Below are 136,212 nucleotides of genomic sequence, written 5' to 3' on the forward strand. Positions count from 1 at the left end.
TCTGACTTAACAAAAAAGGTCAATTTTAGTTTATTGCTGTAACTAGCTAGCATTCTTAGGATGCGCATAGCTAAACAGTGTAATTGCCAATTGGCAATATCGTTATTAATGATTATTATTATAATTATTATTAAATGAGACATTGAGTAAGGCTTACCCTTCCTTAAAATTATTAAATGAGACATTGAGTAAGTCTTACCCTCCCTTAAAATCACCCCCAGCACTTGTGTATAAGCTGCCCTTATTTCAGTACAGATGAGACTCTTAAAAAGTTTGCATTGTTAATGCTCGGAAATGTCAAATTCGGTTGGGATGATGGGAGAGTCTGTAAGATTGCTAGTAAGATAGAGCAAAAGGCAAATGAAGTCAAACCAAGAGAAGAAAATAAGATGGGTTTCATGCACATTTAAAACACACATATGCAGTCATATCCCTGAAAACACAGTGCTATGTTTTAGTTAATATATTTATTGCAGCAGGTCTTTAGTCATTATTGCCATGAAAAATTTTTCATGAAATTTCACAAAATCCTTTAAGCTATTAGTATTAGCTTTTTTCTTTTCATGGGGTGATATTGTTAATTTATGAAATATTTACAGCGTTTACAAAAAGCAAGAGAATATCTAATAAAATTTTTTATACTTACAAAATTCATACATTATACTACTGTATTTGAGATGTCTTATTTGGTAAACCAATTAAGCTATAACATAAAATAATTTACAAAGATATATTTAATCTCTCTTAATTCATTGAAAATAAAACCATATTAGCTATAAATAGTCCTTTACAAATCATTGTAAAACACAATGTTTTTAACTCTAGCCTTACCTTTTACAAATACATTTACTAAATGAGTTAGTTCCGATAACAAATAGAACTGTGCATTTAAAACCTCATTTAATACTAAAAAAAACAATAAAAACAAAAACACCTGAAAAAGCAAACTGCCCAGTACTTCAAGTAAAAATTTGTAGAATCAGTTTTTTTGCACACTTGGGGGAAGGGGCACACAACACCTTTTAAATTGAAATATATGAAACATAATATTTTAAAGAATACGTTCAACAAATGTACATCTGGGGCATTTACTCCAAAGAATGATGCTCTAGCAATAGCTCACACATCCAAGACGGGTCAGCCTACTTTGGTAGATAAGCTGGATTGACCAGAGCAATGTTTGCGAAAACTTTCACACAAGTAGCGTAATGTGCCATCTGTTGCCAGTGCCATGGAAGGGGTGTGCCACAACCAGCTAATGACTCTGAATTTTGGGCAAGCTCACCAAAGAATTTAGAGAATAGAACTGACAAAGTTTTAAAAAATCAAATCATATTTACCTGGACCCCATCCATTATTTTAAATATAAAAATACACTTCTCTTGAAAACTAGGAGAAAACACTGCATATTCCAAAATTTCAAAATAATGCAAAACTTACCTACACAGCTATTTTTCCTTTATTAAATCACCACATATGATGGTTTGAAATTTGGCAATTATTTCAAAGTCTTGCTTTTGTGTGATACTTAGGAAGTTGAGATCAATTTGGCTTTGGCAGTAAGATTTATCTTTCACATTTGGATTCATTTTAGCAAATTCAAAGCAACAATTATAAACAGCTTGGGGAAAATCCATTTCATAAACATATCTTTCCCTTTTAATTTAAAATATGTTCATTCAATTAAACCCACAAAATACATACTGTATACATAGTAATTCCAAAGAGGCAAATTAAATTTTATCTTTTCTAAACTGCTTTTTAATGGTGTCAGGATTTTCCAAAACATCATCGTGGCTTTATTCTGACTGCTGTGTGGACACTGTATTTTTCTTATAATATGTATTATAGAAGGCACATATTCATGAGATAAGATTATGTTAGTTCAAGTTCTACATGGAGACAGATATTTTAAATCTACTTTGTACAGAAGCTCAAAATGAAAGTCAAATATTCCCTTTATTCAGAAGTGAGTCTGCACATGGGGCATCATTTGGGAAGGACTTGAAGGTGACGTCGGAGGATCAGAGATCTTGGCAGAGTTGGCGATCTGCAATTCCTCAAGCCGCTTTATGTATTCATCACGCAAAGCTAAGAGCTCCATGTAGCGCTGCTCCACTGGATTCGGCTGCTAAAGAGAAACAAAAGCTGTGGGTTCCCACTTTACACTGGCCCCGCTGCAAGAACTCACCTACTCTACATATCTGTTTTTTTTCCTTACAAATAAACCCTTTTATTGAGGTTTAACACACACAGTTTTGCATCATTTAAAAACATAGAAAAGTACAAGGAGTAATGAAACCAAGACCCAAGTATTTACTGCCAAAAAACAGTGAATGTATATATTTTGTCACACACACGTCACTCTCCTGAATTTGGCATGTAGCCTTCTCATGCAAATTTGTGTATCATATCCCATAAGGAAGTGTCTGGAAACAAAATACTGGTATTATTTTTTTGTTTTTTATTTCTCTCCTCTTACCCTCCCCCCCCCCCCCCCCCCCCCGGTTGTCTGCTCTCAGTGACCATTCGCTGTGTGTTCTTCTGTGACTGCTTCTATCCTTATCAGCGGCACGGGGAATCTGTTTCTTTTTGTTGCATCACCTAGTCGTGTCAGCTCTCCATGTGTGCGGCGCCATTCCTGGGCAGCTCTCCTTACGGGGCACACTCCTTGCACGTGGGGCTCCCCCTACGCGGGGGACACCCCTGCGTGGCAGGGCACTCCTTGCGCGCATCAGCACTGCGTGTGGGCCAGCTCCACATGGTCAAGGAGGCCCGGGGTTTGAACCGCAGACCTCCCATGTGGTAGGCGGACGCCCTAACCACTGGGCCAAGTCCGCTTCCCTGGTATTGTTTTAACTGCTGTTGAACAAATGATGCTATCATTCTGTATTTATCAATCTACAGTTTTGGCCCAATACATTTTGTATTCTATCCCGTTGAATTCCACTGAAAGAATGAACCACAATTTATTCATCACTTCCCTCATTGATGTATATGTGGCTATTTCCAGTGCTCCCATGATTACCCACGATGTTGTGCCAACATCCTTGTATGTATCTCCCCACGCATATGTGTCGGTGTTTCACTTGGGAATTTTCCTAGGAAGGGAGTTGCTGGGGAAGATGGGCCTCTTCAACTTTCCTGGATGTTGCCCAGTTACTCTGAGGTGGTTATAGCATACCATGCTCCCACTAGCAATATCTGGAAGCTCCTGTTGCTCCTCGGCCTCACCAGCAGTTGGAATTCTAAGACTGAAATTTTTGTTTTTAAGATTTTTTATTTATTTATTTACTTTTATTATTTATTTCTCTAACCCTTCCCGCCTCCTCTACCCCCAGTTGTCTGCTCTCTGTCCGTTTGCTGTGTGTTCTGTGTCCGCTTGTATTCTTGTCAGCGGCACCGGGAATCTGTGTCTCGTTTTGTTGCATCCTCTTGCTGTGTCAGCTCTCCGAGTGTGCAGTGCCATCCTGGGCTGGCCGCACTTTTTTCATGTGGGGCGGCTCTCCTTACGGGGTGCACTCCTTGTGCGTGGGGCTTTCCTACGCGGGGGACACCCCTGCATGGCATGGCACTCCTTGTGCACATCAGCACTGCACATGGGCCAGCTCACCACACAGGTTAGGAGGCCTGGGGTTTGAACCACGGACTTCCCATGTGGTAGGCGAACGCCCTATCCATTGGGCCAAGTCTGCTTTGACTGAAGTTTTGATTTGCCAATTTGATGACCATAACACGGTATCTCATGGCTGTTTTGATTTGCCTTATTCTGATGGGGCAGCTTTTCAAATGCTTCCTGCCCACGTGACCACATAGCTGTGTGCAGTGGCTCTGATGCCTACCAGTCTGGGTATAAATCCTGACTCTGCTTCTTAGCCACTGAGTGACCTTGGCCAAGGCACTTTACCTTCTGTGTACCTCCCTTTCCCTATCTGTAAAAGTGGGAATAAAACAGCATGTACCAGCAGGGCTGAAGCAGAGCGAGTGAGAAACAGTCGTTGGTCAGGAGGTCAGAGAGGTAAGGGGTGGGGTTCCATAAGGCCTCAGAGGCCACAGGAAGGACTCAGGTCAGGTGACAGCCATCTGGAGAGCTCTGACAAGGAGAGGGAGAGGGCAGACAGCTCACAGTGCGGGTGGTGGTGTCAGGGGCTGATGAAGGGCATTCAGAGCCCAACAGAATGGATGGGAGATGCCAGAAAATCAACCGGGAATACGGCAGGAGGAGCAAGTTTTGGGTGGTCCACTGGTGGCTCAGTTTGTTCAGTGGGCAGTACAATCATTCCCCTAGGCATTATGATGCTGCCCTCTTACTAGAGCAAGTTTCCACATCTATGGGGGTCTGTTTCTGGACTCTATTTTGTTCCAAAAACAAGTGATATATAGTCAAGGAATTTATTTTTCAATGTTTTCCTCCAAAATTGTCTCAGTGATTTTTCAAACCTCCATTTTTCATCTGAATTTTTAAAATGGCTTGTTGTTGTACTGGCAAAGAGCAATTAGATAAGGAAAGAGTAGAGGTAAAATGATCGTGTCTGCAGATGACATGATTGTATAATGAGAAAACTCAGGAAGGTAAACAGAAAAGCTGTTAGAAATAAAAATATAATTTAGTCAAATAACTGGGTACAAAATATATAGAAATTATCAACGAGAGACAAACAAAAACCATTTAGAAGATATGAATGAAGAGCCCATTTGTGATAGCATAAAACCGGCAAAATAATGAGAATTAAGGATTAAAGTCAGTGACTTTAAATATTATAGCCCAATTTCTCACCTGGGGATTGAATTTTGAAGCCAAGTATGTGCCATCTCGGCTTGATAAAAGAGAGGCAATCAGGAGCATTGGAGCATTGGAGGCTTCAAATGTTTGTTCCTACTTGTATTCCTTATACAGATTCATTCAGAAACCACTTAAACACAGGTTAGCCTGTTATATCTGATGGTCCTTGGCCTCATCCTGTAGTTACTCAGCAAAATCTGAATCTGTCCAACATAAACCTGGTTGAATGCTTCGTGGACTGCAGTGGTTCTTGAAGTGTGGAAGGCAGCCCCCGTCCCTGCGCAACTTTATAATGTGAGTCATTTATACTTTTCCTTTGGGCATGAATAATTTTTTCATATTGAATAAAAGCATCAAATCTTTTCTTGATCGCTCTTTAAATGTCAGTCATTTCCATCTGACTTCTTCTAGGTTAACAGCTCATTGTTGGGAGGGGCTGTACATCCTTTTGTCTCTTTCTACATTCATCAGTAATTATTTGCATACCAACTGGGCCACAATGTAACTTTTAAGAGATTAGGTACATTCTTCTTAGGTTTACACTATATAATAAGAAAAGTCCTATGTGGTATGCTTTTAATCTGTCTCTGCATGAAATAACATTCTCCCTCAGGAAATCTTTTCAGACAATCTAATGTGCTCAGATCACACCTCCGTTATGGCATTTGTCGCCTGCATTATAATCATCAGCTTATGTTTCTGGGCTCCCCTGCCAGCCTGGGAACTCCTTGTGGGTGGAGAATGCCTCTTTTTTTTTTTAAAGATTTATTTTTATTTCTCTCCCCCTCCCCCAGCTGTCTGCTCTCTGTGTTCATTCACTTTATGTTCTTCTGTGACCCCTTCTATCCTTATCAGTGGCACTGGGAATCTGTGTTTCTTTTTGTTGCATCATCTTGTTGTGTCAGCTTTCTGTTGTGTGTGGTGCCATTCCTGGGCAGGCTGCACTTTCTTTCACACTGGGCGGCTCTCCTTATGGGGCACATTCCTTGCGCGTGGGGCTCCCCTACGTGGAGGACACCCCTGCGTGTCAGGGCATTCCTTGCGCGCATCAGCACTGCGCATGGGCCAGCTCCACACGGGTCAAGGAGGCCCAGGGTTTGAACCGCGGACCTCCCATGTGGTAGGCGGATGCCCTATTCATTGGGCTAAGTCCACTTCCCGAGAATGCCTCTTTTTAATCTCTGGGTTCCCCCGGCGCCCAGCACCTGATGTGTGGAACACCCTGCATTTAGGATATGAAGGTATAGTGACTTGAGGGACACGAATTACGTAGGATACTTCACAGTTGGAAGAGCTGCACAGAAAGGAGAAGCTACTTTCCCTTTTGAGCCCATTTCAACAGCTTGTAATATAAACCAATTCATGAGTCAATGTAAAAAAAAAGCTACCAGAGAATGAGCATTCCTGTTTGACCATTACATTTATATATTTAGAAAATAGCAGCTCAAAATTCCTTAAATTTCAAGAATTTCTCCAAGTGCAAATGGGTGAGGGAGGGGAGATTACAGAATCATAAAGAAATTGTTGACACTTTCTAATTGCTGATGGCCAAAAAGGCCATAATAAATCCAGAGAAGGCTTATTTATGTAGATGTATAAAATATTTTTTAATCAGAAAAGGAATATGGTTTCTGTCAGAGTGGTTAGAACCCTGGAAAAATTCTCATTTACTTTTTACCTGATATTTCAAACAACCGCTAAATAAATTCCCTCAATGTGTTTCTCATACTCCAAACTAAACAAGGAAAAGTTCTCCAGCCCACACATCTGTCTCTTTATTATAAAAGCCTCCTATGTGAGTGGCAGAGACCTGGAAAGGAGCGTGTCAACTTGCAAGTGGCATTTCCCGCTGAGAGAAGAGTATGCTGACTGGCGTCTGGCCAGCTGCCCGTGAGGAATCACCAGTCCAGGAGACAGCAGTGAGGGATCAGAGGATGTGCTAATTCAAGACAGGACTGGGAGAACAGGGAGTCGACTATCTGAACTGTGGAGAAATATGTAGGCCTTTACAAAGAGCAACCACCAATGATGTATATTTATAATGCTGAAAACAAATGGCCAAATGGAGATACTTCTGAACCTTTGCAAACAGGCTGGTCCCCTCCCTCCCCTGTTTTTGGATGGAGTGGCGGTGGGAGATGGAAAGCCGAAGTGTGTCTCAAAATCACTGTTTCCAGTTTTGATTGATAAATGGCCAAATGAATTTCCTATTCACTGACAGATCAATTATTTTCACTTTAGAAGTAAATACTCTTGGTAAGAAAAACAGATATGAGCTGACCTAAAGTATGTACACCTGAACCAGACAGGGGAAAATCTATTTTTCTATCCCAAAGGCATTTCTAAGTTTAATCAATATAAAGATTTTCCCAATGACATATATGGGATACATAACAGCTTCGGGTGGTTAAAGGAAATCCGAAATCCTTGGCTAGCAAAACTCAAAAACTTTCCAGAACTTTAAAATCAACCTACATTTTAATTTAAAAAGTTACCTTATTCATGTTCATAGTGAATTTAAGTTAAACAATCAAAACAAATGGTTTAGTAATTAAAAACAAATTTACATCTATTTTTTAGTTTGACATTTTCCCCTCTTATTAAAAACCACTCTCAATAACCTTATCCAGCTCGGAGGTAATCATTCAGTCAACATCATGGTCATTTAATAGCGCCATTTCACTTACTTGCTGCTTGATTCTGGGGTTCCATCTAATGTAGTAATTGACCCAAAGTTCCAAGTGACGCATACTGGCAACTGGATATAAAACTCGATTGATTTCTTTAGTATAGAAGGGATTTTTGTATTTTTCTTTATTACTGTTTATCAGTGACCATAAAGAAACAGTTCTTTCTGTAACTTTCTATAGGGAAAGAAAAAATATAAAGTGTAAGTCAAAACACACACAAATCCACAGGCCATTTTGTATCACCTTGAACCACGTCGCACACATTTACATCACTCTCATAACAGCTTCTGGTATTCTGGGCCAGGGAGTGCTGATATTTGCATAGATAATGCCCTAGTGTGAGAGCTATTATTTCTGCCTGAAGAGTGAGGCGCAGGATGCTGTGACATTAAATGTAATTCACCGACCCAAGAAGGCTCTTCCTGGATAGGTAAAGCATTTATGAACAGAGGGGCTCTAGGTTCTTTTTGTTTTTTGTTTTTTTAGTTTCTAAACTTTTTTGATAAAATACGGTCAAATCAATAAATATTAATTCAATTAATGTGAAAAAGCTCCTAATGGGAAATATACAGATCTCTGAAGTAGAAGTAAGACATTAATCTAGGAACTAGAATTGAAATGGAAGATTAGAGCCTGCACAGTGGTAGCAGAGAAGCTCAGAGGGTTGGGGTCTCTCCTCCCTAGTTTGGCCCTGCTCTGGGCACAGCGTAAGTGTGACAGCACAAGTGCCAGGCAGCTTCTGACCCTGGCTTAGATCAGACTCTCACTGAGCCTGAGTCTGGCTTGGCCATCTTTTAATCCCTACAGTTTTCCACCTATTTTCTGGCCTGGAGGACCTCTCCTTTCTACAGCTGGGTATACTTGCCCCTATTGTCTGAACTTTACAACCCCACCTCCGTTTTATCCCCTTAAACTTTTTATTATATTAGATACATTTTAATAAATTAATTAAAAATATATATATAACTCAAAAACTTCCAATTTAACTGCTTTCAAGTGTACAATTTACATTTCAAGTATACAAATTATATTTACAATATTGTGCTACCATCACCAATATCCATCGCCCCCATTTTTTTAATCACCTTAAACAGAAACTCTGTACCCATGAAGCAATAACTCCCTCTTTTCCTCCCCACCTCAGTCCCTAGTAACCTGTAATCTACTATCTGTCTCTATGAATTTGCTTTTTCTTATTCTCTTTTAATTGAGCAGGAAAATTTTTTTTCATCATGAGATTACACCTAGTTTTTGAATTTTTATATTTCCTAGAACCACAAAATCTTAACCTGTATCTACTTGAGAGCAGATATCTAGAGAAAAAGTTATTCATCAATCACCCAGATGTTTAATATACATCAGGCCAACATCCAGACACTTGAAAACATCTGGATAAAGGTGTCTATTATCTCAAAGATATTCACATTTTCACTTTTTAAAAATAGTATTTGCATGCTTTTTGTTTTTTTATACATGCACATAGTTTAAAAAGTCCAATAGTTTGATGTTTGTTAAGGCAAAAAAAAAAAAAAGCAGACCCTCACCTTTCTCCCCAGAAGCAAAGGGAGTTTAATTCTTTTAATTGATTTGTTCTGCACTTACTTCCAAATCTTTACAAAACATCCTTTTATTGCTATTTCTCGGCTTTCCGTTGTAGGCTGTAGCTGTTGACACTGCACAATGAAAATGTATTTCCTTCCTCCCCCATTCCTACTGCACATTCTCACACTTTCTACCCTGCCTCACACTTCTGACACTTAGCAGAACTTTGACTCGATCAATATTTGGCATTTAGATTCCTATGATTAAGGAAATGATATTCACAGCTGAGCCATGTGGTAGTATTTGGTGGTTTCTCTCCTTTACCTACTCAATTTTTTGTTTCCCCTCAATCTAACAATTACTGTTTTTCTTGGCACTTATCATTAATCCAACCCCCAATTTTGCTCCAATGTTAAACTCCTCCTAAAACACTTAGGCCCAGCAGACACCCTGCCAGTTTCATCTTTGGAGGAGCTCCTTGTACTGGTCACCCCTGTGCCTCCTGCCCTGCTGTCCTCCTAGGATCTCTTTTCAGGATCTGCCTTTCTCTGGTGCTGGGGTTCCTGTCTCCTGAATTCCACATAGTCTTTCTTGTTTTCTTAGAGTGGATACACTGGTAGCTTTCTGAGAAAGGGTGAGTGTAACATAAACTCTTTTTTTGAGAATATACCTGTTTAAGAAGATCTTTAGTCTAAACTCACATTTGGTTAGGTTTGGTTGACTACAGAATTCTAGGTTGAAATTATTTTCCTTTAAGCTTTTTTTTTTAAAGATTTATTTTTTATTTGTTTCTCTCCCCTTCCCCGCCCCAGTTGTCTGTTCTCTGTGTCCATTTGCTGCGTGTGTCCTTTAAGCTTCTGAGGGAAATGTTCTACTGACTTCTAGCTTCCAATGCTGCTATTGAAGAATCCAGAGTCTTTCTAATTTGTGTTTCTTTGCAAATAACCCATTCTTTTTCTCTTTGGATGCTGTGGGATCTCTTCTTCATCTCTGGTATTATGAAGTTTCACAAGCATCTGCCTTAGTAGGGGTCTATTTTCAGTCACTGTGTTTGGCACTTCATAGTGCTTTCAATGTGGAAACTCTTCAAATCTGTAACATGTTCTCAAATTATTTTGTTGATTTCCTGCTCTCTGGTTTCCCTCTTCTATCTGGAACTCCTATTATTTGGACATTGGATGTCCAGGACTGGTCTTGAAATTTTCTTACCGTTTCTCTATTTTTAATTTTCTTATATTCTATTTTCTATCTCTATGCTTTATTTTACAGGAGATTTCTTCAACTTTATATTCCAACTCTTCTGAATTTTTCATTTCTGCCGATGCCCTGCTTTCTCAATAATATCCAGTTCTTATTTTGTGGTACAAATCCCAGGATATTAAATGATGGCTTTTTGTCTGTTTTCCCCCTCCCTACATTGGCTCTATTTCCTCCAAGATGCTTTTTCTCCCTCTTGGTTATTTGGTCTTATTTAGGACTAAAGGATTATGGAGCTGATTGGGAGCTATGACCTACAGGCTGGTCAACTGTTAGATTCTTGGTAAGGAACCTGAGGTGTCCTTCTGCTGGGGCTAGTCAGTTCCCCAGAGTTAGTTATTCTCCCAGGCTCCTGCCAAGAAGACAAGGACCTGGTATCAGAGCACTGGGGGTTAAGTAGGGGAAGAGCAGCCACCCCTTGTCCATTCATCTCATGTCCCTCATGAAACTAAGGTCTCCAGACTGGAGACCCACTCTCATCCTCACCAGAAAGGAAGCCTCCAATCTTCCGTTAATGTCCCCAGCTCCAGAGAGGGGTAGAGGGATCTGTGACATCTAACCACTTATTCCAAACAGACTTTCAACTTACTTTACCTTTTCTCTTTGCACCAGGTACTTGGTACAGTTAATCTCTGGGTCATCTGGGGTTCATGCAATGCAGACTGGGCTAGTCCTTGGCTTTCCTCACTGCTGGTTTGAAATTTACTGATCTCAAGCTAAGTCATTTAGCACTCATCTACCTGATTTACAGCTTTCAAAAGTTTATTGCCATGTCTCCTTTCTCATTTTCCCTGGTCTTGCAGTTTAGACCTTTAAAAAATTCCCTTTGCTAACGGCGGACTTGGCCCAGTGGTTAGGGCATCCATGCACCACAAGGGAGGTTCGTGGTTCAAACCCTGGGCCTCCTTGACCAGTGTGGAGCTGGCCCATGTGCAGTGCTGATGCGCGCAAGGAGAGCCATGTCATGCAGGGTTGTCACACCCATGCGTAGGGGAGCCCCACGCGCAAGGAGCACACCCCGTAAGGAGAGCTGCCCAGTGCGAAAGAAAGTGCAGCCTGCCTAGGAATGGCGCCACCCACACGGAGAGCTGACACAACAAGATGACACAACAAAAAGAAACACAGATTCCGGTGCCGCTGACAACAACAGAAACAGACAAAGACGATGACGCAGCAAAATAGACACAGGGAACTGACAACCGGGGAGGGGAGATAAATAAATAAATAAATAAATAAATCTTTTTTTAAAAATTCCCTTTGTTAACATTATTATGGAGTTTCAGGAGGGTGCCTTGCATACCTTTCAAGTCATTCCTACTAAAACTCCCTGTGGGCAAGGCTAGTATCTTATGTACCTGTTATACCTCTGGTAAAAACTAGATACTTTAATAAACATTGATCAGTTGAAATGAAAACACCCAAGCTTTGGGTGAAAAATGAGAACCTTGACTTCTAGTCGACCAAGAAGGCAGAGTAAGATGCTCCAAGGCACCATTCCCTGCTCCAGAATCTTTGAACAAATAGCAAAAACTGGCAGAGCCATCTTCTTCAGAACTTCAGAAAACAGTTAAAGGGTACAGTAACTGGTTGAGTGCCAAATCAAGAAAACACAGCATTAAAAAATGGTAGGAGAAGCTCATGGTGTCCCTGCTGGCCCTTACCCCATACCCCCTCCCCAGGGTTGTGTGGAGCCAGCCTGCACTCCCATCAAGCATATTAGAGTGTCTGTTTGTTGGTGTCAGTCTATCAGGTGGCAGCCTGAAAAACTGAACCAGGAAACACTTCTCCAGTTTGCCCTTTCAGAACTTACCCTACAAGCAAAGAGAGCATTCAGACAGCTGAAGTAGTACAAGAAAGGATTAAGTTGAAGCAGCCTGGGACAAAGGATTACGGCTTATAGACACATAATTGAACATCTCGGAGGGGGTAAAATCTCTCTTATAGGGAGTGGAAGGGATATCAGGACTCCTGTAAACAGGGGAAGTCCTAAGGCCAGAAGCCAGCACAAACTGGGATAAGAAGCAGGTTCCAAAAAGACAGAGAGGGCCCTGCACTTCACATTTGCTGATTGTTGTGATATGAGGGCAGAACTCTGAAGGAAAACACCAGCCAATGCAGGGCCAATTGCAAAAACTGTGAAAGGTTTTTTGGTTTTGTTTTTTCTTTTGTTTTTTGCATTTGTTTGTTTTTGTTAGCTCTCAGCACTCAAGGAAATCTCTGGTATCATTAAATGGATACAAACTTAAGGAAAAGACAAGTCAGGGACGAAATCCTATAGTTAACACTTTAAAATATTAAAAAGTACAATGTGCACAAAAGAATGACATGACAAACAAAGAAACAGGAAATAATGGCTTACCCAAAAGAACAAGATAAAAATTCAGAGACCATATATGAAGACTAGACTTGGACATACCAGACAAAGACTTAAAAAATGATCCTCAATATACTCAAGGACATAAAGGAAAACAGGGACAAAGAACTAAAAGATATTGGGAAAACAATGAATGAACAAGAAAGGAATCTCAATAAAGAGAAATTTTATAAAGGAACCAAACAGAAATAGTGGAGTTGAAACTCACAATAAATGAAATGAGAAATTACCTATAAAGTTTTAATAGGAAACTGGAGCTGGTAAAATAATGAATCAGTGAAGTCAAAGACAAGACAATTGAAATGATTCAGGCTGAGAAGCAGAAAGAAAAAAAGAATGAAAAAAGTGAACAGATTCTAAGAAACCTATAGGATACTGTGAAATGTACCAATATATGCATTATGGAGTCTCAGAAGAAGAGAGAAAGAAAGGGGAGGAAGGAATATTCAAAGAAATAATGGTAGAAAACTTCTCAAATTTAACAAAAGACATGAATATGCACATCCAAGAAGACCAATGAAGCCCAAACAGGATAAAGTAGAAGAGAAACACATCCAGACATGTTGTAGTCCAACTGTTAAATGCCAAGAACAAGAAGAGAGTTTTGAAAGCTGCAAGAGAAAAGCAAAAAGTTATGTACAAGAGAGCCCCAATAAGATTAAGTGCAACTTTCTCATCAGAAACCATGGAGGGAAGAAGGCAGTGGGAAAATATTTAAAATGCTGAAAAAAAACAATGCTCGCCGTAGTAGTCAGGGTTCTCTAGGGAAAGAGAACTGACAAGATATTTGGTAAATGCTATGAGATTTTAAAACCATCTCATGAAACCATGAGGATGCATGAGTCCAAATTCCACAGGGCAGGCTGTAAGCTGGGAACTCCAAGGAAGGTTTTTAAAGAATTCTCCAGGAGAGACTGGCTGGCTAAAGCAGAGAAATTCCCTCAGTTAATTGTAGATGTAATCAGACATAGATGCAATCAATTTACTGTTGATTTAAGTCCATGAAATTTATTTACAATAACAATCAGGCCAGTGTTTGCTTGACCAAATGACTGGGTACCATCACCTGGCCAATTTGACATATGAACCTTACCATCACACTAGCTAAGAATTTTATATTCAGCAAGACTGCCTTTCAAAACTGAGGGAGAGATTAAGACATTTTCATATAACCAGAAGTGGAGTGAGTTTTTCACCACTGAACCTGCCTTACAGGCAATGTGAAAGTGAGTTTTTCAGACAGAAAAGTAAAGGACACTAGACTGCTTAAAAGCAGCATAAAGAAATAAATACTTCCAGTAAAGTTAACCATAAAAATGCCAGTAATACTGTATCATATATTTTGGCATGTAACTCCTCTTTTTACTTCCTACAGGTTCTAAAATACAAATATATAAAAAGTAATGATATTATGCGTGACTGTTCTGTAAACCTACAACTCTCTAATAAAAAAAGGTAATGATAAATCTATGGCTTTAGACAGACACTGTACAAAGATATAATCTGTAACAATACAACAAAAAGAGGGGGAACAGAGGACTATAGGAACATAGTTTGAAGTTAAGCTGGTGTCAAATAAAACATGATTGTCATAGATTCAGGATGTTAAATTTAAGCCCCATGGTAACCATGAAGAAAATATATGGAAAATATATACAGAAAGAAATGAGAAAGGATTCAAAACTGTACACTACAAAAAATTAAATAAATATGGAAGTAGGCATTAATGGAAGAATTGAAGGACTAAAATGGTATAAGACTCAAAAAGACCAAACAGCAAAATGAGAAAAGAAAAGTCCTGCATTATCAGTGGTTGTTTTCAACGCAAATGAATTAAACTGCCCAGTCAAAAGGCAGAGATTGGCAGAATAGATACAAATGCATGACCCAACTAAATGCTGTTTACAAGAGACTCACCTGAGATTCAAAGACACAAGGAAGTTGAAAGTGGAAGTAAGGAGAAAATATATCATGCAAATAGTAAACAAAAGAGAGCTGGGATAGCTATACAAACATCAGATAAAATAGACTTAAGTAAAAAACTGTTAGAGGGACTAGGAAGGTCACCATACACTGATATAGGGGTCAATTCAACAAGAACTCATGACAATTATAAATGTATATGCACCTAACAGCAGAACCCCAACATACATAAAGAAATTATTGACAGATTTGAAGGGAGAAATAGATGGTTCTACATTAATAGTAGGATACTTTCAATAATGGATAGAATATCTAGGGAGAAGATCATTAAGGAAATACAATACTTGAAAGATACTATAAAACAACTCGACCCAGCAGACATATATAGAAGACGTTACCCAACAGCAGTAGAACACATTTTTCTCTAGTACACACAGATCATTCTCCAGGACAGACCACATGGTAAGTCACAGAAGAAGTCTCAAATTTAAAAATACTGAAATCATACAATGTATCTTCTCAGATGATAATAAAATGAAGTTGGAACTCAATAAAAGAGGGAGAAATGGAAAATTCAGAAATATGTGGAAATTAAACAATGTACTCTTTAAGCAATTAATGGTTAAATGAAGAAATCACAAGGAAAATTAGGAATTATCTTTAGGCAAATGAAAGCAAAAACACAACATACCAAAACTCATGGGGTGTGGCAAAGGCAGTGCAGAGAGAGAAATGTATGACTCTACTTATATTAAAAAGAAGAAAGATTTCAAATCAGAGACCTAATCTCACAATTGGTGGATCTAGAAAAAGTAGAGCAAACTAAACATAAACTGAGCATGAGGAAGAAAATAAAAATAAAAGAGTGGTGATAAATGAAATAGAGAATAAAAAAATCAATAGAGAGAATCAATGAAACCAAAAGTTGATTTTTTTGAAAAGACTGATGAAATCAACAAACCTCTAGCTAGACTGACACAGAGAAAAAGAGGATGCAAATAACTAAAATCAGAAACAAAAGGGGGGACATTACTACTGACCCCAAAGAAATAAAAGGATTTTAATAGGATACTATAAAGTATATGTCAACAAAATTAAATAACCTAGATGAAATGGACAAATTCCTAGAAACACACAAACTACCTAAACTGACTCAAGAAGAAATAGATCTCAAAAGACCAATAACAAGTGAAGAGAATGAATTGGTATTCAAAACCTCCCAACATGGAAGCAACTGTAGTTCAATCAGATGGGCTCCCAGCCTACCATAAAGGAGACCCTGAGTTTGCACCCTAGGGCCTCCTTGTGAAGGCAGGCTCGCCTGCACATCGCAGAGTGCTACCGGCCCACAAGCACTGTAGAGAGCCAACTCAGCAAGGTGACGCAACAAAAAAAAAGGGAGACAAAAAAAACCCACAGAGGAGTGCACAGTGAATGGACACAGAGAGCAAAACAACAAGCAAGCTGCAAGGGTGGGAGGGAAAACAAATAAACAAACAAAAAACAAAAACAAAAAAAACCTCCAAACAAAGAAAAGCCCAGGCCCAGGTGGCTTTACTGGTGAATTGTGCCAAACATTCCAAGAAGAACGAACACCAATATAGCCCAAACTATTCCAAGAAATGGAAGAGAAGGGAACACTTCTTAATTCATTCTATGACGTCAACATCACCCTAAAAACAAAGTGAGATAAAGATAACCACAAAAAAAGAAATTTAGAGACCAAATCCCTTATTAGTTTAGACGTGAAAATCCTCTTCAAAATATTAGCAAACCTAATTTAACAGTGCATTAAAAGAATTACATACCATGATCAAGTGGGAGTTATCCCAGGTATGGAGGTATTGTTTGACATAGGAAAATTCATTAATGTAATAAATCACATTAATATAACAAAGAAAAAAAACGCATTATCATTTCACTTGATGCTGAAAAGGATGCTGAAAATGACAAAATCCAGTACCCTTTCTTGATTAAAACAATTAGAAAACTTAGAAGGAAAATTCTTCAACATGGCAAAGGGCATACAAGAAAAACCCACAGCTAAGATCTTACTCAATGTGCAAGACTAAAAGCTTTCCCTGTAAAATCAGGAATTAGGAAAGGATGCTCACAGTCACCACTGTTATTCAACATTTTACTGGAAGTTCTAAGCGAGAGCAATTAGGCAAGAGAAGGAAATAAAAGTTATCCAAATTGGAAAGGAAAGAGAAAACTTTCCCCATTTGCAGACAACATTATCGTATATATAAAAAGTCCTGAAAAATCCACAACAAAACTTCTAGAGCTTTTAAGCAAATTGAGCAAGGTGGCAAAGTACAAGGTTAACATGCAAAAATAAGTGGTGTTTGTATAAATCAGTCACGAACAATGTGAAGAAGAAAGCAAGAAAAAAATTCCACTTACAATGGCAACTAAAAGAATCAAATATCTAGGAATAAATTTAACCAAGGTTGTAAAGGACTTATACACAGAAACCACAAAACATTGCTAAAAGAAATTAAAGACAACCTAAATAAACAGAAAGATGTTCTGTGTTCATGGTTGGAAGATTAAATATTGTTGAGATGTTAATTTTGCCCAAGTCATTTACAGATTCAATACAATTCCAATCAGAATTTCAACAGCCTTCTTTGCTGAAATGGAAAAGCCAAATATCAAATTTAATTGGAAGGGTAAGGGGCTCTGAATAGTCACAACTAACTTTAAAAAGAAGAGAGTTCAAGACTCATACTTCCTGATTTTAAAACCTCTTAATATTTTTAATGTAACATTTTGTGTGATCTATGTATCTAAAAAAAAAAGATAATCAAAAAATGAAAAAAAAATTACAAAGCCACAGTAATCCAAACAGCATTGTACTGCCACAAGGACAGAACTATAGATCAATGGAATAGAACTGTGAATTAAGAAGTCAGTCCTCACATCTACGGCCAATTGATTTTTAGCAGGGTGCAAAGTCCACTCAATGGGGAAAGAATAGTCTCTTCAACAAATGGTGCTGGGAAAAGTAGGTATCCATATGCAAAAGAATTAGCTCAAAATGTATCAAAGACCTAAATACAAAAACCCAAGCCATAAAAGTCCTAGAAGAAAATATAGGGAAGCATCTCCAGGACCAGGTGTTAGGCACTGGTTTCTTATGTACACCCAAATCACAAGCAACAAAAGAAAAAAACAGATAAATGGGACTTCATCAAAATGCAAAACTTCTGTGTAAAGGACTCCATCATAAAAGTAAAAGACAGAATGGGAGAAAACATTTGAAAGTAACATCTCCAAAAAGGGTTTAATATCCAGAATATATAAAGAAATCCTAGAACTCAACAATAAAAAGATAAACAACCCAATTGAAAATGGGCAAAAGACTTGACTACACATTTCTCCAAAGAAGATACACAAATGGTCGAAAGATACACAAATGGAAGGATGCTCAACATCATCGGCCATTAGGGAAATGCAAATTAAAACTGCAGTGAGATGCCATTTTACACCTACTAGAATGGCTATCATTAAAAAAAAAAAAGGAAAAATAACAAGTGTTGGAGAGGATGTGGAGAAACAGGAATACGTGTTCATTGCTGGTGGAAATGTAAAACGGTGCTGTGGGAAACAGTTTGACAGTGCCTCAGAAAGTTAAGTATAGAATTACCGTATTCTCAGTATAAAAGCAAAAGAATTGAAAGCAGGGACTCAAAATAAGATATGTACACTGATGTTCACAGTGGCATTATTCACAATTGCCAAAAGATGGAAGCAACCCAAGTGCCCATCAACAGATGAAATGATAAACAAAACTGGCATATACATACAATTGAATATTATTCGGCCGTGAAAAGGCACGATGTCCTAATCCATGTGGCAACTTGGATGAACCTTGAAGACATCATTTTGAGTAACATAAGCCATACAAAATATTGTATGATCCCACTGATAAGAAATAATTAGAATAAGCAAATTCACAGACTCAGAAACAAGAATACAGCAGCCTAGCAGTGGTCAGGGTAGGGGCTTAATCCTTAATTGGTACAGAGTTTCTGCTTGTAGTAATGGAAAGGTTTTGGTAATGGATGGTAGTGATGGTAGTACATTTTGAATGTAACTAACAGCACTGAATTATATATTGAATGTGGTTAAAAGGGGGAAATTTTAGGTTGTATATTAGTTACTAGAATAAAAACTAAAAAAAACACATAGGACTGCTTAACAAAAACAGTAAACCCTAATGTAAACTATGGACTAGTTCAATAGTTCAATAGTAAATTGTTAAACAGTTAAATAGTATTAATATAATAGTATAATTATAACAACATTGTTTCATCAATTCTAACAAGGGTACCATAGTAATACAAATTGTCAATAATAGAAAAAACTGTGTATGGGAGCTCTTCATTTTCTGCATGATTTTTCTGTAAACCCACACCTTCACTAATAAAATTTAAAAATTTTTAAATGAGAAACTTCGCATCTGCCACAAACCAAGCTATCACATTCCCCTTTTATGTCATGTCAGACTATACACATTTTGGAGAACCTTTACTAAAGAGATGACCGTTTTTACTTACCTGTTTTTCTCGAGCGGATTCACAATTGTATAAGAAAGTACCAAACCGGCAAGTATACAGATGATCCAAAATTGTTATCAAAAATCGTTCATTGAATTCAAAAGCTGTAGGGAACTGGATAAAAACAAGCAAAACAAAGCATGACAACTTGCGATTGGTCTTTCGTTTCTAAGCATTGTACATATGACTGAAAGCTGCCAGGGTGCAGAGTTCCTGCAAGACAGCAGAACCTTCTAGCTCATTTGTTGGTGCTTTGCATGGGACCAGAAGTTTAAGTAAGTGGTCAGTAAGGGAACCAAGAGGAAAGGCAGGAAAAATAGGCCTACTTCCTGGGGCCTCCTGAACATACAGGGTCATTTCAGTATGTCAAGTGTGTGAAAAACGATTCAGTCTTGTCACTGCTGCTGTTCCTCCATTGATAGAAATAATACAGTTAAATATTTAATGTTCAGAGGTTTATTATGGAAACTTCCAGACATATAAATAGCCATGAGAAAAGAAAAATGGAACACTTTGTGTCCATTACCCAGCTTCAACAATTATTCATGCATGGCCACTCCTGTATCTCTACCTGCTGCTCTGTATTATTTGCAAGCAAATCCAAGATATCATATCAAAAGAATTTTAACATTAATTCAAATGTATTTTCATCTCTGTACCCCTTACCTGTTTTGACATTTGCCATACACAATCGATGAATTGGAGGAAAATAGGAGATCGGTCAGCATCAGCATGATTTTTATCGCCGTGACCTATTCTCTGAAATGAATCAGGGAGGATGAATCAGGGAGGGTAATTCATAGGTACAAATCTGAAGAAAGCATATAACCCACAAAATCTGATGGCTTTCTAAATGCCAAGTTTCTCATACAGTAAATAGTATGTTATATTTTTTCATGGAAATATAGTCAAATTATATAAAGTTTTGAAAAAAATGTAGATTAAGTATATATACTTCTGTATAGAACCAATAAAAACTGACAAAGCATTATGTCTTATATTGAGTGTTATTGGATTATGCTGCATAGTATGTTACCAAGACATACATTTAGGCTCTACTCAAAGTACTTACTTTGATTGCAAAGAGACCAATCCTAAAGTTTCATGACTTGAAATCATGTCAAAAAGGGTATGATTACCATTAAAAATTCTTTTTAAAAAAAAAATTAAAATAAGAATCAAACAAAAATCTCATCATTTATTCATTTATCGAACAATTCTTTCTACTTGAAAATGTTATTCACACTACCTAGGAAATTTGGATGAAGGATAAAAGGTCACAGAGCAGGCTCTCTGAAACTGGGGTCTATGGATCCCATTTACGAGAATCAATCAGAGGCCCTTTGTACAAACAATGCTTATGCAAAGAGCCTCTGGAGACAAGACCTTGGAATATAGTTTTTTCATTCTTAAACTTTTGTTTAATTCTGAACTTACAGGACAGTTGCAAAACTAATCCAAAATCCAGACAGAGAACTCCAATATACCCCCCACCCAGATACCCAGGTCTACCAGCTTTCAACATTTGGTCACATTTACTACATTATTTTACCTGTCTTCCTATTTATCTGTCCATCTTTTTATTTTCTAAACATCTGAGAGTAGGTTGTATACACCATGCTCCTTGAACACTTAATACTTCTGTATACATATCCTAAGAACAAGGATGCTCACATAACCTGAAATGCAGTTACTGAGTTCAAGAAATTTAAGGTTCATGTAAAATTTACAGTCTATATTCCAACTTTTCATATGTCCCAATAATGTTCTTTCAGGTCTTTTCTCCCTCATTATTAGATCCAGTCTGGGATCATGTATTCATTTAATTGCCATTATTTCTTCAGTTCCTTTTTTTTTTTTAATGTGACAATATACATACAACATAAGCATTCTCATCTCAATCACTCCCAAGCATAACATTCAGTGGGGGAATATGAATTTTAACAGGCACTCTATATGACTTTTAAAATGTTTATTAATGACTAATAATAAAAAAGGCCTCAACTAAAGTCTAGAAATTATATAAAATACATTTGGCTCTAATACAGGGGTTCTTAACCTTTTTTATTCCACAGACCCCTCTGCCAGTGAGGTAAAAATTAATTTCTTTACTGCATACATTCATAAGTGAAGGAAATGCTAGATTTCAGTCACAGAAATAAAGATAATAAGTTGGTTTTTTTCAATTCAAGCTCACAGACCCCCTTTCCATGGACCCCTGGGGGTCCCCTGGACCCCTAGTTAAGAACCCCTGCTCTAATAGCTATATTAGGTGGGCAAGAATTTATCTTCCTTCCTTTGTTATTTTCAATTTAAACATTTCTCTGCAGACTTTGTTTTCCTCTCAACTGTAAGTATAAATAGTGGATACAGATACACATCTCCTAGAAAGACTTAATCCAAGGCATCATGCATTTTCAAAACTGTAGTTTTTATTGCATTCCTAAGAGTTTCTCTTTACATGGTTTGACAGCTATTAATTTTTAAATCACACATGGCAATGACTTGACATTTTTAAAAATTAGCTTTATTGTCTACTTACAGATGCGAATTTATGTCCAAAACTGACCCATTCTTTTTGTACTAGTATTTCAAAGCCTTCCAGGCTTCGATAGAAGCTGTCCAACATCAGCATAGCCAGGGACGTGAGCTGGGCGGTCCTGTCCCACCCATCGCTGCAGTGTACCACCACCGAGCTCTTCCCAGAAGACACTTTGTCGGCAACTTGAATGGCTCCTGTCAAAACAAGCTGGCAACAAAAAAGATGCAAGTCAATATATGGCAGTAAGATACTGCTTATATTTGAAACTGCATATTTTAATCCTAGAAAAAGTCTTGTTTTAAAAATATTGATTTATGTCTACAACAGAAAGATTTCTGAAAATATAACACCAGGAGCTACAGAACCTGTTGCTCTTCCTCTATAGAAACTGTATTCAAAACCACCTAGGTTTTATTTTAAGTTTTTTAAAAAATTTCTCCCCCCACCCCCCCACCCCCAGTTGTCTGCTCTCTGTGCGTTCTTCTGTGACTGCTTCTATCCTTATCAGCGGCACCGGGAATCTGTATTTCTTTTTGTTTCATCATCTTGTTGTGTCAGCTCTCCGTGTGTGCAGCACCATTCCTGGGCAGGCTGCACTTTCTTTCGCACTGGGCGGCTCTCCTTAAGGGGTGCACTCCTTGCGCGTGGGGCTCCCCTACGCAAGGGACACCCCTGCAAGGCACAGCACTCCTTGCACGCATCAGCACTGCGCATGGGCCAGCTCCACATGGGTCAAGGAGGCCCGGAGTTTGAACTGCAGACCTCCCATGTGGTAGTGGACGCCCTATCCATTGGTCCAAGTCCGCTTCCCTAGGTATTTTTAAAAAACCAGAAACAGAGAGTCAAACTGCATTTAAATCTTATTTTCACGTATACGATCATATTAGCAAAATCACTGGCCAGATACAATGGAAATCACCTTTTGGCCTTTATACTGACAAAAATATGAACTCTCATTTGAGTTGTAGATAGTGGAATAGTTATCCTAAAGATAAAATGATGGCATTCTAGTAAAAATTTGAGGCTCAGAAGTTCTACTAACTATATGTTTATGAAGACTATTGCTATGATGTCATTTTTTTGGTGATTTGGTTATACTGAGGTATAGTATATAAACCATAGAATTTGCTATGCAGTTCAGTAAGTGTTAGTACTTTATACAGTTGTGCAACCATCACCATAATACAGTTGTATAATACTTTCATTCCCCCAAAAAGTGCCCTCATGCCTGCCTGAGATCAATCCCTGCTCCCACCTCAGCCCCAGGAAACCACTGCTTTGTATTCTACCTCTATAGTTTGCCTTTATAGAAAATGCATACAAATGGAATCATACAAGAGGGTCTTTTTGTGCCTGGCATCTTTCACTCAGCATAATGTTTCTGAGGTTCATCGGTGTTATAGCATGCATCAGAATCTTTTTATGGACAAATAATAATTCCACTGTCTGGAGAGACCAAATTCTGTTTCTCCATTCATCAGTGGGTAGATGTTTCCCAGTAAGGCATGAATTCTCACAATCTTTCTGACAGGAACAGTTGTAATTAACCAATGTAACTAAATTCTGATTTTAAAAACCCACACATGAAACGCTCTTCAATCATCTGAAAGACTGGCCACTGATGGAAATGACAACCACCAGATGGCACACAGCTTGTGGGTTAAAAGCACAGATTCTATGGCTGAAGGCCTGCGACTGGAGCCTCATTCCACCACCTACAGTATGCTGAGCCTTGGACCAATCATGGAACCATGGTTTCCTGCTCTCTAAAGTGATGATAGGAATGTATCCCCACCAGCTTATTTTGCAGTAAAAGACAATCCCCACATCAAGTGCTGACACAGAGCATGTGTTTGGATAGCTGCCTTCCAAGAAGCACAAGATAACACATTACAACAAGAGGGCTACAGGGGAAGAGTGCTGAAAGGGACAAAGAGAAAATGCAAGCTCCAGAAATGACAGAGCCCCTCTTCCACCCAAAGTGGGCTCTGTCAACTGACTGGAATGAGGACTGGGGAGATGTGCCAAGGGTGGTGGTTTTCTCACACATGAAAGGCTTCCCTGGTTTCACACAGAGACTAGAAGGACCACTTCACCAGAGAGCAGTGAGTGCTGGCCATGGCATTCCTTTCTCAGCAGCCCCAAGACTGGGAGACAGGGTGGCAGACTGACGAATGGCCTCCAAAGATGGCTGGGTCCTCATCCCCAGAACGTAGGAATGTTACCTTCTACAGCAACAGGGACTTTGTAGATGTGATAAAATGAAGGATCTTGAGATGGGGAGATTATCCCAGATTACTGAGGTGGGCCCTATATGCCATCACATTTGTCTTTATAAGAGGGAAGCAGGAGGAGATTTGGCAAAGAGGAGAAGCCATGGGATGACAGAGAAGAGACTGAAGTGATGTGGCCACTAGCCAACAAATGCCAGCAGTCACCAGAAGCTGGTCAAGGTAAGGAAGAGACTTTCTTTTAGAACCCCTGGAGGGAGTATGGGCCTGCTGACACCTTGATTTTGGACCAGTGAAACTGACTTCAGACTTCTGAACTCCAAAACTGGGGAAGAATAAATGTGTGCTGTTTCAAGTCAACAAGTTTGCAATAATTTGTTACAGCAGCCCCAAGAAACTCACATGGATAAGGAGAGCCCCTGCATCATAAATCACACACAGAAACCCACGCCAGCACCACTACCTCTACAGCCAGAAACTCCCAACCCCTGGGGGATATGAAGTACTCAGTGGGGTTTGGCAGGTATTTGTTGTTTCCCAACAGTTGATTCCCAATCCTATACCTCTATCCTAACCCACTATTATGAGTTCCAGGTGGTGTTTCCCTGATCAGGCCCACTCTTCATCTGCAAATGGTAGCATCATTTTTTCAACTAACTCACCCTCTTGGCATCATCCTAAATTTAGATCTTACATCCAGCTACAGGCACTCCAGGACCTTCACTGGAAACATCTCTTGTGTCTGTCCCTTTCCTAAAACCCCTTGTCACAACAATCAAATCTAGGCTTTAGTATCTCATCTTTGGACTCTTGAAATGATTCTGTCTTCTCTGATGTCAGTTTCTTCCCTCTTCTATCTACTCTATAAGCAGCTGCCAGAACATTTTCCTAAAAAACTGTGCTATTCAAAAACCTCTCACCATATGGCTTCCCCAAGATCTGTCCTTACTCTTCCTAACTTTAGGCCTCACCCATGCCTGGTTCTGGGTTTTGTTCCGGGTGTCCTTTTTCTGGAATGGGTTCTACCATCCCTTCTGCTTTTTTTTCAAGGCCTAGACCAAGTCCACCAAATCTCAAAGAGTCTGTTCCTTCCACTGACTTTACTATGAAGGCTCATGTGGTACTTAACAATGGTACCTTAGAATATGCTGTTTCTTTTTACACATCCATATCATCTCTCCGACTACACATAAACCTCCTTTAAGGCAGGAAGTATGTCTTAAACCTCTCCCCATTCACAGGCAAAGCACGAGACTTTGCACACAATAGATGTGCAATCTTTTCTTTAAAAAATTTTTTAATTTGAGAATAGTTTCGGATTTTCAGAAAAATTGTGAGGGAACACAAAGTTTCCATATACCCAATCCTGTTTCCCTTATTGTTATAATATGGTATATTAACATGTTATATTACTATGGTACATTTGTCACAACTAATGAACCTATAGTGATATATATTATTAACTAAAACCCACAGTTTATCCAGATTTTCTTAGTTTTCCCAGAATGTACTTTTTCTGTTCCAGGATCCCATGCATTTAATTGTCTCAATTCATTTTTTTTTGCAAATCATTTTTGAGCATGATCAATTAAGAAAAATGAACTTTAGATTGGCAAAATAAAAACACAATTCTCATCAAGTTGGAAAATAAAGTGTGACTAGAAAACAATCTATCTTAGCAATTCACCTATTTAAAGTAGGCAGGGTTTTGTTAATTTTTGTTTATTTACAGAACTAAAAGGCTTCTAAAAGTGTTAGTTCTTGCAAAGAGCTTCGTACTTTTACTTTTAAAAGAGTGGAGGATTTTTGATGCCTTTTATCAAGATGAAAGATTGGACATCACAAAAACACAACACCCAATCTTTAGAAAAAAGTCCATTTGAAATTAGTTTCAACAAAAATAACCTCTATTTAGATCCTTGGGACCATATACAGTAATGATTAGATAATAAATTGGCCATTCCTAAATAAACCTATAGAAAGACTGAACTACATACCATTGATGAGATGCAAAGAGGTAGGTACAAACATTCTAAAAACAGTCTGGAGGTGACATTATGAAATCTTTAACTCAGGTAAGGAAAATATAAAGAAACATCAAAGTGTCAAATGTAGAACATTAAACTACAAATATTTCCTCTCTGTGTTCAATTTTTTAAAATTTAAAGAATTAAAAATTCCTGCTCCATTAAAAATTATGGAAGCCTCTATGCAAATATTTTAAATATGCAAATATTTTTTAAAAAATACACTTGCCTTGATATGTTCTAACCAATGAGTAGACTCCAAACTGGACAACCAGTGAGATTCTTCTACATTAGGATAAACAATGTCTTTCACTTTTTTTAAAGATTCCCGCATAACATGAATATTATGAATGTCCAAGAAGAAAAGTTCAGCATTATGATATGCATCATCACTTTCATATCCTCCTCCTGTTGCCTAAGAAACAAGATATACAAACAATCAGTGGAGTTTTTTATTTCATCGGTGACTTTCCCAAATATTTTAAGTTATTTGTTCTCCAAATCTCAACCTAAAAATCTCCAATTTAAATGCAATAATTCATTAGATTTGAGTTCCTATCCAACACTAAGCCTAAACAACATTAGTCATACTTTGAGCTAGGAAAAAGATGGCAGGCTGACAATTCTCTGCATTTGTGGCACTATAATGGTATTCACATGCAACATGATGGATTAGAGGAAACCACAGGTTTGGGAGCCAGACAGACCTTGGTTGATAGCTCAGCTTCAGCCCCTTTTCACTGTGTGACCTGGAACAAGGCATTTAACCTCTCTGAGTCTCAATTTCCTCTGCTGTAGACTAGGCAATAATAATACCTATGTCTCCCAGGATTAAAGGAGCCATTTAATGAGCCCCTGTGACGTTCCAGGTACCGTTTCTTGCTTTTTATAATTTTATCCAGTTATGTACACAGTTTACATAATTTTATCTAACATACAGCAAAACTGCCAGACGAGGTATTATCATCCCTAATTTGCATATGAAAAACAGAAACTCAGAGATGCTCTTTAATTACTTCCAAAGTCACACGGGTAAATAAGTGAAATTTGAATCTAGACTGACTTCAAAGCTGAACCTTTTTTACTATACATGGCTCTCTCTCTGCTACATTAACACCAAGGACAGTGCACTGCACATAGTGGGCCCTCAAAGAATAAAAAGCTCCAGGGGACAAGACAGCCACCACCTACCTTACAGCCTACAAATACTACCATGCCCAGGCAAGCACTGGTTCACTTTTACAGCATAGTAAGGAGTGCCTGTGCTCTAGACAGACAGACAGAAACAGTATGTTTCTGTTTCGGAACCTGGATGCATTCTGCTTAAATGTTTTGAAATGCCATAGAATATAGGGGATTTGGCCCTTTAAGAAAAAGACAAACAGTTCCGAGATTTGCAGAGAAACCAATGTTATACTGACTCCAGAGTGCCTGTGGGAAGAGAACTGGGAAGCACCTGCCTGGAACAGAAGAGTCAAGGGAAACTCAGCAGACAAATGTATTACTGCTACAATAAGCCTCCTTCTTTGTCACTTATAACAATAGAAGGAATATAAACAGGTAGCTGGGACGGTAGGGCAAAAGCAATCTATGGTTTTTTCCATAGAGGTTTCCTACAGTAGAAATAAGGCTCTCATTTGCACTCCACACCTGGAGACCTACTCAGAAGCCAGACACCTGGGTATCAAAGACTCTAAGAGAGAAAAATATATTTTATTTTGGCAGAAATATTTCTAAATAGCATCAGTAGTAAGTAGACAGTAAATATTAACTTTGTCATTTCAAAAAAGTTTTTGGCTAATGAATAAACAGACAAACGGGCCATCTTCTCCATTTCCTGGCTAACCATGTCTCAGGGAAGAAAGCCTTGAGGCTCAGAGCAGGAGGTCCTGACAGGGGCTCCCATCCACCTGGGAGTCACTGTTGCAAACTGCAAGCACAGGACCTACTGTCCTCCAAAGTTTTGCTACATCTGCAAGTCTATAATGCAATGAACCCTGCCACCGTCCCACGGACAGGCAATCTGCTTCTCTAAACATGGGATTTTCAAAAAGATTCTTGACACTGGAATTTCTTTCATAAATAACTAAAAACGTATGAGAAAAAAAATAAAAAGAAAATACACTGATTACTCATCGCCAAAGTTTCCGACAGAAACAGACATTAATACAATTTGACTTTAATTCATCGCACTGTGTCACTGCCACAAAATAGAAGCAGCTTGGTACTAGATCTTACCTCCCTCCTGAGTTTTGTTTGTTGGTCTGTTTAACTTAAAATGAGGTGGTGCTGCTTGTTACAGCTGGGGTTATAAATTTCTAAATATCCACAGGGGAGAAAAAACATAAGGCCCAAAGAGAACACAAGTCAGAAGGGTAAAAGTCAATTAGTCAAACAGATTGGGCTCCCAAAAGTGCAAATTCTCCATCTCTGGTTAGTTTCGAAGTCCTTTTCTGCTTTTCCATTCTATAGCAAACAGAACAACTCAAATTACCCAGTACAACAATGTAAAGGTCTAAAGGCCTGTTGCTATGGATATAGATGGTTAAGGGAGAGAACGGCCAGGGGAGGAGGGGAACTTGAGTGTGGCTTTTAAATGGATGATACATAGATCATAAAGGCCTTGGCTTTTTCCATAATTTTTTCCTTCCTTTCATTCCTGAGGGGACTAGAAATAGAGACACGTTTCCTGAGAGTTAAAAAGGCATCCAAGAATCCCACTTGCTTTAACAACAAACATAAGTGTTAATATAATTAAGGGATTTGTTTTACACAATTTAGTATTTTTAAATATTCCTTCTAAATATTTCATTTTCATATACATGGAAATATATGTATTCAACTCTGAATTATATATGAAGCAGAACAGGAACAGAGATGAATAAAATTAATGATAATCTAACAAGAAATTTAATTTCCTAAATGTTTCACTTATAATTCCTAACTTAGTTATCAATTTAACTTCCTAGTTGCTTTACTTAAAATTACAAAATCATTTTCATTATCTAACAAAAACCAACTGTGGTTACAGATAGCTGGTCCAAGAGCATGCATGTGGCAGGGGAAGCTCCCCAAAATTAGAGGATAAGACAGAAGGTCCTTGTGGAAATAATTAGGAGCTGACTCCCCAAATGCACACATGATCTTACACACATTCGTGTATATATGGACACACAGATGCCATTTATGAACCGACTGCATCTATTTGAACTACTCAAGGACTTGTTTTCCTTTCAGGCTCTTATCTTAGGTTCTGAATAATTGAAGATGCCAGATCAATGACCTTGGGATAAGTGAAGCATTAAAGATGATGCAATTCAAGTCTACAGTAGACTTGAAACAATAAATCTGAACAGCTGAATGGGAGTGAACAACTCAGGGCAGACATACCGAGCTCTCTTGGAAATGACAACTGGCAATAACGGTGGCGGAAAAACACAATGCAAAGGAGAAATCAAATGGAAACAGTAGAGCAATCTGGGGCTATTTAGTGTAGGGACAGTCAGCCTTCTACCTTGTAACAGCTTCAAGGAACTCCTAAAGGCAATGCCATACAATCCCTGATGTTCACCCTGATGTCCCTAATCAATTCCAAGTTCATTTAGGACACTCTGCTCAAGAAGGTACAAAAGAAAACTGAGACAGAGTTCTTTGAAAACATTAAAACGGTGTGTATGTGCACACATGCATGCGTGCATGTGAACTTAAAGCAGTGAGCTTGTTATTTGGAAATTCATATATGTGGAAGTACTTGTTTCTTGAATAATCTTATATAAATGAGAATACACATTTATGAGTCCATTTGTGTACAGGGACAGTGTTTTGGTAAAGCTATGAATTTAGGATTTGAACAATTACAGCTTTCCACAACTCTTTACAAATACCTCAACAGGTAAACAATGAGAGTGATCATCAACAGTCTAAAGAGCTCCAAAGAGATTCTAACTTTTGCCAAAAATTCTGGCCCCAAACCAAGTTCATTACAGTTATAGACTTGTCTAACTTTCCTAAAGTTTCTTTCCATTTGACTTCAATGTTTTCTACTTCTGGTTAAGTGAAGTTTTGTGATTAAAATGATTTTCTATCTAAATGAAGTAATTTTCTTACTTAAACTCAATTTAACTATTAATTTAAACCAACACGTTTATATACCATGGCAAAAATCGTCACGTAAACCCATGCATTCTGTACGTAAGATACATTTCTGTCATGTCCTTAAATACACTCACCTTGTTGGCCACCGCATTTACACTTGGCCTTGCATCATAGATCGTGAGTTTGGAAATCTGTCTATTAGTTTCCCTGATAACGTCGAGATATTTCTCATCATCTTTATTTCGTTTTCCACTCATACCAACAAGAGGCTGACTGCAACGCACAATGACTGTCTTGTTTTCTGGATGAATCCATGAGAGCACCTATAGTTAGGTAAGAAGTTTTTTAGCTATCAAGAATCCAGGTCTCAAGAAAACAGTTAAAACTATTAAAAAAACTGAGCATTAAAAAATCACAATGAAGTGAATCTTATTCTGCTGAGACAGAATACTTGTCCATCTGAGATTTCACTGCCTACATGCTCAGAAACACACATTTAACAAATATGACTACTCGAAGACAATTAGAATAATGAATTGCTCTACTATTCTTAATTTAGGATCACATCTAATAGAAATGAAGATTGTACCATTTAAAGAAAACAGAAAGATTCTGATGTTGTTTTAGCTCTGTACTAGAATTGTTATCATATAGGAACAGCTTTAATGGAAACTGAGAAGTAAAGGCAATCACCTCTGGCTAAATGTTTCACATAATACCAATTCACATTTACAGGTCATTTTTCCAACAGCCTCAATTCTAGAATGTAACATGGGATAAAGACCCAGGGGAGCAAAAGAGAAGTCAAAATGGCCAAAAAAGCTAACAGAAGCTATATAAGAAAGCCTAGCTATCTGAGTCATAGAAGAGCTCATCAAACCTTTACTCTAAATCAGTCTTCTCTATTTTTATACCAAAGTCTAACATATTTGAAATCTGCTTTGACTAGCTCATAGTGGATGAGAAACACTACATGTCAAAAGTAGTACAAACAGTGAACCCTAAATAGTTGACAGTACAATTATAAAAATGTGCTTTCATGAACAATGTATCATATTAATGCAAGGTGTTAATAATAGGATGCTGTAGCAGTTTGATATGGTTATGAATTCCAAAAGTAGATAATTGGATTGTGTTTATAACCTGATCTGTACCTGGGCATGATTAAGTTATGATTAGGGCTTTGATTGGGTCATATCATTAGGGGCATTGAGTCCCTGCCCCTTGGTGGGTGGGGACTCGCAGATAAAAGGCATGGCAAAGGACGGAGTTGAGGATTTTTGATGAAGGAGTTTGATGCTAAAGCCTTAAGCTGGAGCCCTGGGAAGAGAGGAACCCTAAGTCTGGAAAGAAGCCAGCCCTGGGAAGAGAGGAACCCAGGAAGCCTGAACCCTCACAGATGTCAGCAGCCATCTTGCTCCAACAAGAGAAAATAGACTTTGGTGAGGGAAGTAACTTAAGCTTTATGGCCTGGTATCTGTAAGCTCCTACCCCAAATAAATACCCTTTATAAAAACCAACCAATTTCTGGTATTTTGCATCAGCACCCCTTTGGCTGACTAATACAGAATTTGGTACAAAGGAGTGAAGAAGTGCTTTTGTAATTACCGAAATGCTAGAATGGTTTTATAAATGCATAAGGAGTATTTTTTGGAGGAATTGTGAGATGCTTGGTAGAAAAGACCTACAATGCTTTGAAGACACTGTTGATAGCAATATGATTATTAAAGAGACTTTTTATGATGTCTTAGAAGCAAATGACAAAACTATTTTTGGAAACTGGAGGAAAGGGGATCCGTGTTTTAAAGTTGCAGAGAACTTAGCAAGATTAATTCCTGGTGTTTTATGGAAGGCGGAATTTGAAAATGGCGAGTATGGGCATTTAGCTGAAGAACTTTACAAAGTAAACCTCGAGAATGTGGCTTGGCTTCTGCTTGCAGCTTATAGCAGAATGCTAGATAAGAGAGATATACTGAGGACTGAACTGTCAGGCACAAAGAAAAGACAAACTAATTCTGGATATTCCAAGCCTCTGGAAATCAAGCTCCCAGATGAAAGTGCCACATCAGAGGACTTAACTGAACTTGAAATTTGTAAATCAGGTTGGAAGATGCAGTTATGTCAGAAAGACTTGTGGAAAGTCTTACTGTCTGATGGCTTGGACCCCTGCTTCCTGCATGCCAAACAAACAAGCTTTTTGAGAGCTGTATGAACAAAACCACTGTTGGCTTGGACTAAAAGGAACATGGAAAGGAGAGAATGAAGGAGAAACAGCTTTAAGAGGAAAACCATGGAAGCTGAGATCTGGAATTAGGACCTCACCTTGGGCCAAGAGAGGAACCCCCCCCCCCCCCACAATGTGTACAGAGAGGGTGAGTTTGCCCCTGCAGTTGAAGAGGGTGGATGTTCCTGTCCCATGTTCTGGGAGAGTTTTGCTGTCCCAGGGTACAGAGTGTGCAGCACATTCCGCAAGAATTAGGGTGGTTAAGGTCAGCACCCCACAGGTCTGAGAGGGGTGGACCTGTCCCCCAAAGGCTAGAGAAGGCCAGGTGGTCAACTCATTGCTCTGAGAAGGTTGAGCTTGTATGCCAAAGGTTAGAGGGAATGTTTTCTTCACATCACTGTGCTAAGGGGGGTTAAGACTCTCACCCAAAGATTGGGGAAGGTGTGGGAATCATCCCAATACTCTTAGAGGGAGAGGCTTGGAGCTTGGTTGACACCCAGATGCTTGATGAGGGTGGAACCAAGAAAATGGCCATTGGGCAAGCATGTGGAAAAGGTGGGTTCCCATAAGGCACCAAGGAGAAGAATCCATGATCTTAAGAATAACTCTCAGACTGAAGTCGAATGGAGGATACCCTGCAGGTTTACTGAATTGTAGAGGACCTGTGACTCATGTTTCCCTCCCATTTGCTTCTTATTGTAATAAAAATGTTTATCCTTTGCTTGTCCATTTGTATACTGGAAACAGATACATTTTTTATAAGTTTCAGAGGTCTATAGCAGACAGGACTTTGTCCCAAGATAAACTGTATTTCTTGAAATTGATTGTGATATGATTTAATACTTTAATTGTTACTGATTTAAGGTTTTTAAAAAATATTTTAATGTCTTTTGGGAATTCAGAGGGTGGAGTACAGCAGTTTGATATGGTTATGAATTCCAAAAACAGATAATTGGATTATTTTTGTAATCTGGTCTATACCTGGGCGTAATTTAGTTATGATTAGGGCTTTGATTCAGCCATGTCTTTAGGGCATTGAGTCCCTGCCCCTTGGTTGGTGGGGACTCACAGATAAAAGGCATGGCAAAGGACAGAGTTGGGGATTTTTGATGTTGGAGTTTTGATGTTGGAGTTTGATGCTGAAGCCTTAAGTTGGAGCCCTGAGAAGAGAGAAGCCCTAAGTCTGGAAAGAAGCCCTGGGAAAAGAGGAACCCAGGAAGCCTGAACCCTCACAGATGTCGGCAGCCATCTTGCTCCAACAAGAGAAAATAGACTTTGGTGAGGGAAGTAACTTATGCTTTATGGCCTGGTATCTGTAAGCACCTACCCCAAATAAATATCCTTTATAAAAACCAACCAATTTCTGGTATTTTGCATCAGCACCCCTTTGGCTGACTAATACAGGTGGTATATGAGAACTCTTTTCTGCATGATTTTTCTGTAACACAACTTCTCTAATAAAAAAGTAAAAGGAAAAAAATGTACTGAGGTGTTTCAAAATGGTGGACAATAGCATGAGTTTTGGGGTTAGGCCAGTTTTGCTGCATCTCTCTTTGTAATCTCAGGCAACTCACAGCTGCTCCTGCTTTCTTTTCCTCTTTGATCATTATGTTATCTCATCGGTGCAAAGTCTGCAGTAAATGCTGGCTCACATTAGCATCTAGTGGCTAGTGATGTTAGATACCAAAAAGTACAAAAAGAAGACACAAGTCTAAAGAAGTGTAATTATTTGGACTCACTTAATAGAAGACCAAATAACCCTGTAGTCTTTGAAGTCATACCTCTACGATGGCAAATGACAAAAAATGATGTTCATAATAATGACAATGAGTTATTGAGAAAAAATATGATACTCAGAATAGTCATTCATAGAAAAATACTTGAGTCCTCACTTTCTGGAAACCAGTGAAAAACACCATTGTCGCCCTTGACCAAGGGTCAAAAGGCTCAGAACTGGGAAACCTTGGGAAAAGCACTTACCTTTCCTAAACCTTGATTTCCTAATCTGCAAAGTAGAGCTGAAACCTGCCTTACCTACCTCCTATGGCCCTTTAACCAAGAGAAATGCAAGACATGATAGTTTTTAAAAGGGCAAGCCACTACACATCCAACAGACTTTTTTCCAATTTCATTTTTTCTTCTGACAATAAAAATTCATACATATTCATAATAGTAAAAAATGTAAAGTGGAAGACTGTACTGGCAAAAGATTAAACAGAACCTATATGTGTCACAATAAAATGATGAAATAAATCATAGTACTTCTGTATATCAGCATATGAACAGATCATATTTACCAATGCAGAAAGTTGTTTACAGGATATTGCTAAGTAGAAAAGATTATGAGATATAAATTGTAGAATAATTTCATTTTTTCAAATAAAATGTATATATGCAGAGGTGAGGTCTAGAAGGATGTACACCAAAATATTCACAGTGGTTTTCACTAGGTGGCAGCCTTCTTTTTGTGAATCAGTTTTTCTAAAATGTCATAAATGAATATGTATAACATATATTAATGAATTCCCTATAATTAAGACAAACCTGTCTGAGAACAAAGGAATACACATCCATTATTGGTAATATTCATGTGTAATCATTTCATTATACAATGATATTTTATTATAGTATACATTTTATTTACATGAAAAGTAACAGTTAAGATCTCTTTCTCCTCAACATTCTTTGTATTTTTTAGTAGGGGCTTTTAAAAAAGAACTGAGTATTAAATATTAATGATTTTAGGATATTGGTGACATAATCAAAGTCACACACATTTTATGGCTTTAAGAAAAACTCTGAGGCTTCTAGCCAAGAGTCAGGTAGTTAGAAGGCCTATTGGAAAGAGCATACTACCATGATTATTAGTATCTAATAACAGATCAGCTATAGCGATATAGAAGTGCAATATATAAGGCCCTCTCAGCTTGAGCTTTGTTAGGGAAAATAAATGCAAATTGGTGGCCATCACAAAGTAAGAAGGAGCAATAAAACAGTTAAAGAAGTAAAAAGTTAAGAATTCTATTTGCTCTACAATGGGTTCTCATTCATTCAGAGTAATGAGGACTACTGGATCAAGATAGTAGACTGGGCAGTTGTTTCCTTTCCTCTCCTGCTCCATACCCCATGAAATACACATACACACACACACACAAAATTTTTATAAGGAGATGCTCAATAAACGTTAATTCAATGAATGAGTGAATTAAACTGATCTATGCAACATTAAGCCCAGTTCTAATCCTGGCAAGACAGCTGGCCCAGATGGTTCTGAAAAGAACGTTCAAGCAGAGTACAAAGGAATGAACTTGTAACCTTGGCTTCATGAGTGCACATTCTAACAAAGTGAGCTAAAGAACATAATTTCAAGTACAATTTATCCCTTGAAGATATGAAAAGACACTAACAATGAGAGAAGCAAGTGAATTTTTAAAGTTACAGGCTGACAGTTTACAAAACTTTCAAATGGCTATCCTTTTAAGGAGAAGAATGTCTAGGCTTGGAAGAGAAAGGTAAGGTGACATTAAATCTTAATTTCTTCAACCCTTGTTTCTAAAAAGACACTAACTTAGGGAAATAAAACCATGCAATTATTATGACAGACCCTGACAATTAACAGAGGGAAAAAAATCTTTAACTTTTTAGTCAATAAAATCTGTATAGAGAGTAGATACCATGCCACGTACATAATTATTTAAGGATCAAAAGAGAACTGTGTACCAATCCAATGTCCACAGAGAAAATGTGGCATTGGTGTGGGAAGGGTGGCCATGGTGGCTGCTGGGTGCGGGGAATGGGAGGAAGAGATGAGATGGGGAGGCATTTTCGGGACGTGGAGTTGTCCTGGGTGGTGCTTCACGGACAATTACGGGACATTGTAGATCCCCCCAAGGCCCACTGGATGGAATGTGAGAGAGTGTGGGCTATGATGTGGACCATTGACTATGGGGTGCAGTGATGCTCAGAGATGTACTTACCAGGTCAATGGATGTGCCATGATGATGGGAGAGAGTGTTGCTGTGGGGGGTGTGGGGGGTGGGGGCGGTGGGGTTGAATGGGACCTCATATTGTTTGAATGTAATTTTTTTAAAAAATTAAATAAAATTTTAAAAAAAAGAGAACTGTGTGAACTAGGGTCCATGATACCCAAAGTATACAGTCAAGAATAATCTGCACTTGACTCCAGTCTGCTAATGGCACTGAGGTGCTTACAAATCTGACAAGGATAAGCAAATCCTAATAATGGTAAGCGACGTAAAAGCAGGCACTCATACACTCTGTGACCAGAGAGTGTGTTATTTCCAGTATGAGTCATCTGACATTTGTTGAGAACTTAATACATGTCAGGTATTGTTCTATAAAGAAAAAACTGACAAAGACCCTGTCCTTTCCACAGAGCCCCTGTCTTAGAGCATTACTTTCACCCTTTCTTGTGTTCATTCTCAGTCCTTGATGGCAGGTGCTGTCTTACCTCTTGTCCCATCTGGCGGGATGCTTTGGACTCAGAGGCTCTTGATAATGATTTATTGGATTGAAATTCCAAAAGAGTGTCTCTCTGAGTTGATTGACTACTGTTATTATGTAATAAAAGGCACTCTTTTAGATAAACATGAATCGAAGTACTCACTGGAATTCGATTTCGGGATCTAAACATTGCCACTCTCCTGAGGTCATCATCTGAGGCACGATATGGAACCACCAAAAGAGCAGGGTAAGTGTCACAAAGCTCGTAGCACTTATTAATAAAGGTTATTCTCCAGTGGTGATTGGGCAAGCCCTGCAGGAAGAAAGTTAGCCCAAATCAGTATTGTATGACTATCTCTGAATTTGGCCTCTGGGCCTACTTTCTTCTTTCTAGTAGTATTTTCACATGCCTCTTAATATTTTAAATTATTTTTTTATTTTTAAAGAAGCTTTAGATTACATAAATGTTACATAAAAAATATAAGGGACTCCACACAGGTGGTAATGGCTTACCTATGTATCATAAGGGAACCAAAGCAATAATCCAGACAACAGAAGAACACAAGACAAAACATTGGTGGTTTCCACAATTCTAAACTATCTTTGTAAAGACAGATTCTCTTTATTTGAGATCTTCCTTTATTTCATTTCAAAATGTTTTTTACTAGTTATATATAATACAAAGAAACCCAAGTCCACCCCCAACTACTCACCCCCCAAAAAATAAATCATGTCTCATCTTAATCTGCATCTAATTGAGGGCAGAAAAGAGATCAGGCAACTTCCTCTACCTACTTAAAACAGTGAATGCTTCAGTCTGCTCCAAAGTAGAAAGAGGCTAAGCTTATGAAGGAGTCACAGAGGGGAAATAAGGGAAAAACCCCTCTGGGGAGGCTCATTTCGCCACCTCCTATGAGACTTTTAAATAAAATTGTTTGAGATCACTGATCGCCCTATAGATCATGTGAGAAGCAGTCATCTGCTTTCTTTTTTTTTTAGTGTTCCAATCCAAGAACATAGAATGTTCTTCCATTTATTTAGGTGTTCACTGTTGTCTTTTAGCAATGTTTGTTTATTTAAAAGAAACTTTACATTACATAAAATGCTACATTAAAAATATAGGGGATTCCTACATGCCCCAAGCAGACTGCTAATGTGGCAGGGAGATAAAGAAGATACCTCCCATCCTATCATCTACCCACAAAATTTTAACTAGTATGGACAATATCCAGAGGTGGTGGAATATTCTCTCCCCATTCTCACAAATACACAAATACACACACAAAAGTGAGCTATGTGGATGCTTGCTTTGGGGACAGACATTGTACCTTTTCTTTAGGTCTGGCCTTATAGACCACGGACCAGACAGATGTTGAGTCTGATGCTGAGTCCAATTAGAGAGTTACAAGTCCCATCAGAAAGTTACAAGAAAAAAAGATTGAACATAATGGCAGTGTAGAACAAAATACCTTCAACAGTTCATTTATGCATGCAATCTTAAAAAACAGGAACTGTTTTGTTTCAAGCTAGAAGGTCTGAATTAAAAGAATAAAGGTATAATATTGTCAATAATACTCCAAAAATAAGGTAAAAATATTTTCATATATACTGCTGCAGAGGTCTCCAAAGCATGCAAAATGTTTCAGTACTTCTTCCTCAACCTCAATGGCTGGTCCAGAGCAGAAGTCATTAAAATGAAAGGTATACACAGCCTCCAGAACTCACTAGTGTCCATCTGATGATGGCACCAACAGGACACACTACCTCTAACATCCACATTCCAGAGCATCAAATCTGTTTATTATGAACATACAAACCATTGATCAAGACTGAAAAAGGAAATCAACCCAGGTGCTTGGTAGTGATGATGGCTAGAAGGTTCTTCTGAAGTGTAGGGTTAGATTTCGATTCTCACAGCTCAATCAACAAAAGTTCCCAATTCTTTTAAGAGCTGTGTAGAATGAGAATTACGGAAAATCCCATCTTAAAATTCCTAGCTGTCCTACAGATTTGTTTATGCTAGAGGTCAAATTATGGCTCTCATTACATAAAGTGCACTGGACTGTCTTTGCAAAAATGCTACAAAAGATTTCTGCCCCTGAATGGCAGCATTATACCAGACCTCTTTTTATTATTACAAATAAACATGCAGGCAGGTGATGTTTACATAGGAGACCAGTGAAGGCAATTATAATATATACTTATCAAAGCTTTCATAGAAAAGAACTCAATACAGGAAATCAATTCTAATTCATTTGAATCTGCCAAACTGGAGTGAATATAATTTAAATCTAACTGCCAGTGATAGTTACATTCCTCAATACAAATATACAGCAACATCAACTCCTAAAAAGTAAGGTACAGAAGACTGACTTTTCTAGACCCTATGCATTTGATTAATTTCATAAACAAGGCATAACTGATGTTCTTCATGTAGGAGAAGTGTAATTTAGCCATCCAGTTTTCAATACAGCTTGAACATGGCTATGCAATGAGATATGGCAATCTATGCAGACAGATTTAATGAGCTATTATATAAAATGTGGATAATACCATTACCATTAAAATGGTATTTACCAAGGATGCTATTGGTTTTCAAAGAGCAAGCCAACAACATATTGCCACTATGCATGTTTGCTTTTAACCACATACTGGACATTAGTACCTATCAACTTACCTGCCTTCTGTATTCCTCAACCGGATTATAAACCATCCATCCATCGACATTAAACTTTTCTTCATTTAAAAAGGCAAATAATGGCTAGAAAATATTAAAAAAAAAAGGATTTAAAGTTCTGTGTGAAGGAACCAATAGTCTACTAATAGTATATTCTATTATTTTTCACAAAATAAAATTTCATCTGATTTTCTGACCAGGACATCATAACCCAAACTGAGACTTTAACACAGAAACAATAGTGGAAAATTCAGACCAGACCTACACTAACTTCTATGTTCTATTAGATATTATCGAAACCTCAAATTTCTATGGCTACAAATATCTCTTTACATTGTTATTTTAAATGGTGCTCCACAAAAATCAAATTTCCAGACCCAAAAAACCTTTCAACATTAAACAGTACTAGCAATAGATCAGGTAAAAGTCACTTTAAAAAATCAATCAATAAAAGAAAGTTCAGGAATGATTCTTAAATGGTGTGACAGCCGCAAAAGGGAACAATGAAATGTTTATCTATTTAAAAATCGGCATGACATTAGGAAGGCTTTTAATGAACTATTCTTGGTGAATTCTGAATCAATTCTTTGATCTCTGTGAAATGACAGGGCTCAGACCTTCCATTTCTTCTCTTCTCTATCTCGGCTCACACTTGAGGGGATATTGATGAATTTCACGGTTTCAAATACCATCCATACCCTAGTGACTCCCAAATATCTATTGCGCTCCAGGACCCCGTTTTGAACTTGACTTGGATGTCCAGGTGCCCACTCCACAACCCCTACCAGACTGCCTAATAGGCATCTTGAGAACTCTGAAGTTAACACATCCAAAGCCAAGCTCTTGATTCTAACCAACCCTGCTTCTCCCACTGGTTCCCCCATTTCAGTAAATGATACCCTATCCTTCTAGGTGGTTAAACCAAAACTTTTAGAGTCATCCTCATCACCTCACTGCTACCACCTGTCAAGCTGCTACCACCTTGCACCAGGATCATCACAATGACCTCCTATGTGTCCCCACCCTCTAGAAGGTGGGCTCCATTAAGCAGACGTGGTTTGTATCCCTAGCAACTAGAACAGTGCCTGGCCCACAGTAGGCAGAACACCTATTTGTTGGCTAAATGAAAATGTGAAACTCACATGGCTTTCTCTAGCAGCACTGTGTCTGGGCATGCTTCCTCCAGCTATCCTCCCCACCCATTTTCCTTCTGTTCTCAGGCTGCTGCTTTGAAGAGTATTATTCCCTCCCCTAGACCATGGGGGACTTCTGAAAAAGTAAGAAGTGGCAGCAAAAAAATATTTGAATGGCAAGAAATGTAAGGTGATAACTGATCAAGAACATGCTCTCTGGGCTGTCTTTGAGATACCAACAGAATATATGGACTGTATCTGGTCAGTACCTGGCAAAGGAGAAGGTACTGATTTCAGCGTGGTTCTTGCTGGCTTTTATCTTTGCCAGGTAAAGGTAACTAGGGTAGTAGCTAACTAGTGTAGTACAGACGTTCAAAGTGATGGTCCATCACCAAGAGAATGCTTAGACATATTCCACAGATTCTGTTTGTGGATAAGGAAGTATACCATACATTTAGTACTATGTTCATCAGAAGTCCCTCTGTTTTTTAGTTAAACTTTGGTTAACAGGAACGGCTTATTTTATTTAGGCACAGTGAGGCACTCTTCTCAGTTAGGGATTGCTGGGAACTCTCCTGAAATTCAAGTTCCCAGACACCAGCCAAGGGTCAGCTTTGCAAGCAGGCCTTTCTAAGGAGAGCAGTCTCAGCTTGCTATGTTAACTCTTTTCTGAACACTTATTTTATAGCTCAAGTGAGTAACATGTAGTTGTATGAATTCTTGGGCCATCTTTTAAAAACAGTAACTAAAATGACTAAATCATAAGCCCAGATAAAATTTGTCTGTCCAGAAAAATCAAGTAATCTAGGGTCCTTTGACCCACCAGCAACATTTTCAATGTAACATTACTTCCCAATCCCTAATACTAAAAGCAACTATTTTTTGTTTTGATTGAAAGGCTCTCTCCTCTTATTAAAGTTACTGATGAGAATAAATTTACAAATTATTTATGAAAGTTATGTAAACTTGACCCAAATTAAAACCAAAGTTATTTCCATAATATCCTTAACATGTTTATGAGAATTCCAAACACAAGGAACATTAAATAAATGTTGTCATTAACATGAGAATGAGACAACGTCCCCATGGTAGTTACATATTAGATGGCCTTTCTTGTGAAATCTCTTCTACAACGACACTGCCCATTCTGAATGATGACCAGATCCATATGATGGGGCAATGAACTGTCATCCTTTACCCTTGAAACATGCCTATGAGAACTATGACAAAACAAGACAGCTCCCTATTTACTCTTGATACTAACAGCAAGGCTTGGACTTCAAATATTTTGGGAAAACTTATGAATCACGTAACAGCGAGAAATTCCTAGGCATGAAATACACAGTCATGTACCTGAGATTTGCCTTGGAGCTTCAGTAGGAAAGACAAGGTACTAAAACCAATATTTTCACCTCCCAGGTAAATTTGCTTACAATTACAGGAAAACAACTTTTTTAAAAAGTGTTTACATGTTAGCATTTACATTGTTCTTTTCTTTAAAAATGTTACACATACTACTTGCTCAATTTAAGTAAACATTCTAAATGAACAAAAGCTGATATTTTCTAAAGTTGAATGTACTGGGATTTACTTTCCAGATATTTTAATTTTTATCTGATGCTTTAAGGAAAAATGGAAAGTGAACAAAGAATTCTCTATTTTTGGGAAACGGACTTTGGCCCAGTGGTTAGGGCGTCTGTCTACCACATGGGAGGTCCGCGGTTCAAACCCCGGGCCTCCTTGACCCGTGTGGAGCTGGCCCATGCACAGTGCTGATGCGCGCAAGGAGTGCCCTGCCACACAGGGGTGTCCCCCGCGTAGAGGAACCCCACGCGCAAGGAGTGCACCCGTAAGGAGAGCCGCCCAGCGCGAAGGAAAGTGCAGCCTGCCCAGGAATGGCGCCGCCCACACTTCCCGTGCCGCTGACGACAACAGAAGCGGACAAAGAAACAAGACGCAGCAAAAAGACACAGAAAACAGACAACCGGGAGAGGGGAGGGGAATTAAATAAATAAAAATAAATCTTTAAAAAAAAAAAAAGAATTCTCTATTTTAGGCTCTCATAAGAGTAACATAAAGGTGAGTTAATTAAAAAAAGGTAAAAAAAAATCTAAGCCTTAAAGCAAAGATAAGAAAACCCACTTATCTGTACCTCATTATTAAAAGTACGAAATTTCCTACAAATTGTAACTGTTATAGTCCTAATTAAAACTCCTGTCTGAAAATTGTTAAACCCTTAAGTTGATGGGATACATGCCCTGAGGTTTTTAACTGTCATTCATCTTCTCTTCCAGACAATACTTTCCTTAATCCTTTAATTTTTTTTAGTATTTTCTTAGTGGGCTGACATTTTCAACAATTATTCCTGAATATAACCCTGGTCAATTTTGATTCTTTATTTGGGAAATGGAACTCAGATTGAGAGAATTGGTTCTAGAGTATTTTCCACTATAACGATCAAGCAGGGAGTCTTGTTTGTTACCTGGGTAATAATATAGTCCACTCCATCAATCCCTCCAAGCATCAATTCCATTTCACTGAATATGAAAAAGTACAATAATCATTCAGCCTCGATACAGCAAAGTCATAGAACATAGAGGTATTTTGTTAAATGTTAGCTTTTCAGTTGATGCTTCAGTAAGCCCTACATGGCTTTTTTTTATGGCATGGTCCTTAACCAAGGCTGCATCTCAAGAATTGGGGAGGGGAGTGGCGGTGGTTTTTTCTAGATGCCAATCAATGCCTGCACTACTGCCCCACCCACCACCCCAGCTGAACCAAAATCTCTAGGGGTGACTGCCCTGGTCCTAGAAGGGACACGTGGAATGTATGAAAACCCTTAGGAGTCTAACCTAAGGGTTCTGTGTGATCAAGGTCTCTGGGGCATTGTTTTACTTCACAAATTTTTTTAAAAACTTATTTTAAAATAATTCTAAATTCCCTGGCAGTTGCAAAGAAATGTACAAAAAGGCCACATGTACCTTACTACTTGCCTCCCCCAAAACATCTGGCATAAGTACAGTAAAATATCAAAAGCAGGAAATTGCCATTAGACAATATGCATTCTCAATGTCCACCCTGGGCTCCCTCAAGTGTGCTGGGATTCCTTTATTTTGCTCTATGTTAGTATTTGGGATGTCATCAATTCAGATTCCTACTAAAATCAAGAGAGACCATGCAAATTATATAACTGATAAGGGTTTACTATCTAGAGTATGTAAAGAACTCCTACAACTCAACAACAAAAAAACCTAATTAAAAAATGGCCAAAGGACTTGAATAGATAGTTCTCTAAAGAAGATATAAAAATGGCCATGAAACACATGAAAAGATGCCCAACATCATTAGCCATTAGGGAAATGTAAATCCAAACCACAATGAGATACCATGTCACAATACTGGCTATTACTAAAAACATGGAAAATAACAAGTGTTGGTGAGGATGCAGAGAAATTGGGAGACTTGTATATTGCTGGTGGGAATGTAAAATGGTACAGTCACTGTGGAAAACAGTTTGGCAGTTCCTCAAAAAGTTAAATTAGAATTACCATACGACCAGGCAATTCCACTTCTAAGTAACCCAAAGTATTGAAAGAAGGAACTCAAACAGATACTTGTAGGCCAATGTTTATAGCTGCATTATTCACAGTAGCCAAAAGGTGGAAACAACCCAGGTGCCCATCAAATGAACGGATAAACACAATGTGGTTAATACATATAATGGAATTCAGCCACAAAAAGGAATGAAGTTCTGATACATACAACAACATGGATGAATTTTAAAAATATTAGGCTCAGTGAAATAAGCCAGACACAAAAGGGCACATATTATATGATCTCACTTACATGAAATAGCTAGACTATGTAAACTCACAGACATAAAGTAGAAAGTACAAGTTACCAGAGGGGATAGGGAATGGGGAGTTAACTGTATGGAGTTTCTGTCTGGGCTATGGAAAAGTTTTGGTAAAAGATGGTGGTGATAGTAGCACAACATTATGAATTTAATGAATGTCACTGAGTTGTACATTTAAAAATGGGTAAAATGGCAAATTTTATGTTAAATTTATTTTACCACAATAAATTTTTTAAAGAGAGAGAGATACCACACATTGAGACTGAAAAACAGTAAACCTGTGCATTTATTTTTCAGGATTAAAAATAGCAAAATGTAACATTTGAAAAATGTTTAAAGACAAAGTTGAGATGAAAATCTCTGATTTCACACTACGGATAACACCAGCTCTGACAAAGGGAATATAACTCATCATTTTAATTTGGCTGTGTTTACCACTGTTGTGTCCTCTGGAGGAAAAAATGACAATAGATTTTAGCTATCATTTAATTAGCCATTATATTGAAATGGCACCTATATGACGATCCACTGATTTGCCTAAAACCTCTTAACTGGTTTTATTCTCATGTAGCAGAGTCTACAAACACTGAGCGATTCCTAAGCTTCCTTCTGTGAGTGAGGAGGGAGGGTGCTGCCTTAGGATTCTGGATCTCCAAGGACATGCAGGTTCCTGTCTCATTACTGGATGTCAGAGATTCACATTTTTAGTCTAAAAGTCAAATCTCATTCCAAATGGAGATAGTTATAGATGAAAATCATTTTCATAGTGCTCTGGGGAATAAATTGCACTACAATTCAGCAGTATTAATTACATTCACGATGGTGTGCTTCCACAAACTGTTGGTGACTTTAGTCACCACCACCACTGGATTGTGAGGAAGATCAGGGCCTTTTTAAGGAGGAAATGTACCTAACCTTAACAATTCGGAACCAATGACTGCTTCTTTTCTGGTAGATTTTCATAATGTTTGAACAGGAACTTAAGTGAACATTTGATTCCAGAAATTGAAGAGATTCACCTTTTTTCCAAGCTGCCATCTGTCATTTAAGGGTGCAGCAAGATAAAATTACCTCACTTTCATCTTCTCGATTACAGTTAAGGAACAAGGGGAAAAAAACGCTTTTATTAAAGTTGGAGAAAAAGCTGACACATTTTCAAGAAGAACAACAGGAAGTACTGAAATTTGGCCAAGTTTATACTTCTAAGTAACATGTTAATGGTAGATAGTGCTTTCAGTTTAACTCTGCCACATGAGTTGACACAGCATATTAATTCACAGAACTGTGTCAAAATTAACTGAATAAAAAAACCTGAAAAAAATCTTCATTTGTACTTCATTTTGCATAAATAATTCTTCCTAAACCTAGTTCTACTACTTAATACATCTGTCACACCTGGGTGACTAACATCCTCAGAAATGGTTTCCCTCTCCCTACTCCTGCTTCCTCCCTCCTTTCGAAAACAGAAGCATGTGATTTTCCTGCTTAAACCCTTTAACAGCTCTCCTAAAGTGAAACTCCTTTGGAGGGGTGGGTGAGGCTCTGCATCTTTGACAACAGCCTTCCTCAAGTGGAGTGTCACCTCTCACCTACCCCGATAGGCACGTGGTTCCATGCGCAGGTCCAGTGTGCACTGTCTTCTTCACATTTACACATATTGTGCTTTCAGTTTGACAAGTCCTTTCTGCCTGGCTAATGCTCCCACTCATCTTTCAGGATTTGCCCCTTCCAGGAACCCTTCCTTGACACTAATCCTTTATTTTATGCTTCCCTGACACCCTGTCCACCACCATATGGTATGCATGTTTGTCCATATCACCTAGGCAAACTGCACCCCTTGGGAACAGGGAGTGGGTGTCAGCGCTAGGTCCCTGGCCTAGCCATAATGTAGGCATTCTGTAAATGCCTGTCGAGCCAAAATAAGGAAGAAAGGAATAAAAAAGAGGAAAAAGAGGGGACTTGCCCTGCCATACACTAAAACATAAGGTCTCAAGAGTTAAAAGAGAGCACTGGTGGTGTGTGGATACAGTGATCAATACAAGAAGAGAAAAGTTCAGAAATAAAACCACATACATAGAGGAATTCAGTATGCAGTAGGGGTGGTATTTCAATCAGTGGATTATTCAACAAATGGTGTTGCAACAGAAGAAAGAGTTGGATGCATATCTTATACTTTATCTCTGAATAAATTCCAAATTGATCTAAGATTTATAACTTTAAAAAGAAACCAAAGTACCAAGGAACATAGAGTAATTCTTCCATAACTCTAAGTGTGCAAGACCTTCCTAACTAGGACATTAAACTCAGGAGCTACAAAATAAGTGTTCAGAAAAGACTTCGTGTCTGTTAATACAGGACTGAATATTAGTGGTCTCTGGGGAGGGGAATGGAGTAGCTGAAGCATGCTGCAAGGAGATACTATATACCCTTTTACACTTCCTGAATTTTCAGTCACGGGTATATACTATGTATTTAAAAAGTAAAAAGTAAAAACATTGAATAAATGCTCTTCCCAAAACAGCAGATATTCTTATTAATGGCTTGATTGCTACTGGTTTTTATTTATTTCCTCTACTTGTATTAATACATTCACTCAACAAATATTTACTTGGGGCCTACTTTGAACAAAGTGGTAAGTGGGGACAAAGATGAGGAGGACATGGCCACTGCCTTTAACAAGTTAGAAAGCCTCCAAAGGAGAGACAAGGAGGGTACAGCTGTTGATTGTGTAAGAGGAAAGTGGCAAGTGCCACTGAGAGGTACAGAAGACACCAAGGTTATGTCACTTCTGGACAGATGGACCCAGAGGGACAATAATGGCATCTGAGCTACCCTTAAAGTATGAGATGCTTCCAGATATGATAGCAATAACAACAAAAAGGCACGAAAGTGGCAAAACTCAGAGACTACATGGTTATCGCAAGCACCTCAGTCTTGCTGCTGGAGTGCAGTAGAGGCAGAAAAAAATGGAGACTGTTGACAGAGGTACAGCCACACTGACAGACAGAGGGAACTGCTGAAGTTTCGGGGGCAAGGGGATGAAGTAATCAGACCTGTAGCCCAGGGGAGATTTAATCTGACAGAATGCACATGTTGGGGCGAACTGGTTGGGGAGAGAATGGAGCTAGGAAATGAATTAAAGCATCATTCTAAGAGAACAAAAGAGATGAAGACCTGGAGTAAGTCAGGCTGGGGAGAAATGGTTACCTGGATTTAGTAAATGTTAAGGAAAAGGGATGACTTGGATGGGATGGCCTTCATTTCAAGTGTGAATGAGGAGGAGACCATTAAGGGAAACTGGGTGCACAAAAGGAGTTGTGCATTTTAAACAAGAGCTGAGATGTTAGTAGAAGGTATATAGTAGCTAAGGGGAAACGTGAAGCTGTAGATTTGCAAGTTCTGCTCAGAAAGGCAATGCTGCTAGACACCAGAGTAAAAAAGATTCCAAAAAGGGGAAGCAGCTGTGGCTCAACTGACAAAGCATCCACCTACCATATGGAGGATCCAGGGTTCAATACCCAGGGCCTCCTGACCCATGTGGTGAGCTGGTCCACACGCAGTGCAGCTGCATGCAAGGAGTGCCATGCCACGGAGGGGTGTCCCCCACGTAGGGGTGCCCCATGCACAAGGAGTGCTCCCTGTAAGGAGAGCCACCCTGCGCTGAAAAAGCACCACCTGCCCAAGAGTGGTGCCGCACATACGGACAGCTGATGCAGCAAGATGATGCAACAACAACAAAAACAATCAACACAGTTTCCCAGTGCTGCATGACAAGAATGCAAGCAGACACAGAAGAACACACAGCAAATGAACAGAGAGCAGACAACAGGGGGGAAGGGGAGAGAAATAAAAAATAAATCTTAAAAAAAAAGATTTCCAAAGGGAAAGTAATGTTGAACAAGAAGGGGGGGGAGACATAATTTTGCAGAAAACCCACATTTAGAAGGTAGCTGGAAAAGGGGCCAGAAAAGGAGAAAGGTAGAAGGACCAGATGATTGAGATCTTGGAGGCAACAAAGTTAAGTTTCAAGGAAAGGAGGTAAAAGTGTCTGGAAGTATGGTGGTCTAGATGCCATCATCGAGACTCCTGCTGAAACATGTAAAAATGCAGGATGAAGAGAAACATTTTACAAAACTCATTAACAAGCTGGCTAGGGAGGAACAATACTCAGAAGCCAAGAATGAACCATAAACAGGAATGTGAGAAGCAAGACGAACACACAGGCTTTCTTGTCCAGGGTAAACTCAATGGAAGGATGGAGAAGAAATAGCCGCCTGGGGACCCCAAGGAAAATTATCTGTCTAGACTACTGACACTGAGGGCAAGGGAGGAAAAAATCTCTACTCCCACTCTCACCCCCACCATGAATTTGTAGCCACAAGTCAGCCCTCAAATAATTTGCAGCCAAAGTTCAAAATAACTTGGATGGTCTGAAAAACTACAAGCAAAAAAATTAATTTAAATGTGGTCCTAAAAATTTAGATTGCATATATGTTACCAGAAAAAAATTTTAAAAACCATAGAACTACACAACACAGAGTGACTCCTAATGTAAATTATGGACTATAGTTAATGGTATAACTATGATAGTTTCCTCATTTGTAACAAAGGTGCCATACTAATGCAAAATGTTAATAATAGGGAAAACTGTATGTGTGCATGGTATATGGAAACTGTACTTTTTGCATGATTTTTCTGTAAACCTACAACTGCTCTAATTTTTTTAAGATGAGGGGGGAGAGTGGTTCCAAGCTGGTAGTGGCCCAAGATGCCTGGCAGAAGGAAACACTGGGTAAAATCACCTTCAGTTCAGGTCTCGAAGTATTCCCATAAAGTTCCAGGTAAAATGAGTTCACAGGCAATCATCACAAAACCCATCAGGGAACAAAGCACCACAACCCAGCAGAAACAGGGGAAGAAAAAAGCCACAAGTACTTTGGATATTTTAACTATCAGACACAAAAAATCAATTGTTTAATATGTTTAAAGAAATAAAAGAGAGGATGTGTTGACTAATACAAAGGGGTGCTGATGCAAAGTACCAGAAATCTGTTGGCTTTTATAAAGAGTATTTATTTTGGTAGAAGCTTACGGTTACAAGGCCCTAAAGAATCCAACTCAAGGTTACTTGCTTTCCTAACTCTCTTGCCATGTGTTGAAACAAGATTGTGGGCAACATCTCTGAGGGTTCGGCCTTCCTTTTTCCCTTAAGGCTCTGTGGGCCCAGCTTCTTCTGATCTCAGCTGTAAGGTGGCATAGGACTCTTTCTCTTCCCAGGACTTGTTTCTTTCCAGGCTCAGCTGCTCTGGTCTCTTCACAAGATCAGCTGTAAACTATCAGGCAAATGGCTCATTGCTCTTCCCAGAGCCTCTGCCATGTCTATGGTGCTCTCTCTTCCTCTGTGTATCTTCTCTGTGTATCTACTTCTATATTATTGATTGAGTGTCCGTTTATGTAGCCCACAAAGGGTGTGGGGCTCAAACTGAGTCACCCTAATGACGTGGCCAAATCAAAGCCCTAATCTTGATTTAATCAAGTAAATATAAAGCCTTGAATTTAAATCAATCAAAGGATATCATGCCCAGAGAAACAGACCAGTTTACAAACATAGTATCTGTTTTTGGAATTCATAAATAATATCAAACTGCCACAGGATGGAAAGTAGGATTTGGAAGAGATTATAACTGATTGCCAGAGATTGGGGGAAAAAAACAAATTCTAACTTCTATAGGTGAAAAATACAATAATCAAAATAAAAACTCAAATGGTTTTATCAGATCAGGTATAACTGAATAAAGATGTTATAAAGGGAAGATAAAACTGAAGAAATTATCCAAAATGTGGCCCAAAGAGACAAAGGGATATTGAGTATATCATTATTCTTTGTATCATATATATATCTTATAAACATTCTTTTGTATCTACTCTCTCTCTCTCTCTCTCTCTATATATATATATAATTTTGAAAAAAGGGAGCAGTGAACAATCAAATGAGGTAGAGTTGAAGAGTGAGAGGACTAACACACTACTGAGCTTTCTAACTTGCAAGGCTGTGAGTATAGTGAGATATGGAGTGAGTGAACCTGAGGATGACAGTTCCAGGAGACAGGATGTGGGGATAGGACTGAGCACATCCAAAAGCCAAGAGGTAGGTAGATCGAAGAAGAGATAAGGTGTGGGGGCATTTTCAGGATTTGGAGTTGTCCTGGGTGGTGCTGCAGGGATAGATGCTGGACATTGTGTGTCCTGCCATGGCCCACTGGGTGGACTGGGGGAGAGTGTGGACTACAATGTAAATCATTATCCATGTTGTGCAGCAGTGCCCCAAAATGTGCCACCAGGTGCAGTGAATGTGCCACGATGATGGAAGATGGAAGAGGTTGTTGATGTGGGAGGGTTGGGGTGGGTGGAGTGTGTGGGGGGGTATATGGGGACCTCATATTTTTTGAATGTACCATTTAAAAGAAAATAAAGAAGAAAAAAAAAGCCAAGAGGGAGAAGGTAGTGGAGAGAGAGATAGAAGAAAACAAGGCAAAGTCTTAGAGGAGGCGGGAAGGGAGGGGATCTAAGAGTATGATTAGATCTTCAATTAGACAAGTTTACTGTGGTTTTTTTAAAAGATTTATTCCCCTCCTCCCATGCTGCTGTTCTTGATATCTGTGTCCATTTGCTGTGTGATCTTCTTTATCTATTTCTCTTTTTGTCTTCTCTTCTTGTCTTTCTCCTCTGGATTCACAGGGATTTCATCCTGGGGGCCTCTAATGTGGAGAGAGGTTCCCTGTCAATTGCACCACCTCAGTTCCCAGTCTCTGCTGCGCTTGACTCTCCCCTTTGTTTCTTTTAGTTGGGTCATCATCTTGCCGTGTGACTTACTTGCACGGGCACTGGCCCACCACGTGGGCACTCAACTTGCTGTGCTGGTACTGGCTCGCCACGCAAGCACTGGCTTGCCATGCAGGCACTCATGTGGGCACTGGCTCACTGAGCGGGCACGCTTTCTCTTCTTTTTCACCAGGAGGCCCCAGGGATCGAACTCGGGTCCTCCCATAAGGTAGTCAGAGGTCCTACCACCTGAGCTACATCTGCTTCCCAAGTTTACTGTTTATTCAAGAAAAAATTGTCCTGTCTTAAAAAGAAAACAGAGAACTATGACATACTTCAATCCTAAGGCCACATCCAAGCTGAAAAGCAGTTGGAGGTGTGTGTTGTGTCTAATTTCAATTCACATCTGAAAATAAGTTATTTGCTTTTGCCTATTAATTCTGTAATCAGTGTAGAAAATAAGGGTCCATTAAATTTCAGTTTAGTTTAAGACCTCAAAGCAATTTATAAAAATCTTTCCATTTATAAACAGAAAAACTAAGGCACAGAAAAAAGTACCCTATGTTGTTAACTCTCTATTTGCAGGATCCACTTATGCCTCTCAAATTCTCAAAAAAGACCCATGCTCCATAACCCACTTTACTAATACGTATGTATTTTTCCAAGTAAGCACAATTGGTATACTGCAAGACAGAACACAAGGTAGAGATAGTTTAGAGCTTAATAAGTTGTATGATAGGGTTTGATGTGGTTCACCAAAGCTAAACAAAAAGAACAAAGTAGTAAAGACCACAAAAATCACAATCAGAAGTGACAAAATACCCTGCTCTCAAACGTGCTGCTCCTCTCAGAAACCGTTTTCATCCTTGGTCTCTAGTATAAGGTGCTTGGCCATCAGTGGGGGGAAAAGCTGCTTGTCTCTGCAGCAAAGGTCTTTAAGCCCAGCTGCTTTTCTCTGGAAATTAGAAAGAGCAAGTCTACTCACCTATGCCTATTTCTACTGCCACAAGGTCAAATTTACAAAATTAGGCCACTCTGCAACTGTATGACTGCTAATAAGCTCAGTGAATAATAAGTAGGAAACACTGTAATGCTAAGGAGTGTAATCCAAAATGTCACAAAAAATGTGTAGAAACATGAAACCAGTTTCTGAAAAAGTTTATTATATATCACTGCTTCCCATATTTTGTATTTCTAGTTAAGATGCTTTCTGGAGTTACTACTTTGAAATTTAAGACTTTCAATTAATCCTTTATCAAGTCAGAACCAATGCTTTGTTAATAAGAATCGAGCTATAGTATCTTTCTTTTAAAGGGTTTAAAGTGCCCCACATATTATCACAATTCTTCTATTAATATTCTTGCAGATTTGTGTGCTGGGGTAATCAGCCTTCTTCCTCGCACCTGCTGGGAAAATGGCTTCCTGATAACGTAACAGCTGGCAATGATTGGTTATGAGCCAGACACTGTTGTAAGCACTTCACATTTAATCCTCACAACTCCCCTATGGGGAAGGGGTTATTACTGTCCCCATTATAGATGAGAATATTGAAGCACATAAACAGTGAAACACGTAAAAAAAAAAAAAAAGGGGGGGGTGGGGTGGGGGAATGGGAGCAGTATCTTAGAAACAGATGACTTCCAAGGTCTCTTCCGGCCCTTTTTTCCTTCCTTTTGAAATAATTATAAATTCATAGAAAGTTGTAGTCTTAGTTTCCCAAGGCTGCCATAACAAAGTACCACAACCTAGGAGGCTTAAAACAACAGAAGTTTACTGTCTCTCTGTCCTGGAGGCCGTGTCTGAAAGCAAGGTGTCGGCAGGGCCACACTTCCTCTGAAACCTGGAGGGGAGAATCCTTCCTGCCCCTTCCTGGCTCCTGGGGCTTTGGCGGCAATCCTGGTGTGCCTGGGCTCACAGCTGCAGCACTGCGATCTCTGCCTCCGCCTTCACATGCCATCCTCTTCCTGTGTCTGTCTGTGTCTCGTCTCCTCTTTTGAGGACACCAGTCATACTGGATTAAGGGTCCACCCTACTCCAACTCATGGATGGGTATGGCCTCATCTCAATTTAACTAACTCCATCTGCAATAATCCTATGTCTAAATAAGGTCACGTTCTGAGGATCTGGGGGTTAGGACTTAGACGTATCTTTTTTGAGGGGTACAAAACTCAACCCATAACAGTCACCAAGCAGGCTGGACTGAGAATCCACAGCACTGTCACCCTTGTCAGTGACTGCTATGAGCCTGGAACCAGGGCTTCTCCTTCCCTTATGTGAGGCAGCAACCTGTGAGTTAATTCATGAACTCAAGTCCTTCACTAAACAATTCAAGAGAACTGAAGAGAATGGAATGCCTAAATTAACGTAAAATAAATTTTATTCTATATATGATACCCTTGTCTAAAATAGTGGTTTTCAAACTTTTTTGACCATAATCACAGTAAGCAATACACTTCATACTGTAACCCCATACACCGCACACACAACACATACACACAGCTCTAAGAAATGTTTCATGAAACCATACTTAGCCTTGTTACCTATTATACTCATTGTATTTTCTATTCTATTCCCTTTAAAAATGCTGGTTGCAACCTGGTGAATCGATTTTATGATTCTCTGGTTGGGGATCCAGAGTTTTAAAAATTCTTGTCTAAAATTTATATTATCTCTGATTATCCACATCCGAGTATGTAGTGAGCAAATGGATTAGAGTAGACTTACTGGTATTCTACCATAGAATTATTGTGACTCTAGCAATGGAAGAAACTGTATTACTGATGTGGAGACAGTGGCCATGGGCGTTGCTGAGGGTGGGGAGAGGAAAGAAGAGGTGTGCTATGGGGGCATTTTCAAGACTTAGATTTGTCCTGAATGATATTGCCATAACCCACTGAATGGACTGGGGGAGAGTATAAACTACAATCCATGCTGTATAGCAGTGTTCCAAAATGTATTCATCAAATGCAGTAAATGTACCTCACTGATGAAAGAGGTTGTTGATGTGGGAGGAGTGGGGGTATATGGGAACGTCCTATATTTTTTAATGTAACATTTTGTGTGATCTATGTATCTTTTTTAAAAAAAGATAATAAAAAAGTATAAATGTTAAAAAAAAATAGAAGCCATATCACATACACACACACACACACAAAAGAAACAGAAAGCCATCTCTCACACACACACACACAAAATGAAATCAATGAAAGAAGAATGTTTCCCTTGAATGTACCACCCTGAAAATCACATTCTTTATTTTTCTGTAGCACTATCAGGCTCTGTTATTTTGTACCTAATTTTAGTTTCTGTCGTTTTAAAATTTTTAAAAATGATCAGAAGCATTTCCAAATTTCTTATAAGAATTTATCATTTAACTAGACCTAGTAGTAAGTTTCAAGCAGTTTGAGAGTTCAGAACAATTTCTAGTATTTGAAAAGCATAGCAAAAATAAAACAAGAACATGAATGCCTTAACTGAAATATAAAATGTTACCTAAAAGTTTTTCACATCTTAATGGATTGAAACTATACAGAAAAAAAAATCAAGGTAATGATTTGGGGTCAACTCTGTGCGGCCCAATTGCTTAAGTAGTAGGTAAAGTTCAATTGGAATTTGAAGTCTCAACTTGAACATACTGAGTGGTGAAAATACTAATGGGGATGGAGGCAAGAGAGGGCCAAAGGGATGGTTTGAAGCCAAAAACCTACTCATAGTCTATTCAACTCATGGCTGGATTTGGAACCCAGCTACCTGTGCCACCAGACACCATTTCATGGATACAACAGCAAGTTCAATTCAGACTTCAAATGACAATAAAAAATAATCACAGAAATCATCGGTAGCTGGGTTAACAGTTTTAGCAACATTAACAAAGTGATATTTTCAAGCAGGGGTCCTTTGTACTGTTCAATTCAATCATGCTTAGATTCCACTTCCAGGAAATCCCTTTTTGGCATCCTCCCACATTCCCCACTGTGGCAGTTTGAAAACTTTTCTCCCCCTCTTGTCTCAGAGGAATAATTGTCTCTTCTCCTTTCCAAAACTGCCCTACAAACTGGGCATGATCCCATCCCCCTCTGCCTACTCCAGACCCTACTCTAGAAATGATTCCTTCTCTTTGCCTTTTCATTTTCTTTCTCTGCAGATGCCAACCTCCCTGTCCATAAATATATTCAACTTAATCCAATTCTAAGAAAAATAAATTTCCCTCAACCTGGTCACTGCCCCTACTGTTTTGTTTTTTAAAATCACCTACTCTCACTTTAAACCTCTGTAAACTGGCTTCTGTTCTCTCCTGTTTTGTTTTTTAAAATCACTTACTCTCACTTCAAACCTCTGTAAACTGGCTTCTGTTCTCTTCACTGTGAGATCCTTCTCCTCGATTCAAAAGCATTCAGCACTCACTGTACCAGGCCCTGGGATGCAAAGATAAGGAAAAATGGCCCCAGCCTCCAGCAGTTTAAAGATCCCAGGGAGCTTGGGATTACCAACCCTAACAGCTTCTTCTCGATCCTCCCTGTCCTTGATCCCACTGCAGGATTTGACACTGATAACTGTCTTCTTAAACCTGTCTTACTTGGCCCTCTGCAAACCAGACTGAGGCGAGGTGCTTCTCATTACTTCGTTGGCTCCTTTTCCATTTCCACTCCCTACAAGCTGGCCTTTTCAAAGGTTCTGGGTTTGGATTTCTCTATATGCATCAAGGTTACTTAACCAGGGACCCAGAGATGGGCGTCCCAAGAGCTGGGAGTCCTCTAAAATTTTATGTAAAATTTTGGGGATAAGTACAGTTTTCAGAGGAAGAGCAACTATATTTACATGTTATCAAATGAGTCCATAACTTGAAAAAGACTAAGAACCACTTTTCCTTATCTACATCTCCTGACTCCTTTCTAGGGTCAGGCCTGCAATGGTCAAAATACTCTAAATGCCATATGCCCAGAACAGAACTCACCATTCCGCCTTCCTTACCCTCTCTTCCACCTTTCTCTAAATGAATTCCTTTTCTGACTTCCCCACTCTGTCACTGGTGCCCCACCTTTCTGAGCACTCAAGCCCCCAATCTCAGAAGGCAGGCCTCCTTCTCTGACTTTTCTGATCACACTGCAGTCCAAGAATGTAGGTTCTCCTGCCTCTTCCCCTTTCCATCTGCACCACGAGCATCCAGTCCAGGCCCTCGGATCTCTTGCCTGGCACTCCGACTCATCTCCCCAGCTCTGTTAGCTCTCCTCTCCTATTCATGCTTCATAACATTGTATTTGATCAATAACATTTGATTAAAAACTTGAGGAGGTCTCCATTACTTCCTGAAGTACAAATTCCTTACCTGAGCATTCAAGACCCTCCCCTAGATGACTCCAAATCTCCTCCTCTTCCCCTGCTCCAGCCAAATATCACTGACTACCCCTGCAAAGACCCTGCAAGGCTGTCAGATTTCCCTCGTCCATGCCCAGAGTCTGGGTCTTGTCTCTGCCTGAAATACTACTTACCCCACTATCAAGGTCCAACCTAAACGATTATTGATTCTATGCAGGCTTTCCAATCTCAGTTAGATATGCTCTCTTTTTCCAGTGCACTCCCTGTAGACTTCCTCTGCATCTCTCATGTAGCACTGAATGTGATCTATCCCATATTGGGAACATCCATATTTGTCACATGACATCATTTCTGCTAGACTTTCATATCTCTGATACTATTTTCTGAAAGCAACTTCATATATGAAACAGTTGCACATGTCAACTTGAATATCCAGGAATGGTATCTTGTATTGTTTTGGTGAATGGTTTCAACTTTAATTTTAAGGATTACTTTTAGTGGTTAAAATTTAGAGAATGCAATTTTCCAAAACTTTGTGTGAGCAACTCAGTTCATGTTTATCTCAAATGTGTTACTTTACTGACTTCCTAAAGTCAGGAGACATTCCTAGCACAGATCTGAAAAATATGGCTATGTACCACAGACCTGACTTCATTTTTTTTAAAAAAACCTATTATTATACCACTCCCATATAGAAGTCATTACATCGAAGGTGGAGAGATAAAGGTGGATCCCTGCCTGGATAAGCTCGCAGCATAGCACAGGGGACAGGCACTTTCAGCATAATTACTATGTAAGGCAGACTGGGATACATGCTCTAATAGAGGGCCCAGCAAAGTCTAACAGTGGAACAAGTGAGACATAAGATTAACTCCCACTGGGGGATGCAATTGGCCTGGAAGAGAGCCTAGGCTTTCAGCCAGAGGTTGCAGGATAAGTGTGTGGATGCTGGGGGCTAGAAAAGGAAGAGGACTGCAGGTAAAGGATGGCAAAAGCAATGACTCGGAACTGAGATCACAAGGCAGTATATGTTACTGCAAGTCACTGAGGGTTTTTTTTAGAGGAGGGGTGCTCAGTTCGACATTATCATACCTAAGTTAAAAAAACAAACAAAATCTGGCAGCAATGTGTAGGATGGTTTAGACAGGGAAGAAAATGATAGAAGCCAGTTTGGAAGCAGCTGCAAGAGATGATAGCTTAATTTAGGAAGTATGAGTAGAAAGAGGAAGAGATATTTGAGATTTACTAAGAATGTAGAACCTATAGGATTTGGAACTCATGTGGCTGAATTCATGTGGCTATGGGAGGCAAGGCAAGGGAAGAATAAAAAGTTGACTTCAAGTTACCAAGCCTAAGAAACTGAGGATCATCCACCTAATAGGACATAAAGGAAGAAGAAAGGTTAGGGAGACAAGGTGTTTGTAATTCTTCTCATGGACTTATATATAAAGGTGTTTAAGGGTCAGGCCCATTAGACTCACTCAAAGACAATGTTGGGGCTAGGTTTAGAGGTCACCCACACAGCAGTGACAGCTTAGGCCATGGGACTAAATGAAGCCACCAAGAGAAAGTGAGTAGCATAAGCAGAGATGAGGTCTGAGAGCAGATAGAGGCAGTGGAGACTCAGGCAGAGGAAAGGAGCAGTGAAGACGTATAACACAGAAGCCAAATGAGAACTTCAGGAAAAGAGTGGTCATTTTTTATTGTTGGGGAGAGGTTGAACAGAATGAAGACTGAAATGAGTCCCTAGATTTGGTGAGTAAGAAGTCACAAGTTCCAAAAAGGTAGCTTCAATAAAGCTGGATATTAGAATGGGCTGGAGGCACCCAGTACAAAAAAAGGTGCAGCCTGCCCAGGAGTGGTGCCACACACACGGAGAGCTGACGCAGCAAGATGACACAACAAAAAGATACACAGATTCCCTATGCCACTGACAAGAATAAAAGCAGACAGAGAAGAACACACAGCGAATGGACACAGAGAGCAGACTACTGTGGGGGGGGGGGGGGCGGAGGGGTGGCTGGGAAGGGGAGAGAAATAAATTTTTAAAAAATAATAATAAATCTTAAAAAAAAAAAGGCTAGAGGAATCAATGAACTAGAGATGAGGATAAGCCAGACTATTCTCTCCAGAAATTTGGCACTGAAGTGAGAGATGGGACAGCAGTTTAAGGGAAAAGGTGGTCTAACACTTGACTGTTTTTTATTTTTTAGGGGAGCACACAGAAGATGCCAGAGAAAGTGGATGACTGATGGAACAAGGTCTTGTAGGATATGAACTGGGGCCTCAGCACAACTTTAAAGATTCTCTGTGAACCATTCTTTAATTTCTGATCATTTAAGGCCAGGCATGCAAACATCAATATAGGAAATGTTCCCTAATTGACAAATTTTTGTGAATTAAGACTTAAAATTTCACTTTCATTATAATTTAGAAGATGTGTTCCCATAAAAATCTTTTTATCCTCAGAATTAAAAAATGTTTAACACAGGAATATTTTTCAAATTACATATTTAATAAAAAATTAAGGCTGAAAATGTACACAACTATCTGGTATGATTACATTTGTTTCAAAGCATTACATTTTAATCTGTAATCAAGATGATGAATGAGTACTGCAGTTCCTTCTAGACCTCCACAGTCTTCGTGTAATTGTCCTTCCCTTCAACCAGGAATTTCCTTTGCCTGAAACAACTGCTGGTGAAATATGGGGAGGGAGATGCCTTGTTTCACTAGAAAGAATATCAGGCCTTTATTGCAAAAACAAATTCAAATTAAAAGACAGCTACAGGAAGAAGAGCTGTAATACAAAGCAATTTTTCCTACTTAATGACCTCTTTCATCACCTTCAGTTTAGGCTACAATATATTTATCCTATACTCGAAATAAAGGGATCTAAAGATTTCTTTCAAAGAATTATTCTAGCACGTTCCCCTTAGCAGGTGTTTGCGTTCAAGTTTGTTTAGACAACCAAAGGAAAGGTAAAAAGATGCAAGCATGACATGGCAGTAAAAAAGAAGGCAAGACCAGGCTGAATGATTGTTTTAAGAAAAAAATTCATGGAAAAGTTTATTTCAGCCACGGGGTAATAAAAAGTTAAGAGAAACTCCAGCAGTATGAACAACAGGAAAGGAGAGGTTTTACAAATACACAATCACCTTATGGATTAGGTCACAGGTTATAACTAAAGTATAATACATCTATCCTACCAAATATATACTAAATGCTATCAAATGATATTTGAAATGTCATTCGTAATGCATCTGTATATTTAAATACATTTGCTTAAATGACATTTAAGCTCAGGTGATTTGTTCCCATTTCTAACATGAGCCACAAAAGCCTGACATGCATCACTTATTAGCTCCAAAGTTGACCGCAAAGAACTCTGGGACGTGTTTTCATAGGACTGGCCAGTTGTACTAAGCCACCCACAGTCTACCTCCCTATCTGGCCAGGGCTGAGGGCACACTCAGGGGTGGAAAAACACGTTTCTCTGAGGTGAAGCTCCTGGGCTCACGTGGGGCTCCAAACGCCTCACAGGCCACACGATTCAGTCATGGGTGCAATCTAGCCAGCACAGACTAGCAGGGGAGAGACCTATTCACTCTGAGAATGATTAAATTATTTAATATTTCATAAACAGCCCCCCCACACACTTATCACACTAAGAAGGGTGACAGAGAGAGTAAATGAAAGAGGATTCCTGCTCAAAAGCAGAGAAGCCAACCTGAGAAACTTCCCACACCAAGGAAAGCCCTGGAATTTACCAGACTGTGTGCCAGAGGAAAGGCATATTTCGTGAGGATCTCAAACATGTCTCTTCTGCTGTGGCCTTCCTGTTTCAGTGCAAACCTCAGATTTCTCATGTCCTACAGGGCAAAGGAAATGGTTCAGTCTTCAAATAAAGTCAGTTAATATGCAAAAAGTCTTCCACTTAACTAAGGATTTACTTACCTGATTGGGCAATTAATCTAGACTACTAAGAAAAACATTTATAGCATAACTTGAAATATCCAATTATGAAATTATTCCCATTATAGCCATGAATTGAAGACAAAATAAAGCAACTAGTGTGCCAAAGAAAAGACAGAACTAAAATTTCTTTTATAAAAAGAAAATCAAACCTTACCTTGTATATTATCTAATGTATCAAGTTATGTGAATTGATTTCTGAGGTACTTTTAAGATCCTAAAACAAAATTTTATTCATATAACTTTTTAAGAGTATTTGCTATCAAATATAATCTCAAATTGTCAACCATGCCATTAACATGCAGATGCTCTCTCCCTCTCCCCTAATGCTTTTACTTTAAAGTCTCATTTTAAAAATTAGAAATGATTGGTCTTTTAAGCTTTCAGGCAATTAATATAGGTAATACATTTTTACTACACCATTCTACTTCCAGAGTCCTATATGAGCCACCTTAAATTATTCCATATCAGTGCTTCTTCATTTATTATTTCAAGAGTACTCAAAGCTTTTTTTTTTTAAAGATTTATTTATTTATTTCTCTCCCCTTCCCCCTCCACCCCGGTTGTTTGTTCTCTGTGTCTATTTGCTGCGTCTTCTTCTTTGTCCGCTTCTGTTGTTATCAGCGGAATGGGAATCTGTGTTTCTTTTTGTTGCGTCATCTTGTTTGTCAGCTCTCCGTGTGTGTGGCACCATTCCTGGGCAGGCTGCACTTTCTTTCGCGCTGGGCGGCTCTCCTTACGGGGCACACTCCTTGTGCATGGGGCTCCCCTACACAGGGGACACCCCTGCATGGCAGGGCACTCCTTGCGCGCATCAGCACTGCACATGGGCCAGCTCCACACGGGTCAAGGAGGCCCGGGGTTTGAACCGCAGACCTCCCATGTGGTAGACGGATGCCTAACCACTGGGCCAAGTCTGCCACCCTCAAAGCTTTGTATGTCTTTGATCTGAAGGCCCGGCAAAAGCCTTGCAACATAACAAGTCATCTCAAAATGCAAACAGCAGGAAAAAAAAAGTCTAAATAACTAGACTAAAACCTCTAGTGAATATTCCAAGAATGATCACTCTGTACACAGAAGGCTTCTACCAGTCCTTTCCAGCTCCAGATTTTGTGCTTTCATGTTTAAAAGATCATAACTGAATAAATCCAACAACTGATTCATATTCTTTAAAGTGGTTATCAAAATATAACTGTAGAAATTGGGATAGCAGTTGTTGGTTCATGATGCAAACTGGTAGTCAAAAGGAAGGAAAAAGGTTATTGCAATGAGATGATACACTTTAAGAGGGTTTATAAACAGCCACAGGTACAACACTTGATTGGCTGAGTATTGCAGGGCTCAATGAGCCATGAGGAACTTTTTTCCTGGGTCAGAGGAAAACTCTATAATACCATTCTCTTAAACCACCAGGCTAGAAATTAGATCATTTCTAGGTAAATATTTATTCTGACCTATCAGTGATTTAAACAACTCTGTTTAATGTGCCAAAGCTCAAACACTTTAAGTAACTACTTTTTTTCCTTTATTTTCTTTTAAATGTTACATTAAAAAAATATGAGGTCCCCATATACCCCCCACTCCCCCGACGCCACCCCTCCCACATCAACAAACTCTTCCATCATTGTGGCACATCCACTGTACCCAGCGAATACATTCTGGCAAACTGCTGCAGCACATGGACAGTGTGGACTACGTAACTACTTGTTGCCATCCAATTCTGATCTAATTAAATGGCAGAAAGGATTACAACCCCACATTGCCAACAAGAAAACTGAAGTGGACAAGGCTAAATGCTTCATGGGCAACAGATCACCAAATCTCTAACGGAAATATGAGCCAGAGAAGGATGCCTGGGAAAGAAGTGTGGCTAGATTCTCAAACTATGTAACAAGTGGGTCATATGGTGCTGTTCAAAGCCTTGCTATATAATAAGAGCTGAGTAAGCACACCCTCCTTACAACTATTCTGAAGGGCTGATTTATTGAGGCATCATTTCTGCAAAGAATGTCTAAAGAAACACACACCACAACTAACTTCAAAATACGACATCATCTTTGAACTTAGTAAATGGGGGTGGAAAGTGGAAGGAGAGAGAAGGCTTTGTGGTGGTATGGTTTTATTCTGCCTTTTTAAAGTTAGCAGCAGGAGCTGCTATGGGAACTGGAGGGTAAAAATTCACATATTCAGAGCTACACTTGTATGTGATACATCTTCTCCTCTGGGACTTATATCCATGTGAAAGGTGCTACTGGCAAGAAGAAATCCCGTGTGCTCATCTGGTAGAACAAGATTTACAGGGGTTATAACTAGTTTCAGGAAAGAATTGCAGCTGTATTACAGTTTCAGATGAAAACTGACCTATAAGAGCAGGATAGTACGTCTTTTATCAGCTTCTAGTCTGTTATGGAGAAAATGGAATCTGATTCTTTTTACACTTGTGTTTCCAAGTAGATAATTTAAAAGTTGTGCTACTACATTGTTCTAAGCCATTTTCTTTGAACACACTCAAATTATAAGAGATACACATATGTAACATTTAAGAACTATGCCTGGTGAGTTGTTTCTAAAGGCTTCTGTTCTTACAAAATCCCAATATTTATAGGTCACAGAGGGTAGAGAGTAACTGGGATTGTAGAAAAGGCATTAAGTAGCCAGGATTAAAACAAAGCCAAAAAACCGAGGTGGGAAATGATGGGGGAATTTCAGTTCAAGGTTCATAATGAGACAATCCTTCGGTCTCTGATCTTTTATAAACTGGAGAGAAAAACACCCTATTTATTCCTAATCCAAACACAGAAGATTGGTTTTTAGAAATCTCAAGTGCCTAAGAGTGTCTGAGACTAGAGAAGGAAGCTTGGGTTCTAAACCTGGCCCTTCCACTGACTCCTTGGGCAAATCTAGGCAAGCAATCTCATTTCGTGGAGGCCTCGTTTCCTCATCCACAGAATGAAGCACTTAGACTGGTCTGGGGCCAGCAAACTTCAGCCCAAGTCACTTTTTGTATGGTCCTCGAGCTATGAATTGTTTTTTTACATCTTTAAAAAGAAGAATATGCAACAGAGATCCTCTGAGGTACACAAAGCCTAAAATATTTACTAAGTGGCAATTTATAACCTCTGAAGCAGTCACCTGAGAAGCTTTAAAGAGTCACAACCTTCAGAGAGCATCTTACAGCAGGAGCTGGGGTAGAACCCAAAGATGTACATTTAAAAACAAGTCTCTAGTCCATTCAGTGGATTATGGCAGGAGATATAATGTCCTGCATCTATCCCTGCAGTATCATTCAGGACAACTCAAAGTCCTGAAAATTGCCCCACATCACATCTCTTCTTCCCTCTCCCCACCCTCAGCAACTATCGTGGCCACTGTCTCCACATCAATGATATAATTTCTTCCATCACTAGAGTCACAATAATTCTATAGTAGAATACCAGTAAATCCATTCTAATCCATATTTTTATTCCTCCATCCTGAGGACCCTGGGATGGCAATGCCCACTCCACATCTAAATTGAGAGGGTTTTAGATCCCACATGGCTGATGGATGGGATTCTCCTGCTTGTAGTTATAGACATTCTCTTGATTCCCTGGTGTGGTGGTTGACCATCCTCAACTTCCTGTTAGCTGACCTGGGTAAGTTCAATGAACTGGAGAGTAGGTGTTACAACTCTGCTGAGGCTAAGGGCCCAGCTGGCACATGGACAGTCCAGATATTCATGTGTCCTGGGCATACACCAACCCCAGCACCAACCACAGGTTCAGTAAAAGTGACAGAAGAGGCATGTGTAGAGAAGTCACATTGGAGTCCAACTCCATCACACTCAGGAGCACAAATTCCAATGCAGTGCTCCAAAATGTACTCATCAAATGCAATGAATGTACCACACTAATGAAAGAAGTTGATGTGGGAGGAGTGCGGGGTGTGGGGAGTGGGGCATATGGGAACCTCTTATATTTTTTAATGTTACACTTTATGCGATTTATGTATCTTTAAAAAAGACAATATTTTAAAAATAAAATGTAAAAACAAAAAACAAGTCACTGAGGTTATCCTGATGCATATCTAGATTTAAGAAGTTCAAAGACCCTTCCAGTTACTCCTAGGATTGGGGATTATTCTGAAGATTGTAGTCTTCTGATACCCAGTAGGTGGAAAGCAGGTTTTCTTGCCACAAGGTTTATTCTGGTGTCTGTGAAATGATTAGCTCACTACACTTGGATCCCAACTTTGCCATTTGTTGTGTAATCTTAGCTAAGTCCCTAATTCTTCTGATTCTCAGGCTCCCCATCTATAAAATGGGGATGCCAACATCTACCTTAGAGTAGGGTCTGGACCAACATAGAAGCTCAATAAATGGTTACTATTATAACTGATTAAATTTTATTATCATTAAATCCCTGCTTTTCCCCATCCCAAAACAAAATGTTTGGTCACTATCTCTTAAAATTGTCGAAGCAAAAGGTATAAAGTTTGTTAGAGTTAAGCACATGTTCTGTTCATAAAGGGAAAAAATGCTCTTGAATTCCTTTTTTTTTGTGGTGTGATAGTGCCTAGCTGGTAATACATCACATGATCAGACACCTGCAGCAGAACTGAACAAAATCTAAACCTTTTAGGATATTTTATCTACAAAGTTTTCTTCCTAGTCAGTCAAGTTAACAAACAGACCAGTTCCTTGACTTCTTGGTGACAGTTGGTGACAAAAGCAGACAACAATTCCCTAGGCAGTTTTGGAAAGCTCAATCACAAGGAAAGGAACCATTTACAGGACCTTAGATGAACAAGGGGTTTTGATTTAAAAAAAAAAAAAACAGAGTAACTTTCTATGATCATTCAAGATTAATAAGCCCTTTTCTTTGGGTAAGAAAGCAAGCATTGAATCTCTTACTTTACAAGTAATATCTAGACCATAGGAATTTTCTCCTCTACTTGTCGCGCCTCCCATTTTTTCAATTCTTGAGATCACACCCAAAGGAACATCAAGTATTAGAGCAGAATCCTGTAATGGATAAAAATACAAAAGTCAATATGTCTGTCAGCATAATTAAAATATCAAAAACAAGTAGAAAACTAAAAAAAAAACCAGGCTTTTCAGAGTGAGTTTCACCTTGGCCCTTTACCCCTTTATGAACAAAAATATGCTTGTGCTCACATATGAATGAGCAAGCATGAAAGTAGATGAGTATACACTCAAAATAAATCCCCACACCTTTTCCATTCCTCCTTGCCTGCAGAGGACAGACTTATCTCTCAGGTACGAAATTCAAGAGCCCCTGACGCATTGTTTCCAGCCTGTCTTTGTAGGCTTCCTCTCCTACCACATCTGGCACTCCAGCCATAGCCAACTCCCTCACCTTCTTCAAGCATTTCATCTATAATCAGGATTATGTGCTTTGCAGAAAGTATTCCATTTGCCTAGAATAATCTACCTTTCCCAACTGCCAAACTTCTTCCCATGGTTTAAGGGTTGGCTCAGCAAGCATACCTCTGAGGAAGCTTTGTTTCTCAATTAGATAAGGCAGAATTATCTACTCCCTGCTCGGAGTCTCACAGCATTTTATCTGGACTGCTCTTATACTACCTGCTTCATTCTGTCTTGTTTCCATGTATCTATATGTCTGTATCCCCCACTAGAAACCAAGCATCCAAAAGCAGTGCACAGAGGGCCTTATCCATAGTGATGCTTCTCTGGCATTTGTTATTCAACACTGGGTACAAGTGGACCATGAGACTGCTGGTATGATGGAGTTGTATTAGTGAAGTCACAACAAGTTAATAATAGCAGCTGCCGTGTACAGAATACCTCCACTGGGCCAGCTGCTCCAACAGGGGCTTTGCAAGCATCATCTCATTTTACCCTCACAACCATTCTAGAACATAGATGCAATTATCCCTGGTTCCTGATATGGCACCCAAGGCTTTAAAAAGCTTTTATAATTTACTTAGTAAATATGGGACAGGGTTGAGATTCAAGCCAAGGTCTGGGAACACACATCAAAAGAGCCATAAAAATGTTCCTACCCCTTTGACCAAATAATTTCAGTCATAAGAACTTCTTGCCATCATTCAACACAAGGAGAAAAGCTATATGTATGAAGATACTCAATGGAGCCAACAATGGAGATCAGGGTGCAGAAAATTCTTGTTAGTCAACTCTATGGAAAGAGCATGCAGCTATTACAATAACTATGTAAATGGAAAGTTTAAGCGGAAAAAAGCAGCACACAGAATATACTATGATTACAATAATGTAAAATATCCATATGGACAGACAGAAAGGGGTATGTGAAAATTTTTAATCCAAAATTTTCTATAATGCTGTGTTAGACAACTTTGACAATAAAGAAAAGAAAAAGGTGTTTGTTGAACTTTTGTTCTGTAGAAAAAGGTCCTTTCAAGGGGATATGAATATATAGTTTTTCTTTTACTTTAAATCCTCTTAAAATACAACACTAAAACTAAGAATTTCTTTGTAAAATATAAATCTAGTGCATGGGTTGTCTAGAAACTCAAAAAGTATAAGGCTGTAGAACATCCATATTCAGTAACAAAAATGAATGAACTAGGGAATGGACACAAGTTGGAAGGATCATAAGGGCATTTGAGATTACAAGGTCTCAAAAGGTCAACACTGTGTGATTCCATTTACATAATGTTCTTGAAATGACAAAACCATAGAGATGGAGAACAGAGAAGTGGTTGCCTGAAGTTGAGGGGAAGGTGGGAGTAACTATAAAGGATCATCAGGGAGTTCTTTTCTTATAAGTCTGGTTATCATGGGGCAAAGGAAAGAGTACAAGCTCTTGAGCTACAACTGATTTAAGCCTGAATTTTGATACTAATTAGCTGGATGACTTTGGACTCAGTTATCCTAAAGTAAGAAGGATTCGAGATAATTGATTTAAAGTACCCAGCATGGTGCCTGGCCCACCGTAGCTAAAAAACAATCAACATTATTAATTATTATTATTATTACTATGGGAAAGAATATCTTAGTCTTTAGAAGGCATAACTGTGCTCTGCCAATACAGTAGGCTTGAGCAAGCATCTGACAGGTCTTTGTATCTGGGGGGGGTGCATTTTAGATCTGTTGCCATGGGGTGAGACACCTCACTGCATGACTCAAATCCATATGCTTAAAGAGAAAAACACAACTGAACTGTGTACACATATAGCTGCATATTGTATTTGCTTCACAATACATTCCTGCTAATAAAAACCTACTATCAAGCAGTCTCAGTTATTATGCTTACATTATATTGAAATTTACAAAGGTCTGTTCAACTGTATTCCTAAATGTCAAACTTATACCTAAAATACACACATATATATATATACTAAATAAAAATCTGCTAATCCAATGTCAACATGGAAGCAAGACTGAAAGGAAAAAAAAAAGCAGAGGGATGAAAAGTGAGATGAGATCCTGCTGCTCTTCGTCCCTGTCCACAGGAAATTCTATACCTCTGACTGCCCTGACCCAACACAAAACAAAAACTGGGACAGTGAGGAAAAGCAGACAGCTCCTGACCAATAGCGCCTACAGTCTAATGAGGCTACTTGCCATGTCCTCCCTGGATGACAAATTCAAGATCAGATATCTCAGCAGGCCAAACTGACAATCTAGGAATAGGAAAATTAGCTTAACTCCCAAGAAACCTGAGTCTTCACTACCTAAATGTCATTAAATATTTAAGGATTCTCAAAGGGCCATTCTAACTCCAAATTTCTGTTGCCTCTGTACCTCTAAGTATCTAAAATAGTTGAGAAGTAAATTAGGCTTACAAGCTGGAAAAAAAAACACCCACTGTCTCTCTCTTGAGTGTATACTACGTAACAGAAACTGTACTGGGCACCAGGAGTCTACAAAGAAAGATAAACAGGATGTGTAACTCAGGACCTAGCTTGGGAGACAAGACACGTGAATCAAAATAAGCACAAGACCAGGTCACAACTGCCAAGAGCTGTAAGACAGCCCAGACAGAGTGGGATGGGAGATCAGAGGAGGGCAAGATGATTTCTTATTGATCCGATCACGCGAAGAGTCTGCCGCAGAGGCAATGTCAACACTAAGGATGAGCCTTTAAAGTTGCAATAAGAACATCCTGTGCTGGGCCTTCAAAAAAACAGTAACTGAAAATGGGAGGATTGCATCCAGCATCCAGGTGGAATCTGACCCTCCTCTTGACATAGAGGTGCAATGGACACAACCAATCCAGTGTCCACATAGAAGAGGTGGCATTGGATTGGGAAAAGTAGACATAATGGACAAAGGGTATGGGGAAAGGCAGGAAGAGATGAGAGGTGGAGGCGTCTTCGGGACATGGAGCTGCCCTGGATGGTGCTTCAGAGGTAATCACCGGACATTGTAAATCCTCACAGGGCCCACTTGATGGAATAGAGGAGAGTATGGGCCATGATGTGAACCAATGTATATGAGGTGCAGAGGTGCCCAAAGATGTACTTACCAAATCCAATGGATGTGTCATGATGATGGGAACGAGTGTTGTTGGGGGGGGTGGGGGGGGGTGGGGGGGTGGGGTTGAATGGGACCTCACATATATATTTTTAATGTAATATTATTACAAAGTCAATAAAAAATTAAAAAATTAAAAAAAAAAAAACACATGTGCAGGAAAGCATGGCAATTTTATAAAAAGCAACAAGTGGGTCAGGTTTTAACTAGGTTAGCAGGGACATTACTGGTAGGCATCCTGGGCTAGGTATGGGGTGATAGGGGTCCATAAAATGTGTTTTGAGAAAGGGAATGCTGTTATCAGAATGGGCAACACTGAGCAGCATAGAATGGAAAAGAGAGGAAGCTCATGAAGTGAGAAGTTATAAGGATCTGGAAATGCAGAGGAACCAAGGCAAAAAGCAGAGAAGGAGATGGGCATTAAGATTTGATTAACTACTGTGTAAGAACCAAAGACAACTCAGATTTAGGCCCAGGTATCTGGGACCAACCAAGACATGTGAGGAACATAAAAGGGTATTTTGGAGAAAGGTAACATTATCAATTTCAGACATACTGGGTTATGATAAATTAACCAAGTACAGATATCCCAGAGGCAGTTGAAATACAGAACCGGAATTGTCTCAAAGTCACCTCAAACTCAAAATTTCTAGAACTAAATGCATGGTTTTTCTGTCTCCAAACAATGTCATCCTCCAGGTTTCCTGTCTAGGTGGCTGACACTCAATCCCCCTGGTCACAAAAAGGCTAGAAACCTAGAAACTCTCCTTAATATTCCTTTCTCCAAATGAAGAGGAGGTAACCTTAATTCAACCTCCCATGTCTACCACTTAAATCAACTGAAAATCAATCAACTTCTCACCAACTCAAGCAGGAACTTCTCTGGACAATTGCAATAGCCTAAGTGGTCTCTCTGCATCCACTGTTGCTGCCTTTAAAATCTGCCCCCTGGCATTTTTTGGACATTGGAATTGTCCTGCATGGTGCTGCAATGACAGATACAGGTCATTATATACTTTGTCATAACTTACAAAATTGCGCAGGACAGAGCGCAAACCATAATGTAAACTACTGACCATGGTTAGTAGTAATGCTCCAATACGTGTTCATCAACTGTAACAAATGTACTACACTAAAGGAGGATGTTGATTATGTGGGAAAATGTGGGAGGGGGAGGGAGTGGGGGATGTAGGAATCCCCTGTATTTTTTATGTAACATTTATGTAATCTAAAGTTTCTTTTACCCTTGATACTAATGACTATGCTCGTGAGCCTGTGTGCCTGAAATAAGAACTAGGCCTAGAGCTGCAGGGAGCCTAAGAGTTAGCTCCTGAGAGCCTCCATGTTGCTCAAATGTGGCCAGTCTCAAAGCCAAACTCAGCATATAAATGCACTGCCTTCCCCCCAGCATGGGACATGACTCCTGGGGATGAGCCTCCCTGGCGCCGAGGGATAACTACCAAGTACCAGCTGATGATGTAAGTAGAAAACAACCTTGAATAAAAGGGACAACTCAGACCAGCAGAATATCTCAGCCTACATGTAATATTAGTCTCCAAAAAAAGGTCATCAGAGGGGCTGCCCTTACGCACACCTCAGCAGGGTCCCAGAGACAGCCAATGTAGATACAAGCCAAGCTATTGGTTCTTCTGAGGGCTACAGAGACCCACAGGCTCTATGGGAGTTCAGTGCCATGTCAGTTGGCCCTACTTTGAAGTTTGTGTTCCTGAGTGTGATGGAGTTGGACTCAGATGTGATCTTTGTTCACAAGCCTCTCCTGTTACTTTTACTGGACCTGTGGTTGGTGCTGGGGTTTAGCATATACTCAGAGGACCTGAATCTCTGGACTGTCCATGTGATAGCCAGGCCCTGAGCCTCAATAGACTCGCAAGTCCTACCGTCTGATTTTTTGGACTTATCCCACCCAGCCAACAGGGAGGTGAAGGTCAACCTCCACACCAGGGAGCCAAGAGTGCCTACAACTGAAAGCAGGAGAATTGCATCCATCTTCCATGTGGAATCTAAGCCCCCTCTCGATATAGATGTGGAGTGACATAACCATTCCAGGGTCTACAGGATGGAGGAATGGAGTATGGATTAGAGTGGACTCACTGATATTCTATTCATGAACTATTTTGATTAGTAATCGAACAAAATGCAGCATTGATGTGGAGAAAGGGGCCATGGTAGCTGCTGAGGGTAGGGAGTGGGAAGAAGTGATGTGATGTGGGGGCATTTTCAGGACTTGGAGTTGTCCTGGGTGGTACTGCAGGGACAGTTACTGGACATTGTATGTCCTTCCATGGCCCACTGGGTGGACTGGGGGAGAGTGTAAACCATAATGTGGACCATTGACCATGTGGTGCAGCAGTGCTCAGAGATGTATTCACCAAGTGCAATGAATGTCCCATGATGATGGAAAAAATAAATGGTTAAAAAATAATAAAGTTTCTTTTAAATAAATAAGTAAATACATAAAGAAAATAAAATAATAAAAGTAAATCTGCCCCCCAGGGTGATCTTTTCGAAAAGCAAAGCTGATGCTATCCTTCCTCTGCTTAAACCACTTCAAAAGCTTCTCACCACTCAAATCTAAACACCCAAATCCTTATGAGGGCCCAGAAAGCCTCTGTCATCTGGCCACCACCTACCTACCTCTTGTCTACACCCTCGCCATTCTCCCCCAGCACTCCAGCCCCACTGCCCTCTTTCCACACTCCCTTTAGACTCAGTGCCTTACATGTGCTATTTCCCTGGCCTCTGCTCTCATCCTTGGGCCCCACCTCACATCTAGGTAATTCCTACTCTTTCCTCAGACCACAAGTCAACGACATTTTCTCAGGACAATTTCTCAGGCTCCTGAAACTAGTGCATTCCTGTACTACCCCCATGCTGTATCCATCACAGCTTGCTATTATCTATTGGTGTGATTATTTGATTAATGGCTTTTGATTCCATCAGAAGTATAAGCTTTGGGAGGGAGAAGCCATGCCTGCTGGGCTCAGCACAGTGCTTGCCACACACAAGGGTCTAAAATACTCAATGAATAAAGAATGAAAGATTGGAACTGGTTCTAGAGATCTGGAAAACACCTGACAATGGAGAAAGAAGAGGGAGAGGACAGAGCCCTGGGGAAAAATATACTCGAGATAGAAAAAAATGAACTGCAAAGACAGCAAAAGGCAGAAATGGGAAAGGAGCCAAGAATGCATGGAGAGAACGACAGAGAAGGAAGGGGTGGTCAGCAATACTAAACGCTGCAGAGAAGTGACAGAGCTGGGGAGCCAATCACTGGGATTAGCCAAGGAAAGAGTAGTTTCAATAGGGAACAGAAGCCAGACCGCAAGAAGTTAAGGAGACAGTGGACCGGAAGTGGAAGCTGCCTGTGTGGGCTAATTTTTAAAGAGGCTTGGCAGAGGAGGAGAAGAAAGAGGACAGTAGTATCAGGGGGGGAACAGGCACACAAGAAAGTGCTTTTAGAATGGGGGGAAGGAGCCAGTGAAAACTGAAAATGTAAGTCACAGACTAACCAATGGGACACTAAGGCTCCAGAAGAAGTAAAAGTATAAAGGTTCAAGTAGAAGTAGAGGGATTTGCTTTGGAATAAAAGACACCTAGTTCCTCTCAGATGGGAGGGAAGAAGGAAAAGACATGTGAAGACAGACGATATCAGGTGGTGAGAGAGAAACTTACAGGAGCTTGGCTAAGATGAATTTTAACTTTTCAACAGAGCAAGAGACCAGGTCAGCTAAAGAGTACAGAAGGTTTGTCATACATGCAGGCAGGGAAGTGACTGAGATCTGAGAGCCAAATAATTGCCAAAGCAGCAATGAGACCTTTTTTAAGGTCTGAAAGCCTTTATCTGTAGTGGAAATAATTAAATCCATTATGTGATTTTCAATATCAGAGTGCAGTCGCCCACAGACAGCTGAGTTTATCCACATTTGGTAAGTGGTAAACTGGGCAGGGTATAAGGACAAGGGGCAAGGGAATCTAGAGTATTACAGGACATTTTTTAACCCTAAAGCAGCATTCATATTGCAGCAGAAAAATAAGGAGATGAGTTGAGACTGGAAGTTTTAAAAGATACCTATCATAAAATCTGTATTATCACATATGTTCCTATTTATGGACACACTGGGATGTTTTATTAATACAGTCTATTTAGCATTATTTTGCCTCCTTTAAAATGAAAAGAGGTACTGAATTCACTGGATAGAAGGAACTAAAAAAGGACAATCTTGAAGAGTTTTCATTTTCTTGAAAAGAAAACTACTCCAGCAATCTTTGCTTGGGCTTGTGTTGAACTGGACTGGTTTCTTGAGAAAAGGGTCTAAGTCTACTTTCAAAGGTCCATAGTGGAATGTAAACTTTGCCCCTCTTCCCTGTATCCAAGCCTTCCAGCTCTCCTTGCAGCCCGGTATGGAGATTACAGAACCTAAGTAGTACCAGCACTTGTTAGATGCCCAGTTCTTGAATGGAACGACACCTAGCACCTGTCAGAAGCTTATTTCAGAACCTGAGAGATGGAGTCAGATGGACATGTGGGCATCTATCTCTGCACTGTTAAACCATCAGGAAAGAAAGTGGATAAATCACATTACCTTCGTCTCTCACAGAAATACCTGCACTGAGTAAAAGTTAGCATTGTCTGCTCTTTTTCATCTGCCAACCAAAGAGCCATCCTATTGAATAGTACTCAAGAATCTTTGGGTAAAACTCTGCCTGAAGAATTAATCATTATGTTACAATCTTTTGCAGAAAACCCCAACAACAAATTTCTACTTGAATTTAGTTTCAGGAAGAAGGTGCTGTTTCCTGCTTATCATCAGAAAATGGAGTAACATGTTTCCCACCTCAGCAGACTCTTAATCCTCAAACCAAGGGTTACCACCTGCTCGTTTCAAAGGCTTAAACACACCTATCCCTTTAGCTCCCTACACATCTCCTGTGTTTTACCTTATTTTTAAAAAGGGGCCTGTGGAAATGACTGGGAGTGACAGATACCAATTTGCTGGAGGTGATTACCTCAAGTGTGAAGAGGGATGGATTTCTTCAGCTGGAAGTAGATCCACAGATGTTTGTGTTATTCTAAACTGTCTATCTTAACTATTTCAAATAATTGTTAAAAGTAAGGGGTAAAGGATATGGATGGGAAAGAGATGACTATGTGATTCAGGTGCAGCAAGGCCCAGAGGTGAGAAAGCACATTTGAGCCAGAGGTGGGGGATAAACAGGTGATAATGGGGTGAGAGTGATGCTAGGAAGACAAGTTAGGAACAGTACGTAGAGGACAATGACCACCAGCTGGAGGAAGCTGAAATGATGCAGGAAATGAGCCACTGTGAGCAAGGAAATGAAGAGATTGTAACTGTCTTAAGGAGCCAGAATGAATGGACTAAGGAGAGGCTGAAGGTAGGGAGGCCTAGTATAAAGCTATTGCACTGGCCTAGGTAACAGGTGCTAGTGATAAGGCTTTGGAGGAGGGTGAGGCAATAGGGGTAGAAAGCACAGGGCAAGTGTGAAGAAAACTGTAGGGGAGAAGGGAGGAGAGGGAGACAGAAGGACCTCCAGGATTCATTAAGAGAAACAACACCCAAAGAAGGAACTGAGGGTGGGACAAAGAGCCAAGGAATTTCAAGAGTCTGGGATGCCAACTGCAAAGTCAAGGGATCTCTAGCAAGCAGTAAGAAATGAGGAATGGCTCAGAGGAAAGGCCAGGTCTAGCAAACAAGACCGGGAAATGGGCTAGGCTAGCATCTGCTTTGCCTACCTGCCAGTTGCCATCAGGATCAGGTGAAAGACTATGGGAATGGACTGGTGAACTAGAAAGAGCTTTGTTAGCATGTGATTTTAGCTGTACGGAAATGACCAGAGCCCAGGAGAGAATAATGACTAGGGAGAAATGGGCCAAGGCCATGATGCTGAAGAATCTTTACAGCTCTGAGGTAGAAGGAGGGGCAAGCAAGACCAATCAAACTCACATGTCCACTTCTCTAAAGGCTCCAGGTGACTCTTGATGGTCACACTCCACAGCCGCTTCTCATTTCCCATCTTATTGAACCTTGCATCTCAATCCCCTCCTTGAGATTTCCTCTTCCAGCAACTTCTAACACAGTCTCTATCAGAAATTTTGTACTTCTCTGGCTGCTGCTCCTTTGTTTTCTCCACTGCCCCTGCTTTCTTTCCCTGCCTCGGGCACACGTTTGTGCCCTCCTTCCCCACAGGGTTTTCTCCCCAGCCCTCATCTCTATTTTGCCACATACTCTTCTGGTGTAATCTTGTGAACTCACATGCTTTTTTTACTATAACCTCTGTGCTAATAACTTTGTAAACTTCAGAGTTGTGCTTCTAACTGCTTTTGAGACAATTCCATTGGGCTTACCTCCAACAGGTATTCTTTCCTCCCAGAATATCTACTTTGATGAGTGGAAGCAGCTCCAATCACTCAAATGAAGAATCACAAGAGTTGATTTGATCCTCCCCAGTCTCTCATGGCTGAGACCCCCTGTCTTCACTACTACTGCATTAGGCCCTTAGTGCTTTCATTAAAAATTACCATAACCTCCTAGTTGGTCTCTCTCCCCTAATCCACCATACCCGCAGCAACCACTCTTCTCTGCCTAAACTCCACATCTGATAGACTCTGGAGGTCTCATCGCCTCCCATTCCCTTCTCCTCCTTCTATCTCCCATGTTTCAGCTCCAACAGATTATTCAGCCATTTCCATAAATATGGTGCTTTTCTGTATCATTAAGAATGCTGTTCTTTCTACCTGAAATGCCCCTCCCTCCCTTCTGTCCAGGAAATTGTTACAATTCTTTAAGACTCGGTTCAAATACCACCTCCTCACCTCCTCGTAAAGCATCTTACTTACTTCATCACTCTAGGTTTGTCATCCTCTCCCTAACTTCGCAGCACTATAGTTTTGGTCATATTATACCACAAGCACTTATCTCCTAATCTCACAAGGCTATGCATGCCTCAAGGACAGGAGCAGGAAGTTATTCACTTGGCACCAGGGAATGAAGTTTTGAATGTATGCAGGAATGAATGAATGGGTGGCTAGGTTGTCTTTCCCATCCACTAAGGTGCCTGAACCCAAAGTGTCTACCAGATGACATACAGGGTAGCCCCTACATGCCTACAGTGCTTCCTACTGTAGGCATAAGATCAACCCAAAGTCACATTCCTGAGCACTCTCAAGGTCAAAAGAGGGCTAGTGGATTTTTGAACTCCAGAAGCAATGCTGGCATTCAAGATGCCACAATTTAGGAGAGTCCACACTGGGTTCAAAACATAGTGGTAAGGCCTTTCCCCACTAACGACCACTAACAATCCGCGAGACTGTTCCCTTTTGCCTTCACTTGCGGAATACATGTTTACTGAGCACCTGCTGTCTACCATCTCTGTGCCAGCTCCCAAAGGACTATCTACTGAAGGCCACTAGCATACCAGCAAATAAATAAGACAGAATTCGTTCAATACATATTGACCTTCCCAGTGAACAGATAAGAGTCCCTGTCCTCATGGAGCCTACATTCTTGTGGAGGAAACAGACAACCCACAAGTTGAGTCAGTGAGGAGCAGAAAGAAACACGAAGTGGGGAGAGGAAGCAGGGGGGGGCGTCTTAAAAGTTTAGGTAGGGGGATGAGGGAAGCAATCAGGGTAACCTAGAGACATGAAGAAGAGAGCTGTGGGGACATAAAGAGGGAAGAATTCCTTCAAGGGAAGCCAGCGACAGTGGCAGAGACAATGTGACTCTGGAGGTGAGTTCTAAAAGACAAAGAGCAGCTTCTGAATGGGGCAGGGAGAAGGCACCCAGGTGTCATGAGAACAGCATATATGAGGGCAGAGAAGCACAGAAGGGCCTTGCATGTTGGGAAAAGGGAAGGAGCAATTTGAAGACAGTATGTTTGGGGAGAAGTGGTGTGAGCTGATGTGAGAGAAGGCAGCAAGAACCAGACTGCAGAGGATTTTTATGTCAGACAAAGGAGAATGGATTTTATTCGGTGGGCAAGGGAACCAACAACAGTTTTCAAGTTGAGAAGGAATCTGGCCAGCTAGGCTGTAAGGAAGCTCCCGCTGGAAGCAGTATGTAGGGTAGACCAGAGTGGAAACTGGTCATGTAAGGGGGGCCGGGAAGAAGGTGGCTGCTGCCACAATCTAAGAAAACGACTACCCTTCTCTGCACCAGGGAATGGGAGTCAGGGAAGCTGCCCTTGACATTTCACATGGTGAGATAGCGTATCGCTGAATCAAGCAGCACACATCTTGACTCCCTACACCCACTATACATTTTACATACCTGAAACATACAGGTGTCCACATCAAAATTCCAGTGAGATGACAGCTCTTTTGTCAAACACACTCAAAAAGCTCTCATATTGTGCAGTAGAATCCACATGTAATTTTCTTATTTAGGACTTTAAGTGAAGAAACACTATGATGACTATGTTTTTTGCTCCTGGGTAACTACTTAAATGCTTTCTTTATATGATGCTTTCTGCTAATAGCTGCTTGTTTTTATACCTTAACTAAATGCTGTGGCCAATTGGTCTGTTTATGTAAAACTTAGTGGAAGAAAAAAAAGTTAGTAGCCAGGGTCAATGGCTGTTTTCATTCGCCTACTCAGTGCTATTCTTAGAGTGCTGTAGGAAAACAAAATAAATAAAATTTGCAAAGTAGTCTCCCAATTAAAAAGACATGCCCATTTTAGGTATTTGGGAAAATACTGGAAAGTGGAAGGAAGAAAACAAAGCATGCATAATTCCACTTTCCAGATATCCTAAGTAGTAAGCATTGTGATAAATTTCCTTCTGGTCTCTCTTCTACAGCTTTTGTTTGTTCCACATAGTTGAGATTGCACTATAGATACAATGTCATCATGACATCACAGTTCATCATCAGTAACTGTATAAAATGGAACCAATCCAAGAGTCTCAGAGGTGAAAGGGACCATGACGTTTTCTGCAACTGTAATTTTTGACAATGCTCACATACACGAGCATAAAATCCCTTTTTGACTTCTACTGATCTGTCCCAATGTGACCCTTGGAAGCTAGACTTAAGAATAAGTCTTCTCCCTGCTCCACAGAAAGGCACTTCAAATATTCAAAGACCGCTTTATCAGGTCTTCCTATCATCTTCTTTAAGGGCGAGATTGGCAAACTAGAGAGTATGTGGACAAAGGAAACCTGGATTTGAACAGGACACTGTAGAGAGGAAGTAGTCTCATTTCACCTGGCCATTATACTATGTTTCTGTTAATTGAGCCTACAGTTACATTAGCTTTTTAACCAGTCATATCCAACTGCTGGCTCATATAAGCTTGGATTCCCACCAAGACATTCCTCCTCCATCCTTTATTTATGCAAGTGATTTTTTTCCCTAAGAAAATACTATCTATGTTAAATTTCATATTATTAGCTTCGGTCCAATGTCCTAGCAAGTGAATCCTTTCAAACCGTGATTCTGTCTTCCAGCCCATTGGCTAGATGGGCGGTTTCTCACATATTGGACATGCACACCTATATGTGTTCATCTGTACTGCATTAGAAATGCTGGAGAGGAAGGGCCCTGAACCTCAAGGCATTAGCGACCACCCTTCCTAGTTGGCATTTAGCCCTTCATGAAGAGTCTATAATGCCACCTAAGAGTATCGCCTCCATTCAGCCCCCATTTCTTCACCAGGATCTATCACATGCCTTGATCTAATCAAGACACTGTGTCAATAACACTAATGGTTTATTCTTTTCTAGCCACTGGAAAAAAGCATCTGTTTAACTGATTAATTCTGGAATTTTTGCCAACTGTTGCCAAGGCTTGGCATCCAGCTCACTGTTGTTAATTTCCAGAATCTTCTACCATTTGCTCATCTACAGTCTTACTTAGAAGTTTGAAAAGAATCACATAAGTGAAACACCCAATCTCAGGGACCCTGTGGCCTGATCCAGGTAACAGTCTCTATGAACACTGTGCTATAGGAGATGCCATAAGTTGGGGCAGCATAAAAGGGGCTCTTATAGCTAAAGCAATAGGAATAATTATCAGCATTTTTCAGAATTTGGACACTATAATGAGTGTAATAAAACACAAAGATTAAAAGATGAAACCTAATCTACATTAGAGCTGTCCTGAAGAAACAGTGGGGTAAAAACAATGAAACAAAAGCTAGGTTTCCCCAGTAGTCTCAACGTCTTCCACGAATAAGGTGCTGATGGGCTACTCTTCATGTACCCTGGACCTATTCTCCCTCAGTCCATCCCACGAAAATATACCTTCCCCTCCTGGGCAATGGCACCTCTAAGTCCTTCTTTGGCAGCCACAGTGGTCAGTCACTTGCTCTTACTCTTCTGGGGCCTCTCATGGTCATCTCATTGTTCCAACAGTGAGTGTAGAATTACTTTAAAATGCCGTGGCAAACATTTCATGGCCATAGAATGCAAAGGTAGAGTGGCCCTAAGTTGTGCCATAGCATCCTAGTTCTAAACTGCTATCTAGTGCTTTGTCATTGAACACTCAGAAAGTTCTAGTGGAGTGGTTCTTAGCCAGGGATTCACATCACCATCCTTGTTTGTGATGTTATTAAAATACAATTGGGACCGAACCACAGCCCTGGAAATTTGGATTCAGTATATCTGGGGCAACTGTATTAGTTGTTAAGCTCTACAAGTGGTTCTCATCTGTTTCTGGTAAAGAACACTGTTCTACTCCTACATAACTTCTCCAAACTAGCAAATTACCAACCCTTCCCTTCCCCACTATTATGAAGGACTAAAACTGCTTTTTCGATTCATGCTACTCCCTACGTATATATATGTTAGTGCTAAATGAGTTTTGCATAAGCCAAAATTAAGTTGAGCAGCAAATATATCCATGTTAATCTGATTCACAGTCAATATTGCAAAGTAGAAGTGAAACAGTTTAGTATTATCTTTAACAGTTAGGGTCACCTTTATGTTCTTAGAGTCTACTTACCGTTTCCAAACTTCTTAAATAAAGACGATAATTTGTGATGTATACTCTTCCCTTAATGGGGCCATTGAAAGGACATATGTAAATAACTTCTTTGTCTATTAAGATAAAAAAAGTACCCTAAAATAATGGAAATATATACCAGAATACACAACAAATGGCACTGATTTAATAGAAACTATTTGGCTAAGAATAACTACAATAAAAAAAAAATCACTGACAAGGTTTAAAGCAAGCACTGGAAATGTTTCTACATTACCGTGCTAGGTTGGGACAGGGCAGTGAGGGAACTGGTGGGCCACATGTCATCTCCAGGCACTAGCAGTGCTTCCCTAAGCTAGCCCGTAGCAATGTCGCTACCTGGGGCAAGGTGACAACACCCAGAGAAGAGAAGTAAATGAGGGCACTGCTGCTGCTACCCTCAGGTGGTTATAAAGGTAACTACTTCAGCTGCTTCCACCAGAGGATGGCAATGTGCGTATGGACTAACCGCTGGATTGGGTATTGAGGTTTTCCAACTTTTAACCAAACAAACTCATGTTTTTAATAAATAAATGTTGGCAGGAGAAATGTTTCTATATTCTATTTTTTTTTCTTTTAATAATCTAGAGAAAAGTTTAGCTAGATTAATTTCAAACATTTAAGTATCAAACAGATGGCCAAGAGAATAGTACCTCTGTGGTAGAATCAAGCATAAACTAAACCAAAAGAGTTAATTTATTATAATAGAAACATGTTAATGGCATATATATACATATATACATATATATATATATATATATATATATATATATATATATTTTACAATTCTGAAATACCTTTCTCCTCAGGTGCTAACCAAAAAATACCTAGTAAGGCTACTTCATGCTAGTTCAATTAGTTACTACCTTGATTAAGGTTCAGGCATTGATGCACAGCACCAGAACTTCACATAAATAAGATCCTCTTTGTTCTTATTCAGAAACTGGGATGGACACATCTCACTAGTCCCCTTTGCAAAACTAGGATTATGGGTGCAAGTCTGAGAACACAGAATAGCTTCTCACTGGGCAAGGCTAACTAATTCACAAAGGTACTAGATCTATAACCTAGGCATACTGAGCACCATGTTTTAGCCATTTAAAGCTAAACTACCTAGATCTTAGTCAATAAGCCCGAGGGTTCCCTGAAACAATGGTAATCAGTTCATCTACAAATACAGGGGAATCTTAGGAGGGCGTCAACCCTCATGTAAAATTTGAATGCCCACAGTGTTAATGCTTGGCCCAGAAACTGTCATGTGCTTCTGATTTCTTAAGCCAAAATGGCCTGGCCCTTTGAAAACAGATAACTTCCTATTAATATGAACTTATTGTAAAAAAAAAAAGTCAACACATCAAAATGTTACCTTAATATTACTAACTCCTGATACCTGGCAAATGAAAGATATTTTACACCAATATGGTCTCCTATATTTGAAAGATAATACTTAGATGTTAAGTCTTAATGGAAACCTTACTATCATTTTGTTCTTACAAACTTAAACCATGAGTTACAGCTCCAATGAGAGACTTGTAAAAGATAATCCACATTTCCCCCCTAATTCCCAGTCTCTGGAACAGAGAAAAATACCCCTATCCTGGAGAGCATGAAGTCCTTGAAAGAACTCTTCTATCAAGAATTGAACACATATAGTACTCTCTATATTAATGCCCCTAAACAAAGCTAGACTATTTGTCCAAAGATTTAGACCTTTAGAGAGTAAGAGGGAATGAAGCCACCTGATACTGATGAACCTTTCATCAAGTTATTCATATCCTAACTTCACAGGACCCTTACCAGTAATTCGTGTTTCTCCTGGAAGTCGAGGAACAGCCTCACCAAGATCCCGATTAATTCCATCTCTAGAAGTCTGGGAACAAAACAGTAGCATCACATGCAATGACATTATATTTGTATAAGTTTTTGAGCAGCCAGAAATACAATCAATTACAAATATACTTTTTAAAGAAAAAACTTATGGAGATACTTACCATTATAGAAAATTGGCACAGAAAATTCAAACTGAAAAAAATTAAACTAAACATCAACATTCATTAGATATGTTAAATTCTAGTCTGTATTTAAATAACATTAGTATGCTTTCCATTAATATTATCTTTTTAAACAATCATCCCCAGGGCTTTAAAGTTAAGAGCTTTCAGAAAAGTCATAACAGTAAACAGTAAGTACAGTCTATAGATCATGTATATATTGTGGCAAATTTTTTTTCATATTAAATATTCAGTGGTCTTTGGCTGAGTGTAGAAATGAAAACTTCATTTCAATGGAGTCTTAACTCACCAACAGCACAACAATGAACCAGAATCTTATTACAAGGCCCGAAAACAAATATTAGGTTTCTTATTTTACTAAGATAATTCTTTATGTAAGTAACCAGATAATAGGCAAGTATGGTTTGCCGGACACCTTCTGAGTTGCCAAAGGCCTTAGAGACTATTTACACAGGGATCCCCAGACATGCCTCCTTGTTCAATCACTTCAGCAGCTCTGACAGATTGGTAAAGCAGTAAATTAAACCCCACAGGTGAGTTCTGGGACTCTAATTTGTCAGAGAGAGCTGGATTGTGACCTGGGGGCCCAGTAAAGTGTCTTTCAAATTATTCAACTGCCCACGTGGACTGCTATCCAGTGGTGTGTTTCATGTCAGTTTTATGACATAGGAGGGCCATCATTAATACCTGTTTGGATAAAAGGTTTTTTAAGTGATATTTTTCATTCATTTTGGGTTTATGAAAAAAATTAATAACTCAATAAACCCAAAATGAATGTCTAATATTCAAATGTGGAAAGAGAAACAGAGAAAGCGATAAAGATATACCTGAAAACTCAACTTACCCTCTTAATAGACTCATTCTCCAAAGAGTGTGAATTATATTTAGGAGCTGGTGCAGAAGCCATCCTGGAAAGTCTAACAAGAAAGACAACATTCAATATCAATTGAATTTGTACCCAATTTTGAATATATGTGACATTTGAGATTTAAATATTACAAGTGGGAACAAATGGTACCACTGCTTTACAGTTTAAGGCCCTAGTGAGATAAGACATAAGAATGACTACCCTGAGCACAAGATGGGACGCGAAAGAATTCTAATAAAGGTACAGAAACTCTGGAAAAATAGAAAAGGGGACATAAATTCACACAGGGGCCTCAATGGAAGACACCACACACATTCCAGGAATTTTTATTCATAGTGTTTGAACTGTCATTTAAAAAAACAAATGTCTATTAGTTGTGCAACAGGCCTCAAATCTCCATACTTCCTAATTTTTAAAGATGATTTACTGAGGCAGCCAAGCAGAATAATAAAATGGTTGACAATTTAACTCAGATTATTTCCCCCTTTACAGAATTTTTTTCTCCAAATTAAAGCAGTTTAAATTGGTGTGGATTTGATTTAAATCAAATTAATAAGATTTGATTTAATCAGAATTTTCTAGGGGAAGTATACACTTCATTTAAATAATGCACATTCATCACAATTTAGAGATAAATGAAAGCATCATATTCAGAACATACACAATACCATTTTAACAAAATATTTAGACTTGTGAAGATTACAGCAAAAGAAAATGAAGTGATACTTTGAAAGGTAAGCCACACCTGGTTCAAAAAGGTGATTGTGGATATTTATGGGATCTTTTTGCCAGGCTCCATCAAGAGCACAACCACCTGCTAACAAGATCCAGCACAGAGAATATTAACATACCTTGCATAAAACCTAGTGATTCCATAGCTGTGCAGGGCTAGTCACTGCACCTTAGTTAGTCACTGTACCTTAGTAAAGACCCAAGAGAGCTGAAGAAGAGGGAGGCCACCACCAGGAGGAAGGGCAAAGAGATGGCCAGGTGAGGACAATATATTGAGATTTGGGCTGGTCTGCTTCCATCAACGGAGTGCAGCTCCACAAGGGCAAGGCCTGTGGTCCCTCTGGTTTAGGGCTATATCCTGGCCCACATCTCAGATGTGGATCCAGGCTCAGAGTAAGCATGCAGTCACTCCTTCTTGAATGAATGACCAATTATGTACCAAAAGAGACAATATCTTGAAACACAAGGATAATGTGAAAGTATGTATTTGCTTACCAAATTTCAGAACACTGGAATTAGGGCATACCTACTGAACAACTTAGGGTGAAATAAAATATTTCTTTATAGAAAGGGTGACTGGATTTTAAAATCCTGAATGTATTAAGAGGGTAGCACAACCTAAAATTAATCTGTTTACAAAAAGTTATTTCTAATTAATGACTTCAAAATGAAATAAATTAAGACAAAACAGTATAGTATGCTTTGAAACATCTTAACCTCAAGTTCATGTCCAAACAAAATAACCCATTTTTCTCAGAGAGTAGAATGGATAAGAGGGTCTAGAGAGAGCAAATCCAATATTTTTGTCCTGAAATTATTCTATCAATTAAACAGTGTTTGGGGATTTTCTTCAGTGACAGATACAAAATTACTTTTTAGTAACTAGATACATTAATTTGGAAACATTTTAATAATACAAGTTATAATTTTAAAACACAGGTTAAATTACTACTGTCCAGTCAATAGAAGCAATTCAAATGCTGGGTTATACAGCAACTCAGTCTTGACCTTCCTGTTTCTGTTTATTCATAAACCATAAAAAGCTGAGTCTTTCTGGTTTCGTTTTGTTTTTTGTTGATTTTTTATCCTCATGAAAAAATTTCTATTTAAAATGAACCAAATATAAAGGAAGAAAGCCCTCAACTTCCCCCTCATTTTTAATTGTTTTATTGAGTATGATTCACAGGCCATAAAATTCACCCTTTTCAGCCCTGAAAATTACAAAAGCTGGAGCAGTGCCAAGATGGAGAGCCCAGATGTTGGATGGAACTCAACTAGATTCAAAGCTCAACTCGATAACTCAACAGAGATTTGAACTTGGGCAAGCTACTGAATTTCTCTGGGCTTTGGTGGCTATTAGCCCTATTTGACAGATGAGGCAATACTCACTGCGGTGCTGCTGGGCTAAATAAATGAATTAATATGTATGAAGTGCTATGAACGTGCCTGATATATTTGTTAGCAAGTTATTAGCATTGTTTTCTTTTATTCTGAAATGATAATTATGAAATGCCAACTCCATGGCCAATTCTTCCACAAATTAGTCCTGACCCTAGAAATATGCTATGGGGATAGCGAGTGGCTTGTGGTGACCTAGGTTATCAGGTTTTTCTTTAAGGAGACATGAACATAACATCTCAAATAGGACAATGGGAAGCACACTGGTGAGAGCACCAGCCCTATGCTGTTTCTCGCATGCCAAGCATGGAAAGTTCACCCATTTCTTCATGTGTAAAATGACCAGGTTGGACTAAATGTGATACAATAATAATTAGAAGCTATGGTTACTGGAAGTCTACAAAAATCAGCTTCCCCTTTGGTTCCAGTGTATTTTGCCCCAAACCCCTAATAAAAGTTTTGACCCTTTATATTTTAAAAACATTGAATTCTGGCCACCTTGGCTTTAAGCAAAAACTGGAACTTAGTTCCCTGTACCTATACTAATTACAAGAATCTAATCAATGGTAGATTACTATAATTTTTGATCCAGAAAAAAAAAAAACATTTGAATTAAGCCCAATCTTCTAATAGAGAGGAGATGAGGGCATAGAGAACGTGTGTGACAAGGTCCTGGGGTGAGTTAGTGGCAGGGCCAGATTTATCCTAGGTCTTCTGACTAATACTGCAATGTCCTTGTCACCTAAGAAAAAGTGCTTCCAAGCAGTCTCTATTTTGAAATAAACCAAGTTTGATTTGATTGGTCCTAATTGCAGTAGAGAAGACATTTCAGACCAACCTAGTTAAGAGAACTCAACTCGCCAACCAACCTCTGGGGCCCACAAAGCCCCTCCATATAAAGCTACCTAAAAGTGGAATTATTGAATAAACCAGATTTTTTTATTTCATAATATGGCTTTGTGTCCCTCTTTAAGTTCAAGGCAATTAACCTCAATGCACCCCCCTGTCTCACACACAGAATCAGACACTGGTGCGTACATACACACACACACCCTTTCAAGTAAGCAAGCATTAAAAAAAAAATAGTACAACAAAATCTGAGCTAATCAGGATGTGGATGTTCAAGGTGCTGAAAAGTTAAATAACCTATGCTGCTTTGAATGAATTTACACCAAAGAGAACTTTAGCATTAATATCCTACACTATAGACTTCCCATGAAGCAGACATTTCAAATTAAGGTACAAAAGCTCTTCCACCACATCCTTTTTCCAGACTAAGAAACTCTTTTTCTCTTTCTGTAGAATATGAAAACTAGGATTCCATGAAGCACCTGGAGCATAATTATAAACACAATTATGAACACTTTAAAACAAATGTGGGCGATGTTTACCCTTATAAAAATTCTAAAAACAGCAGCATTAGAAAATAATGTTGATTTCTGCCTCACAGGGCCTTTACAAGCAAAACCTAAACACAAAGGGGAGCTCTATTCCCCATGGTTGCCTGACTTTAAATCAATGGCTTTTCATCAGTCCTTTTCCTGTACTTTCTTGCGTATACAGTGACAAAAAGTACGCAGGCCTTCTCTTGATTTTACTTTATGTGATTTATTACTTTGGATTGACATTTAAATTAAATTCAAGGATGCTCTTCTCTGGAGCTCCCTTGATAGTTGTGGAAACCTACCCAGGTTTAACACATGACTTCTGAAGTCTGCCAGCCAGCAAGGAGTTCTGAACAAGCAGCCTCTGAGTCCAGAATTCCAGGTTCTTTCTACAGTAGCTCTCTCTGCGTGAAAGTCTGTCTTGGAAAACACGCTCCCTTTTAATAAAACAAATTTCTGTAAAGCCCCCTTTGCTATTCTGAAATAAAAATAATAGATATTATCAATTAAACACAATAGGAAAAAAATCAATGTGATGCCTTAACTCCAGTATGAAGGAGAAATAAAAGGACAGTGATTTATAATAAAATAACGTATTTGTCAATACACTAAAGACATCTTCCTCCACATTTCCAGTTTGGTCTCTAGGGGGAGTGTCACCTGCAACGAGAACCCCTCTCGAGAGAGCTGGATTCTGTACCTTGAGTGCTAATAAATCCAAGATGTACTAGGTTAACATATTCTGACTTTTCACATTAAAATTGCCACCTAGGAGGCAAGGAAACAAAATAGATGCCTTCATATGTCCTCAACCGAACCACCCTCCGGACAAAAAAATAAAATAAAAATAAAATAAAAAAGCATTGTAACAGCCCAGCTGTTGAGACATCAGGTACACTCTCAATTTAATGTCTACATTTTCTTACTTGAGAGGGGGTGGGGTGGAGAGAGGCTCAACCCACATGAAAACAAACTATGATCTACAAACTAGGAGTTCATTTCATGTTACACATTTTCCTCTGAACAAGGGTCAGCAAACATTTGCTGTAAGGGGCCAAATAGTAAATAGTTTAGGCTTTGTGGACCAGATGGTCTGTGTAGCTACTCAATTCTGCCACTGTAGTACTAATGCAGCCAAGATAATGTATGAATGAATTGGTGAATGTATTCCAAAACTTTATTTACAAAAACAGGATGTGGGCCATCCTATGCTTATTAAAATAAAATTTTTCCAAATGAACTTTCTTCAGTTAAAGCAAAGAGTAATTCATGACCTCTTATGCTTAAAAATAAGCTATTAACTCCACCATTCATAGCTTATACTTTGTCAAAATGCCACCACGGTCAGCTGCAAATTTGTGATACAGCTGAAAAAAGGAAGGGCTTCTGTATTCAGACCAATCCAGGTTTCAAATCCCAATTCTGTCACTTAATAGTCATGCAACCCTGGGCAAACTTCAGTTCCCCTGTCTGTAAAATAGGGAGATACCATCTACTTCCTGGGGCCACAAGGAGGCACACAAATACCAGTTCCCTTCCTCCTACCATAGACACTTTAGATGAACTTGTAAAACATTCCTCAACCTGGTGCTAATATACTTGGCTGGATTTTCCATGAGATAGCATCTCTGATTGCCTAACTGTACCACATGGACATTTTCTAAGATGATGGATCTAATCTTGGCAGGCTTCTGATAAGCCTTAAAGCAATTTACTGTCCAAGTAGGCTGCTTATTGTCCAAATAGACACATATCCATTGGAGCTTCTCAAATTGTCTTGGTCACTTCAAATCTTAGGGCTAAAGGTTCTTTGGTTTGAGGATTCTTCTTTGGAAATGATATAATGTTAAATAGTATTTCATTTAGAAACTCACTTTTTATATCATCTTGATTAATATAATAATTCACATTAATGATCATCATACACTATTTCTACTTCTTTGAATGTTGCAAAGACCTCGGGCCAAAAAAATATAATTCAGACCCTGTAGGGAACACATTTTGAGTCATTTTGTCCAATGGTTGGTGATGGATTTGACCTGATCCATTCAGTCTGTTACTTGGTTCCCTCATGACCAATGGCACATCTTCAAGACAGCTGATTGGCCTTAGTGGCATGAGCTGTGGCCATGGAACAGGGTAAATACCACTACTCTAGAAAAGCATCATAAATTGAAACTGGTATGTAATTGAACGATTACGTTAAAAAATCTACTATCAGGTTAAGTTTTCTTTTAAATGTATGAAGACTACCTAGCAACATTACATACATTTAAACAGATCATTAAATTCGCCAATGGATTTTATAACAGTTAAATACCTGCTAGTAAACAAAGTTTTAAAATAGGAACCAGATCAAGTTCCTATCCACCTGCCAATTCCAAAACTAATGAACCCAGCTGGTCTGCTCCACGACAAAACTGCATCTTGTTGAACTATTTTACTCCATGAGAACTAGTCCCAAAGATTACTTTTTAAATTTGTAAGTGAAACATACCTTCTTAAACAGAAATTTAAAACAGTAATCACTGAAGATCAGAATAAAAACATGTAAACCATCATAGCTACATGAGTAACAAAGGTTCCAGTTCAAATCATCTCCTACTTTCCAAGAACACTCTCAGCTCTAGACTAAGAGGTTCCAAAGAAAATCACAGGGATTGGGCATTACTGACAAAGAAGCCTTCAACTGGAATGAGTTGTGGAGCGGGAGGGACATGGATGTGCATAATCTCTAGGGAAACAGGAGAAAAAGTTGGAGATGGGATAATCTGCCATGTGACCCAATTCCTCCAGGTCCTTTCAACTCAAAGGCTGAAGCAGAAATTTTTCAGTACCAGGTCCTTACTTACCTGCTTCAAGACATGCCTCAACCCCCCGCCCCCATGCACATGCATGAGTATATGTACACACACACTGCACTTCTCTGTATTCTGCACAGACTTCTAATATTTCACTTCTCATGCTCTACTGTATTTATCTGTTGACATTTTGTGTCTCTCTGGTTAGATCTGAGCTTCTGAAGGCAAAGGCTGTGCTTACTGTTTTGGCACCTACACCGAGCACAGTTTGGGCACTCTCTTCATGAATAAATGACTATAGCATACCCTCAGAAATTTTCACAGCTTTGGAGGAATTAATCTTCTGCCATTAAAGGTATACAAACTTCCCTTTCTAGGATGGATTTTTGCATCTGTAATTCCCTTGTATATCTTTTCTCATAAGTGTATGTCCCTAAATAATATATTGCTTAGGTTTGTGTGTTTTTGACCTGTATATAAATGAATTATTACACTTTCCTCTGCCCTGGCTTTTTTCACTCAGCATTGTTGTGAATGTCAAAGATGTAGATGTGTATAGCTGTGGTCCACTCATTTTTACTGCTGCATAGTAGTCCTTTGTTCCACACTTTGTTTTCCCACTCTCAGCGTCATTTGAACTGTTTCCAGGTTTCGCTATGACAGACAGTGCTGCTATGTAAATGTCTCCCAGTGCAAATGAGCAAGAACTGCAATGGTGTTTTTGCACCAGATTGTCCTATACCTTTTTCTGCTCTAGCAGTAAATATAGTTTTAAATTTCAATCTATATGGAGAAGATGAATAAGGGATGGAAATAAAGGCAAATCAATCATTTGAAATGAAAGAAAATCCCAGGTTTGTCAACATTCTAATTCAAGAAGCAAGGGAAAAACAAAAGCTGAAAAATAATGAGACGTGCAGGAAGGAAAACAGGCTATAGAAATTAACAATTTTTGAAATAGTCATCTCAACATATGGTTACATTCAGAACAATTAGTTGCAGCTCTGAAATATTAATATGTCTTATTAGAAGCATGAATGAAATAACACCATGCCAATAATTTCTGGTACATTCCTTCTTAGCACATATAATTTTTCATTATAATTCCGAACCACTCAAAATCAGCCAATAAATATACACTGCAAATTATCACATGTAACCACTGTGGACCATGGTGGGAGATTCCAAAAATGGAGGTAGATCTTCAAGGGGCTAGCAACTGAGTTGGGAAGATGATAAATAAACATAAGAAATTTCAAAAAGCAATAAAGACAAGAGAGAAGTATAAGAAGGATTAAAGAGCAATACAGATAATAATACAGGTGATACTGATTAAAGCAAAACAGAACATCAGCTCACAGATAATGAGGAGTGCTTTCATTTATTATTTACTACATGTAAGGGATTGTTCTTAGTACAGATTAATTCATTTACTTCCTACAGCAACCTTATAAAGCAATTACTACTATCATCTCCATATGACAACTGACAAACGTGAGGAACATAAAGGTTAAACAACTTGCCCACTAATGACTGTCAAAGCTAGAAATCAAACTCTGTCCCTCTGGTCCTCTTAACTACTAACAGATTGCTGCGACTCTAATCCTCCAAAGATAATCAAATAAATATAAGGACAACATGCCTCCTGCACAGTTGAATTTTAAAAGAGTTTTTTCTGGAACTCATCTTTATGTAATAAAATCTGATGATCACAAAGAAGCACCCTAGCATTCATTTTAAAAGAGTAAACTAAAAGTGATTTTTTTTCCAACTCTATGTCTGTCAGGCACTGAAACAGTACATCCCCTCGTTTGTCCACTGCCATGTTATTTTGTATCACAGAAGAGGTTTTTTTTTTAAACTATGTCAAGAAGTTTTATTACTAGTGAACCAAAATGGAATGTATATCCCATGAGGTATGATTATAATGTAATGAAGCATTTGAGAAAGAAAGGAAAGAGAGGGAGAAAGAGAAAAAGAAAGACAAAACAGAAAGGGAAAGGAAAGGAAAAGAGAAAAGAAAAAGAAAACTGCCAGAGTCCCTGTAACCAACTGAGCGGTCCCCTCCACTGGTCTGCACTTATCCCAGCAGTGCTGTCACTGTACAAGTAGTTTTAGAATTCTTCTTTGGAAACTGCCTTAACATATCTCAATTTTTAAAACCAAAGACAATACTCCCCATGAGTACTTGTTATCTATATTTAACAGACATACCGCAAAATGACTTTGGCCTAGAGCCAAATGCAAATCTTCACTCAAAGGTTTGAGAGCATTGAGGACATACACATATTTTAAATGTGTAATGGTCTCTGAAGGCAATTCCATAGAGGAATTCCAAAAATGTGCTTAATAAGTGTGATTTGGAGCTTCTTGGCCTCTTCTACATGGGGCTAGAAGCAAAAAGCAACAAGTGAGAGGTTTTGGAAAGCGGCATTTAATTTTTGAAAAACGCTGGGCTTGATACATTTTAATTAGTCCTAATTTACAAGACCAGGTTCACCTTGAAGATTGGCAAAGTTTGGTAGTAGGACCATAACCTGCCCAACGGGCAGTATGCCATTGTAGTTACAGAAGGGATGTCCAAAGGGAGTCCCCAAAGACTGGCATAATTAGATATCTTGGAGATTCAGAAAGAGAAAGACTTGCCATGACCCAGACAGCATGGCTAATGGTTATCTTACTTGGAGCAATAACCTATTCTCCCAGCCACAAATACAACTAATACCAAACCTCACTCCCAAACATGGATACAAAAATCCTGGAGACAATATGACCAAGTCAAACCCAGCAGTGTGTAAGAAAGATCACAATCATGTTGTGTTCATCCCAGCAATGCAAATTTGGTTAAGGCTATTAAGTTATATTAGAAATAGCCCTCAAAATAGCCCAAATCACATGACAGGCTGAAGGAGGGGGAAAAGTGTGTATCTCCAGCAAGGCAGAAAAGGGGTTTGATAAATTCAACGTCTATTTCTGACTCCAAAATAGTGCCCTGAAAGTACAGGCACACAAAACCTAAGGTAAAGATAATACTTAAAAGTGAAATACTGAAAACGTTGTGCCTTCTAAAAGTACAGATCCTGGGCCTCACCCCAGACCTACCGAAGAAGAAACTCCAGGTGAACTGCCAGGGAACTTGTAGTTTAAAACCCCCTCAGGTGGTTCTGATGCAGCTAGTTCAGAAATCAATGGTCTAGCCTTGCTCTTCAAAGGGTGGTCGCCACACCAGGAGCTCAGCATCTCCTGGGAGCTGGTTAGAAAGGCAGAATTCCCAGGCACCGCCCCAGACCTACTGAGTCAGATTCTGCATTTCAACCAGGTGATTTGTGGCACATTAAAGGTGGAGAAGTGCTGTCTACAGCAGCAGTTTGCAACCTGCTGAAAGGCAGAGTCACAGGAGCATTTTCCAAAAACAAAGATGCCTGAGTCTCACCCTAGATGAATTAGATCCGAATCTCTGTGGGTGGGGCCTGAGCAGCAGGGATTTGAAACTCCTAGAGGGATTCTAATGAGAAAACCCACTGGCCAGTAGTATTCCCATGACAAGAAAATCCCTCTTGAGTTGGAGAAGGATGAGGCTTTCCTCCAGTGCTTTGAAGTTCCCTACAAGAAATAAGCTTGCAGTTCACACATACACCAATGGCGCCTTCATAATACAGCTTGCAAAACTGAAACCAAGAGAAGACCCTGCAGTCCCGAGAGCTGCAAGAAGTAGCCATGGCAGGTGTAGAGCTAGTTAGTACAGGCTGAGGATGCAAACCCAGCAGTCAGACTCGCCTGGGGTCAGACCCTGGTGCTGCCACTTCCTGTTTCATCTTCACCCCAACTTCGCAGAAAGTCAGTGGGGATACTGACAGTTTATACCTCCAAGGGACGTTGTAAGGATTAAAATGAGCTGGGTGCAAAAGCACAGGGCTTGGCACAGAGGACACCTAACATTATTCCTGAGGCGGCCGCTACCGACAATGACAGAGACTGAGAGGGATCAAGGTACCTGCAGAGCAAGGTTGAATGCACCTGGCAAAGCTGCTGGGCCTCTGGAGCTATTGAGCACCTGAAATACGGCTAGTCAGAACCAGGATGGGCTCTAAATGTAAATAACACACTGCATTTCGACAACTTAGTGCAGAGAAAAGGGGGAAAGTGCTTGCCAATAACTGTCATATTGATTACATGTTGAAATAATATTTTAGAGAGGCTGGGCTAAAATAAAATCCATTATTAAAATTAATGGCACCAAAATGAAAGAAAGCTAGAGAATAATCTAGGGACTGAATAGCACAGTAAACCCAGAGATGGATGAGAATTGTGGTTGATGGTACAGATGCAAGAGTGTCCTCTGTGATCTAGAGCAAATGTACATCACTATTGCAAGGTGGTGAGAATGTGAGGAAGCATGGGAAAAATACAACTGGAGTGACCTATGGACTGTGGTTAGCAGTAATAATATAATATTCATGCATCTATGTCAAAGGTGTACTGTGTTGACGATGGGGCAGTATGGAAAATGTGTGCCAAATGTACGCTATGGCCTGGTAATAGTCTAATGATATCATCTCATAATCTGTAACAAATGTTCTACCAGTGTGGTGTTGATAGAGGGGTGCTGTATGGGAATTCTGCACATGTGCATGAAATGTTTTGTAAATTTACAACTTGTCATAAAAATATATTTTTAAAAAATAATAGGATGGATTGGGGGGAAAATACACCAAAGGTAAGGTAAGGACTATAGTTAGTAGTAAGATTTTGACAATATTTTCTTAATTTGTAACAAATGTCTCACAAGGCAAGGTGTTGGTGGTGGGTTGATGTATGGGACCCCTGTATGATGTTATGCATGTTTGCTTTGTAGGTTCACAACTTTTACTATGCACTATGTGGCTGCTAGAAAATTTTAAATTACACATGTGGCTGGCACCATATTTCTAATAAACAGCTCTGTCTCCAAGGATCAGGAAACAAGGATGGGAACAGCTCCTCTAGACCAGCCTTCTCAGACAGGAATTTACATGCCAATCACCTGGGGCTAGGTCTAGGGGCGGGGCCTGAGATTCCACAATTCTCACAAACTCCCAGGTGAGACTGACAGTCTGAGAACCTAATTTTGACTAGTCAGGACAAACTGTTTCATGACACAGATGTGATGGGATCCTCTAGATAAAGGACCAAGTCATCTTAGAGTTTGCAAGGAAGGAAATGTTCAGCGGGATTAGACACGGCCTCAACTTTAAAAAATCAGTTGTTTTGCAGCAAGGGATCCAGAGAGATGGCCCTCCTGAGGGCTCATGAAATCAAGCACAAATCAGCCCTCTCACCGTTCTCTGCAAATAGCACTGAAAAGTTTGTATGTTTCGCATTCTGGCCAGTGGTCCATGCCATGCGGGTACATTTCTTTTTTTCAGTAGAACAGCTTGGGCCAATTCCAGGCCTGCTGGGATTAATCCTGAGAGCACAGTCCCCTTTCTCCTAAATCCCCACCTAAGCAATCTCAGGGTCCTAACGGAATCCAAAGCACACCCATCTGATGCTAAGAATCTCCTTTATAACTTGCCCCTGCCTCAAGAGCTCCCATGAAGGGGAAAGCAGGACACCCTGATGCAGGAGCCCATTCCATTTTAAGAGGCTTAGGGGAAAAAATGAGTGTTTCCTCCTCACAAAAATTTCAAGGACATATCGCTATATAACAATTATCATCTGCTAAAGAAAGGGTTTCATTGTTGTTGTCATGAATTGTAGGCAAAAAGATAAGTGCTGAATGAGTTACAAACAAGTTACTTTTAGTTTTTACTTTCAGTTATTACTCTTCAACTACCGTTACCCCTTTCCACCCCCAACATACCAGCAATAAAAGTGAAAACTAACCTAAACTCTGTAGTCCAAAACTCAAGAAGCCAGGAAGAAAAGAGTGGGAAAGCAATGTGTTAGAGAGCTGCCTTCCATCACTGGCTTCAAAGAACTTTCCTATTCATTTGCTAATTGACCATGGAAAGACAGGCTAAGCAAGAGCTTCGACAGGGAATATGATCTCTAGATACACAAAAGAATTTATTAAAATGAACATATCCAAACAACCTAAGTTCTCCCCCTTGTCTGGTTGATTTCAAGTCAAAGAATGCTTATTAAATGACTGTTAGGTGTATCGCACCATGTTAGGTTTCATATACCTAGAAAAATGTCTCCAAACTCAGGCCTCTTTATTACAAACTTGAAGGGCAAAAAAAAGGTCACACTGAAATACATGGCACCACCTTAAAAAGAAAAATCAAGGAACAGCAATACTAAACTAATTATCAGTAAATGAAATTTCTAAGAGCTATTTCTGGAGTCATTTCGAGATATTGAGAAATATTCAAGTAATAAGCAAAGGGCACCTATGTACCCATCCTGTTTGAATCAGGTCCCCTAAGCATCTAGAACCCCTTTCATCCTAATCCCAGGAGCACAGACATCCAGTCTAGTATGGACTGAAGCAAAACCACAGGACCTCAAGCTGGACTGAGGAGCTGAGGTAAATAAAGTAAGGTCTAATTTTTAAAAGAGAAAGACTCCATTTTGAGATACTACAGAAAAAGCCAGGCAAAATTCCCTGAGAAAGGGATCGCCTTGCTGTCCCTTAGAACTGTTGGTCATACAGTGCTACCATTTTTGGAATAAATAAAATGAAAACTTGTAGGGTACACCAGTGGCTTCATGGCCATTTGAGAGTGGCAATAAAACACCGCCATATCTTAAAACTGACAGAAGAAGGAGAGGGAGGCAGAAAGGCCACACCTTCAGCTATAGGAGAGATGGGCCCAAAACAGGAAGAGAGGCCACCCTCTTAGATCAGTTCTCCAAATAGTGGCAGCTTATGTAACACATTTCGGCAATAATAATGATAATACCACACAGTTTATTGAGGGCCCTGAGGCACATGATAGCATTTGGTTTTCTGGAGAACTCTGGGAGCTTGGCAGGGCAGGTCTCATTAGTTCTATCTTACAAATGGATGAGCTACCCGCAGTGAGGTAAACTTGTCCAGTGTCACAGAGTTAATAAGAAGGAGAATTGGGGGTCTTGACTGGGGCTTCATGAATCCAAATGCAGGGAGCTTCTACCACCTTGCACAGACAGAAGGCTCCTTTACCATTTGTTCCTCTGGTAGAAAAAGAAAGTACTAGTGCAAGATTCCAATTTAATAGAGATGCCTGCCACATTCTTAAAAAGAAAAGGACAAGACTGTCGGGCTATTCACTGAGGAAAAACACATGCCAAATGTTTCAAATGAAAAACCATCCTCCGACTACAGAATGGCAGCTGGAACTAACTCGACTAACTCCAACTGGGTCTCCTGATGTACACTCTCACTTTCCCAAGCAGAGGAACTGGCAGAAGGCCTCTCTTGCTCTGCTGTTGTTTGCAGCAGCTAACAAAATATGGACTTGAGTAACTTCTCAGACCAAACTGTAAAGGGAATGTGACACTGCAAGAACTGCGTATGTGCCTGCCATCATCACCTGAAACTAAAAGCTCCTGTCAACAATGAAATGAGGAGAAATGTACAGAAAATCAAGCTAACTCGATTTCCAAAACTTTATTCGGGCATGGCTAGGATAACATTTTCTTTTAAAGAGAAAAAGGGAGCTCCATATTAGTTCAAGTCAAGAAATGTTAACTTTGCTTGAGCGTCTACGATGTGCAAGATGCCGTTCTAAGCAGTTAACGTGGATTACCATTCACTGAGTCCTCTCAACAACCTTATGAGGAAGATACTATTTTCATCTTACAGATAAAGAAACTGAGACACAGAGGTAAGTCACTTGCCCAAAGTCACACAGGTAATATTAGAGCCAGAATTCAAATCCAGGCAGATATGATCCAGAGGGTGATAGACAGAATCATGTCCCCTATGAGGACAAGTTCCAGTTCTAATCCCAGGTCCCATGTGTGTGAACACATTTGTCAATAGGACCTTCCAAGATCCTATTTGATTCAGGAAAAATTTGATCAGGGTGGGCCTTAATCCAATGTGGCTGAATAAGCAAAAGAAATTCACACAGAGTGAATTCCAAGAGACCAGAGAAGGGGAGAGACATCCCCATGTGACAGAGGCAAAGACTGACTAGCAGCAAGCCACCACCAGAACTCTACACACTCCAGAGGAAGCATGGCCTGGCAACACCTTGACATTGGACTTCTAGCCTCCCAAACTGCAAGGCAATAAATCCTGTTGTTTAAGCTAACTGGTTTGTGGTATTTGTCATAGTAACCCTGGCAAACTAAGACATAGCGCCAACACCTTGCAGGCAAACAGACCCCATTCCCCTTCCCCCATCTGCAAAAAAAAGGACGATGAACTGGGAAACTAGAAACTAAAGAAAGCAGAACTTCAAAGGCAGAAACAGGGAAGGGAAATTACTAAAGAACAAAGAAAACAACCTTTTATTCTGTTATAAAATCTAATAAACTTTGGAAATAACTGGAAGCTCTGGCCTCTGAAATCCTTAGCCACCTGTTTAAAATGTTGCCTACTAAAGCCTTGAAGAAACTCTACTTTACCCAGTACTTTAGTGACCTCAATAAGAGCAAGAGCCATGTGTTTTTCAGTGGTTTTTAAAAAGTAGTTCCATTTTGCTAATCCTTCTTTCATTTTGGACCAAAGAATACTGGAGGAGTTTTCTAAGTTTCATTATTTTTCAGAACCTGTAAAAAATTTAAAATTTTGCTTTGAAGCTTTTGAACACACAGAACATGAGAGAACCAAGAAATTACTAGACAGATGAGCCTATATAGCAAGCCATTATTAATGCTATTTTTTTTTCAAAATTAGTAAACTTTATTTCAACTTCAAAAAATAAAATAATAGACAAAAGTCACTTAACAAATTATGGAAGCATTACTTTTTAGAAATCCTGTCCAGGCTCATTTATCTTATTTAATGCTAAAAACAAACTCAATAGTTTCTCTTGTGTTCCAAAAGATGAATAAAGGAGCACAGACTGGTTAAAAGACATGACCAAGGTCTCCTTGTCAATGAAGAAAATGAAAAAAGTGCTTGATGATATCCACATCATAAAACGAAATCTCATATTTTTTTTACCTTTAGCCCTGATATAGCATCTTCTTTGCCTTTGCTATATAAATATTACAATATCTGTTAACTATAGTCTATAACTTACATTAGCTGTATTTTCTCCACATATCACCATATTCTTAACATCTTATAATAGAAGAACGTTCTTATATTTGTATTATTAATCACAACCCTCATCTACCACTGAAATCACTAGGATACACAGTCCCTAAGGTATCCTCTAGCTGCCTTTCAATTAACATTAACCTCCCCAGACTACCCCTTTCAGCCACAATCACATTTTTAAATCAGCAGTGTTAGTTACACTCATTATAATGCGCCACCATCTACTGTATCCATATCCACATATTTACAATCAACCTTATTAACCATTCTACATTCATTGAGCAACCAGCTCCCCTTTCTCAACCCATTTTCTGTCTCCTACTAACCTATACTGGAGTTTAACTTCATGAGTTTACTCATCGTACTTACTTCACATCAGTGCGACCATACAATATTTGGCCTTTTGAGTCTGGCTTATTTCACTCAACATAATGCCCTCAAGGTTTATCCATGTCATATACATCCCAAATTCATTTCTTCTTACAGCTGAATAGTATTCCATCATATGTATAAACATTTTGTTTATTCATTCATCAGTTGCCAGACATTTAGTAATGCTATTTTATTAACACTTTTATTCTCAAGAAGTTGAGTGCTTTGTTACTCTAGCATTCATTTCAAAATGAAGTAGTTTCTTTACAAACCAAACACAAAGACTGATCATCATTTCAGATAACAGGTTCACAGTGTAAGCTGGTGCACAGGAAGAGAAAGAGTCCAGCAGACACTGGCATGGAATCAACAACCAACACTGAACTCAGCAGAACGTTCTGCAGCTAGAGAGAGCTAATCAACCATGGAGACAGTGAGGGATTGGAAGACCACCTTCCTAAGTGTTTGAAACTACTTACTATTTGTATGTAAGGGAAAAGTCCTCTCCACTGCAAGCAAAAATGTGGATATGATGAAGTGATCATCCCAGAGGCAATCATTTCAGAAATGACGGCTCTAGACAATCTCTTTGATTCAGAGAGACACTTTTGGTTTTGATTATTTGCTTTAAGGAAGCAGCAGGAGACAGTCCAAAACTAGTAATCCAAAGTAATGGCCTAGTCATTCTCAATCATGTCACCCTGTTTTACTGTCATCTTAGCGTTTGGGAGCTCTATTTTTCTTACTAGTGTTCATCTCTGCCTGAAAATGCATCATTGTTTGTTTATTGTCTGCCTCCCCATGCTTAAGTTCCATAAGGGAGGGACCTTGTCCATAGTGCTCTCTGCTGTTTTCCTAGAGCTTGGAAAACTGCAGAGCACACAGTGGGCACGCCTATGTTTAATGAAGGAATGAACCCACCGACAATTTGATAAATATGAATGAGAACATGAAGATAAGGAGTCCACACGTTTAAAAACCATACTAGGATCTCTAAGCCCCAATGACTATTATCCACCTTCAACCACCTCTGGAGCCAGCCAAACACTGGTACTGCACGCAGTGCCACTGCTTTGAATCTCTTCGATGGAATGGAATATTTTAAGGGTACATTTGATTTTGTGAAGCAGCCGAAAGTCATTCAGAGTGAAATCTGATGAATAAGTGATCATGCCCAACATTTATGTCAGATGAAAGCAAAATGTCTCTATACCAGTAGCAGGCTTGATTTTCTCATTTAGCTGGCAGATGGTTTTGAAGGAAATCCAAAAATTTTTTAGCTATTACAGCAAGCTTCCTGCTCCAAGTTTAACGACTCTAAAGTGGATACTTTGCAAAGGACAACACTGAACTGTTAGAAAGAACCCAGAAAGGAAGACACCAAGATGACCCTGAACACCTGACCTGTGATACTTAGCTTTACCATTAAGTCGTCCGAACACCTGGGTCACATTAGTTACCATCTCTGGGCCTCAGTTTCCCCATCCGGGAACAAAAATGAGCCAGGTGAACTCCAAGGTCCCAGTCCGTTCTAATAAGCTATGATTCTATGTCTGCAAAGGTCTGGCATGTCTGTTTCAAAAGCAGTCGCGGCCCACTTCGCCTCATACCTCGGACGAGTTCAATAAAGCCCACAAAATACGTCTGCAGCAGGTTTACCTCCTATTTCCGTAGGCAAATACTAAAATTCGTTTCCATTTCCTGAGCACAGCCCAAGACAGTTAAGGGAGGCAACCCCGCGAAGGCCGCTCGCTCGTGCCGGTGCATACTTCCGACTGCGTTTCAGGGAACTAGCCGTTCCCTCTCAGCTCTTCCCTCGGCTGTCGCGAAAGCAGATAAACCTCCCGAGAGTGACAGAGAAGCACAGCCCGGGGGGCCGGCGAGGCTCCGCGCAGCCCGCGGTGAGAGCCAGCCTCCGCGCGGCGCTGGAGGCCCCCGGCTCGCGGCCCGGGGACAGGGCAGCGAAGTCCGGGCTTCCGCGGCGCCTACCACCCCACCCCACCCCCACCGGCCCGCGGGCGCCGATCCTCGGACCGACCTTCGCCCGCCGCCGCCTCGGGACCTTGAGCGGGGAGACCCGGGGAAGCAGGAGGCACCTGCCTGCTACGCCCCGGCCCCAGCCCTGCCCGGTGGCGACAGCAAAAGCGCTGGGACGAGCCCCCACCGCAACCCGGGGCGCCGAGGCCCCGCGAGAGCCGCCGGCCGAGGGAGCCCCAACTTCCTCCGCCCGCGCCCCCACCCCCAACTCCCCACCCCAGATCCCCGCAGCGCCCGACTCGGAGCCAGGCCGGCCGCGAGCGCGTACCCACCTCAGGCTCCAGGCGCCACCGCCGTTGCCAGGCTCCTGGGCTCCCGGGCCCCGGCCCGCCCCCTTCCCAGCCCGCCTCCGGTCGCCGCCTGCGGCCCTCCTTCGCGTGCCGGTTGGCGGGGAGGCGTCACGTGACAGAGGCGGGGCCGAGGGGGCCTGGGACACCTCCTCGAGAGGCGGGGCTCTTCGCCCTGGACAGGCGCGGCCTCCTCTTCTGACAGGCTAGGGAGAAAGTTCCGGAGGCTGCTGGGAAACGCTCTTTGGAGGGTCTGGTGCGCGGAAACTCTTGGGAGTTGTAGTTCGCGCTCCGGTGCTGGCAATGGGCCGGGCCGAGAATCTAGGGACCAACCTTGTAAGGGAAGTTGGCGCCGGCACCGGTGCCGAGCAGTGGCCGCTGGGAAGAGTAGTCCCTGGACTCTTGACTGACTAAAGGGGAAATCCAGACGGAAAACTTCTCTCGATAAAACTTTAGCTGATGTCACCAAATTGGGCTGTTCTTGGGTACATAGGGTTTGCGTGAAGTTGAGCTACTGTAAAGGGGAAAAGAGAAATTTCACAAACTCCGGTGCGGGATCTGTAATTCACAAAACCAAATGACAGCTAGGGTGGCCCTCAAGCTGTGCCAGCATCTTTCCAAGAATTCTACTGAGACTTAGTGAAAAGAAACTTTTCAGGCCAAGATTCCATACATTTTCTGAGATTTGGAGTGATCGTTAATACAGTAAAAGAAAGGGAAGGAAAAATGAGAGAAACAAGGAAGACAAACTTCAGGAAGAGACTTCAGTATGTAAGCAAGTCAAATAAACATCAACTCACAAATAGAATAATATGCATGACATTCTTTGTGCTGCATAAAAATTATGCATAAGTACTCCAGGTAAATGATGGTGAACAGGGTTTCTTTAACATGACCCATTTTTTCCCTCTTATATTAGTTACTTCTCCTGTCTCAAAACAACTATATGTGTGTATTGAAGAGTTCACACTCCTTAGATGAATAACAAGGCCCTTCACAACCCAACCCAACCTACTCTTTGATCACCTTTCCCCATGTTCCTCCTTTCTCTCTTCAACCCTAAATCTGGTCCCAGGGAACTTGTTTCTATTACCTGGGTGAGCCAGGCTCTTTCCTTCACCCAACCCTTTATGCTTGTTCCTTCCTCCTGGAGTAGCCAAGCTCCTGAAAAGTCCGCAGAATAACATTTGCTCCTAGGCCAGACAGAATCAGAAGAAGCTCCCTCCTTTGCACATGCCAATCATCATTATTTGCTTACATGTCCACCCCACCAACACCCCGCCCCCAGATTGTGTTAGGCGAACGTGATAACCACTACACTATGGAAACTTCCTCGCGTCCCCCCATAGACTGTGAAACTCTGAATCATATTCACCTTTGTACCAGATTTCAAAAAGTGCTATAGGGCTTGCTTATGGGCTGTTGACTATCTCTGGATTCCCAGTATCTGGGAGGTCTTGAGGCAGAGGGACAGAGGAAAATATGGATGGAGGGAAACAGCTGGGGGAGGACCTTGCATAGTGTCCAAGGATGGGGCTGAAAGCCCTTTGCTCAAGCTGGGATGGGGATTACAGAGCAGGGACTCCCTCATCCTAAGGAGACCATTTCTGGGGAGAAGTTCTCCAGCACCTCCAACTTCAGCATAGTCCCAGCATAGCCCAAGCTCTAGAAGCCTGCACCAAAGCAGAAAGGGCCCAGAGAGAAGACCAGTCCCTGGCCTGTGAAATGGAGGGAAACAATGATCCCCGTCCTGCCTATTTACGGGTGGGGATCAAATGAGGAAACAGATGTGAAAGCACTTTGGAAACTGGAAAGGTTGTGCCTTAAGGAAGAGTTACCTCCTTGCCCTTGGTGAGGTCCTTGTATTCTTGACCAAGTCCTGCTCAACCTCTGTCCAGGGCCGCATCTCAACGGTTCACAGTGTGTATGGGGGTGGGGGGTGTCTTCAAGTTTCCCTGCATTACACAACTTACACAGACAAAAAGCAGGAGGCCTGTGGGGAGAGGGCTGGCCTTTGAGCCCAGGGCTGCTGGGAATTAGAGGGGGAGGCAATGGATGCAACATAAAGCTGCTTCTTCAACCACCTTTCCAGGTTGGACATCCTGCACTTATCGCCCCCCCAGTCCTGCTTTTTCTGAGTACAAGCTGAAGGTACCTCCTACCCTCTGGGACTCCATCCTATTCACCAAAGCTGGGGGAAGTGGAACAGGCAAGACCAAGAGGGGCCTACACCCTTGGCCTGGCCAGGGGCCCCCCTGTCCCCACCTCCTGTCCCCACCCTCAGCCTCCTGACAGGCCCAAGAAAGGAAAAGGCCTGTTTCCTGTGCACATTCACCACACGGGCTCCTGTGCTCCAATCTCCCAGTCCCCACTCCTGCCCCTGCTTGATATGGAAATAAGGCCTCAGGGCTGGAGAGTGCAACCACCTTGTTCTACCAGAACCAGTTTCCCTGTATTGGGGAAGGTGGAGGAAAGGGAGGGGACATCCTCATGGAGGAAGGAGAAGGCTGAAGAAAGAGGTGATTAGGAAGGACAAATGGAAAAACAGCTACAGGGCACAGTGCTCTTACAGAAAGCCTTTGGAATCAGGAAGCTGGGATTCCAGTCATAGTAATTCTAAAGACACGGTGTGTCCTTAGCCTTGGGAAAGTTACTTTCTCTGATCATCACCTGCTTCCTCTGAAAAAGTGGGTTAAATTAGCCCCCACCTGCCCCTTCCCAAGATTGTGAGTTCAGAAGTGAGCATAGTAGATAAAGTGTCAAGGCAGCAGTGGCCCCTAGGTTCAAATCCAGCTCTTCCATTTGTTAAGTGTGTGACCTTGGGCAAGTACATCTCTGCAAGCCTCAATTCCCTTACCTGTGAAATGGGGGATATTAATATCTACTGCAGAAACTCATTGTGAGGAACAAAGATGTGAATGCCCAGGACCAACTTCTGCTTCTAGGAGAGTGCCAAAGTGGCTCTGCCTCCCTCCTCTCCCACTCCTGCCACACTTTATTTTAAAAGTGGCCTCAGCAAAATGGTGCAGCCACTTTGGAAAACCTTGACAGTGACATAAAATTAAATGTAGCCATACGACCCAACAACACCATTCTTAGGTATCTATCTTAGAGAAAAGGAAACATGTTCACATAAAGACTTGTATTCAAATGCTCATAGTGAGCCCCCGTGTTGCTCAAATGTGGCCAGTCTCAAAGCCAAACTCAGCATGTAAATGCGTTGCCTTCCCCCCCAGCGTGGGACATGACTCCCGGGGATGAGCCTCCCTGGCACCGAGGAATTACTACCAAGTACCAGCTGATGATGTGACTAGAAAATGACCTTGAATAAAAGGGTCAACTCGGACCAGCAGAATATCTGTCTACATATAATACCAGGAGTTAAAAATGCTTTTTGACCTGAATCAAGGGGGAAATGGAAAGGACAAATGAGTTTATATGGCTATGAGTCTCCAAAAAGAGCCGGAAGGTTATCAGAGGTGTTGCCCTTATGCACACCTCAGCAGAGTCCGAGAGATAGATAAAGTAGATATAACCCCGGGTATTGGTTCTTCTGAGGGCTACAGAGACCCACAGGTTCTATGGACATGGCAGATGGAATTCAGTGCCATGTCAGTTGGCCCTATTTTGGAGTTTGTGTTTCTGTGTGATGGAGCTGGACTCAGATGTGATCTTTTTCACAAGCCTCTCCTGTTACTTTTACCAGAACTGTAGTTGGTACTGGGGTTTAATATATACCCAGGGGACCTGAATCTCTGGACTGACCATATGATAGCCAGGCCCTGAGCCTCAACAGACTTCAGCTCCTACACTGTGCTTTATTGGTCTTACCCCAGTCAGCTAACATGGATTTGAAGAAGGTCAACCACCACACCATAGAACCAAGACTGCCTACAACTGAAAGCAGGAGAATTGCATCCAGCATCCATGTGGAATCTAAGCCCCCTCTTGATATAGATGTGGAGTGGACACAACCATTCCAAGGTCCACAGGATGGAGGAATAGAATATGGATTAGAGTGGACTTAATGATATTCTAATCATGAACTATTGTGATTAGTAATCGAAGAAAATGTGGCATTGGTGTGGAGAAAGTGGCCATGGTGGCTGCTGGGAGTGGGGAATGGGAGGAAGAGATGAGATGTGGAGGCGTTTTTGGGACTTGGAGTTGTCCTGGGTGATGCTGCAGAGACAGTTACCAGACATTGTATGTCCTCCCATGGCCCACTGGGTGGAACGTGGGAGAGTGTGGGCTATGATGTGGACCATTGACCATGATGTGCAGCGGTGCTCAGAGATGTATTCACCAAATGCAATGAATGTCTCATGATGATGGAGCAGATTGTTGCTATGGGGGGAGGAGTGGGGTGAGGGGGGTGGGGGGTATATGGGGACCTCATATTTTTTTAATGTAATATTAAAAAAATAAATAACGACAAAAGAAATAAAAAGTAAAAAAATAAATGCTCAAAAAAAACCCCACAAATGCTCATAGCAGTCTTTTAAAAAAGTGAAAAAAATAAACAACTCAAGTTCCCACATTCTGGTGACTGGCTAACCAATTAGGGATCTGGTCATACCATGGAATCCTACTCAGCAATCAACAGGAAGAACCATTAAACATGCTATTACATGAATTGTAGAAGTATTATGCTCAGTGAAAATCCTATTTACAAAATATTATATACTTTATGATTCCATTTATATTTCATTTTGGAAAAGGCAGAATTAGAGTCATAGAAAGCAGATTTGGGGTGGGGAGAGGATCGTCAGCAAGGGAGCAAGAGGGAAGATCCAGGGGTGATAGTGATTATGTAACTGTGTTCAATTGCCCAAACTCACTAAACTGTAAACATGAAATGGATGAATTTTGTTGTAGATGAACTGTAGTTCAATAAAGCTAAGGTTTAAAGGGGAAAATAATTGCCAATCTGTTTTTGTTCGTTTTCTGAGAGGCCTGGCTCCTTGAAGGGGAATAGGATGTGCTGCCCAGCAAGAGCTTGGGTGGGGCTAAAGGAGAGCGTCTACCAGGAGAGGAAGGTGGCCTAGCCCTGGACCACGACAAGGGGTGCTTACCTGTTAGCCAGGTCCAGACCAAGGAAGCATGACCCTTGTGGGCACCAGCAGCCAGCAGCTTCACCCGCTTCCCTCTGAGAAGTGTCTGTGCCCTGCGGGCACACAGTGGGGCTCCAGGACTCCTTGGGACCAAGGCTCTGTATTTACATACTTCTTGCCGGTGTTTTGCCTCCACTTTCTTTTAGAATTCTGTTGAGTTGGGGTTTCCTTGGGGAAGCCCGTCTCATCAGCAGGGTTGATTTTCCCAGGTGCTAGGTGGAAATTTGAGTCAAGTAATGGGACAAGAAAACATACACACTAAGAAACCCAGGTTCTCTATCTCAGGGCATCTTGGCACAGGGGCCAGGCACACAGTGATTATTGTTATGACATCACAATGTTTGTCCCCTGCATCACTAGGCAAATGGATGTCATTGAGGTCAAGTCCACAAGTACCTTGGTTAGAAAATTGTCCCAGTCAGATCACAAATCAAACCAAAGACACTCAGGAAATGCCAGCTCCCCAAATTCCCCCCATCTGCCCCTAATAATTAGCTTGTTCATTGGTTTTAAATCTCAGTTTCTCACACTACAATTTTTTTGAGGAGGTAAGCCCTATGAGGAAATGTTTCCTGGTACATTCAAGTGTGTTTTACTCAAACAGGTTTTTAAAATGAACTTTATCTTTCTATTTGAAGGGGCTAGTCTGAGTCATGTTGAGGTGGACCCTATACTACTTTCAAACACTGGAAGATTTGGAGACCCAATATTATAATCCTAGAAGAACAAACAGAAAGAAATTAAACAGCAAAAACCCAAGTGTCTGCAAATATTTGCTGAACCTGAGTGAAATGTTGATATTTAAGACCAATTAAGTCCCCATGAGTAACTTATGCTAAGGGGACCAAGTCACCCAGGCGGGTTGATAAGGTTCCCTGGGGTTCATCTGCAGGTGGCCCCAAGTCCCGCTTCAGAAACGAAGCTTATACGGGGAGCCAGAATTAGTCAAGAGCCCAAGTCCCAGATGAGACTAGAAGGCTGAAGGAAGCAAAAGCACGTGCCCTTGCCCTCCCTTCTTTGTTTTGCTGCCAGAAAACTCATGCAAGTTGTGAAGGAGGTTGGGAGCCTTTCCCTGGGTGTCTTCCCAGACCTCTCCTCACCACTTGGAGAGAAAGCACTGGAGTGCCTCAGCTCCAGAATGCCTTTGGGAGAAGTCATGACAAGGGGGAAGGGTTTCTGCTCATCCCTCCCCCGTCCTTTCTTTCACACGGTAGCAGCCCAGGCCCTTCAGCGCACCCTAGCCTAACCCACCCAACCTTGTGACCAGCACAACCTTTGTGGACAAACAGGAGCCACAGCAGCTCCCTGCTCCTCTCTTCCCCTCAACAGTAGCGTCCATTCTACAGGAAGTTGGACACAGTCAAGCCCACCCAGGAGGGTCTTGGTTGTTCTGACTGTGGGAAACTCCTCTCGAGAACGTATCTCTATGGGCTGTTATTGTTTCCATGCCCTCTCAGTGGGGTGTAAAGAGTGGTAATTGTGTGAACAAAATGCCCCTGGCTCAACTCCCACTCCTGGGGTGCTGTGGGTCTGTTCCTGAGAATCATTAACAAGAGTGGCCAAGTCCTGAGCCCCAAACATGCCTTCTCTCTACAGGTAGTATTGTATTGAATCTGCCCGACTGCCCTGCATGGTAAGTATGAATATCATACTCATTTTAGAGATGAAGAAATGGAAGTTCCAAGAAGTCAGGAAGAACCTAAGTGGCAGAGCAGGGTTTAGAACCCAGGGCTGATGACTCCAGTGCCTATTCAGATGTGCTTTGCAGAAGGGAATGGATGCTCAGCTGGCTCCCGGTGCCTCCAACTTCTATAGTAAATTGATGGGAGCTTAACAGGTGTCGACTCAACCATCCTTGGGAGAGAGGTGACCTGTTGAGGAGAAGTCTGGATCTTGGAAGGAATGCCTCCCAACTTGTGAATGAAGTTTACTTCCTGTTCACGGTAGTTAGTGAAATTAGTGCAATTGGCTCTAATTAATAACAGAGGGGGAGATGTAGATAGAGTGGCAGAGAAATTCAGCCTGGCTGTGTTGCGAGCAACTAGATGAGCACACTCTCTAGTCCACATGCTTTTGGGCACGCCCAAAAGATGGCGCACCGGCACTGAGCCAAATGTCTCCAGCCCCGCCTCACCCTCCTCCCGTAAGCCCTCCACCTGTCAGCTATGCCCCGTAAGCCAAACCGCTATATAAACGCTGCCACTTCCTCAATAAAGCAGACGTGCGTCATGAACCCGTCTCCGGAGTAAGTCTGTCTCTCTCGTCCTTACCCCAACGAACCCCTCGTTCAACAAGTAAGCATATTTATTTCAGGTCAATTCTAAGTTCTGGTTTGGTGTGCACTGTGTCTACTTTGTGTGTTCGGGGCCTTGTATCATCCATGTTCACAGTCCATCGGTGCCTACTAAAGAGACCCATTTTAGGTGACTCTGGGGCTTTGGATAGCTGCTGGGCCCGCTATGTGGCGGTCATAGCTCTGGTTGGTCACATGACAGACCCGTAGACAAGAAGCCCCAAGATGGGAAAGTGGCTGGTGATTGTCTTCGAGACTTAACTGCTCACCCCCAGAGGATACAAAAGCAACTGCCTTCCCCTTCCCCAGCTGGGAAAATGAACTCCACCACCCGGCAGGGTTCTCAGAGGCATTGGCCTGGGCCCTGCGAGGCCTTTAGAGATCCTCTCCAGGAAGCCCGTAGCCCCACGCTTTTCTTCTGACTTCCTTTCTTCCTCCGCTGCCCGGCTGGAGGCACACCCTCGCGGCAGGGCATCAGTCAGGCTTAAGGGTCCAAGACGTAGGGGGGCGTTGCCACTGAAGGGAGAGTCAGGCTGGGGACTCCAGTCAATGGGCACCCTTGCTCTTCCCGGACAAAGTCACTTTGGCCCATTCCCGCCACCCCCTCCACACACACAGGGTCGCCAGATTCAGTAAATCAAAATACAGAACACCCAGTTATATTTGAATTTCATGCAAACAACTTTGTTGGTATAAGTATGTCCCGCGCAATATTTGTGCTATACCAAAAAAGTGATTTGTTGTTTATCTGAAGATCAAATGCAAATGGCCACCCTGTATTTAATGGGGCAACTCCCTCTACACCCCTTCACCCACACCCCTTATCCCCACTGAAGTTTCCCATCCCCCACCAGGGTTTGCGCAGGACGGGAAGTCCGGCTCCTTGTCTGGATAGGGGTAAATGGACTGGATGGCTGGGCCATGAGTAAACAAGCCGACACTTTCCTGCACTTCTCAGTGAAGGGCGCGGCCCTTACTCTCCACAGAACACCTGGCGGAGCTCAGTGGCCCCCTGCGCACAGAGGCGGGGTGCTGGCGCAGCCCTTCCTGGCTGCGAGGATCGCTGTAGATTTTCATGTCTTATTCTCTCCTGGGCCTGGAGCATCTTGACGGCTGGGGCTGGGGCTAGTTAACCTCTGCTGTCCTGCCCAGCCCTCCCCACGGCACCAGATAGAGTGCCACACCCGGGAGCAGGGAAAGCTCAGTAACGGTTCCACGATGACCAGTGACCCAGTGCATGCACAAATCAATGAGCCTAATGCAAAGAGACTCCGAGAAAGAAAGGCCTGGCCTGTCTGGCTTTTTTCCACTAGAATGGCAGGTCCCTAAAGGCAGTGACCTTAACTGCTTCGTTCCTTGCTGTCCCCAGTAGGTGCTCAGTTAAATGCATGTTGCGTGAATCAGTATTTGCCACCTTGACTCTCTTCTCAGAGCTGCCTGGCCCTCATCTCGCAGGGAGCCAATGAGTGCAGGTGACTGATGGCTTCGAAGGGAGCCAGGGGCCAAACTGCAAGGGTAGGGAAGCCAGCAGGAGGGGGTCTCTCTCTCACTGTTGCAGGAGGCTAAGGAAAAGGAGAAGGGAAGTAAGAAGGGATGGAGGCCAGAAGCCTCTAGACACAGAGAGTGAGGAAAGGAGTGCATGGACAGTCAGCCGGAAAGGCAAACGTGTTCGGGGAGGCCGCTGCTGCAGAACCGGCTTTCCCAGACCAGTCCCGAGCTGGGAAGGCGAGCGGGGGTGGGGGTGGGGCGGGGGGAGGAGGCATGCCAAGAGCTGGCACTGGAGGGTGGGAATCGCCGCTCTGATGCTGGCTGGGCCAGGGCCGGCGGCCAATGGGAAGTTGGTGAGGCCCACGGCCCAGGACACCAGGTGGCGTGGAGCCCTGTGGCGCCCAAGCTGGCCAAGGCGCTGGGGGCCCTGCCAGCCCTCTGGTGAGGGGGAAGGAGTCTGGGGGCTGTGATGTGAGGCAGATTGGCACAAGCCCCCAGCCTGGGAGGCCCAGAGCTTTCTGTTGGCTGCTGCCTGGGTGGGAGCCGGGGAGGGTGGTGACTGCCAGGGACAGGCCAGGACTCCCCCTCAAGCCAAGTCTGGAGGGAACAGGACACTCCCTGGGCAGCCTGGGAGGGAGAGGGGGCCACTCCACAGCAGGCCTGCCCAGGGGACTCCTGGGATAGAGACCTGCTACAATTAGGCTACTCCAGCCAAGGAGCTGTTGGCCCTCACTTTCTGGGGGGTGCCCCTGATCTGTTACAAGGGGGCAGCTTCTGAGGATGCCTCCTGCCCTATCCCAGGTACCTGGAGCCTGAAAGAGTGGCAGGGGAGGTATCCAAAGCCTGGAGAGTGGTTGATGAGGAACACAGCAGAGGGGGACAACTATGGAGTCGAGTTTGCAGACAACAGCATTTTGTCTGGGATGACAAAGTTTTGCTGCAGCAAGGGAAGCCAGGTCACTTGTAAGAACAGAAATAGTTTTGGGTTTCTAGGGATGGCAAACAATTTTTATAGACATAAAAAGGGAGTTAGCTTGACTCCTATTGATTGGAGGTTTGTCCATCTTATAGGGGTGGGTTTAGGGTAGATGGACTTTATTTTATGTTCGGTCAAATATAATGACCTAGGGCTTGATTGGCTACCTGGATGAGCCGCCTTGGTGGGGATTTCAAATTTCAAGAGAAAACTCAAGAGAGAATTCAGAGAGGAAGTAAGGCATGGGTTTTGGGGCTCTGAAGCTTTCTCTGTACAATTTTATCAATTTCCCCCCTCCTCTTTTGGACATTCCCTCCATTAGGAGGGGCTTGACCAAAGATGTTGTTAGACTCTCATTTACCACTGAACATCTCTTTTATTTCATTGCTGATTTAACCAGTTAGCTGAAATTCACATCTTTCATTGACCCGTTCATGCAGATTTTGTATCCTCAGTTGTATCGCTCGTCGAGTTAATGGCTGCCTTAAGAGTAGAGAGATCCAATAAGGACTGCAGAATATTATGAATATGATTAAGAGAAGAACAAGTGCCCCTATTATGATATCTCAGAGTCAAAGTCCTCATGATCCTAGAAGCCACCCAAAAAGAGACACAGGTCAATCAGATGCAGGAGATGTGTAAGCTGATTTGGTTGCTTTTCTAGCATGGGCTTCTGCTGCCACTGGCTCTTGGTAAAACACTCGCTTGACTGTTGTTTACAGATACACAGCACTGGGTCCCCACTAGTGCACCCACAGCCCCTTGGAAAACCAGAAAATAGCCTAATGCTAATCAATTTTGTAGAGTCATTTTGCAAAGTTCCAGCACTTTGTCAGCTAGTGAGTTAATGCCTGCCCTAGGTGGGGTATAGATTTCTCCAGTTCTATAGCTGCATTTTCTAATACCATCTGTCATCTCATAGTGGATCTCCCAACATAGGAAATACCTGCCCCAGTGACAAGAAGAACAATATCAAGAACAGAACACCCCGTGAGTTTAGCCTGGGTTATAAATTTTTCCATGATCCATTTAGAGCTGTCTCTAGTTTGGCAGTAGTCTCTTCACGAGGTTCTAGAGTATGGGAAGAGGTCATAAGAGCTCTCATGTTTCTAACTTTCCCTTTTGGAAGTTTATCATAAATAGTCATTGGGGAACAACATAAACTGTAAAACAAAAACTAACCCTATTTAGGGGTAGTAGTTCATATGTCTTGTGTCCACACAAAAACCAGGGTCCTCAAGATGGAGGAATAGAATATGGATTAGAATGGATTTACTGGTATTTTACTGTAGAACTATTGTGACTCTAGCAATGGAAGAAATCATATCATTGATGTGGAGACTGCGGCCACGGGAGTTGCTGAAGGCAGGGAGAGGGAAAAAGAAGTGTGATATTGGGACGTTTTCAGAACTTGGAGTTGTCCTCAATGATATTGCAGGGACAAATGCAGGACATAATATGTCCTGCATAACCCACTGAATGGACTGGGAGAGGGTGTAAACTACAACATAAACTATAATCCATGCTGTGTTGCAATGCTCCAAAATGTTGGCCCAATGGATAGGGCGTCCACCTACCACATGGGAGGTCAGCGAGTCAAACCCCGGGCCTCCTTGACCCGTGTGGAGCTGGCCCATGCGCAGCGCTGATGAGCTCAAGGAGTGCCGTACCATGCAGGGGTGTCTCCCGTGTGAGGGAGCCCCACGCGCAAGGAGTGCGCCCCGTAAGGAGAGCTGCCCAGCGCGAAAGAGAGTGCAGCCTGCCCAGGAATGGCGCCGCACACACGGAGAGCTGACACAACAAGATGACACAACAAAAGGAAACACAGATCCCCGTGTCGCTGACAACAACAGAAGCGGTCGAATAGAACATGCAGCAAATGGACACAAAGAACAGACAACTGGGACAGGGAGGGGGGTAAGGGGAAGGGGAGGGAAATAAATAAAAATAAATCTTTAAAAAACAAACAGACAAAAAACAAAACAAAAGCAATGAATAGACCATACTAATGAAAGAAATTGTCAATGTGGGAGGAGTGGGACTTGTGGGGAGTGGGGTATATGGGAACCTCTTGTATTTTTTAATGTAACATTTTGTGTGATCTATGCATCTTTAAAAAAAGGTTAAAAAAAAAACTAATGTCCTTGAAGAGCTAATTAAGGGTATCTATTGCCTTTAAGGAATAGGGTAGAGCTGAGTGGGTATAAAATTCAAAAGGAGGATCACACCATTGCCTCCACTGTTATCTGATATCTCAGTCCCATTTAACTAATAACTTCCTTTGCTTAACCTTTCAGCCCACCAGTTATTTGTGCCTTGAGTGGGATACAGTCTTATGTTATTCAAACCTTGGGGTGCTTGGAGAAAAATGGTGTCTGTAAAGGGGGTCTGGCCCCTATAGTGTGCTCCTGGTTTAGGAAAGTAAAAAGAGTCTTGCCATATAGAAATTGAACATTTACTATGCCCTATAGGGTGGCCATTTTTATCTGTCTGGTATCTAGTAAAAACAGAGTCCTTGGGCTAAGGAGGCTACATCGTAATCCCAGTCTTGGGAACTTTTAAGGCACAGCCCAGAGACATTCCACAAAGGAAATCTATCTGATTGGGTATCTCACGTTTCCTGTTAGAGTCAAGCTGACAAGTGTAAGGGGGATGGTTATTAGAGGAATATCTGTTTGGGGGCTAAGTCAGGGACACTGAGCCAGCAGTTACTCTGATTGGTTTCATTTGCTATGTGGTGTGCTAGAAGGACAAAAGAATCGTGTTCAAGGTAGGAGTTCATAGGGCAGAAATAGGGTAAAGAGAAGATAAAAGAAAATCATGATGTTATTGGGGATGCAGATTGGGTATTGTAAGGAATATTGAATGAATAAGAGAATGTTTAGGCAGATGGTATAAAGGAAGAGACAGAGAATAAGAGAAGGAAATTCAGGCATGTCTTGATCCATGATCTTCAGTGTCATCTGTTTGTTCCTATGTCTTGTGCAGAAGTTGTCTACATCAGATGCTATCGGCTTCTGGAATCTTTGTGTTAATTTTAGCTTGAGATTCAAAATGGGAGTAACCTCCCAGGGGCTTGGAGCATGTTTTAGTTGGGAAACTTGGACCCACAGGTTACTTCTCTGTAGTTTTACTCCATAGTGGTGGCCAATAAGGCTTGATAAGGATCTTCCCATCTAGGTTCAAAAGCAGTCTTTCATGGATGTCTCTTCTAATATATCAAGTTTCCGACTTGAGGGTCATGAGAGTCCACTGTAGAGGAATCTAGGGAAAGGCAGCCTAGGTCTACGAATGGTGGCACTGAGTATATGCAATTAGTCCATTACAATAATTAGCAGTATAATACTGTAATAGGCTGCAGTCCAGTAAAGTAGGAGACTCGTGGGGCTTCCCATTATAATTTCATAAGGGGTTAGCTGATGTTTTCCCAGTGGGCTGGACCTTATAGCCATCAGCTGAGGAAAGAACCCTAGGACAAGGTAGAGAGAGGGATTCAGATAATTTAGCTAATTTAAAATTTAAGATACCATGTATTCTTTCTACCTTTCCTGACAATTGAGGATGATAGGGACAGTGATGCTTTTGGACGATCTTTGCAGGCAACAGCCTTTTATTCAGGATACCAAAGTTTTGCTGCAGTAAAGGAAGCCAGGTCACTTGCAAGAACGGAAGTAGCTTCAGGGTTCTTGGGATGGCAAACAATTTTTATAGACATAGAAAGGAAGTTCGCTTGACTCCCATTGCTCAGACACAGGTTTGTCCTTCCTATAGGGGCGGGTTTAGGGCACGTGGGCTTCATTATGTATTGGACCAGACATCATAAACTAGAGGCTTGATTGGCTGTGTGGCTCAGCTGCCTTGATGGGGATTTCAAATTTCAAAAGATATCAAGAGGACACTCAGGAGGGAATTCAAAGAGGATGGAGGGCACACATTATTTTTGGCTCTGAGGGGTCCCCGGGGCTTTGTACAATTTGATCAGCAGGATTGGGGTCATCCTGTCACCCCCTCACTCACCCCCCACCTAACATAGGACCTCATACCTAACAGGTGATTAGGAAGTGTTTGCTGCCAAAGAAATCAATCAATGAATGAACGAGTGAATGAAGCCTGGCAATCGCTGCGGAGATGAAGGACTGGCCCTGTGGGGGATGCCTCTGAACCACCGGCGCCTGCACCTGTGCAGTGTGCCTTTGAAAACAGGGCGAGGGAAGAGGAAGCTTCTGTCCTCTCACACCAGGCTTCTGCAGTGCCCTCTGTGGGGGCTTCTTCCTGTCGTCCTCACTGACTGGGAGGTTCTCCTGTTCTGCAAACGTGACCTCCTCCAGGGAGCCTCCGCACATCCTTCCAAAGACAACGGACCCCTCCCTCCCCAGGTGTCTCCAGCATGGGTAGTTCTCCCCCTCGGGGCACACGGGCTTGAAATCCTGATGGCCCCACTTCCTACCTCTGTTTCTAAGCCTCTTTATCTGCATCCATGAAGCGGAACGATCATCAGAGCTGGAGGGTTTTTCTGAGTCCTGAGCACAATGAGCCGTGCAACCGTGTCCTCTGCAAATGGCAGAGTTCGGGCTCCTAGAGCTCAGGGGCTGGATCTTGGCTCACTGCTCCTTGTGTTCTGGGCGCCTTGCAGACAGCCTGGGGGTGTGCTAGGTGCTCTGGGAAAAGGTATGGAGCGAGCGCCCCTGTGCTGCCTTGTGTGCCCAGGAGGGACTCCTGACCCCGCAGGGCTGAAGGAGGCGGGCACAGGCCTGCCGTGGGAGTGGTTCCCACCGCAGAGCCCCGCTGCTTGAGAACTGGTTCTGAGCTGGGTCAGCTTCCTGCGGCTGCCTGGGGATCCAGGCAGGACCCTGGGTGATGGCCACAAGACAGCTGCTGCTGGAGGGCTGGGCAGTCGGGGCTGCAGCACAGGCAGGCTTTCTCCCCTGAATTTCCCTAGGGACCCCAATTTTTGTGGCCAGGCACTGGGCTGCTGCCACCTGCTTTGGCCGGAGCTAGGGTTTCCAGTTTTAACAAATAAAAGTGTACAAGTTGCCTAGCTGCATCTGAATTTCGGATAAACAACGAAGAGTTTTACATACTACAAACCTCTTCGTTGTTTATCTGAAATTTGCACATAACCAGGCAGCCTGCCTTTTGTCTGGCAGCCTCAGTTGGGGGACCGGGTGGGAGGGAGCCACTCCCCGAAAAGCGCTTTGAATCAAACTGTGTCATGGGTTCTGCGGGTTTTCTTCACATAGGAAAGGAGCGTTTTATGTTCTCCACGGCCCTCAAAAGAAAACAGAAAAAAGAGTTGGGAGGTCATCAGAGGGCTAATGCTTATGCACCCCTCAGCAGGGTCCCAGAGACAGCCAAACTGGATACAAGCCCAGGTACTGGTTCTCCTGAGGGCTATAGAGACCCACAGGTTCTATGGCCATGGCAGATGGCTCTGGAGTTCGGGGCCATGTCAGTTGGCCCTACTTTGGAGTTTGTGTTCCTGAGGGTGATAGAGTTGGACTCAGATATGACCTTTCTACACAAGCCTCTCCTGTTACTTTTACTGGACCTGTGGTTGGTGCTGGTGTTGGTGTATCCTCAGGAGACCTGAATCTCTGGACTGTCCAGGCCCTGAGCCTCAGTAGAATTGTAACTATACCCCGGCCAGCTAACAGCAAGGTGAAGAAGATCAACCACCACACCAGGGATCCAAAATTGCCTACAACTGCCAGCAGGAGAACTGCATCCATCATCCATGTGGAATCTAAACCCCCTCTTGATGTGGTGGGGGACTGGACATAACCATCCCAGGGTCCACAGGATGGAGGAATAGAGTATGGATTAGAGTGCCCTTACTGATATTGTACTATGGAGCTATTGTGTTTAGTAATGGAAGAAATTGTGGCATTGATGTGGAGAAAGAGGCCACGGTAGCTGCTGAGGGTAGGGAGAGGGAAGAAGAGATATGATGTGGATGCATTTTCAGGATTTGGAGTTGTCCTGGGTGGTGCTGCAGGGACGGATGCTGGACGTTGTGTGTCCTGCCATGGCCCACTGGGTGGACTGCGGGAGAGTGTGGACTATAATGTGGACCACAGTCCATGTGCTACAGCGGTTCTTAAGAATCTATTCGCCGGGTGCAGAGAATGTGCCACGATGATGGAAAAGATTGTTGATGTGGGAGGAGTGGGGTGAGGGGGTGGGGGGTATATGGGGACCTCATATTTTTTTAATGTAACATTTAAAAGAAAATAAAGAAGGAAAAAAAAAGCGTGAAGTTCAGCTCTCTTCCTTGCTCCGTCGATGTTGATCCTGGCTCTGAGGCCGGTGCTGTTTGCCACTGCACGGGGTGGGCTCTGCAGGGCCCTGCTCCTCCCTGAAGGCTTCCAGTTAGCAAGTGGCCTGAGCCCATAGACGAAGGAGCAGAGATGATATATTTTTGAAAAGGAAGAGAAGTTCTATTTCCTGAGCACCTCCAGAGGTCAGGCCCTTTCCATAGCACCACCTCTAATCTAATCCTCCTGACAACTCTGAGAGGTCACATTCTTCTCATTTTACAGATGGGGAAGCTGAGGCCCGGGCAGGGAAATTGTCCTACAGCACGGAGGCTGTGCTGTGGCTTCTCCCTATTATCTGCCCCCTCTGTTAAAGGAGGGGGTGATCCCTGAGCTCCCACCATTTCCATACATGTGCTTGCTGAGGATATTTTTCCTTGCCTCAGAACACGAAGAAGCAAAGCTTGGCCAGCAGTTTGGGGGCTGCCTGTCCCCCAAAGCATGCACCCAGCAGCTGTGGGCAAACAATGGGGAAAAGCCTCCCGACACCCTCTGTGCGGGTCGCCGCTCGGGCCTGACGTCTAGCTGCCTGAGTAGGAACAGGGCAGTAAGATGAAGTACACACCAGAACACACAGGTCCCGTGGCCTCCTGCCCTGGACGCCACACGCCCCCAGACATCATGAGAAGAAAGGAAAAAGCAGCCCTTCCCTGCCCTCCCCGACCTGCTCCCATTAGGGCTCCCCCCACCCCAAGCATCTGCTCGTCAGCAACTCATCTGGCACCACAGGGCGATCCTGTCAGCACATCTGTGCCCCCCAGTGGGCTGGGAAGATGGGGGCTTGTCGTCCTCTGCCCCTTGCTCTTTGTGTAACAGGCCCTTTAAGCCTCGGCTTAAACGTTCTGTCCTCAGAGAGACCTTTCCTGACCTCCCACCCCACGCTCGTTTTTTACTTCTGACGACGATCAAGGTTGAGTAGTGTCTGAGCTTTTATTTCTTCTTGGACCTCCCACCCGAATGTGGGCTCCTTGAGGCTGGAGGTCACATCCCCCCTGTTCTGGGGCACATCCCCAGCACCTAGCCCCTGACCCATGGTGGCTCCATAGAACCTGTAGGTCAAGTCAATGCCCAGGAGGACGCGTTCTCTCTGAACTCTTGGTTGGCAGCCCAGACCCTGCACGGAGCAGGCCTGCAGAGGCCATGTGGGGTGCAGGCTGACTCAGTGGCCCCTGGGGGAAGAGGCGCTGAGGACCATGCTGGAGGGCAGGCCCCTGCCGTGAGGGTGGAGGCTCAAGACAATGGCCCTGCTTCATCCAAAGCAGGGCCTGGAGCAGGGGTTCACCCGCCATGAGGACTCCCAGGTCAAGTGAGAGTTTGAGGGCGGTGAGCCAGCAAGGCTGATGCAGCCCAGGTGCCCTGCTCAGGAGCCCAGGGGAGCTCAAATGGCTGAGGTCAGCTCCTCCACCATCTGCCATCTAACAGCCCCATGGGAAGTTTCCACACTGACCTCCCCAGCTCAGGTGGCAACTTTGGGATTTGGAGTTGACGGCCTGGGGACTGAACCTCTTCACTGCGTCTTCTGGTAACTGGCCCTCAGGCACCCACAACCACAGGGGAGAGATGGCTTGTGGGGCCTCTTCCAGCCTGACAGGCTGGGCTCAGTTCCACTCAGGGATGGGCACGGTGGCATCTGCGTACTGCGGAGCTGGGGTGCTCAGGCCCCACCCGGCTCACAGATGCAAAAGCTCCCCGGGCACAGCAGTGGGCATCGCTGCCCAAAGGCATCCTCCCTGCTGGGGGCCTCTTCAGGCCTCAGGACTGCAAGTCCTCATCAGGGTTCGACTCCAAGAGTTGCAGGACTCAGGCCTAAGGGCCTGCTCAGTTCACACGAGGGTCCATGGTCCTTCTCTGATAATGTCCCTCTTGAACGAGAGAACCAAACCAATACCTACCTATCATTTGTACCCCCAGTGAGTGAGGCTCCAGAGAATATGGGATGACTGACCCCAATGACCTTTCACACATGGGTAACCCCTGAGGGACTATGGGGCTGGCACACAGCTGACGCGTGGAGGGGCTCACAGGCAATTTGGCGATGGACAACAATGAAAGACAGCCATGTCTGCTCCAGGCCCACAGCACATGGGATTGTCCAGAGGCCCGGTCTTGGCTAGTGGGCAAGGATTCAGAGGGACAGTATCATTCATCAGGGCCTGGCTTGGCCCTAAGGCTCACCCAACATCAGAAGGTCTGTGGAAGGCCTCGGGGAGGCTTCCAGGGGTGACCATCCCAGGGCCGATTCCTCTTGTGCCCCTAACATAGCTGCCTCTGCCAATTCCAGCCTCGTAATTCCTTGTCTGCCTCCATCTATGGTTAGAGTGGTTCAAGTTTTCAATGGGCCAATTTAGTGCAACACCCTAGGCTGGCCTTTCCCCAGCAGAGCTGGGGGTGCTGGCCCACACCCCGAGGCAGGCCTCTGTGCTCCTCCACCCCCGAGCCTCCTTGTCACAGTACTGCTGCCCCTGTGTGGCCATGGCCTTTTGAACCTCAAGCTCTGGGAGGAGAGAAGCTGTCTTGGGTCCCACGTGGCCCCAGGGACAGAGCCAGAGGAGGTGTTTGCAATATGAAGGAAGGAGAGCATGGGCGAATGAATGGTGGGGCCCAATGCACGAGCTGGTGCCGGTGTGAGGTTAGGGCTAGGGTGGGGTGGGAGTGAGGGACAGCCATGGCCATAGGTTCTGATGCTGCGGAGGCCCAAGTCCAGGCAGATGTGCCCACGCATGAGTGCCAGGGTGGTGCCAGGTCTGAGTGCTCTGCTGCCACCTGGAAGCCCTGAACAGCAGCCAGAGGCTGGCCTGGCACGGCTCCTTAAGCGACTGGCCCACACTGCTCCATGTCTGACTCATTCCCCTGCCCCGGGCTGGCCTTTCCTGGCTGCTGACTTCACCCCTCCTTCACTTGTCTGTCCTGGTCTTACTCTCTGAACTTGCCACACACAGGTGCCCTCTGCCTGGTAATTAATAACACTCCAGGGTCATGTTATAGCGCCTGTTCCAGATCTCCTCTCAACCACGTGGTGACATAGAAATTGTCACCCCAATTTTCAGGGGCAAGCTACAGAGGGGATGCAACTCCATTGTTGTGCCAGGTGCAGTGGTTTTTACACTTGCAAAAGCAGTCCATTCCTCAGTCAAGGTGAAGTCCCCTTGGAAAATGGATGGAAGCAGAACTGCTCTGGCTGGGAGTTGGGGGCCCCTGAGGCTCATTGTGGTTTTGAATCCCAGCTCTATCACTGAGTAGTTTTGTGTCCTGAGGAAGTTGCCATCGCTCTCCAGGTCTGGCACCCAGTGGTCACTCAGGGTAAGGAAAGCTGGACTAGGAAAGCACATCCCCCTCCACCAAGTACCACTTGGACCCAGGGCCTGCGGCCTCACACTTTTGGCAGGAGAGGGTTTGGGTGCCTCCTGGATGCTGCTGAGAGAACGCAAGGGAAGCCCGCCTCCTGCCCACCCCACTTGTCAGGGTTCCATGGGGGGGCTGGGTGCCCTCCAACCTGGAAGGGACACACATGCTGGGAAGTCCTGAGACCAGGAATCCCTCTTGGGACTACTGTGGGGAAACCCCTTGGGGCTAGACTCTGCCAGCTGGAAAACCCCTCTCTCTGCTGGGAACCCACAATCTCTCTGAAATCACAGCCAACTGTGGCAGAGACAAAGAGAGGGTTTGATTTATAAAAATCCCATCTATACATGCGTGGCTTTCCAGGGACATGTCCTGCAGTCTCAAGTTCCTTCCTGGGCACTCTGAGATTGTCCCCCTCCCCTGTCAGGGGCATGAGCATGAGGTTGGAGGGGCTGCCCCTCTGATGAGACAGCTGCACCCCTTTTCTTCTCGTGGATCCCTCAACCTATGGCCAGTGGGGCCCTGCCATTACCTGGGCTGCCAGGCACGCGTAAGTAATTATATATTATAATTACTATTACGTTATAGTAATTATATAGCAATTATATTAATTACATTAGTATAACTTTATTACATTAAAACAGACACAGATATATTTACACATTAGATTGCAAACCACATATGGACTTTTGAGCTATAACAGAACGTGGCAGAGGGTACCTTTGGGCTATGCCCCCAGACCTCCCTTGGGGTCTGCATCTCATTCTCCTCCCTTGTTAGGGAGACATTGGAAAATTTTGAGAAGCTCCAGCAGGTTGGGAAAAACAGTGGCCTCTGGCATCGGAGGGGCTTGAATTCCCACCCATTCCGCCATAGCTTGGCCTTGCCAATAATGATGACTCTGGGGTCTGGAACAGGTCAGTTTAAGACTTTGGGATGACGAGACCTGCCTTAGAGGACTGGCAGGGGAACTCAAGACTAAGGGCCACAAACCTACAACCTGCCTATCTGGAAGGCCTGGCCGTGGAGATGGGCTGGAGACACCTGCACTCTGGCAGCACTGCTGCAAGCCCCTTGCCCTGGCTGCATTTCCTCTTGTTTGCTGGGGCTTGATCATTCCTGAGCCCCACAGGATGGGGACCGGGTTTTTACCTCCCCTGCAAACTGTGGCGAAGACAAAGAGACTGTTTTGATTTACAAAAATCCCATCTATACATGAATGGCTTTCCAGGGACATGCTGGAAGTGCTAATTCTGGGATTTAGTTCCTGAGCTGTCTGTTCCTGAAGTTGGTATCCAGATAGTGATGTGACAGATTTCCTTAAGTGCCAAGAGCTACTGAAAACAAACCAATGGGAAAAACACCTTTCACAGTCTTTGCCTATTGGCTCTGCTTTGATGGTGCTTTCCCTGGGAGTGTAGCCCTCCTATCAGGAGGATCAGCCTGGGCTTGTGCTTGCACTTGACCTTAGGAATCCCTTCATTCACAGGAATTCAAATGCCCCCTCCACTTCCTATGATACCGACTTTCTTCCTGTCCTGGATGCTCTGTCATTTTTAACTTAAGGAAGTAATCCTTGCCTCAGGCAACTTGGACATAATCGTTCTTAGACAGTCTTAGCTGTCCCCAAGCTATTTCTGTCTGGGTTTATGGTTCAGTCCTTCAGGCTGACACCCAATAGATTGGCACCAACATACAGGCCCCCAGCATGGGCATGGGGGCCACTCTGCATGCTCCAGAACAGAGCCAGGGACCCACAGTGGGAGCACAGGCTAGCTCCACACCGCCCTGGGAAGGGGCTTGCTGAAAGGCCTGCAAGGACACCATGACCTACCTTCCTTCCTTCTTCCCTCTCTCCCTCCCTCCCTCCCTTCCATACTGGGGATTGAACTCAGGACCTTGTACATAGGAAGCAGGCACTCAACCACTGAGCTACATCTGTTCCCCAATGAGAATTTATTTTCCCCCCATTTATTTGTTTTGTTTTTAGGAGGTACCAGGGATCAAACTTGGGACCTTGTACGTGGGAAGTAGGTGCTCAACCACTGAGCTACACCTGCTCTCTCACTTATATTTTTTAAAGATTTGTTTATTTACTTTATTATTTTTAAAAATGTATCCCCCACTCCCTGGTGGTTCTTTAGTCTTCTGGTCAGTTTGCTCAACTTCTCCAGGAGGCACCTGGAACAGAACCCAGAACCTCCCACACGGGAGACAAGTGCTCACTAGCCTGAGCCATATCTGCTCCCCGTTGCAGTAGGGGTGGTGTCTAGCTCATTGCAGTGGGTGCAGCATCTGCTATTCTTCTTTAGGAGGCATCAGGACCTGAACACGGGACCTCCCATGTGGTAAAGGGGTGCCCAACTGGTTGAGCCAAATCTGCTTCCCTCTCCTATCATTTTTGAAGCTGTGTTTTCTTGATTTTAGTACTTTCCTAGTTACTGCAACCCTTTAACTATTCTCCAAAGTTATGAGGAAGATGGCTCTGCCAGTTTGTGCTAGTTTTTAGGAGATTCTGTGGGGGAATGACACCGTAAAGGGTCTTACACTGTCAAACTGGTCAACTGGAAGCTAAGCAGTAGTTTTGACAAGATGAAAGTCATTGGTGACTTTCATAAAAACTGTTTTAGTGGTGTGATGGGGATGGAAACCCAGGTGGGGTGAGGTGAGGAGACAATGGGAACGAAGGCATGGAGATTGCCTTTAGATAGGTAAGTGTTTCAAGAAGTTTGGTCCAGAGAATGGGGTTCCACTCTAGTGACTGGTCTCCCTTCAAAATCTCAGTCATAAACCTCAAGAAATCTCAGGGGGCACACTCAATATAGTCCAGTATCCTACTACACTGCTCAAATATGCGTGTTTTTCCAATTTCCCAATTTCACATTTTCTCCTCTCTCTTCAAAGCTCCCTCCCATTGCCACTCCCAGCCAATGACTCTTTCTCCATCCATCCCAGGTCCCAGAACTGCCTCATTGGCTGGTCACCAAATCTACCAAGATCTTGCCTCTGTACCTATCCTGCCTATCCTCCTGTTACCACAGAAAACACAACCCTGTGCCTCTGTGAGGCCAGCCATTCCAGATATATTCTAGCTCCCAGCTACCCTCACCTTGAGAAGGGCTTTGCTCCCACTGTGACCCCTTTTATTTCTATATCATCAATTTTTCCCTTCCCATTACCTCACCCTTGTTCCAGAACTGAACAAAGTCAACTTTCCTTGCATTCTTGTGTATCTTCAGCCTCTCCTCTATTGGATCATTCCTTCTCTTCATAAACTTCTAAAAAGAATTGTCCACATTCATTGTCTCCACTTCCGCATCTCTTACCCCTCATCTCACTCTAGTCAGGTTTTGTGTCCAATGCTGTACCCAAATAGCTCTGCTTACATTAATGTTGTTAAATCCAATGGACCTTTCCAGTTCTCATCTCACTTGACCTCTTGAGAGCAATTTAAGGGTTGAATTATGGCCTCCCAAAAGACATGTTCGAATCCTAACACTCATTCCATGAATGTGATCTTATTTGGAAATAGGGTCTTTGAAGATGTGATTAGATAAGTATGAGAATGGGTCCTTTTTTTAGTTTGCTAAGTGCTGCTGGGAGCAATATACCAGAAATAGAAATACCAGAAATGAATTTTACAATGGGGATTTATTAAGTTAAAAGCTTACAGTTCTGAGGCCATGAAAATGTCCAAATCAAGGCCTCATCAGGCAGTGCTTTCCTCCCTGAGAACTGGCTCTTGGAGATCCTGGACTTCTGCCATGTGGCAAGGCACAAAGGCATCTCTGCCAGTCTCTGCCTTCTTCTCCAGGCTCACTTTCTTCCCAAGCTCAGCTGTAGGTGACTGGGCACATGGCAGGGCATAATGGCAGTGTCAGCTCATCTCTCTCCTCTCCTCTGGATCTCATTGCTAGTAGTGCTTTGGACTGCTCCATCTGTGGCTTTTTTCTCTCTCCTGGGTTCATTGATTTCAATGCTGGAGGCTTCTCTTTATCACTGTGGCTTTTTTTTTTTTTTCTGTGTCTGCAGCTTTACAGTTCTCCATTTATAAAAGACTCCAGTAAGAGGATTAAGACCCACCCTGGGTCATGCCCTTCTGAAATGATCTAATCAAAAGAAAGGTCCCTTAACTGAATCTAATTACAAGGTCCCATCTACAGTGGGTTTACAGGCACAGGAATGGGTTTGCTTTAAGAACAGGATTTTCTGGGATCCACCCAGCTTCAAACTGTCACTGTCCTTAATCCAATATGATTGGTGTCTGAATAAGAAGAGGAAATTTAGACATAGGCAGCTAGATCGTGGGAAGAAGGCCACGAGACCATGGAGACAGAGATTGGAGTTATGCTGCCATAAGCCAAGGAATGCCAAGGATTGCTGGTAATTACCAGAAGCTGGAAGAGGCAAAGAAGGTTTGTCCTCTATGGCCTTCCAAGGAAGCATGGTCCTGCTGACATCTTGCTTTTGCACTTCTAGTCTCCAGAACTGTGCAAGAATAAATTCCTCTTGTTTGAAGCCACTCAGTTTGTGGCATTTTATGACAACAGCCCTAAGACGAAGACAAAGCATTTGACTCAACACTCCTCTTCCCTTTGTTTCTGTAATGCAACCCTGTCTTGTTTTCTGCCTTCCTCTCTGGCAGCTTTTCTCTCTCTCCTTTGCTGGTTCTTTCTCCTCTATTGGGCCATTATACATTGGGAGTCCAAGACTCTCTCTTAGATCCCATTTTCTTCTCACTCTCTCTAGGTGATCTCAGCCTCACCTGGCTTTAATCCCCACCTCTGTGCCGATGACTCCCAGATTCTTATCTGCAGTCTGGACCTCTCCTCTGAGGACAAAGCCTGTGAATCTAGCTGCCTTCCTGCTATCATCTAGGATTTTCTACAGGCACCTCAAACTCAACATGACCCGAGCCAAGCTCATGATTGTCGCCTTCAAACCTGGTTCTCTTCCAGCATTGCTTATCTGGGTGAATGGGCACCAACATCTCTCACTTTTGTAGACAGAACCCTTGGGATTTTTTTCTTCCTCGTCCATTTATACAATTCATACCTAAGCTCTGTTCATTTTACTCATTGATCACTCAAAGCTTTTCTTTATCACCACCCCTCCAGTCCAAGGAACTATTATCTCTACTACTTCCACAGCCCCCCTACATGATCTCTCCTTCAACCTGGTCCCTTCCCAGTTGGTTTTTCAATCTGTAGGGAGAATATTTTTAAAAGGGAAATCTGATTCTGACACCCCTTCCTGCTTACAACCCTCCAAAGGCTTCCAGCTGCACTTGTGATAAAGTCCCAACTCTTCAGCAAGCCCGCAAGGCCCTGCATGGTCTGATCCTGCCTGGTGGCACACAGGTGTGCCTTCGCTTTCTCTTTTCTAGCCACACTGGCTCTCTTTTACTCCCTTACACTCACCATGGTCCCTCTCCCCACAAGACCCTCTATGTCCCTATCTCTGGAATGCTTACTCCTTTCAGGTCTTGCATAATTCCTCCTTATCCTTCAGATCACAGCTCAGGGGGCCACTTCCTCAGGGAAGTTGTCTTAACCCTTCTGTGCTAGATGTCCCTGTCACATACCCTCCGAGTGCCCCTTGTGTTACCACACTCGTTCTGGAGGGTGTTTGATTTAATGCCTATCTCCCCAACAGACTGCCAGCTCCAGCGGGACAGAGGCCAGGTGTGCTGGTTCACAGCTGTTTCTCCAGCATCTAGTACAGCGCCTGGCCTGCCCCAGAATTCATCCTCACCATTCAGGAAGTGTGGTTTTATCCAAAGTCCTGGGTTACATATGCACACCCATATGACCCAGATACACACACACAAATATGTTTACACACAATCTCACAGACCCAGGGACAGACACAGACACAGACACGTGTGTGCACACACGCTGCCTAGTACCTACAGATCTTAAAAGTGGGAGTCAAAGCCAAGGTCCACAGGAAGGAGGAATACAGTAAGGATCAGAGTGGACTTAATGATATTCTATTCATGAACTATTGTGGTTAATAATCAAGAAAATGTGGCATTGATGTGGAAAAAGTGGCCATGGTGGCTGCTGGGTGCAGGGAATGGGAGGAAGAGAAGAGATGTGGAGGCATTCTCGGGACTTGGAGTTGTCCTGGGTGGTGCTGCAGGGACAATTGGCAGATGTTGTATGTCCTCCCATGGCCCACTGGATGGAACATGGGAAAGTGTGGGCTATGGTGTGGAACACGGGACATGGGGTGCAGCGAGGCTGGGAGATGTACTCACCAGACGCAATGGATGTGTCGTGATGATGGGGGAGAGTGTTACTGTGGGGGGAGTGGTGGGGTGGGGGTGGTGGGGGCGAATGGGGACCTCATATTTTTTGAATGTAATATCTTTTAAAAAAATGAATAAATTGAGTAGAATTTGGAAAAAAAAAGTGGGAGCCAATTCCCACCAACGTTAAAGAACAGACAGGTGGGGAAAGGTATCTTAGATGGGGCAACTCGGCCTCAAGATGTGGGCTTCTGCTTCACTTATGAAGATGCTCAAACGGCACATCTTCCCTTCAGGGCACCTTGTATCCCTGGAGTCCCACCCAGCTGCTCAGATTTCATCCTTTGAATGGCTTGATGGTGGATTTAATGAGAAATGTGGATTTAACGAGAGGGTTGGGGATGGCCCAGGTGCCTCTCTAGCATCTTATTCTTATGACTAGGGGAGGGGTGGGTAACAGCAGCCCAACATAACCAGCTTCTCTCTGGGTTGCTGTTTGCCCCCAGAGACAGAATTCTCTGAGCACCAGCCCTCACTGCTGCCAGAGTACAGGCGGGTCACCTTCTCAGGCACCTTCCCCTGATTCTGTTCTCTGCGTCCCAGCATGGAGCAGGCACTCATGTTCCTTTTGCTCTAAAGCCTCACTTGCTGATGAACAGATGAATGAACACGTCTTGGTGGAAGCCTACAGCATGCCCCTCGCTCCTCTGTTATCTTTACCTCTGCAGACCATAAAATGTGTCGGTGTCTTACAGGCTCTGGAGCCAGCAGACCCAGAGAGGAGGCCAGGCCCTGCCATTTTTTCAGCTCTGATCTTGTCAAGTCACTTTCCATCTCTGTGTCCTAGTGGAAAATGCCAAGTTCTGCCAAATGAGGTGGGTAACAGTACCCACCTCCTAAGCCTGTTGAAGGATTAAAAGAGAATATTTGCCAAGTGCGGGGTCCAGACCCAGCATGACTGGAGCAGGCAGTTCCTTCCCGGCAGTTGGCCACTGGACACTCAGTGAGCCCAGCAGCCCTGCCGGTGGCGCTGCTCAGCCACGTGGGAAACCTTGATCGAGTCACGGAAGTGGACCATGATCACCCTTCCTACTGGACACGAGGCCTCTTTTCAACACAGAAAATGTAAAATATCCAGAAGTGGTCAAAACATTTCTGCTGTTAAGATACTGTTTGGCTCAGCATGTAAATGCAATGCCTTCCCTCCAGCGTGGGACATGACACCCGGGGATGAGCCTCCCTGGCAACGAGGGACCACTATCAAATACCAACTGATGATGCAACTGGAAAAGGACCTTATACGGAAGGTTCAATGCGGATCAGCAGAATATCCATGTCTACATAAAATACCATGACTTTAAAATGCTGTTTGACCTAAAGTAAGGGGGAAATGGAAAGGAGAAATGAGTTTATATGGCTACGAGTTTCTAAAAAAGAGTCTGGAGGCTGGCAGAAGGATTGCCCTCATGCACAACTGAGCAGAGTCAGAGAGACAGATAAAGCAGATACAACCCCCAGATAATGGTTCCTTTGAAGGCTAAAGAGACCCATGAGAGTTATGGTCATGGCCGATGGGGTTAACTATCAGGGCAGATGGCCCCTCTTTGGAAATGGTGTGTATGTGTGATGAATCTGGACTCAGATGGGATCTCCCTTCATAAGTCTTTCATGCTAATGTACCGGAGGTGCAGTTAACGTTGGGGTTTAAGATATATTTAGGGGATTTGAATCTCTGGACCGACAATGTGATAGCCAGGTCCTGAGCCTCAACAGACTCCAGCACCTACAATCTGATTTATTGGACTTACCACACTCAGCTAAGATGGAGTTGAAGAAGGACAATCACCACACCGTGGAGCCTAGAGTGATTACAACTGAAAATGGGAGGACTGCATCCAGCATCCATGTGGAATCTGAGCCTCCTCTTGACATAGAGGTGCAATGGACACAACCAATCCAATGTCCACATAGAAGAGGTGGCATGGAATTGGGAAAAGTGGACATGGTGGACGATGGGTATGGGGAAGGGCAGGAGGAGATGAGAGGTGGAGGCGTCTTTGGGACATGGAGCTGCCCTGGATGGTGCCTCAGAGGTAATCACCGGACATTGTAAATCCTCACAGGGCCCACTGGATGGAATGGAGGAGAGTGGGGGCCATGATGTGGACCATTGTCTATAAGGTGCAGAGGTGCCCAAAGATGTACTTACCAAATCCAATGGATGTGTCATGATGATGGGAACGAGTGTTGTTGGGGGGGGAGAGGGGGGGTGGGGGGGTGGGGATGAATGGGACCTCACATATATATTTTTAATGTAACATTATTACAAAGTCAATAAAAAAAAATTAATTAAAAAAAAAAAAAAAAAAAAAAAGATACTGTTTGGGAAAATGTGACTTTGGAGGCCCCACAGTTTGATGGGTGTTCATTTCTGGTTATTTCTGCCTAGCTTTGAGAGGGACTATGGAGTGTTCTCCGGGCTACCCCTGCCAGGTTCCCAGGCCCCACTTCTTCCTCTCTCCATCCCTGGGGCAGTTTGTCCTTGGCACCCACGAGCCCCTCTCTTGGGGCCTGGAGCCCAGCCCAGCTCAGCTCAGCTCTGGCCATGAAGAGTCTTGAGGAGGGGCAGTCTTTGTCACAACTACGAGAGGCCAGGCCTGTGACTCTGCTCTGAGGATCTTGAAGAGGCTGGCAGAGGCGCCAGGTTTTCCGAGTTCCACCTCACAAGACACCCATTACAAATGCCAGGCCCAGTGCCCAGCCTCCACAGAGAAACAGAGCAAGCACTATCATTGGTGTTAAGAGAAAGTTTGGAGGCAAAGATATTTTAGGTCAAAGACAAAATCTCTCAGAACTTTCTGGTGAAATCTTCCAGTTTTAAAAAAGTGTTGGCAAGGAATTCAAATAAAAGACGCACCTTTGTAACCTTATCCCAGCAAGACAAGCTTCTCCTTGGTGGTTTGGAGAATCTGACCACCATGTCTTGAATGCACTTGTGGGAACCCAAAAGAATCACAGAGGGGTCCAGTCTGTGTCCCGTGTGAATCAGAGACCTGCTTCGCAGAGGAACAGAGCGAGTTTGGAGACTGCCCGGAGTCTTTTGATGTTCTCGGGCTGCCTGACTCTTTGGAATTGCAGCAGACCATTTGGATCTTGCCAGAATTCCAGGGACGAAGAAAAAGAGGCCAATAATGAAATCAGTGTGCTCCCATTTGAAAAGAGCAGGAACAAGAGGTGGGTGGTGGGGCTTGAATCTGGGTGCAGTGGGCACAGACTTGGGAAGGTGCCAGGAAGGCCTGGTCCACAGGGCTGAGGCTGAAAAAGAGATGTGGGTGTGGGAGATGGCAGGACCCAGAAGGGAAGGGCCTGCTGACACGGAAAGTGATGCCAGAGGTGAGGCTCAACTATTCACTTCTTAATTCGACACTCATCCAAGAGGCAAATCTCACACTGCAGAGGATCCAGCTAACGTCCCCAGGTGGGAAGGGCCCCCTCAGGGGCTTCAGTCTCCCTGCTCAGGCACACCCTGGCTCACGATCAGCTTGAGGTCATCTGTGGCTTGGCAGGTGGGAAACTGAGGCCCAGGGAGGCAAGTGGCTTGTTGATGTGCCCAGGCCCCAGAGTGAACAAGTGGAAGAGCTGTGATTTGCACGTGTAAGCCCTGCCCTGTGCTGTTCCTAGGCCCTCAGGCCGTGTCCAAGTCCCACGAGGGCCTGGGACAGCTGGGGCTTCGCCTGTGGCCTGAGTCTACACTTGCCGAGTCCTCCCACTGCTACTTGCAGGCCAGGGTGGCCAGCGCGTGCCCTTCCTCCCGTGTCCCCAGGCCAGGGCTCTGCAGGGTGTTTTGAAGGGGCCACACGCTCCCTCATTTGCCGCTGCCTGTGGGTTCTGCGGCCACATGCAAGGAGACGGATCTATCAAACCCAAAGGCACAGTGGCCCTGCGAGCGGGCACGATGATGCTGTGTTTCCATGACGCCTCTGTGGCATGGTTGTCACATTTTCAGTGACCAGAACAGTTCGATTTCCAAAGAACTAGCCACAGTGCCCGGAAGTCCACCTTCCTTCCCACGTTTTGAAAAGCAGATTGAGGCGAGTATGTGGAGGGCCGGGGGTTGGGATAAGGCGTGGGGGGACTGGGAGCAGCAGCACCCAGGAGAGAGCCTGCACCTCGGTGGGTCTCAGGGCGGGTGGGGGCTCCTGCCGCGTGCGCTTGAAAAAAAAATCAAAATGGCACTTTTATGGTCATTCTCCTTAAACACATTTTTTTGATACTGAAAACTGAAAGACAATTGGTGCAGCACAGGAAAATATGGGTGCTCACATTGACCTCCTCACAATCAGGTTTTACCTGGACAGTGCCACGTAAAATCCCCAACGTCGATTTCCAGCTGCCTTTGCCCCAGCACTCTCTTGCTTCGTACCCTCGATATCGGGTCTTACCATTGATTTCAGAATCTGAAATGACACAGGCGAGGTGCCAAAGCATGGCCGGTCATAAAACGCCGCTAAATAAATTAAAATTGGAAAGGCATTCAGACCATACAGGAGGGAGGAAAGGCCTTGCACGACTCACTCCCTCTGCTGTTTTTGTTGGGGCTTCTCTTCTTTGCCCTGCTGTTGGCACGGTGGTTCCAGGAGGGGGAATGGTAGTCAGGAGGAAGGATAAGAAAGGGCTTTCCTCACTCTATGGTTGCAAGACCAATTCATGGAATTGTGGCATTCAATTTCAAACCTCCACTTATTTTGACAATGTAAATCCTGAGCAAGGACCTAACACGGATGGAGAGCACTCTGTTTCATTAGGCTTTCTGTCAGAAGCAATAATGTCTCTTCCAGTGTCCTCTTTGGTTGGGCCTCCTCTTTACTGTCCTGCTTTCGGGGCAGCCTACCTGGTGGAGGGGGTGGGTAGCTGGTCCCAGGCATTTCTGAGGAGGAAGGATGAGGGGCGCTGGGTCTTCCTGAGAACTTCCTTTCTTTCTTTTTTAAAAAAATTTTAAAACTTATTTTTAAAAGAGACATAGATTACACAAAATGTTACATTAAAAATACAGGAGATTCCCATATGCCCCACTCCCCACACCCCTCCACAGCTTTCACATCGACAACTTCTTTCATTAGTGTTGTACATTCATTGCATTTGATGAGTACATTTTAGAGCACTGCTACACAGCATGGATTATAATTTACTTTGTAGTTTACACTCCCACTCAGTCCATTCAGTGGGTTGTGGCAGGATATATAAAGTCCTGCATCTGTCCCAGCAGTATCATTCAGGACAGTTCCAAGTTCTGAAAACGTCCCATTATCACACCTCTCTTTCCCTCTCCCTGCCTTCAGCCACTCCACTGGCCACTGTCTCCAAATCAATGATATAATTTCTTCCAGAGGGCATCTGGGAAGACCCAAGAGCCAAAATTGGGTTAAACTTATGTGCTGGGTTCATGCAAGTCCAGTCAAAGCTTGAAGCTTATCTTAGTTTACCACAGGGCTGCTGATGCAAAGCACCGGAAATGGGTTGGCTTTCTAAAAGGTGATTTATGGGAAGCAGACTTGGCCCAGTGGATAGGGCGTCCATCTACCACATGGGAGGTCCAAGGTTCAAACCCCGGGCCTCCCTGACCCGTGAGGAGCTGGCCCACATGCAGTGCTGATGCGCACAAGGAGTGCCGAGCCATGCAGGGGTGTCCCCCGTGTAGGGGAGCCCCCCACACAAGGAGTGTGCCCCGTAAGGAGAGCTGCCCAGCGCGAAAGAAAGTGCAGCCTGCCCAGGACTGGTGCCACACACGGAGAGTTGACGCAGCAAGATGACGCAACAAAAAGAGACACAGATTCCCATGCCGCTGACAACAGAAGTGGACAAAAGAACAAGCAGCAAATGGACACAGAAAACAGACAACTGGGGCGGGGGGGGGGGGGACGGGGATGGAGAGAAACAAAAAATAAATCTTAAAAAAATATATATATATATATAAATAAAATAAAAGGGGATTTATTAGGGTAAAAGCATACAGTTTGAGGCCATGAAATGTCCACATCAAGGCACCATCAGAGATACTTTCTCACCAGAGTCAGCTACCACTGATCCTGGAGTCCTGTCAGGTGGTGAAGCAAGATGGCGGCCAATCTCTGGTGAGATCCCTGCCTTCCCTCCAAGGCTCACCACCCCTGGAGCTCAGTTGTGGATGATCAGGCACATGGCAGGGCTCGTCTCCCCAGTCTTGAGCTGCTCCGTGGGCCCAGCCCACAGGGCCTGCTTTCCATGCCTCTGTGCTCTGCCGAGTCTAGACTCTAGAACCTCTCTCAGTCTCTCGGGGCTTCTCTGTGTCCCTGCAGTCCTGTCTTTCACATGGAAGGATCAATATAGTGGTTTTCCTTGCTCTGTGTGTGTCTCTGTTTATATCAGACCCAGCAAGAGGGTGAAGACTCAACTTGACTTACACCTCACTGGCTAGTCCAATCAACAGCAATCTAATCAAGTGATCTAAAGTGAATCTAATGCAGTCAAAGGGTACCACACCCACAAGAATACATTAGTTTAAGAACATGATCTTTTGGGATTCAAAAAAGAACCTCAAACTGTCACAAAGCTCTTCTTGGATCTTTGGGTCTGTATAGTCAGCCAAAGGGGTGCTGCTGCAAAGTACCAGAAATCTGTTGGCTTTTATAAAGGGTATTTATTTGGGGTAAAAGCTTACAGTTACAAGCCCCTAAAGAGTCCAACTCAAGGCTGCTTTCTCACCAAAGTCTGTTGCCAGGTGTTGAAGCAAGGTGGTGGGTGATCTCTGATTGGTCCCTCGGGCCTTCTCAGCTGCTCAACTGCACTGTCCCTCTTTGGCTGCAAACTATTAGGCAAATGGCTCAACTCCTCCCTGGGCTTTAGCTGTTTGAGCCTTCACCTTTCCCTCACATGGCAGGACCGAAATGACCAAATTCTTCTTCTGTGTGTCTCCTTGAGTGAGTGCCCATTTATATCAGTCCAGCAAGGGGTGGGGGCTCAATCTGAGTCATGCCCTACTGATGTGGTCAAATCAAAGCCCCAATCTTAACAGGTAACTTAATCAAGATGTCAGCCTAATCTAATGCATTCAAAGGGTGTCACATCCAGACAAAGATTAGTTTATAAACAGAAATCTTTCTTTTTGGGATTCACAAATAATCTGAAACTGCCACAGGGTCTAAATGGGAAGAGACTCTCAAGGCTCTCAAATTGCTACAGGTTAGCTTAGAAAGGATTTCAGCCCAGTTTGGGCAGCATAACATAGCCCTCCAACAAATGAAAAGTTCCACATGCTTTTTTAAAATTTATTTATTTATTTACTTATTTATTTAAATTTATTTCTCTCCCCATCCCCGCCCCCACCCCCCAGTTGTCTGCTCTGCATCCATTTACTGTGTGTTCTTCTGTGTCTGCTTGTATTCTTGTCAGTGGCACCCGGAATCTGTGTCTCTTTTTGTTGCATCATCTTGCTGCGTCAGCTCTCTGTGTGTGTGGCGCCATTCCTGGGCAGGCTGCACTTTTTTCGCACTGGATGACTCTCCTTAGGGGGTGCACTCCTTGCACGTGGGGCTCCCCTAGGCAGGGGACACCCCTACGTGACATGGCACTCCTTGTGCGCATCAGCACTGTGCATGGGCCAGCTTGTTACACGGGTCAGGAGGTCCTGGGTTTGAACCTTGGACCTCCCATGTGGTAGGTGGACGCCCTATCTGTCGGGCCAAATCTGCTTCCCCTACATGCTTTTTAACAGCTGTATAGTACTCCATTGAATGGCTTTAATCAGTCCCTAGTACGGACACTTGGGAATCTGTATTTTAAGCATTAGGGTTGAAGATAACTGGCCTGGCTTTTTATGTCAAATAGAGATTCCTAGGCCCTACCCTTGCCTGATTAAATGACTGTCTTTCGGGCTAGGTCCCAGGCATGTGCATTTTTCCAAGGCTCCACAGGTGGTTCTGCTGTAAGACCAAAGGTGAAGCTCGTTGGAGAATTGCCATGACAAAAGTTACCTCTGTTTGTTCTCCATCCAACAATGAGGAGAAAGAGGACCTGTGCGCCCACCCCCCCATCTACACTGGCTATCACGAATGGTTACATTTGGGGGCAATCTGACAAAAGGACATGGCAATTCGCACTTCTATCAACTGACTATTCATGCCCTTCACTCATTTTCCTCTCACTGCAGAGTTGATTGGAAGGGGTTCTACCTTTGTTACGAAGTACAGACAAAATAATAAATGTTTATTTGAGTAAATAATTTAACTAAGAAGATGAAAATGGAAACAACTTATGAAAGAACAATTCCAAAAATATCAAAAATACAGCGAAACTTCAGGTGAGCAAAAGAAGCGAATTGCTGTTTGACTAGGTCCTGCAATGTCGTCAAAACTGATGAAATAAGATCAGTCTCTTTGGTTGTTTCCGCAGTGAGTGGCCGGGGAGCTCTCCCCATGGCTTCTGGAAAAGTGGCTCTAGGGAGATTGAAAACATCTTCCCTTCTTCCTCCCAAGTAAATACGTTGTCTCCGTAAACTTTTATTCCCACCTCAGTTTGCTAGATTTGCCTGAAAATGTAAATATACACTTTGACAACATATTCCCCTAATATTTTATTAGGAAAACATTCAAATATCCAGAAAAGTTTAAAGCAAGGTACACTGAATACCCACAGACACAACTGCCCTTTTGCTCTACTCGCTTTCTCATTTCTCTATCCCTCTACCATCACTCAGCCCAAGGCAGGAGGACGTCGTCCAGGGTGGAGCAAGTATCAGCAGTCCTGCCTTTTCCTTTTGACTAGTGTTGTGCTGTAGGAGTATAGAACAGTTTGTTTATCCATTCTGCTATTGATAGGCGCCTGGGCTGGTTACCGTTTTTACCTATGGTGAAGAAAATGCCTATGAAATTTGTGTACTAGTCTTTTTGTGGACAATCTATTTTTATTTTTAAACATTAGGAAGTAATTCTACCCTTTGTCATGTGTGGCAATTATATGTACATATATATATATATATTTTAAATTTATTGCTTACCTTTTCACTTCATGATATGATTTCCTGTACATAGTCTTTTTCTTTGTGGCTTCTGGGTTTCATATCAGAATCAGAAAACCTTTATCTGTGCTGATATTATACAAATATCCACTCTTTTCTTACAGTGCTTTCATGATTTCTTTTTTATACTTTAATCTTTGAACCATCGGAATTTATTTTGATGTCAGGAGTGAGGTAGAGGATCTAGATTTGTTGTTTAAATGGCTAGTTGGGTTTTACAGCGTCATGTGTTGAAGAATCCATGTTTGCTTCACTGAGTTGAAACGTCACTGTTCGTATATTCTCAATTGCCCTGTACATGTGTATCCTTTTCCTTTCCATTGACCTGCCTTT

The 136,212-nt window shown here is 42.1% G+C and overlaps 1 protein-coding gene across 20 annotated transcripts; it reads right to left on the reverse strand.

The window, feature by feature from the left end:
* Positions 1-448: 448 nt before the first annotated feature.
* Positions 449-106,205, reverse strand: MTM1 (myotubularin 1). 20 transcript variants are annotated; one of them, XM_071212952.1, is made up of 16 exons: positions 106,123-106,205; positions 82,831-82,903; positions 81,966-81,996; positions 81,772-81,844; positions 79,957-80,051; positions 65,388-65,498; positions 60,292-60,393; positions 39,395-39,478; positions 36,881-37,030; positions 30,164-30,352; positions 26,164-26,349; positions 21,677-21,883; positions 19,801-19,893; positions 19,135-19,248; positions 7,471-7,647; positions 449-2,131 (listed from the first exon to the last, which is right to left on the reverse strand). In XM_071212952.1, exons 2-16 carry the CDS (start codon positions 82,845-82,847, stop codon positions 1,964-1,966), a joined length of 1,797 nt encoding a protein of 598 aa, XP_071069053.1. In that variant the 5' UTR covers positions 82,848-82,903; positions 106,123-106,205; the 3' UTR covers positions 449-1,963. The 20 variants fall into 20 exon arrangements, with proteins under 20 accessions (XP_071069053.1, XP_071069055.1, XP_071069052.1 ...); XM_071212954.1 differs by lacking the exon at positions 106,123-106,205 and adding an exon at positions 101,033-101,121 and having other exon boundaries at positions 449-2,128; XM_071212951.1 differs by lacking the exon at positions 106,123-106,205 and adding an exon at positions 101,033-101,121.
* Between the last annotated feature and the right edge of the window lie 30,007 nt (positions 106,206-136,212).

This window comes from Dasypus novemcinctus, chromosome X (assembly GCF_030445035.2).
Source record: "Dasypus novemcinctus isolate mDasNov1 chromosome X, mDasNov1.1.hap2, whole genome shotgun sequence".
Lineage (NCBI taxonomy): Eukaryota > Metazoa > Chordata > Mammalia > Cingulata > Dasypodidae > Dasypus > Dasypus novemcinctus.

Bases quoted from the DNA above. Each gene is read 5' to 3' on its own strand.
- MTM1 (XM_058291685.2), bottom strand. From the start codon at position 82,893: ATGGCTTCTGCACCAGCTCCTAAATATAATTCACACTCTTTGGAGAAT. The intron at 19,894-21,676 runs GTAAGTAGACAA...GATTCATTTCAG, and splicing joins TTGGACATAAATTCGCATCT to AGAATAGGTCACGGCGATAA. The intron at 7,648-19,134 runs GTAAGTAAAAAC...CTTTCCCTATAG, and splicing joins AATCCGCTCGAGAAAAACAG to AAAGTTACAGAAAGAACTGT.